The 144,179-nt window shown below is 42.4% G+C and overlaps 2 protein-coding genes across 5 annotated transcripts in view; both read left to right on the forward strand.

The window, feature by feature from the left end:
* Positions 1-7,100, forward strand: part of FST (follistatin) — a 19,186-nt gene extending 12,086 nt beyond the window's left edge. For both annotated transcript variants that reach the window (XM_084833207.1, XM_084833206.1), the window contains exons 5-6: positions 4,928-5,158; positions 5,963-7,100. In XM_084833207.1, coding sequence (XP_084689333.1) covers positions 4,928-5,158; positions 5,963-6,045 — 314 coding nt within the window. In that variant the 3' untranslated portion in view covers positions 6,046-7,100. The remainder of the gene's footprint in view (positions 1-4,927; positions 5,159-5,962) is intronic.
* A 39,272-nt stretch (positions 7,101-46,372) lies between these two features.
* Positions 46,373-103,700, forward strand: NDUFS4 (NADH:ubiquinone oxidoreductase subunit S4). 3 transcript variants are annotated; one of them, XM_084833209.1, is made up of 5 exons: positions 46,373-46,503; positions 65,692-65,770; positions 96,179-96,351; positions 99,139-99,212; positions 103,328-103,700. In XM_084833209.1, exons 1-5 carry the CDS (start codon positions 46,394-46,396, stop codon positions 103,429-103,431), a joined length of 540 nt encoding a protein of 179 aa, XP_084689335.1. In that variant the 5' UTR covers positions 46,373-46,393; the 3' UTR covers positions 103,432-103,700. The 3 variants fall into 3 exon arrangements, with proteins under 3 accessions (XP_084689335.1, XP_084689334.1, XP_084689336.1); XM_084833210.1 differs by lacking the exon at positions 46,373-46,503 and adding an exon at positions 50,257-50,400 and having other exon boundaries at positions 103,328-103,548; XM_084833208.1 differs by lacking the exons at positions 96,179-96,351; positions 99,139-99,212; positions 103,328-103,700 and adding an exon at positions 76,384-78,489.
* The last annotated feature ends 40,479 nt before the right edge of the window (positions 103,701-144,179 follow it).

A 144,179-nucleotide genomic window follows, 5' to 3' on the forward strand; every position in this document is an offset into this window, starting at 1 on the left:
CTGCTGCAATACATGTGTCCATCATCTAAAAGCAAAATATATTTTCTTCTTTGTGCCTTTCCTCCAGTCCCAGCAAGAAAAATGTACATAGATTATGGCTACAATCCTTCACCCACCTGCCTGGGAGTAAACCTGATTGAACTCAACTGCCCTTACTTCAGAGTAGACATGTATTGCACTTTTAATCAAGTAATCATCTAAAACACATAGATCCATCAACTTAGATTTCTCCTAAATCAGGTGGCAGTCCTGATTACAATGCAATCTACACACAGCAGGAGAAGCAGATGTTAGTGTGAGTTAACAACAGAAGAGAGGCAGGTGACAGTGTAAGTTACAGCAAGGGGAGGCTCAAGAGTTAAATATATATACACCATTAGTGGTAGTGCTGAAATTAATATTTCCAGGCTTTGGTTAACACAATGCTTACCTCAAATAAAAGGCTAGTATTGTGGGTCCAAAATATCTTCTGTCTCAGATTTTAATCTGAGCCAAAGAAAACCTTCATCCCTCCCTTCTGTTCTATTACTTACTTTTCTTCAACAGCAGAGGAACAGAGCAGAGGAGAAGGTTTCTCTCCTCTCTTCCTTCTATGAAGGCTTGCACTCAGCTATTATTGTACTGGGAAATGTAGTTTTTCCAACACTGTTGGGAAATGTAGTTTTTTTAACTCTAGGTAAATTCTATTTCCCAGTGTACCTGTCTCCAGGCATGCAGTCATAACAGTGTACCAGGCATAAGAGAGGGGAAATGTGAGAGAGACGTCTCTCCCGTCATTCCCCTGTTACTGCTGCTAGAGCAGCAATCAATATAAATGGTGAGAAGGAGGTGTATAGATGGTGGGAGGGACTTGGAAGTTCATGAAAGGGCATGGGAGAGAGATCAGGCCTTGTCATGCTCTTGTTAACACTATCAGGTTTGGTCTTGGAAAGAACCCAACTATTTTCCAAGCTTCAAGGAAATATTTTTTTCTTTTACCCAATATCCAATTCAAAGCCTGACTGGGGGAGTTTTCCGAATCACCAATACTGACACCAGCAGATTGGCACCAGAGCATTGGCTGTTTTCACAAGTAATGTTGAAATCAGGTTCTTCATTTCTCACCTGTAAAATTCACATATATGTACATTTGACCAAAACATCTGATGCTTTTGCTCCCTCTCCCCCTTACTAATGTTCACAAGTAAGGCATTCCCACCTCAAAGGTGTTTTTAGCACCTCTTGCAAAAACAACCTTGGTGGTGGACCAAGACAGAGTGCTTTAATGTAAAGAAATGTTAGTACAAATGGGCTAGTGTGGTGTTAGTCTCTAGAGGGCTGGATATAAATGTGTGAAATACGAATTCAAACGCCTGCTCACTTACCAAGCTCACCACTTTGACGTTGTGGACGACATATTCTCTCAGCCTAAAGTGGCAGGATTGTTGTGATTCTAGAGTCTGGCTCCCTCAAACAGCAGATAAGGTGATAAATCTGTGGTAGGACTATACCACTTCAAGATGTGTGTGTGTGTGTGTGTGTATGTGTGTGTATATGTATGTGTGTGTGTGTGTGTGTGTATATATATATATATATATATATATATATATATATATATATATATGAGCTCACATGGTTGAATGCTCCGCCATGAAAACATTTAAATGAAAAATCGCTGTGCATAGAAAACTAGAATTTCAGAGAGCAAACCTTCTTTCTGGCATCTAGTTTTCTATATACAGATATTTTTCTATTTCTTTGGTATGGAGGTGCATTCAGTTACGTGAACCCATACTTGCAGTCTGAAGCAGTACAGCACAGACATAAGTTTACCACTCCATCTGCTGCTTGTGAAAACTAGGTCTAAAATGCAAGTCTGAGCAATCTCGAGAAAGATTGGGGCACCATTTTAACAAATGGTCAGGTATCCCAGTTTACCCTGCAGGACAGACCTATAAATCTTCTCCCAAGCTAATGAGAACATTTCTGGAAAATGAAGAGGAGCTTGTTCTCTGTGGACACATGTTGCTTCCTTCCTTCTCTCACCCCATGCAAGGTCACCCTTAAATCATAAAATCCACATTGGAATCAACCTGGAACTCGGTTTTGTGGGAAAGCTGCTCAAGTTAACTAGGGATGAGCTGAATGTCTTTGATAACATTTTTGCCAGTGCTGAAAGATGCTGAAGTTTTTTGGAACTCCTTGCAAAAAGATTCATTTAAATTGCCCTCACTTACTCTGACTCTCAGTTGCCATCACTTGCCCTCAATCATATTATGCAGCCAAAACTGACAGACTACATAGAGTTGTAATGTCATCCTGTTTGATATGTAATTCCTGAATGGACTGATTACACATGTGACTAATTTAGGGAGGAGGAGGAGCCAGGAGAAAATGGCTCCAAAGAGATAGCAGGCAAACATGGTTTTAATCAGTGTTTTTTTTTTTTCAGGAAAAAATATCCACTCCACCAAAATTTCTAGTTTTGACTCAGAAATCTGAACTGGAGAAAAACTGGCACAGTCCTTGCATAGCACATTCTGTTCTTCATCTGCCACACCAAAACCACTTCACAGCAGAAGAAAATGCTAGAACTTACAAAATTATTTTTAAAAAAAACAAGTAGGAATTCACTCCTGGAATCCAAAATTCCATATTTTGGTCAACTAAACTTTCTATAGAATCCAGCTGACAGTTATTGAGGACTAATCTTTGGCCCTGATTCCACTGGAACCTCCGATACTTAAGGATACTAGGTCCTTGAAGACATCTTCAGATCACATGTCTTCTATGTTCACAACTGGATTCTAGTGGAAACATCGGCCTAGACATTCATTCTTAGGAAATATTTTTTACATTGATCAAAAACAACTTTTCTCCCTTAAAAAATCATAAAGCCCAGGAAACATTATATTACAAAGGAAGCCTCCTGAAATCACCACCATTAAAAGAAAAATAAAGCACAATCAAATGTTTGTTAGAGCAGCGTAAGCATGTTTATCACACATCCCTCTGATAAGGCATCAGAAATGCTACACTTTATATTTGGGGCTGGAGGAATGACGATCCTTCTGAAGTTAAGCACTTTTACTTCCCATTGATTTCAACGATTTAAGCATGTGCCTACTCCATTGGAATCAATAGGATTTAAAGTGCTTATATTCTGCGATCATGCCTTAAGCCATTTCCTTCCAATATTGTAAAACATGATGATCTAATTAGCTAATAGCCTGTTATATTTTTATGGTTGCTAGACTCAAATAATTTTCTCCAGAGTTGTTCTATTTTAGCCAATATGATAACTCCGCAGAACTTGGCGGGGGGGTTAACAATTTACTAATTTGTTAATTTCTTGCAAATTATCATGCATGTACTGAATTCATTGATGAAAACAAGAACAATAGCTGCAGTCTAGAAAGCTATTTTAAGTGTGGTCAAGATCCTGGACTCTTGCCTTTTTTTTTTTTTAAACAGCCCCCCACCCTCCCATCCTCTACTGCCGTGCGAAAACAGGAAAGACCTTTTGTGGCACCTTAAAGACTAACATATTTATTGTGGCATTCATGTTCATGCCCAAGAGTACACTTCATCAAATATCCTCAGTTGGCCAGGAATAAAGAAGAAATTGTAAACAGTGAGGCTGAAAGGCCTTGACATGCAAGAGAAGGTCTCCCCTGTGACATTTCTTTGGAAATTCAAATGTATACAAGATAAGCGCAGTAACTATGCCTAACAGGAGTCATTGATGATAACCCAGTCTTCCTTGCTTTGCTATGATAACACCTGTAGTGGGAGACAAAACTCCTGGTCTGTGTTGAGCTCCTTGCTGTGTCACGTGCTAGCTCCTCTGTGTGTCATAAGTAGTCTGCCACATAATGTGACCCTGCTGAGTACGCAGAGCTGGTCACTCAATGGTGGCCAGTATGTCTGGGGGTTCTGCTGCTTATATAAATAGGTGACTAACTGAGCACTTCTAGGATCGCCGCTTTCATTTTTCCAAGGAAAGCAAGCAAGACATTTCTTTCTCTTTCCTCTCCCCACATGCCTTTCAGTTCAGAAACCTACTCTGATCTCAAAGATCAGGGAGAGGTTTCTTGGGACCAGAAATTTATGACATTGTGCCAGTGCTGGGCACCGACCTTATGTCCAGTGTTGGCTCAGTGGCTTATGTGGGAAATGTAGCATTGCAGTAGCACTGCTCCTGACCTGGAAGAGGAGTATTACACAAAGACTTGAGGAGCCAATTCTAAGTCTAGTTATTCAGAAGCAAGTCCTACGAAGTTCAATAGGAATTGGTCCCTAGTGAGTTTGCTTAGGTCTGAAGACTTAAATGGCAATGCTGAGGATGAGGAGAGTGTGGATCAACAACTGCCCTCTGACAAGGTGTCCTAGGAGGCATTTTGAAGGTCAAAGAGGAGGAATAATAGTCAGTGCGGGCTTGTGATGGGTGTGTGTTCTTTTATTCATAAGGGTGGCTGTTTGTTGCATTATTGCAGCTAGAGCAGTTTATATAGGAGTAGGACTTGGGAATTGCAAGGGTTTCCTTCCTACAGCTTGAGCAGTCACCCCCAAAGGCAAGCAGAGGAACTCACCTCAGAACTTACTTCACCCTGTGCCCTTGGAGCTTGCAGTCAGACTCCAAAACCTTTTGCTGAAAAACTCTCTCTCTTTCAGCGAAACTCTCAGCTATCTCCACAAACAGCCTTTAGAGGTAACAGCCAAGGTCTCACCCTCTATCACAAAACCAGGAGACAACTCACACTCCTTTGGGTCCTTGCTTCCCCGCCCCACTCTCCCATCTCCACCATCTCCTGTGGGGTGGTCATGGGCTTTTATAGTCATCTCCTGCTGCCCTGCAATATTGATTTGTAGGAGTTATTTTGCTTCTTGTGTGTTGTTTTGTTTATCTCAGCCTTCATCTTCTTTTAAAAATGAAAATCTTTTATAGAGGCCAAATCTTGCGAAGACATCCAATGCAGCACTGGGAAGAAATGTTTGTGGGATTTTAAAGTGGGCAGAGGACGGTGTGCCCTTTGCGACGAGTTGTGCCCTGAAAGCAAATCGGACGAAGCTGTCTGTGCCAGTGATAACACCACTTACCCAAGCGAGTGTGCCATGAAGGAAGCAGCCTGTTCCCTGGGTGTGCTTTTGGAAGTAAAGCACCCAGGATCTTGCAACTGTAAGTGAGCTTTTTAACCTTGCCAGGAACTTTAATCTTCTAAAGGCAAAAAAAAAAAAAAAAAGAATCCCTAGAATAGTGATGACTGAAGCCTTTATTAAACATGAAAGGGAACTGAGTATAAGAGAGATCTTACAGAGAGAAATTTACATATTATATAGACGTCTTGTGCTTGGTAAGATGCAACAGATAGTCAACAGCAAATGTTTCAGGGTGCCTTTTCTCTTCGTAGGAAAGGATCTGTGTTTAACACCAGAGGGTTGCTTTAAATGCATCTTTCTAGCTATGTCTTGCCCTCCCTTAATATTGTTTGCTTTAGTGTGCTTTGCTGTTTGCTTTATTAACACTCGGCTACAATCTAATCGCACCCTCCCCTCAACCTCCCCCCACCCCAAAACTAGCTTAACACTTAACCACGTGGGCTGCTGTTTTCTTGCAGTTGCCTCTGAATGAAGGACTCAAAAGCAATTAAAAACCTAGAACACAAGAGCACTTTTTATCTAATTTCAGGAATCTGCCAATAAAACCTGAGCCATTGAGTCTTCAGAACTTGCCGCAGTTATGACTTCATAGATTATGTAACACGCACACACACACACAAACACACACGCCAAAAAAAAACAAAAAACAACTTTATTGCATAACAGCAGATGCCAAAGTGCATCTTACTACGAGCCACGCATAAAGCAGAAATGCAACACTCTGTTATGGCTGTGCAGGGGGCTTTGAAAACTTGCACTCAGCTGCTTCTGCGCTGTTGTTGTCCGTATTTAAACAACAGCTCCCCTGTATTCTCCTATCTAGCCATCAATGAAGATCCTGAGGAAGAGGACGACGAGGAGGACCAGGACTACAGCTTTCCTATATCTTCCATTCTAGAGTGGTAGAAACTTCCATCACTTTTGGAACAGCCATTGGGCAAGAAATACAATGTCCATACTGTACATAAGTGTATGCTTATTTATTTGGGGAAGAAAAAAGTATACATATAGTTGAATCTGGTAGACATTTATTTATACTGTGTCATGTTTTATAATTTATACATAAAATGTCTGATTGACTGTACACCTTTTATTATTATTTTTATGGAAGAAATTTAATCGTTATGGGATGAGCAGTGTTATTTATTGTGAGGTCTCCTGCTTGTAAAGTAAAGCTTTTTTTCTTGTAAACTATAAATCCATTCCTTAGAGCTTAACTCCCTCTCCCGTCACAACTCTCTTGGTTTCTTCAGACATTAACTCTTTCCCACTTTAACAAAACTTTGCATGTCAATTTCTGTCACATTTTTATTTATTACATTTCCTTCTTGCCGGTTATGTACATATGTCCGTGATCCCTCGGGTATTTGTTTACAAGGAATCTTGACTGACCAAAAGGCGCTGTAAACTGACTTAACTATATATTTCGGGTGCAATGAGGCAATCTTTAAGGAATCCTCTTCCCCTTGGTTATGTTCTTCTTCTGATTGTATCATGTACTGAGGTGATCTCAAAGTACTGGACATTTATACTGTACTATGAGAATCCAGACCCAAAGATCGGATTATGAAGGCTGTTAATATATATGTGGCTAAATGTAATGAGAGCATACTTTTTTAAAAAATACATTGTCACAAGCATCAGTGTTTTTATTAGGTATGTCCTTGCAGTTGCTCCTGCAGTTCCATTTTTTAAAAGTTCTTTTTGTTTCTCATTCAAAGTGTTCACAGAATATTATATCAAAGCTTTATCAGTTCAAGTTTCTTGATTTTCATAATACTTTTTTTCTGAGGCAATTTTATATTTTCAAACATGGCGAGTTAAATATAAATTCATTTAAATATATAGTTTTGTACTTTTCTACCATGTAAATGTGCAATGTATATAAAAGTTATAATGTGTATTTGTAAATAAATTATGCGTGAAAAAAAATAAAAAATGGATTTTTTTCCCTATACACCAGCTTTGATTATTGCTTACTTAATGTGGTTACTGGGAATGGCTTTTTGAATGTGGAAAGGGTTAGTTTTAGGATCATGCTCTCTGGTGCATCCAGAGCATGCTGGATGTTATTTCATGTCCCAGGGTCAGAAGGCCCATGACGTAGTAACTGTGCTGAGGTGAAGCAGGTATAGCCCTGGCCAGTATCTGAACAGAAGACCACCAGGGGAATCCCTCATAGCTACTTTTGAGTTCTATCATGGAAGAAAGGCTGGATATCAATGTAATTAATAAAACATTACTTTTGCATGCGTGCAAGAACATCTAAAGCCAGTGCTGGATGGGCTCAAACAAAGAGTTGGGGTAGTATCCAAAGCTCGAGTCCACCAGCACTCCTTAGGTCACACTAGTGTGAATGACCACTAGCACAATGGGAAGCTAGCACTTCCTCGAGCAATCCTGGAAATGAACCAAAACAATTGTCTACAGGACAGGTCAGCTGAGCTCCCTTTTGCAATCTCCACTGACTTGTTCTGTTCCGGAAATGCTACTTTTCAGCTGCTCTGGGAAGTGCTAGCTTCCCATTGCATAGGCGGTCATTCCCACAAGCACTAGGGCAGCTTTGGATACTGCCCTTGGTCTAAACCAGGTTTGAAAATGGCCAGGGCACTGGTGGTGAGTAGCAACAGCCTTCATGTCACCTAGAAAGGAAGTGCTTATAAGCTAGAAAAAAGTTGTTGCTGGTGGTTTTCTTTCAAGCCATCTTAGTAGAAGTGGGCTAGTAAAATAATTCTATGGGATAGTGGCTTTTGTAGACTTATTTGCAAGGAAGATCTATATGTTTGACACAGCACCAGATATTCCCATGGTGAATAAATGTAATAAATAATTAAAAATTAGTTTTGCATGTGTACAAGAGCATCTAAAGCCAGTGCTGGATGGGCTCGAACAAAGAGTTGGGGCAGTATCCAAAGCTCACAGTCCACCAGCGCTCATTAGGTTGCACTAGTGTGCAAGGAAAATCTATATGTTATGTTTCCCACAGGACCAGACATTCCCATGGTGAATTTTCCTACCTTCTCACTCCCAGCCAGATAACCCACGAGAACTCACCATGTGTTTTGGGGCCACATCAATATGATCATTGGCAAGGAGTGAAGAAAAACTCACTATGTGGTCCAAATTCATGTAATGAATTCCAACAGATGATATGAGTGGGAAATTGCTATGAGATCAGCACCCCCCTGGCAAAATGCAGTATCTGAGACCAGCTCCAAGCCATATAAAACCAGAAGAAATTAAACCTTAGCCTCAACAAATGGATACATCTATAAAGAATAGGATCTGAGGCAATTTGGAAATAACAAAATGATATAACAGAGTTATTTGTTTTAAGGGAAAGTGGTAAACAAGCATATGACCAGTCAGTTCTATAATTTATTCAGTCTTGATTGGTTGAAAGACAATTCTGCATTACAGCATTGTCAATGTTTCATTTTGGTGTAAAGTCAGTTTTAAGAGCCTAGAAAACTCTATCCCAATTTCATCCTTCCAATGTCTCATATTGAGACATATGAGAGCCAGTCTGTTGTAGTAGCTAGTGTTGGACTAGAGAGACCCAGGTTCAAATCCTCACTCAGTCATAAAGCTTGTTGGATGACTGTGGCCCAGTCACTATTGCTCAGCCTACCTCACAGGGTTGTTGTGAGGATAAAATGAGTGGGAGGGGGGAGAACCATGTGCACTGCCCTGAACTCCTTCTAGGAAATAAATATTGCAGTATTGCCACTGTTACCTCCTCCTTTTCACCCTATCCCTTTAAAACCACAATGCACTTGCAAACCTCCTTTGAACCCTTAAGAATTCATCCCCATCTTGTAAAACCATGTGGTGTTGATATAACCATATATTTTGCCTACATTCAATAAAGCTTTTCTTTGATGGATATTGGAATTGTGACGTTTTAATTGTGTACTAACAGGTTCTCCTCCAGAGGAATTGTCCTTGTGAATTCCTTTCTCCCAGCACCTCTACACAAACCTAAAATAATAGCTTTATTCCCTTATATTTGATGGCCTATGTGCGAACAGACACCATTAAAAAGCATTGTGCTTGAGATGGGAAAGTTTGATCTGTGGTGTGATCTCTGACGGCCATTCATCAATAAATCTGATTGTATGAACTAGTTCATCCTTCCCCAACCCAGGGGTCCTCCAGATGTGTAGGTCTAGAACTCCCATCATCTCTGGGAGGGCTGAACTAATTCAAGTAGTGAGAATCAAGTATCTTCATAGCAGAAAGGGGCAGTTTCAACACAGTTTTATCAGTTCATACATTTGTACCTCAGTTCATACATTTGTACCTCAGTTCATACATTTGAAGAGGCAGAGGAACTAGAGATAAAATCGCCAACTTTCGCTGGATCATGGAGAAAGCAAGAGAATTCCAGAAAAACATCTATTTCTGCTTCATTGACTACGCTAAAGCCTTTGATTGTGTGGATCACAACAAACTGTGGCAAATTCTGAAAGAGATGGGAGTACCAGACCACCTTACCTGTCTCCTGAGAAACCTGTACGAGGGTCAAGAAGCAACAGTAAGAACCAGACATGGAACAACCGATTGGTTCAAAATTGGGAAAGGAGTACGACAAGGCTGCATATTGTCGCCCTGCTTATTTAACTTATATGCAGAGTACATCATGAGAAACGCCAGGTTGGATGGATCACAGGTTGGAATTAAGATTGCCGGGAGAATTATCAACAACCTCCGATATGCAGATGATACCACCCTAATGGCAGAAAGCGAAGAGGATCTCAAGAGCCTCTTGTTGAGGGTGAAAGAGGAGAGTGCAAAAGCTGGTTTGAAACTCAACATTAAAAAAACGAAGATCATGGCATTTGGCCCCATCACTTCCTGGCATATAGAAGGGGAAGAAATGGAAGCTGTGACAGATTTTATTTTCTTGGGCTCCAAGATCACCACAGACGGTGACTGTAGCCATGAAATTAAAAGACGCTTGCTCCTTGGGAGGAAAGCTATGGCAAACCTAGACAGCATAGTAAGAAGCAGCGACATCACCTTGCCGGCAAAGGTCCGTCTAATCAAAGCTATGGTTTTCCCAGTAGTAACGTATGGCTGTGAGAGCTGGACTATAAGGAAGGCTGAGCGCCGAAGAATTGATGCCTTCGAACTGTGGTGCTGGAGAAGACTCTTATGAGTCCCCTGGACTGCAAGGAGGTCAGATCAGTCCGTCCTAAAGGAAATCAACCCTGAGTGCTCATTGGAAGGACAGATACTGAAGCTGAAGCTCAAATATTTTGGCCACCAAATGCAAGGAGAAAACTCTCTGGAAAAGACCCTGATGCTGGGAAAGACTGAAGGCAAAAGGAGAAGGGGACGGCAGAGGATGAGATGGCTAGATAGCATCACTGATGCAATGAATATGGACTTGAGCACACTCCGGGAGAGAGTGCAGGACAGGAAGGCCTGGCGTGCTATGGTCCATGGGGTCATGAAGAGTCGGACACGACTGAATGACTGAACAACATTTGTACCTATTTTTCCAATGTGGGTTCCAGCGAATATTTGGGTTCCAACTAATTATTTTACAAATTTAGATCTGTATTTTTAAACAAATGTTGCTCCTCATAGACCATGCAAGAGCCCAGCATCCTGTCTTCCACCATGACCAGTCAGATACCTCCAGGAAGCCCACATGCAAAATATGAAGACATTGGCCTTCTCCTGTTGTTACCTCCAAAAACTGGTATTCAGTATCAAACTGCCCATTGAAACCTGCAGGTTGCATATACCCATCGTGACTAGTAGCCATGAGTGTGCCTAACCACCTAAGCTGGTGGCCATCACTGCATCTTATGGTAGGGAATTCCATGCATTAATTATATGTGGAAGTACTTTCTTTTATCTAACCTGAATCTCTTGCCAGTCAGTCTTATTGGATGACTCTGATCTCTGGTACATTGGTGAATGGGTTGGTGGGTGTCATCCAGTGAACGTCAGTTTACATATAATACTATAGTGCCATTAACATACATGCATTTTACAGGGTAGCATATGTAAAAAGAAAAGAAAAAGACAAATCAGTATTCTGAGGAGCTTACCTTCTCTAATCATGCAGTTCTAAACATGTTTACCTGGAAGTAAGGCCACCTGATTTCAATGGCAATTACTCCCTTGTAAGTCTGTGCATAGAACTGTGATCTAAATTATGCAATGCGTTCAGCTCAACTCACCTTTCCTGCAGCTGAAAAAAACATTAGGATTGTGTAAAGAACTTGGAACATGTAGAAATATTCCCTTTAACCACTTGGAGCATCCTGAAATATACTTGCATTGGACAGTAAAATGAAGGATGCTGCTGTCAGGGCTCCTTATTGAAATTGGCTGCGGGGTTCAGTACTGCTGGGCATTTGCCAAGGCCCTATCCTTGGTAGGGGGACCTTCACAGACTACTGGAGCTCCATGACCTCTGCTGTTTTTATTCCTTGCCCTCACTACCCTCTCAACATACCCTCTCCCTTGGACCCAGAGGAAGAATGCAGGCAAGGGAGCTGCAATGGTGAGGGAAAAGACAATCAGCCACAGGCACTTGCTTGCTCACCTGCTCTCTTGCTCTGGCCCAGATGTGGAAGGTAGAAAAGTTAGAAAACAACGGTGGCTCTCAGGCTCTCAGTCATCATTCTAGCCATCACTGCCGGCATGCCCAGCTGCTCTCTTGGGAGAGAAGGAGTGAGCAAGCAGGTACATCACTGAGGAGGAGGAAGAACAGCTATCTACTTGCTTGATCTGGCCAAGAAGGAGAAAGCTAGCAAGAATGCAGTACAAGGAGGAGCAAATGCACTGAGGGAGGGGGGGCAGGGGAATCCTGGGAGTCTTACCTGAGCCCCCAGCCCAAAACCCCCACCTGGAGCTGTCACTGGGTTCAAAGGCAAGATGTCCAGCTTAGCAGGTTCAAAGGCAGAGTACAAAGCATGATGACGATGATGACATACACAGATAAAGAAAAGAAACAGCTAAGCCACACAGAGAGGAGGTTGTATGTTCAAAAGTGTGTGTGTGTGTGCACACGCACGCTCCTTCACACAGAGCTTTTATCCTGTGACTGAAATTGCTCTTTCACAGAAATTTGCAGATTCTTTAGTGGTGCTGCCGTGACCCTGCCGTGACTCTCCAGGGCGTCTCCTGCATGAAATGCCCTTTGTTCCATTTTTAAATGGATCGCAGATAATGAGCTATCGAATTACCCCATTGTGTTCCACTTCAGTTTTCTTCATGGAAAGAGTTAAAGCAGCAAGAGGAGGAGGGAGATCAATGAAAGATAATGGAAGATTCCGATAGGGGGAGAGGGAGGAGTGAAGGGGAGGGGGGAAAGGAAGCACGTGTAAAGGGAGTCAGTTCTGGTCCTGCATTTAAAACGGAAGCAAAAAGCCCCATTTAAAATACAGGATTTTAGGCTGGTGTAGAGATGTCCTGTGTGTCTATAAACGTTTAAGACTAAAGCAAGACGGCATCTGTGATATCTTATACACACACAAACATACACACACACTATTCAGTTTTTCCCCTACCTCCTCACTGGAAAACACCAGCCACCATCTGTGATTTATGAGAAGCAGAGACAGACTGATGGACTCCCAGCAGGAAGACAAGAGTTAGGTTGAACCCATATGCCAGCATGGTATTGTAGTTAGACTGTAAAACTATGACTTGGAAAACCAGAGTTCAAATCATCACTTGGTCCATGAAGCTGACTGGGTGATTTTGGGTCAGTCACTCACACACACACACACACACACACACACACCCTTTCCCTCCCAGCCTTGCCTATCTCATAGCATCGTTGTGAAGATAAAGGTGGAAGGGAGCGCTCCGAGTTCCTTGGGGAAAGGGTGGGATAGAAATGAAATAAACCGTGAAACTCCAGCCCATTGAGCAGGGGCATTGCTGGCACTTAAAAGATTTGGGGCCCAGGCCCATAGAACACAAATCTGCATAAAATCTGCATATGCTTATATCTATATTTGCAAATGTAGACATAATTACTCAGATATATTTAAATTTCACAGAAGGCAAAACCAGTCAATTAATTTCTCATCCAAACCATTTCAAATGAAAAAAAAAATTCAACTCATTTGTACCCTGACCCAGATCCCAAAACAATGGAAAAAGTTTGTTTCTAAGCTTGATTACCATGCAGGGGGAGATTTTGGGGTGGGGTGGGGTTGCAACATGTGGGAAGGGGTTAACCCTTCCCTCTCCAGCTGCAATCCCCCTTGAAAATTGCCCCCTGCATGGCAATTATGCTGACGGGGAAAAAAAACCCTTCCAGTGGCACCAATGGATACTCCGGGCTCTGCAGAATGGATTTGGGAACTTAGGAAATAGATTTGGGGCTGGAGCCCCATGAGCCCAGGTCTAGGAACGCCACTGCCTTACATAAAAGAGAAATAGAGAAAAATCTGCCTCATAGAGATCTTAAGCCTCCTGCTTACTCATTCCACTCAACTTTGCCAGAAACTGCAGGGATATTTTGTCCACTGCCCCAACTCACAGCGACTCCAAGAGATGCTTTGTTATCTACTCATGGTAATGGGGCAGGTAGTATAGGAGAGCGAGAGAAACGGAGCCCGGAGGGCATTTTGAGGCAAGGAAATCAGAAACTCCTCTTCCACTGTCCTTCATACGCCTTTCGCCCTCTCACTTACATCTCCCATTTGCTCAAAGTGCAGTGAGCAATTTAACTCTCATCCTGCTTGACTGCATGAGGTGCTTGGCTGGGCTGTGTCCATTGGGCATTCTTGGCCACAAGGAAATGGAGGAATAAATCCCAAAGAAGAGGGGGGGGGAAACCCTCATGGAGGACTTTTGTTGTTTATTCGTTCAGTCGTTTCCAACTCTTCGTGACTTCATGGACCAGCCCACGCCAGAGCTTCCTGTAGGCCGTCGCCACCCCCAGCTCCCCCAAGGTCGAGTCCATCACCTCCAGAATATCATCCATCCATCTTGCCCTTGGTCGGCCGCTCTTCCTTTTGCCTTCCACTTTCCCTAGCATCAGCATCTTCTTCAGGGTATCATGTCTTCTCATTATGTGGCCGAAGTACTTCAGTTTTGCCTTTAATATCATTCCTTCAAGTGAGCAGTCTGGCTTTACTTCCTGGAGTATGGACTGGTTTGATCTTCAAGGCACTCTCAGAATTTTCCTCCAACACCACAGTTCAGAAGCATCTATCTTCCTTCGCTCAGCGTTCCTTATGGTCCAGCTCTCAAAAGATCGAAACATGGGATGTTGCTGGAGAAAAAGTAAGGTTTCTTTCATCTTACAATTCATATTATATTGTAAGCAGCTTATACACACAGCATCCATTTTCACATTTATTTCAGTGGGAGATTTTGATATGGTACATAGAACCCAATTACTAATGTAAGTTCTATGAAGACAGGAGAAAAATTAAATACCAATGACAAACTGAACATTAAGCTATATTTTTAAACATAAAGCAGCAGAAACCAATGAAAATAAATAATTTTAAAGTATGTTTTTCCTAACATTAAAACTTGTTAAGAGTAGAAAATAATCGTGGGAAAGGAGGCTATAAATACTGTGGTCTGCATATCAAGGAAAATAATAAAAAGAAAAAGAAAAAAAGAAGAAAAATTGTGAAATTATGTATAATGCACAAAAGGGATGTTCTGCACAATAAATTCTAATGTGCAGAGTTTGGGGAGGGTAATTCAAGCTCTTAAGTGAAAAACACCCTTATCATAGATTTCCGAAAAAATAAGTTTCCCAGAAACAGATGGCACAGATTTACCAACTTTTTAATATGGAGAAGCAGGATTTCTGACACAGCTTTGCAGTAAAGGAGTCATTATTACTAATATATCATTGAGTGAGCATCTTCTAGGTAATGACATTTTCTTCCAATGATATGCATTATCAATATTTACAAGATAACAAAAAGTGTGTTTGTATTGTGGTTGAAGAAGATGAAAATGAAATTTGTTTGTTTATTTATTTATTTATTTCATTTCTATACTGCCCAATAGCCGAAGCTCTCTGGACGGTTGGTTCACAAAAATTAAAACCAAAAAGCACACAGTAAAACAATATAAAATATAAAAACATTAAAACTACAATATAACAATACAACCAGAATAAAACCAGAGTAAAACCTGGCAGCAATGCAGAGATTTAAAATACAGATTTAAAACACCAAAGCTAAAATGCCTGGGAAAATAAAAAGGTCTTCACCTGGCACCAGAAGGAATACAATGTAGGTGCCAGGCGAACCTCACTAGGGAGCTCATTCCGCAGCCGAGGTGCCACAGCAGAAAAGGCCCTCCTCCTAGTAGCCACCCACCTCACTTCCTTTGGCAGGGGCTCACGGAAGAGGGCCACTGAGGATGATCTTAAGGTCCAGGCAGGCACTGGGAGGAGGCGATCCTTTAAATAACCTGGCCCCAAGCCGTTTAGGGCTTTGAATGTTAATACCAGCACTTTGAATCGGGTCTGGAAATGGACTGGCGGCCAGTGCAACTGGAAAAGTACTGGCATAATATGAGCTCGTTGGCCAGTCCCTGTTAACAATCTTGCTGCCCTATTTTGGACCAGCTGAAGTTTCCGGATTGTTTTCAAAGGCAGCCCCACATATAATGCATTGCAGTAATCCAGACGAGAAGTTATCAGGGCATAGATAACTGTAGGTAGGCTATCTCTGTCCAGATAAGGGTGTAGTAGGTATACCAGCCTAAGCTGGTCGGGTGTACATTCTATAAACTTCCCATTACTTTGAATGAGAGATCCAGGCAGTCTTCTAGTGTTTATAATTCCCCTGATCCCATACAAATGGCACGAAATATGTAAGCATTATACTACTACTACTCCCTTCACTCCACCCTCCACCTCCGGACCTGGCCAAATTTCAGGCAGATTGGACAAAGAGTCCCAATTTTAAAGGCATGAGAGCTTCAGCTATTAGGAGGTATAGAAATGAAATGAAATAAATACGTAAAAATGAATAAATACATGAATAAATTTTCATGTGTTTTGTTATTATGTGTTCCAGTTCCCATTTGTTGATTCCTATAATAATGAATGAACAAGTGAAGTTAATTTATTCATTTTCACATTCATTTATAAATTGAATGCTAACCAGGAAGGTACCTCTATGTTGGGGTGGGGAACCTCTTTCAGCGCAAGTTACAATTTCGGAGAAATCTCTGGGGCCACATTCAGTGGGTGGGGCTGAATGCAAAGGGCATGGGACCATAAATAACAAAAAATACCAGTATATTGTAGCTTACTGCCAGTAACTAAGCCTTAGGAGAAGTATTTCAACCTTTCAGAATGGGGTGTGTGTGTGTGCACAAATGCAAGAAATCACCAAAGGATTGGTGGTTGGGGTAAAGGGTCGTGGCCTGGTGCTTGAGGTTCCCCACACTGTAGGTGGAGGGTCATGGTAAACATGGACAGGAATGGCTAGATACAAAGTATCAGAAAAACACTATGGAGCACCAACTAAGAATTTCACTCACTATCTTACTTCATCTGCACAGACACCTGTAACAGCCTGCAGGCTATGTTATCATGCTGTGCTGCGCTAAGCAGGCTGCAATAGGCCTCAGCACAGGAGCGGCATAGAAGTTCCTGCACTGCACTAGTCAGGCTTGCATGTACTTCACAGGCACTCAAAGCAACCTACAATCTTTTTAAGACACACACATGTAACAACACACCAGGAAAAGCCTTTTCAAATAAAAACCTAAGTTCCTGGGGAATTCCAGAGTGATAACCAGTGGGGTAATGGTACATTTTGAAGTGCAGGAACTCATCACACCCCAAAATGAGTCCATACCCACACCCCAAAGGAGAATCCAAAAATGAAGGTAGCTGTGATTATCCATAGGCAGATGTATTACAGACAGGGGGTGGGGGGTGAAAAGCAGCACAAGAGCAAAGCAACAAGGAGGCTCAGGATCTACTATGGATGCAGTTAGTCTGAAGTTAAAATATATTAAAAAGATAGACAGAGTAATTTCAAAATATATTTAAAGCTAAACATCTCAGCTTCTGCCCTCATCAGTCGCTGTGATGTTAAATGGATACCAAGAGTGGCAGTTTGGAATGCTGGGAAATGAAAATTCCTAAGGAGCAAAAAAACAGAGGTATGAGTGATATATGTATAATGAATGATGTAGCAGATCTGGGTTCACAAGGTAGCCTTGGGCCCAGGGCCCAGCACAATCTATCTTGCATCCGAAGCAAGAAACCACCGCCCATTTCCCATCACCCACCACAGCCTTCCTTCCCGGCTCTGGGGAACTCTCCCAAAGTCTCACGAGACTTCAAACCACCTCTCACAAGACTTCGGCCAGTTCTCACTAGACTTTGGGAAAACAGGGGCGCATGCCAGGAGGGTGGTTGCTCCAGAGAGCCCCTCCAGCTGCTCTTTTGCCATTGCAAATGTGGGCCCTCCTGGCAGGGGCAGAAGAGGAGGACAGCCCTCCTGGCAGGGGCAGAGGGAGCGGCGCAATTCGGCTCTTCTCTTTCGGCTGTCAAGGATTCTAAGCCCTCCCGCAAAGTAGTGAAATAACAGAGGCTCACTTAGCAGTCCACAAGCTCTTTATTCATTTAATAGCACCTCTTCACACCTTAACCGACTACAGAAGCTAAGAGCTGCCCTCTAGGCCTAATTAATAAAAGAGAGCTTTTGTTAAGAAAACTACTGAAACAAGGCAAGTGCCTTTCAACTACTGAACAGATCTTTAACCATGCTCCACAGGCTTTTTCTGAGCTCCTCCCTTCAGGGAGAGTCCTCTAGACTCAACTTCTGACAAGCCACCAGTATAGCAAAACACCTCCCACTCCTCTCAGCGCTACCCACTTAACTCAGCAGCAAGGTCTAACATTTGTCAATGTCAGTTCTTCTTCCCTCTGATTAAGTTCCCACAAGAAAAGAAGACAGTCTCTGAGCCTAGCTCTCCTGGTCGATAAGCCCCAAAGAAAGTTCTTCACTGACTCCTAAACAGTCTTAAAGAATTTCCTCTCATCTCCCTGTCCCCGCTGACCTTCTTCTAGCTCCACCTCTGACTCTAAATCCAAGTCAGAAACCAAATCAAAGGGCCTATGCCCAGTCCTGCCACCTGCCACCTTCATTGTTTGCCTCAGTCTGCCTAATGAGAAGGCCGCCCTGCTAGCCTACCTAACAAAGGCATCATGTGCCAGGTCAGGCCTGTCCTCTAACCCCCACCCCCATACAGACACACACACAAACTTACCACATCTTACTGCATAGCAGATGGCGTGACTGCTCCTGCTGCAAAAAAATGTACCGGAGTTGCACTCCCGCATATCCCCACTACGCTACACCACTGTTGTTGCAACAAAAATGATACAGGGCTCTGAAGCACCTTAAAGACAAACAATTCTATTTGGCATAAGGTTTTGGGGTCAAGCACCAACTCTATCAGATGCATGAAGTGTTAAGCTCAGTTGGCAGATCCAAAGATACAGTCAAAAACAAAAATAAACATTTAAAGCATCCTCTAAATAGTGAGACCAAAAGCCCATGAAATGCAAAAGGTCCAGTACATCGTGACATTTCTACACAAAGCTCTATAATGGGAACAGTCATGTTTTCTAGGTGAGGGAGCTCCACAAAATGGCTGCTATTACAGAGAAGGCCCTGGTTTGCCCTCTTTCACATAACGATGGAAATCAGAGCAAGTGCTTTCCGCCAGATCTAAAGGAACAAAGAGGCACATATGGGAAAAGGAGCTCCTAAAGATATGCAGGACCTAGATAATTCAAAGGGTTAAAGGTGAGCACTAGCACTTGAATTGGGCCCTGAAGCAAATAGACAGCCAATGCAGTTGGACTAAGATTGGGGCACTTGTGTCATTAAATGAGCAGCTGTGTTCTGCAATAAGGAAATTCTTCTTAATGGTGTCTAACGCAGGCAGCCAGACTGTGCATTACAGTGATCCAGACAGGAGGTTACCGATCCATGAAGAATGGATGCAAGACTGCAATCTGAGAGGAGTGGCCACAGCCAGATTATAAAACAAAACTGGTAAAAAGCACTCCTGGTGACTTCTATCACCTGCGTATCTCGCACGAGAGCAGAATGGCAAGACAGCAAATTTGATATTTTAGAGGGAGTGTAACCTTTCCTGGAACAGACAATACTCCCAGTCCTACAGCTTTAGCCTCAGGTATGTAAACCCTCAATAATTCTGCCTTGCCAAGATTATGCTTTCATTGGTGAAACCCCCACCCAACACATGACAGCGTTCAAGTAACGACTGCTGATCATGGATCTGCTGTAAATTTCTAAAAAAAATTAATATCCCAGATTATCATTGCCTGCAGTTGCATACAGACATTAAACAGTATTGGGGACAAGATTTTTACTGGCAGAACCTCACAGGAAAAATCCCCTATAATAGGGCCAAGCAATACTCATGTAATTGTACCTTCTACTGCTGGTCCAGAGGGTAGAAATGGAATGCTGGTGTAGAAATAGAACCACTAAAGAACAATGCCTCCTACTCCCATTTTCTTTGGCCAGCCCAGGAGGACTTGATGATCAGTTGTGTCAAAAGGTGCCAAGCTATACAAAAGCAAGAACAGCATCACACTCTCCCTGTCAAGCAAGACCCTAATAAAGATTGTCCAACAAAGCTTCTAAATCCATTTCTGTGTTCCAAATTCTTGCAATGTATATGAGCCCAATTTAAGGCTGAGACAAAACTAAATGTCTAACTTTGCAGCCCACTGCCATTTCAGTGAACAGCATGAGAAGACACATCAGTGTCCTCACGTTACCTGGGCAACCAGGTGACTTTTTCTTGTCTTTTCCCCATTCTGCTCTCCCTGTGCAGGAGGGAGAAGGCTTGGGACTCACAGAAGTGGGATGGACTGAATTTGGATAAGCTATTTTTTTTTCTTTATTTGTTTTCAGCCCTTAATTGGACTCTTATACATTGCACAAATCGTCTTGTTCTTTGCTATTTATTACCTTTAAATTAAGCTATTATTCATTCTTTCAGTCATTTTGTCATATTCTTCACCTCAACACTTCTCTCATTACATTTTCCTCAGTTTCTTTCCTCCTTTCTTGTTCTGTCTTCAGGTTTTTTACCACTGGAATCTTTCTTTCTGATTCTCACTTCTTAATTGTGGCGGCAGGGGGGCTGTCCCATAACTGCCCAACAAACTGCTTGACACATTTTGGATCTGAGATTCACCACTGTCCAGGAGATCTGTCACCTGAGTTTGGGGGCAGGGGGATATAGCTACTGTGCCATTATTGTAATCAAACATTTACATTTGAAGTGGCTAGGGGTGGGGGTCACCTATCATTAGTATGAACCAAGTACCAATCATCTAAAACTTGAAGAAAGCCACAGCCTTTGACACAATAAATGGCCGTTTCAATGCATAATTGCCTGATCCATTCTCTCAAGTGCCATGTGTGGACCATGAAACTAGCATATCACCCTGAAAATCCACTTGATGATAATTAATTTGTATATAAAGCATTTATCTTCTTGGAAATGAGAAACCAAAATAGGATCCATTTCTTCTTTCTTCCACCTTCCCATCTCTTCAAACTTCCACACCAACTTGTAATTATATTTCATACTACTGAAACCAAAGACAAAATACTCCATAATCAGGGCAGCAATTAAATTACACTGTAATTGGTAGGTGATGTTGTGGGGCTTGGAAGGGTTGAGCCCCATTATGAAATCAAGTCTGCCACATGTTTAAAGAGACACCAGAAATGCAAGGAATGTGTGAGACATTTATTCCTATGGGATACTAACCGAATGCATAAACAAGACAGATTAAAGGAAGTAACAAAGATGCAGATGATTGAATATGAGGTGTCCATGCTAACTTGCATAAATGTATTAACCTGCCAACTCTCCCATGCTGTATTCATATGCATATAGTGGTTGTATGAATTTTGCTGGGAAATATCAAAGGAAGTAATTGGATAGAGGAGTACTATGCTCTTAGAGACACTTTGGTAATATGCTATTAAGAAACAAACTGACCAATTAATAAAAATACATTTGCTGAATCAACGGTACCTACATAAATTTGTCGGAACACTACAATAGGGAGAATGAAATATACAATAAAAACTAGCACATAATTTGTGGCATGAAGTTTGGTAGATAAGAGCCTACGTCCTTGGATTCATATGGAAGTTCATGCCACAATGAATACGTTGGTCTCTAAGAGTCAAAGGTCTCTTGGCTGTTCCTCCCTGTGGAATTTGCATCTTTGAAACTTCCTGTTGCAAACATTACCTTCATGGCATTTTTTCCCTCCAAGAATCACCATGATGTGAACATGATGTACACTGGTGTGTACCATAAATTTCTCTGCACAATGCTGTACACAGGGAAGGAACTGAATGAAGAAACAAACTGCTTTTTAACTGCCTGACTAGCTCTAAATGTAGCTGTCACTTGTCTGCAGGAAAGCCTGTGCAGATTTCATGCAGGAGAGTATAAGCAACAGCTTGATTTATGTAGGAAAGTACGTTAATAAGGCATCCAACATGTTTAGTATGCCTCTAATAAGATTATTTTTGCTCATTGGAAGGACAGATACTGAAGCTGAAGCTCAAATATTTTGGCCACCTAATGCAAAGAGAAAACTCTCTGGAAAAGACCCTGATGCTGGGAAAGACTGAAGGCAAAAGGAGAAGGGGACGGCAGAGGATGAGATGGCTAGATAGCATCACTGATGCAATGAATATGAACTTGAGCACGCTCCGGGAGAGAGCGGAGGACAGGAAGGCCTGGCGTGCTATGGTCCATGGGGTCACGAAGAGTCGGACATGACTGAATGAATGAAAGTCCTTCAGATAGAGGACTGCCCTCCCTAAAAGAGGACACATGGCCACCCTGAGCTAAGCCCACCCCCACCTGAAAGTTCTTAGAGTTTGCCCACCTGAAGATTAAGCCAGTATTTGGGAGCAATTTGCGGAATACTTTGGCCCAGCACTAATTAATAGGGAAGAGGAGTGTGTTTGGGGGAATATGAGCTGGTGGGAATGGCTTTTGGGTAATGGGGAAGATGATAGAGACAGGCAGGTGATTATTTATTTTTTTTAAGCCATTGAAGTGCCTCTGACAAGTTACCTAACTTCTTCTGCCTTTTTTTCCAGAACAACTCTGGTAATTTTTTAGTTAATTTGAAGAGAGCTTGGAAGAGTTCGCTCATCTCTGAAGCAAAATGAAATGTTACAGTATCCAATCAAAGATCCATAATCAGCATTAAAAATGATTTTTTTAAAAGGAGGGGTAGGTTTTGTGTTTAAATTTGTATAAAGATATTTAAACTTTGGCTGGTACTAGATGTTACAGATATCCCAAGTATTTGGGGGACAGGGAGGAGAGAGAAAAGGAGTGAGGTGTAAATGTGATTTTACATATTTCAAACGACTGATGTTCACACTGGCAGTCCTGGGAAATCTATACCTCTTAGCTCTTATTTTGGAAAGCTTTGGTTGAAAAGACTTCAGGTCCCATGAGACTGATATGTAGATGAGACATTAAGAAAGACTATAATACCCTGTTATTACCTCCCCACATGCCACTAACCAGCACAATAGCCTGGGAATACCATTCATTCACCAATTTGGGTTGCTATTGAATTCATCCTCTTGTTCCAGGTCTTCACATTGAAAAGCCATCACTGCAAAACCTTGTGGGCATTCAAGGAGAAGGAAATCTGGATGCTGAAGTGCTAATTGTGATGGAAGATTCTGAATCCAGTGAACTGACAGACATATCACAATGAAGTTTGGATCCAAATCAGGGTTTCTCCCCTTCCTCTGTCTCTTTTTAAAAACTTTTAAAAGAGTAGATTATGTCAAAGCAGAGTATCCTAGGCAGAACATAAAGTATTATAGAGAAGAAAAGATGTCGCTAACTTTAATACTGTCATTCCTAAATATTTAGTAATGGGTCATTAAGAGTCTAAGAAAGGTGAATATTTATTTTAGAGACACTTTATTCTCCACACGTAAATTGCCTCCTTTAGTTGTTAAATCTAGTATATACATTTGTTATTAATATCAAATGTGGCTTCTGGTGACTATGTTTTGAACATCCTATTACTGAAACTTGACAGGGTTACGCAGTGTCATATTTCAGCATTAGGAAAATCCATTTAACCACCAATGAGGTATAAGGATAAAAAGAGAATATGTAACTTGGGAATTGTGATGCAGTTCTTCCTGCGTTTTGTAAGTATCCCAGACTGAGTTGTGACTATTGTCATACACACACACACACACACACATCCCACGTTACTGAGAATTAAAAATCTCAACCCTCCCTGCGGACCAAGCCACACCATCATTTTAGCAAGGAACGCACATTGAGCTAAGCAAAACAAAAGTTGATCAGCTGCAGGCCCTACATGGTGCCCCCCAGCAAGGACCATGTTTGGCTCCTTTCCCCATTTGTTACATTTTTGAATATTTTACTTTTTCTTGCACTTGTAGCCCATGTCATGACTTTGTCTGAATGCAAGATTTGTTCATCTTATACAACATGATAAACATTCAAGCCTGAATCTGATCACAGTTACATCCACACCGATTGCTGAAGGGGCACTGATGTTGTAAGTTTTCCCATAAATAACATTTAAAAAGGAAGTGGGGGGACTGTTAACACAACAGTAGCCAGGCAGGTCAGTGCTGCCAGCTTTGCAAGTCAAGATAAATTGTTTGTACCATTTGTTTCAGCTGTTGACTGCATAGTTGAGTAGATAGCCCATAACAGGTGCTCTCTGAGATGCCCCCCAAACCTGGCATCTCAGGCAGTCGCATAGGTTGCCTGCTTCTAAATCTGGCCCTGCTCAGCTGCATCATCTTCAAGTGCAAAAAGAACCCTGATCTATTTTATTTATTTATAAGATTAATATCCCATCTTTTGGCCACAAGGGTCCCCAAGGCAGCTTACAATAAAGATAAAAAGCGCATACAAAAACATCACAGTAATAATACACAAAAAACAAAAACACCCCTTAGAATTAACAGAACAGCAATATACCAATTAAAATGGAACATTAAAACTAGGACAGACTGGGTCACACCACAGAGAAAGCCTGCAGAAAGTGGCATAAGGCAGTCACCTAAAAGTCAGAACTGTAGGTGCCTCTTCTGTTCTCAGGTGGGAGTGTGTTCCAGAGGGTGGGTGCTGCAACCCTAAATGCTTTGTTACTTGTATTCCAAAGGCAAATCTCAGGAACAGGCAACACCATCGGAAGGGTGCCTTCTGAAGATCACAAACGCTGGGCAAGGACATACAGGGTGAAGCAATCCCTAAGGTGTCCTGGTCCCAAATTGCTTAGGGCTTTATATGTTAACAACAAAACTTTACATTTGGCCTGGTGAGTCAAGTTTATCACAAGTACATCAAGCCTTCCAAGACCTGGGAAGCTACACATCTAAATCAAGGAGTAATCCAGTTTCTAACACCCTCAAAATATCATGGGTCCATTCCCCATACACTTTCCCTTGGTCTTTCAGCCAAAATCTTCTTCCTTTGCAGGTTGGGGATAACCCTGTAGCTGGGGTCAGTGTTGGCAGCCATCTCTCCACAAAAGCTGACATCGATGCTGAAATTCAGCATCACCTGAGCTCTGCGACTGTAGCATTCTCCTGAATGAAGCGTAGAGTGTTCGAGGATTGGGACATTCGCAGGGAGACTAAAATGCTTGTTTACAAAGCCATTGTACTACTGACCTTGCTGTACGCCTGTGAACCATGGACCATCTATAAACGCCACTTCCAACTTCTCGAAAGATTCCATCAACGCTGCCTCCGAAAAATTCTGCAAATTACTTGGGAAGACAGATGGACTAATGTCAGCGTACTGGAAGAAGCAAAGATCACCAGCGGTGAAACAGTGATTCTCCAACATCAACTTCGCTGGACATGTTGTTCGAATGCTTGGTCATCGTCTCCCAAAGCAGCTACTTTATTCCCAACTTATGAATGGAAAACAGAATATTGGTGGACAGCAAAAGAGATTTAAAGATGCTCTCAAAGCTAATCTAAGAAAATGTAACATAAACATTGAGAACTGGGAAGCTCTAAGCTGTGAGCGTTCCAACTGGAGGTCAGCCTATATTAAAGGCGCTATGGACTTTGAAGAAGCATGAGTACAGGGAGAAAGGAAGAAACGAGCTCAACGGAAGGCCCGTCAAGCAAACCCTCACCGTGATCGCCTTCCACCTGGAAACCTATGTCCTCACTGTGGGAGGCTGTGTAGATCCAGAATCGGCCTTTACAGCCACCTGTAGACCCACTGTTGATACTCTACTCTTGGAAGACAATCTTACTCGGCCATGAGTGATCGCCATGATGAAACTTTAATAAGATACATGCTGTTAAATTTTAAATGCTTTATTCTGAAAACAAACCTCTTGCATACCTTATCTTAAGCCGTGGAGTAAAATCTTCTGCATGCTGAAGCAAAAGTAAAGCCAGCGAAGTAACTATTCAAGCATCAGAATATTAAACTTGCAGACTTGTTGTGCTCTGCTTCTTAACTCTAAACAACACATTAATTCATTTTCAACAGAGCCATTCTCTTGAATGGGCCAATTCTATGCATGTTAACTCATAAATACAGAACTCACTTCCAACTTTCTCTTGCTGACTTGTGTGTTATTATCTCATAATGAAATAGACATAGGTCCCAATGTCCATCTGTCCCTATCTGCATTCTCCAGCTATCAGCCTTGTTGCATCCTACCCAAATAACAGCCCAGCACTACTAATACAATTCTCCCAAACCCAAATTAATGCATATTCTATAGGGAAAGTAGAGTGTCACTGTACCACTACGAATACTGAACAACAGTATTGACTCCAGTCTCCAGAAGAAAAGAGCTGGTGCTGAAAGACCAAGGAAGGCTGGTGTCAGCACCTGAAACCCTTGGGCACATGCCACGGCCCTAACAGAATCCACTGCTGATGCATACTTACCCCCACCCCCATTTATTTATTTTTTGTTCTCTCCCAGCATTCTGAGCATCAGGCAGATAGATGTAGCTACCATTTTAATTTCCCACAGTGCCTCTAACCTAGCATCACTCTGGGTTATTGTTGGAAATTAAAAGAGTGGGTAGACCCAGCTCTCCATTGCTACCACTACAGCCAACCTTCCTACTGACAGAGGAAGGAGTCCACCACTTTGTCCAGAGCCCCCTCAAACATGGAGTAAGCTCTGGACCAAGGCGGATGGAGGCTAAGCTGTAAGCGAGCACAGTATGTGAGACCAAAAAATGTGTTTACTGCATGATGAACCAAAAGTAAATAATATGGAAATAAAGGCAGGCACTTCACCTTAAAATTTCCATGCTTTTTGATCTGTGAGTGAATTTGTAAACAGTTTAACTCTAAAACAACGTTAAGAGGACATTTCTTCCTGATATTTTAATTCTGCATGCATAGGAAACTCTTTCAACTTAGTACTTCGATCGTGTGCAGATAGTGTGCAGATATGAGCCATACTATGATGACTGTATCATGTGCCCTGCTCAGAGTTTGATTAGAATCTATGCACTGGCAACTCCAGGGTGGGTGGGAAAGAAACTCTGGATTTAAGTATGTACTTAACAATTCCAGGATCACACAGTGCGTAAATAAGAACTAATAGGTCTGTGTTACACAGGGAAGCTTTTTCTGGAAACGGCTTCACATGGCATTTTTATACAGCTGCAGACCTTTCCAGCTTGATCTTAGCATGTGGATTGTTACTGTAAACAGTTAAAAGTGTGCAGAACAATGAAGGTTAAATGGGATTATACCTATGGGTTATATCCAATTGTGGCAACTCTGCTAAGGGCCAAAAGCTACTCCAGAGGGTTGGGGGATCCTCTAGACCAGGCGTGGGGTACAAGTGGAGGGAGAATCACCTAAAAATACTTCCCGCCGTCTTCTGCTGGCAGAACGCTTCCATTGATGGAGTAACCACAATTAGATACAACCCCATATATCCTTAGACTTAAAGGAGTCGTCAGTAATGTTTAAATTAAATGTCCATCTGTTGTAAAAAAAAATGTGCACTCTTATAGTTCTACGTTGCATAGTTCTACTCTTTAGCGGAGTAAAAAAACCCACAAGTTTTAGATTGATGATCTGTACCAGACCTACTTGGACCTCTCAAGAGGAGATCTGTATAAGATAATTTAGATTTAAAAATATTCATTTGGCTATACAGTATGCACATTCAATGCCTAATAACACATATGTGTTGCAATAAAATTTTTAATTTTATTAATTTTATTTTTATTACATTTCCATTATGAGGTTGGCTGGTTTTCTTTGGAGGTCTGCGTAAAATAATAAAAAAATAAAAATGCCCAAATCTTTCAATTTCATCTTGATGGATGAAGTATATTTGTCTTATGAAGTGCTATATTTGTGTATTCAACTAAATTCAGTAAAAGAAGTGGGGGGAACCTTAAATCCTACATTCATTGCTTTATGTGACTCAGGGCGAATGCAAGGAAGAAAAAGATGCGTAAAGTAATATTTCAGTCTGCCGTATATTAATGAGTCCAATATCATATGTAATTCAAATTACTGTATTAGGTTAACAGGGATTTATGTTACACTCAGATGGTGAATGCATGAAAAATAAGGAGGAAAAATCATTATTTTGAAGAGGGTTTTTAAAAGTACATTTTGTGAATTGATAGGAGGAATACACAGACACAATAGGGATTACAAGCCTCTTTGATGAACTCTGCCTCATTTAAACCTGATTCTCTCTCTTTTGTTACAGAAGAGATTATCTCCTTTAAATGGTTATTTCCCTTCCTTTGAAAGGGTAACTGAAAGAAAAAATAATTGGCAATGTAAAGTGTATAGGACAGAATAGGAGCGGGTCTGGAAAATAATACATGCATAAACAAAATTAGGAAAGGATCAAGATTTCACAGCCCAAAGACACCCCACCCACCAAATTTGGAATGACAGCTCTGAAACAGAAAACAGCAAGAACACATGGTCTCTTTATAATGTGACATTTAAACCCTTTTTAACAACAATAACACATGGATCCTACCTAATTTTGTTTGGCTTTTTTACTTTGGTGTCAGACATAAAATTAGAACTATTGGCTTGGACTGGCTATAAATGAGCAGACAGAGAAAGCCTAGATAGATGGGTAATTAAAAATGTACATTTGGATTTCAGATAGAGATATTTTGATCTGAACTGTACTGTGATGTAGATGCCTTTGTTGCAAAATGTAGTGATAAAAATGCTATTTTAAAAAGTGGTTCAAAATTAAAGGAAGAGCTTCTAAAAAAGACGAAGAATTTTACAAAAAACATTTTGTTCACATATAGGCAAGTGTTTTCATGCATGGTGTCTCTCAGAAACAAGAGTTAGGTTTCATTAAACAGGGAATTAATGTCACTTTTGCTTTGCCAGTGTTTCCTGTTAGGGTAAGAAGTCTTTTCTTTCCTATGACAGAATCCTGGAGCTGAATGGTTGATAATGTCAAAGGGCTATTAATATGCTAAGCCTTTTAATGGCATGGGATACCTCCATCCTGTTTTTCCCAATTTTGCAATAAGACTGTAATTTATGATTTGGCTTAAAGAATCTGAAATTTTAATCTTGGTAGAATTTAAAATCAATTATCATTTTAAAATACTGAATTCTATTAGATTATTCTTATTATTCTAATATCAGTTAAACAGAACCAATGGTCATTTTTTAACTTCCACGTTTATTTCCAGCTCAACTAGAAAAACAGGAACTTCACATGATCAGTAATTACTCATGATCTTTAGACTTAGTAAGCTGGCGAGCAGTTTCTCTTTCGTTTATATGTTTTTGGAGTATGTTAATTATATCTTATAAAAACGTTCCTAATATTAGAAAGTATGTATCATTATCTAAATAGTCTGAAACATAATAAAGTATGTTGACAAGTGGAAATCCTACTGATCAAGGGCAGTGTGGTTCTACTTAATTTCTCTGGTCAGCAAATTGGGCTGGTACTGGGCGGTATAGAAATGTAAAAATACATACATACATAAAGGTTTTGTGGGTTTCTGTAGCAGCTCAGACATGACTAGGAAAAATAGTTTGGAAAAATTTCCAGTATTACTGCATCAGATGTGTGCATCAATTTTAGGACAGTGGCAAATGTTCCTTTCCTGGACAAGGTTCTTGAACGGGTGGTTATCAACCAGCTCCAGACACTCTTGAATGAGATTGATTATCTAGATCCATTTCAGTCAGGGTTCAGGCCAGGTTTTGGCAAGGAAACAGCCTTGGTCGCCCAGTATGATGACCTATATCAGGAGAGAAACAGGGGGAGTGTGACCCTGTTGACTCTCCTTGATCTCTCAGCGGCTTTTGATACCATCAACCATGGTATCCTTCTGGGATGATTGTCTGAGCTGGGAGTGGGAGGCACTGTATTGCAGTGTTTTGCTCCTACTTGGAGGGTTGGCTCCAGAAGGTGGTGCTCGGGGAATACTGCTCAGCCCCGTGGATTGTCCAGTATGGGGTTCCACAGGGGTTGGTTTTGTCCCCCATGCTATTTAACATCTACATGAAAGTGCTGAGTGTGGTCATCTGGCGTTTTGGGGTGTGTTGTCATCAGTACGCTGATGACACGCAACTCTATTTCTCCTATTCATCTTCTTCAGGTGAGGCTGTGGATGTGCTAAATTGGTGCCTGGCTGTGACAATGGACTGGATGAGGGCTAATAAACTGAAACTCAATCCAGACAAGACTGAGATGCTGCTGGTAGGTGGTGGTTCTTCTGACCAGATGGAGGGTGCTCAACCTGTTCTGGATGGGATTGCACTCCCCCTGAAGGAGCAGGTTCATAGCTTGGGGGGGTTCTCTTTGAGTCATCTTTGTCTCTTGAGGCTCAGGTGGCCTCAGTGGCACAAAGCGCCTTTTACCAACTTCGGTTGTTGGCCCAGCTACACCTCTATCTGGACAGGGATAACCTGGCTTCAGTTGTCTATGCTCTGGTAATCTCCAAGTTAGATTACTGCAATGCACTCTACATGGTGCTGCCTTTGAAGACGGTTCAGAAGCTGCAGCTCGTGCAAAATGCAGTGGCCGGATTGATAACGGGGTCAAGAAGGTCCGAACATATAAGACCAACTCCGGCCTGCTTGCATGGGCTGCCTGTATATTTCCAAGCCTGATTCAAGGTGCTGGTTTTAACCTATAAAGCCTTACATGGCTTGGGACCACAATACCTGATGGAGCGCCTCTTCCGACAGGAATCTACCCTTACACTACACTCAACATCTAAGATCCTGCTCTGGCTGTCTACTCCCAGGGAAGCTCAAAAGACAGCAACAAGGGAGAAGGCCTTCTCGGTGTTCCCCCCCCCCCCCTATTATGGAATGATTTCCCTGATGAGGGCTGCCTGGCACCAACATTGTTATCTTTTCGGCACCGGGTTAAGACCTTTCTCTTCTTGCAGGCATTTGGCAGCATATAATAAATTTTAATGGATCCTGGATTGTCTTATGGTTATGATTGTTTGCGTGAGATTGCTTGTTTGAAGTAGTTTTAGATATATGTTCTCCTGTGTATATTGTCTATGTGTGTTTTATGTAAATGGCTTTTAATCTCTGTATACTGTATTTTTCATGTTTTTAATCTTTGTAAACTGCTCAGAGAGCTTTGGCTATTGGGGGGTATAGAAATGTATATTATTATTATTATTATTATTATTATTATTATTATTATTATTATTATTTGGTTTGTAGTCACCAGAAGCTTCTACAAAGCCTTTGATTATTTGAATATTCTTCTGATAAATCATACTTGCTCTTTTCCCCTTTAGTATCACATACACTAGCAAAGGAACATTACAGACTAGTAGTGGAGCCAGGACTTACAGGGATACCGCACAGGCACATTTTTATTAGCAGGGACACTGTCATCTACCATCACCCTCTGAGTTTAGCTGCAATCTTCACAGTAGTTCAGGGAAAATGAATTTTCCCAACAGCACTATATTGTTCCTTGTTGTAATATAAGGTATTTGGGGCTCGCTTTGTACTGAATGGGCAATTAAGATCCTGCAGCTTTATGACAATCACAGCTGCCTAGAATGTTGGACCCTCCATGGAGGTGTAGCTATGAGTACTCATGATGAGCACCACAGACAATTATGTTACCAGGGTTTGAGCATTCAGTGTAGCTTGACCTGCAGCAATGCCTTTCAGTTCCCTACATTCAAGGAACCCTTTCCACATCAATGTATCTGCTAAGGAATCCTTGCAGAGGATTCAGGGCATGTTCTAGTGCACACAGTTCTAACATTTAGAAGTTCATTCCATGTTTTCCTAGCAGTTTTCTAGCAGGAATCTGGAGCAGTTCCAAGCCAGATTTTATAAGAACTCTAGCCCTATTCAGGGGTTACAATAAGTGATAAAACTTACCACTTAAGCTGGGACAGGGCATGGCCAAGTAGCCCCACTCCCCAATGTCATGTCATAACATAGCCCCACCCACAGTCATCCACACATACAGTGCAAATGCCTGCAGTGGGGAGGCCTTCACATGAACATCTGTACGCATGTAGGCTTTCATTCAGCACCCCAAATGACGTGAGATGGGTGGCAGGGCTACTCGGCATGGCCTGGTCCCAGCTCACGTGGTGAGTTTCACCACTTATTGTAACCTCTGAATAGGGCTTCTCTCTACACAAGCTAAACCTGGTCAAGCTGGCATGAAAGATTCTGGTTGGCCTCACTCTATGTACTTGTTGATACCAAAGTTGTTTTAATAAAACCATACTCTGCCTTGAACAATTCCCGGGTCCCTGAAGAATTTTACATGAGCCAGCTCAGAGAGATTGCTGGCCACATCTATTGGGCCTCATTGTTGTCTCACATGAACTGAGAGTGCATGCTTGAACACATCCAACACTCCCTGGGACTGTGCATTGCAAGAAAAGATCCGTAGTGGTAGGCAACTGTCCTTTCAAGGAAAGGTCTTCTCATTCAGGAATCCCTAAAAAGCATTTGAAGACCCAATGGCTCCCAGAGCAGTTTTAAAACAATTGCCCTACATGATTTCAACAATTAACCAACCATGTCAAATTCTAATGGCGGCAGCTAGATTTTCTCGTTCAGTTATGAGATTACATCCCATCCTGCACCTCAGTTCTGTATTATGAGAATGTTAGGGCACTTACATATTATAAAAATTAAAACTCATAGTGAGTCTCTTAGTCAAAGCAAGAGCCCCACTAGGTCCCGACTTTCTAAACTGAACAACATACGTACAAGCAAATCAACAGCGGTTCAGCTATTAGCTTGGCTCCTTTTCCCATGCTTCAGGCAAGGCTACTTGCCTTATTCTTAAAAAAAAAAAAAAATCACACCATTATTTATTTATTTGAATCATTTTTATATCGCCCTCCAATTTTAAAGAAATCCAGGAGAGTTGACAATCGTGCAGAAAACAGATACAAACATTTATCCATTCCATTTATCAGTTCATTCATGTCCTTATTTGTTTTTTTAAAATCGAAACTTTTTTTAAAGTGCAGATTGGAAGGGGATTTTGGCAGACATCGCAGGTACCAGTCAATCAGCACTATCCACAGCTGGCTTTTACTGCAAGCTTACAAGGCTAGTTTATTTCAGAGCTCAGCCCAGGAAAGGAAATATACATTTGGGCTGAGCAAGCTTCCAAAGCAGCCCTGCTGCTCTAAATATGTTACACTGGCCTTCACCTTTAGTGGAAATAGGGAGTAGACCACAGCTCAGCTCAGAGACCCTGGCATTTCAGGTAGCAGAGCAGAGAAAGACCTTTTGCTCAACAGCTGTGTTCAAGACCTGTTGACAGCACTTGAGAGAAGGGGTGGGGAGGAGGGGCGGGCGAGACGGTCTGTTGAAAATATCAGACACGTTCTAAAGATGGATCAACTAAAGACAGCCTATTTAACATTGAGCAGGGAGATCTAGTAGACAAGGCACCCATCAAATTTACAATATGTCGGGGCTTTGCTAAACCAGTCTCAAAAGTCCCTGTTTCTCCTCACCACCAGACTTCAAAAAGAACAACAAAGAGAGATTTTCTTCTCAGCAAAGAATGATTAGCATTTAACATTATTATCTACCAAGATGTGTCTGATTTACGCTGCTCGAGGCACTATAGCCATTATGAGCAGCTCCCCTTTTATTGTTCACAGGGCTCAAGCCTGAGTCAGGCACGCCCAATATATTAAAAAAAAAAATCTAATGAAAAAGAACATAGAGCATATGGCCATAAAAATTCAAAGATAAAAATCTGTTTTACCTCCTGCTCCTCATGGAAAACATAACCACATATACCCCCACAGAATATGTTATTATGGAGAGCGGGGAAAGGAAGGGGCCTTTTGCATAGACAATGCAATAAAAGAAAAGAAAATCCCTGCTTACGTCAAACAATAAGAGCAATCTCTTAACAACATCAGCCACTAAAACAAGCCTGAAACAGGTTTGATTTTTAAACCCTTGCAGCCAGCCATTCCCTGATCTGGCTGGTTGGGGGGGGGGGGGAGCTCTCTGTCTGCTGGGTCAGCAATATTGATTTATAAAAGAATTTTAGTCATCTTTCCAATGTTTGCTCAAAGCAATGTGCATAAACACACACACAAATAAACAGGAAAAATAAATAAGATTAGTTCATAAAGCAGTAACAACAGATGACAACAAACTGTGTGTGTGTCAGGAGTGGGGTGCGTGTGTGGACTTAACAGCAAATAAATTCAGGAAGCAAAGAATATGCAATTTTAAATTGTTCCTGAAAAAAGAAAGCCTTTTTTCTAGGCAGTGGGAGACTTATAGAAGTGGTGCAAGGCAAATAACCTAGGGGAAACCAGAATAGAGAAGGCCCTGCCCTGTGCGCTAGCCAATCTCTTGAGGTGCAGGCAGATTCATGTGGAACGCCAGTACACAAGAGCAGCAGCTGCAAAAATAAAACAATATGCAGCCACATGAGCAGTTTAAAAAACACAGAGTTGCTGCAGAAAACAGCAGCCCCATGCCAAATCCTTCTATCCATCTGTAATGTTTAGTTCAACTTACTTAGTGTCCTGATCTCATGGCATTCAGAATTTCCCTGCCGAAGCGGCACGTCTTTGGTGGCTGCTGGCAGGGGCGTGGGAGCGCTCAGTGTCAAGACTTCAGGACATGAGTTAAGTTAGACCAGGGGTAGGTAATGTGGTGCCCATGGGCACAGTGTGCCCTCAGATCTCTTTCTTGGCACCTGCCAAGGTGCCCTCGTCCTCCTCCTTTTTATTTAAAAACAACAACATTTCTTACTGGTTGCTGGGATCGCTTCAAAGCCAACTGGGGGCTACTACCTTCTCTCATCTTCTTTTACCATGAATGCCTCTGGGCCACACATGGGGCTCAGAGATATTCTTAGGAGATGAAGATGGCAGGTGGCTGTAGGCCGACAGTTTCATCTGCAGTGTGCCCATTTTGTGGTGGAGTTCAGGAGAGTTTCTCAAATTGCCAAATGGTTGCCCACAGGACCAAAAAGGTTGCCTACCCCTGAGTTAAAGTATGTATTACAGAAGGGACAGGGAGATCTCAACATGGGGCTCGTGTTTCGAGGAGCTGCCCCACCTATCTGATAACATATAGTTCTGCCTGCAGAAGAAGGTTCTAAACCTCAAAGGGTTACAGGACATAGGGAATATTGAATATTTGTTCATTTTTATTTTGGGTGCAAAATGTGTAGAATCATAGAATTGGAAGAGGTCTACAAGACCATCAAGTCCAACCCCTTGTTCGGTGCAGGAAGCCTGATTCCCAGGCAGCCTACCATCCAAGTACTAACCAGGGCTGACCCTGCTTAGCTGCTGAGATCAGATGAGATCAGACGCATTTCTGGAATCTCCATCAAAACATTTTAACATTTTCTTTTAGCATCTACAGATTCTCACGATGCTCTGTAGTCCATTTGAAGACTAATGTGATTGTATATGAAGGGGAAGTGGCCACAACACAGTGGAAGAGCACATGCTTTACAAAGGGTCTCAAGTTCAGTCTCTGGCATTTCCAAGGACCCCTGTGTGAAACCCTGGAGAGCCACTGCCAGTCAGCGCAGACAGTACTGGGCTAGATGGACCAATGGTCTGACTTGTTATAAGGCAGCTTCTGATGTTCCACAGAATTTTCCCTCAGCTGCTACCTTTGCTGTTGCTCACTCACTCATTCACTCACTGTCTTTCCCATAAACAGGATATGACACCAGAACATGCTGGTGTTGGATGCGAAATCCGGCCATGGCAGCTTGTAACATGATCTCCAGTAAGCACTTTTGAAAGTTTCCAAAAATAGCAGGAAAACCACCTGCACCCATCCTAAAAAAACAAGTTTTCCAAAACAGTCTAAAATGACAGTGCTAGATGTTATTTCAGTATAGCCTTAATAAGCAGAGCCAGTTTGTGAGAGATTTTAGCACTGCTATACAACCACTGGTATTTATTCTTGTCAAGAATACTCGTGACTAAAGATCATAGGAGTTATGAGCAATCATAACAGTCACAGTGGTGCACGGAAAGTATTCATAGTATTCCTGACCTCATATCACTGAGGGAATCCACACTGTAATTGCAGTGTTGTCACCAAAACCCAAACTGCTCCCTCCCCTCCACTAATGAACCCTCTCTGGATTACAGTCTCACAGGGTGGACACTATATGAACAGTTTGACTGGAATTCTTATTTGCCTCTAGTGTAATATTTAAACAGTAGATTACCATCCACATATCAATAGCCATCTTGAAAATGGTGCCTATTAAAAATGATTTTTTGCAGACTTAGGAGGAAAAGGTGGAGTTGCCTTGTAAGTCTGTGCCGTCTGTTTGGTTGCATGTGAGACAGACAATGTAGCAGAAGTTGCCTGTTTTTAATTTTTCTTTTCCTCCATGGGATATGATGTTTTACTGAAGACTCATACAAAAAGGGGGGAAATTAAAACCAGACAGCTCTGACTGTAAATTTCATATGCAGTCCAGCATGCCTTAACAAATAGCACTCCAGCACACACACCTCATCAGCGATTGGGCTATCACTTGGGAATTGCATAAAAACACAAATAAAATGTGTCATGTGTGTACTGACTGATTTTAAGAGATGGAAATCGGTGTCAAACTAAAAATAACATCTGTTGTTATCTAATATAATTGCAGTGAGTTTAGCAGGACTTAAAGGATGCAGAGGATGGAAAGTTGCCACTATGTGTGGACGACACAAAGTGGCTGGCATATTACCAGCAGGAGAGATCGTTTTGCATATGGAAAGTAACTGAAGTGTACGTTTGAAAAAGGATCATAGCCCAGGAAGTTGTTTTATCATTAACATAGTTCTATTTTTAAACTGAACTACTAACCTACTATGTCCAGTAATAATTATGCAAGCTATTCGTCATATTTAATGGGAACTAAGGCTGCAGTCCTAAATTCACCACAGAATAAATCTGATTGATTGCACTGAGACTTATTTATGATTAATATGTTTAGGACTGTGGTACATGGCTGCAATCCCCATTAGTTTAGCGGCATAACTGGATATATCATAACAATTGTGCATTTTCTGATATAAAAGCATCACTTTTGGCACAGAGGTTGTCTAACATCTCATGAACAAATCTAGATATTAGGACATCATAGATTTGCCCCCTGATGGTTGTGGAAGCCATCTTTCAAAATTGTGGACAGTGGTTACTTTTTTTTTTTTTTTTGCAAAGCTTCTCAACTCTGGTGGACTAGATGACATTGAGGATAATTAAATGGGCAAAATAGTCTTCCATGGCTTCATGGAATCCTAACTTTTGATTAGGATGCTATAATTCTGTACTAAATCAGGGATTTGTAAAAAAAAAAAAAGGGGGGGGAGATATAGAATAATGCAATTTGTGTTGAGAACATGGTATATTTTATTTTGCTGTTATAAACATCAATCAAATTATCGGAATATCTGTTAAACATACATTACAGAGGTCTGGTTTTCAATTACTGGAACACTCTCCCTCACACTAAATACGATCCCTGGGGAAGGAAACGGCAACCCACCCCAGTATTCTTGCCATGAAAACTAAATGGATCACTACAACCAGAGATATGTCAGTATACCATAGGAAGATGGCACTCCCAGGTCGGAAGACGGTCAAAATGCTACTGGGGAGGAACAGAGGATAAGTTCAACTAGCCCCAGATGTGATGACGCAGCTAGCTCAAAGCCGAAAGGACGGCTAGCAGCCGATGGTGCTGGTGGTGAACGACGAATCCGATGTTCTAAAGATCAACACACCATAGGAACCTGGAATGTAAGATCTATGAGCCAGGGCAAATTGGATGTGGTTACTGGGGAGATGTCAAGATTAAATATAGACATTTTGGGTGTCAGTGAACTGAAATGGACTGGAATGGGCCACTTCACATCAGATGACCACCAGATCTACTACTGTGGACAAGAGGACCACAGAAGAAATGGAGTAGCCTTCATAATTAATAATCAAGTGGCTAAAGCAGTGCTTGGATACGATCCAAAAAATGACAGAATGATCTCAATTCTAATTCAGGGTAAGCCATTTAACATCACAGTGATCCAAATATACGCCCCAACCACAGATGCTGAAGAAGCAGAAGTAGATCAGTTCTATGAGGATCTGCAGCACCTACTGGATAGTACGCCAAACAAAGATGTTATTTTCATTACAGGAGACTGGAATGCTAAGGGGGGTAGTCAAACGACACCTGGAATTACAGGCAAGCATGGTCTGGGAGAACAAAATGAAGCAGGACATAGGCTGATAGAATTTTGCCAAGACAACTCACTGTGCATAACAAACACTCTCTTCCAACAACCTAAGAGACGACTTTATACATGGACTTCACCAGACGGTCGACACCGAAATCAGATTGACGACATCCTTTGTAGCCAAAGGTGGCGGACATCTATGTAGTTGGTAAAAACAAGACCTGGAGCTGATTGTAGTTCAGATCACGACCTTCTTATTGCACAATTTAGAATCAGACTAAAGAGAATAGGGAAGACCCACAGATCAGTTAGATATGAGTTCACTAATATTCCTAATGAATATGCAGTGGAGGTGAAGGATAAATTTAAGGGACTAGACTTAGTAGATAGGGTCCCGGAAGAACTATGGGACAGAAGTTCGCAACATGGTTCAGGAGGCGTCAACAAAAAACGTCCCAAAGAAAAAGAAAACCAAGAAGGCAAGATGGCTGTCTGCTGGGACACTGGAAGCAGCCCAAGAAAGAAGGAAAGCAAAAGGCAACAGTGATAGGGGGAGATATGCCCAATTCAATGCAAAATTCCAGAGTTTAGCCAGAAGAGATAAGGAATTATTTTTAAACAAGCAATGCGCGGAAGCGGAAGAAGATAATAGAAGAGGAAGGACAAGAGACCTCTTCCAGAAAATTAGAAACATCAGAGGTAAATTCCAGGCAAAAATGGGTATGATCAAAAACAAAGATGGCAAGGACCTAACAGAAGCAGAAGAGATCAAGAAAAGGTGGCAAGAATATACAGAAGATCTGTATAGGAAGGATAATAATATCAAGGACAGTTTTGATGGTGTAATCAGTGAGCTAGAGCCAGACATCCTGAAGAGTGAGGTTGAATGGGCCTTAAGAAGCATTGCTAATAAGAAGGCAGCAGGAGATGACGGTATCCCAGCTGAACTGTTTAAAATCTTGCAAGATGATACTGTCAAGGTGATGCATGCCATATGCCAGCAAATTTGGAAAACACAAGAATGGCCAACAGATTGGAAACAATCAATTTATATCCCCATACCAAAAAAGGGAAGCACCAAAGAATGTTCCAACTATCGAACAGTGGCACTTATTCCACATGCCAGTAAGGTCATGCTCAAGATCTTGCAAGGTAGACTCCAGCAATTCATGGAACGAGAATTGCCAGATGTACAAGCTGGGTTTAGAAAAGGCAGAGGAACTAGAGACCAAATTGCCAATATCCGCTGGATAATGGAGAAAGCCAGGGAGTTTCAGAAAAACATCTATTTCTGTTTTATTGACTATTCTAAAGCCTTTGACTGTGTGGATCATCACAAATTTTGGCAAGTTCTTGGTGGTATGGGGATACCAAGTCATCTTGTCTGCCTCCTGAGGAATCTGTATAATGACCAAGTAGCAACGGTAAGAACAGACCATGGAACAACGGACTGGTTTAAGATTGGGAAAGGAGTACGGCAGGGTTGTATACTCTTACCCTACCTATTCAACCTGTACGCAGAACACATCATGCGACGTGCTGGGCTTGATGAAGCCAAGGCTGGAGTTAAAATCGCTGGAAGAAACATTAACAATCTCAGATATGCAGATGATACCACTTTGATGGCTGAAAGCGAGGAGGAGCTGAGGAACCTTATGACGAAGGTGAAAGAAGAAAGTGCCAAAGCTGGGTCGCAGTTAAACCTCAAAAAAACCAAGATTATGGCAACCAGCTTGATTGATAACTGGCAAATAGAGGGAGAAAACGTGGAGGCAGTGACAGACTTTGTTTTTCTAGGCGCAAAGATTACTGCAGACGCTGACTATAGCCAGGAAATCAGAAGACGTTTACTTCTTGGGAGGACAGCAATGACAAATCTTGATAAAATAGTTAAGAGCAGAGACATCACACTGACAACAAAGGTCTGCATAGTTAAAGCAATGGTATTCCCTGTAGTAACCTATGGCTGCGAGAGCTGGACCATAAGGAAAGCTGAGAGAAGATCTAAAGAGCCTCTTGTTGAGGGTGAAAGAGGAGAGTGCAAAAGCTGGTTTGAAACTCAACATTAAAAAAACGAAGATTATGGCATCTGGCCCCATCACTTCCTGGCATATAGAAGGGGAAGAAATGGAAGCTGTGACAGATTTGATTTTCTTGGGCTCCAAGATCACCGCAGACGGTGACTGTAGCCATGAAATTAAAAGACGCTTGCTCCTTGGGAGGAAAGCTATGGCAAACCTAGACAGCATAGTAAGAAGCAGTGACATCACCTTGCCGGCAAAGGTCTGTCTAATCAAAGCTATGGTTTTCCCAGTAGTAACGTATGGCTGTGAGAGCTGGACTATAAGGAAGGCTGAGCGCCAAAGAATTGATGCTTTCGAACTGTGGTGCTGGAGAAGACTCTTACGAGTCCCCTGGACTGCAAGGAGGTCAAATCAGTCCGTCCTAAAGGAAATCAACCCTGAGTGCTCATTGGAAGGACAGATACTGAAGCTGAAGCTGAAATATTTTGGCCACCTAATGCGAAGAGAACACTCTCTGGAAAAGACGCCGATGCTGGGAAAGACTGAAGGCAAAAGGAGAACGGGACGGCAGAGGATGAGATGGCTAGGTAGCATCACCGATGCAATGAATATGAACTTGAGCATGCTCCGGGAGAGAGCGCAGGACAGGAAGGCCTGGTGTGCTATGGTCCATGGGGTCATGAAAAGTCGGACACGACTGAACAACAACAAGCTGGAGGAAAATTCTGAGAGTGCCTTGGTCTGCAAGAAGATCAAACCAGTCCATACTCCAGGAAATAAAGCCAGACTGCTCACTTGAGGGAATGATATTAAAGACAAAACTGAAGTACTTTGGCCACATAATGAGAAGAGAGGAGACCCTGGAGAAGATGCTGATGCTAGGGAAAGTGGAAGGCAAAAGGAAGAGGGGCCGACCAAGAGCAAGATGGATGATATTCTGGAGGTGACGGACTTGTCCCTGGGGGAGCTGGGGGTGGCGACGGCTGACAGGAAGCTCTGGCGTGGGCTGGTCCACGAAGTCACGAAGAGTCGGAAGCAACTGAACGAATAAACAACAAGTCCCCCACACAAGCAAAAAACAGTGCATGCAAGTACAGAATCCTTGCACTTGCATCACTTCTTACAACTCTTCTTACATATGCATGGTAGTAACTTGTAACATGCCACAGATGCCTCTGGTAGTATTGTCCAGTGTGGCTCATACAGGCCGTCATGTGTCCTGATCCAGCTCTAGCTGGTCATTGAAGACAACATAGGATTTGGGAGCAGTGCTTGACCCCAAATGTGGCCACCTTGGTACACTGCCCTCTTCACATGCTGTACCAGAGACAGCTGCTGGGGTTGGTGGGATCTGCTCCACATTGCCATTCCTTGTGAAGAGTTTCTTTCTTTCTTTGTCAGTTTCTGTACATGCGCTGGTTCTGTCATATAACAAGATAACAAATCTCTTAATATGCATGATGTGGTCTGGGATGTCACTTGGTGCACTGGACAATTCCAGCAGTGCATCAGTCAGTTCAGGCACTGCCTTTCAAGTTGCCCAGGCTTTCTTCTTACCATGCCCAGCAAAGCCGGACAACCAGTTAGAGCATGTAACATTGGGAGAGCCCATGCCTTCTCTTATCCAAGGTTCTGAGCTAGCTCGTGGGCTGGCAAGTACCAGAAATCCTTGTCAGTTCCAAATGATATTCACAGTTCAGTTATCAGTGGCAGGCCTTGAGCTGCAAACAAAGCTAAGATCACAAGTTCACAGCATCAGTGTCAACAGTCCGTATCAGTATCTGGTAATGGCTGTGTTGTGATTAATGTGCAGCATGCAGCAACATGTATGTCAGCCTCTTCATTGATGCATGGGGTAAGTGAGGTAATATTTTTTAGAGGTGGTTTGCAGAGAACCTTCTCCCCATTGGTTAAGATGAGCTGCTTACCCTCCTGATCAAATGCATGGAGAACTTGGGACAAGAAACACATACTTTGAGGGCTGGTAAGAGGGAAGCCTTCTGAACACAGCGAAGCTTACTTCTGAGTAGATACAGAAAGCTGACCAAGTGTTATTACAGGGACACAAAATCTAGTAAGTTGAGAAACACTGAAGCGTCATAGTGAATGTCTGCAAACATCTGATCTATAGGGCTTATGGTGTACAGTCCTTCAGGAATGTAATAATTATAAACTAATAATGGTCCTAGAGAGGATAGTGACCAACATTCTCACACAAATAGGAACAGCAGCAAAAACAGCATTTTGGGAAATAAGAGCTTTTGACCTGGCTGCTGTAGCTACCCATTCTGCGAAAAGCAGTTTGATCTGCAGCAATTTGTATTTAATAATGTGTAGCTCCATCCCATATAAAGCTTCCCCTGTTGATTTTAACATATCAAACTGCTGTTAATAGCCTCTCCTGACCTGAATGATGCTCTGACTTGGATTCCTGCATTGAGCAGGGGGTTGGACTCGATAGCCTTGTAGGCCCCTTCCAACCCTACTATTCTATGATTCTATGAACATACCCGGACACTACGAACAACATCCGAGGAATTCCTCGGAGTGCCACCTCCAAGGGAGGCTCAGAAGGTGGCAACAAGGGAGAGGGATTTCTCAGTGGTGGCCTGCTGACTGTGGAATGAACTCCCCACTGAGGCCCACCTGGCACAGACACTGTCATCTTTTTGGTGCCAGATTAAGACTGCCCTCTACTCCCAGGCATTTAATAGCATATGATGGGGCACTTATGTGAGCTGACTTGAACAGGTCTATTATTGAAATTCTTTACTGAAATTGTTTTTAGCTGTTAAATTGTTTTAAATTCTGTACATTTTTTTAAAATTATGTTTTATCGTAATAGAGCCTCGTGTGGCGCAGAGTGGTAGACTCTGCAACCGAAACTCTCCCCACGACCTGAGTTCGATCCCAGCGGAAGCTGGGTCTCAGGTAGCCGGCTCAGGTCAACTCAGCCTTCCATCCTTCTGAGGTTGGTAAAATGAGTACCCAGCTTGCTGGGGGAAAGGTAGTCACGACTGGGGAAGGCAATGGCAAACCACCCCGCTATAGTCTGCCATGAAAACGCCAGCGCAAGCAGCGTCCCTCTAGGGGTCAGTAATGACCTGGTGCTTGCACAGGAGGAACCTTTCATTTCCTTTATCATAATGTTGTATATGTAATGTTGAATAATGTTGTTGTTTGTATTTTCTGTTGAATTGTTGTGAACTGCCCAGACAGTGTTGGCTATTGGGTGATACAGAAATGGAAATAACAACGACAAACAATAAAAAGGACCGCTGCAGAGCAGACTGTTATTTTCTGGCCTGTTGGCAACCCCAATGAAACCATGTCACTTTAGTTTGCACTAGCACTGTATTTGCACAGAAACAAATACATTGTCCAGAACTATTATTTTCTTCTATTATGTAGAGAGGGTCTGGTGCCGACCCTCCCTACAGGGTCAGCACCAGGAGTGGAGGCACCACCCTGGTGCAGCAGCTCCTGAGAGGTTTGAGACCCCTTGGTAGGCGGGTCTCCCTGCTCTGTACTGTGCAACAGCAACCCTTTATACTGCCTCCCACTGTAGCTCAGTGATAAAGCACTTACTTTGCATGCAGAAGGTCCCAGGTTCAATCCCTGGCTTCTCCAGGTAGGGCAAGGAAAGAATCCTTGAGCCGCTGCCTCTCAGTGTCAACAATACTGACCTAGATGGACCAATGGTTGACTCAATATAAGGCAGCTTCCTATGTTCTTATGTTTACACTCAGATTCAAGAGGGCAAGAGGCACAGGATAGCTGCTGTTTCCTGGGCTCATGAAAGCAGGCAAGTGAGTGGTGGTTGCAATGAATGGTTGCTGCTGCCTTCAGTCACTCAACTGCCCTCCCTCTGGGAGAAGAGATGGCAAGGAGTCGGCCTGCAGTGCCGCCCGGAGGGAGACTGCGGGTAAGAAGAAACAATGGTGGCTCCTATCTCTGCCTGCTCACCCTCTTTTTCTGGGAAGCACGGTGGGGGAAAAACTGGGACCAGTACGGCTGCCCACAGAGTTCGTGAGAAGCCACTGCCTCCTCTTACTTGCTTTCCCATTTGGGGTGACATGCAGGGAGGATTGGGATGCTGTTCTGATTTGTCCTCACTTTCCCTCTGGGTGGCATAACGTGGAGGACTGGGTGAGTGATTGTTGAAAGGACCAGCCTCAGACTGTGTATCCATCTAGCACGCCCGCTCCACCTGGGAGGCCCTATACCGGTTTGCCCAGACTCTCTCTTTGGTGGCACAGTGGGGAGGGTTGGACCTGGAAGGACCATCCAGAGTGAATAAGGCAGTGCAGTGGGAGGATTACATTGGCTGTCTAATCCCCACTGTTGCTCCACCCAGGGGAAGGACACAGGTAAGAGCAAGTAAAAGAATGAAGCAGCACCTGCCTCTGCCCACTTGGCTTTTCCCTCTGGATGGCACAGTGGTCTGGATTCCAATCCTCCTCATCAGTGCTGCCCAGAGGAGGGTGACTGAGGAGGGCAAGGTGGCACCTCATGCTCCCCTTCTGGGCAGCCCCACAGGCCTCCCTCCTCATTCCCACTTATTTATGTGACATTTATTAAAGTTACATTTATGAACTGACCCATTACAAGAGTTCTCTGGGCCACTCCATCCATCTGCCACCTCTCTCAGTGGGTTGCTTGATGAGGATCTGGCCCACTGGGGTGCATGTGTGTGTGAGGAGATGAAAGGGGAGCCCACCAAAGGCATATTGTTAAGTCTCCCTCCCTCCAAAAAAACCTAGAACAGCCCTACCTATTAATTAATTAGGGCTGCAATTACGGTAGTCATGTCTTCTGTTCACAGAGGACAGCCCTCTGTTTGAAGGTGTCCTCTATTTGAACGACATCCAACCCATGTCCAGTTTAAAGATAATGAATTCAAAAGAAGAAAACGCAGGGAGGCTTGAAATTGCCCATAAACAGTTGGCACCTCTACAGCAGACTCAGCAGGCACACAGGTCACCTGGGCACATTCTTCTCCTATGGTGAAGTGTACTGTATTTTTATTAAATTACCGTTATTATTTCTAAGAGCATCTCTACACCAGCCTAAAATCCCACATTTAAAACAGAACTTTCTGCTTCTGTTTTAAATGCAGGATCACGATGGACTCCCTTTACATGTGCTTCCTTTTCCCGCTCGCCTTTCCCTTCCTTCTCCCCTTCTCTGAGTCTTCCATACGTTTCATTAATCTAGCTCCTCTTCTTGCGGCTTTTCCTTTTTTATGGAAGGAACTCAAGTGTAACACAAGTGAGGTAATTTGATACCTCATTATCTCCGAACTACTTAAAAATGGAATAAAGATCATGGAGGGAACAATCCTATGGGGATAGTTGGCCACCTCCAAACTCAGAGGCAACCTCCTATCCAATGCACGGCGGGAAGAGCATGGAGGGGATTGTCTCCTCTGTGCTCCAGTCACCCTGCATTTGTGGCTAGATGGCCAATTCCGGCTGTCTAGTCATGGGACATCGGAGCACGGGGTGGGGAGGCCAGACGACACATAGGAAGTGTCGTACTGGCACTTATGAACCCCCACGAATGCCGCCTTTCCCCCCCACTCCTCACTGCTCTTACGAGCACAGAGCGCGGGGAAGATCCTTGCCGACTATGAGGTGGCGGGGGGAGGGAGGCGGTTCTTCGGGAACCAACCAATGCTATAGCGGCTGTCTAGCGGCCATAGGATCACTCCCTTAGTGCAGGAGACAAAGTCATCTGAAGGAGGTTAACAACGTCATCTAAAGGGCCCGCAAACTTCCACGATTGAGCAATCTCAATAGCAGGGTAAAAGCTGTGTGTGAAGAATCTGCATCTGTACAGATATACATTACCATATGCAAATGTTACACAAATCTGTGTCCTGCTTTTTGGTGATGCGCTCCGCTTTTCTCTTCGATGCACAGGATTGCCACCCTACCTGCAATTCTATGCAGTACGCACACTTACCTGGGAGTAGGTCCCATTTAATTCAGTGGGCCTTACTTCTGAGAATACATGTATATGATGACACTGTAGATTTGTTCCAAACGTTCAGGGTGCAATCCTATGCCTGTTTTAGACAGAAAAAAGTCCTACAACTCCCAGCATGCCCCAGCCAGCCATGCTGACTGGGGCATACTGGGAATGGCCGGACTTCCTTCCCGTCTACACAGGCATAGGATCGCATCCTTAAAAGCTGCTTTTTCAGGGTTCGCGCTCACAAAACACCCTACAAAAAGAAGTAAGACAAGACAGACTTGTATCCCGCTTTTCACGATCACTAGCCTTTCCCTCCCCGCTCCCCCTTAATTACCCTGCCCTCCATTTTGTGCTGGCCGTCGCCCTCCTTCCCTCAGAACCTGCTGCGGCGGGCAGCGGCCCTCGCTTCGCGTTGCTGGCGCGGACGGAGGCGTTTTGTCCCTAGCGGCGCTCCCTCTCCGCAGCAGCTGTTCGCACCGTCATGGCGGCGCTGATGCTGCTTCAGGAGATCTCAATGGCAACGGCTTTGGCGAGGCACCTCGCGCGGGGGGGAGGAGTGAGAGCGGCTGCCGTCGCCAGCGTCGGGGCCAGGTACATAAGGGGAGCGGGCGGGCGGGCGAGCGGACGCGGGGCCCCTCAGCCTGCGCTGCTCGCCGGTCCTCCGTCCAGGGACGGGCTTGGGACGAGAGCTGGGGCGTGTGTCTGTGCCTCGTTCGCTAGGCCTGGGGTGGGGTTTCCTCTCGGCCCGCTCCTGGTGAGGCTGTGTGAGAGAGAGAAGGAGAAAGAGATAACGGGGGCCTCCTTAGTCCAGTTGTGCGGGACGACACTCCCTCTGTTAATAGCGGGGGGGGGGCAGACGTCCATTGGGGAGGGAGAGCTGCTCTTGCCGCCCCTCCTCCTCCTCCTATATCCAAGGTGTTGATCCTGTCTCGGGCTGCAGTTCCATGCCCAGCTTGCTGTGCATCGAGCTGTAAACGTGTGGGAGGGAATGGCCCTTCTTTAAAAACACACCCACCCACCCCACCCCAAAACAGGGTGTGTGTGTTTTTTGCACTTCAGAACTCTTGTGGCACTTTTAAAACGAGGCGATTTACTGTAGCGGAAAACTTCGTGTGCATCTCTCCCGATTGCATGAAGCGTTGCCTTTAGGAGGCAGAAACGCATACACAAGGTGGCAAGTTCAGTGTACACCAGTGGGGCCCGGAAGCCATGAAATGGAAGAGGTAGCAGTAGGTCTATGACATCTCTGTGCAGAGCCCGTATATATGCAAAATAAGAACAAAGTGGCCTATATATGCAAAGTGGCCTATATATTCAAAATAAGAACAAAGTGGCCTATATATGCAAAGTGGCCTATATATGCAAAATAAGAACAAAGTGGCCTATATATGCAAAGTGGCCTATATATGCAAAATAAGAACAAAGTGGCCTATTCACCGTAGCGCCACTTCAAAGTGCTACCTTTCCTAGCTGTGCTATGTTGATTAAATAGCCCTGCTATGCTTCCCCTGTAGAGGGGGAAGAAATGAACCATCGTTTGAAAATCCCACTATTCTATTCTGGTGGTGATGCTGATTATTATTTCTTTATTGAAGTTGGGGTTTAGATTCTAAATTTTAGAAAGTAGCATTTGTTGTAAATATATGACAATATTATTCTACTCTACTGAATGTGAAGTCCAGTACAGTCCCTTCTATAGAAATAACAGGCTACTTGTAGTTTGCATGGATTGAGGGAGCATAAAAATGAAGACATTCAGAAATTTTAGAAACATAATAGTGATATTAAGATAGTTTTTTACTATCTATGTGTAAAAAGGCACCTGTTTTCTTTTTAGGTTCACGTATTTGGTTCTTTATAGCTTGTATAATGGTAGGGGACTGTAACTTTTGCATGTCAGATGTCATTCAATAGCAAACTCTCTTGGGGCGTTAAAAGAGAGTGCTGAATATGATTAGAATGTATGGTTATGCGTGTCTGTACACCATATTCTATTTTTTCTTTGCTTTGAATAGCCCTTTATTTACATTTTTACTAATTCTATTAGGTAATTGTGATTGCTAGTTTAGTGGAGATGAATTTCGAGAATTTGAAGTAGAATATATTTCACAAGTTTAAGGTTTCATTTTTGTTGTTCAGTCATTAAGTCGTGTCCGACTGTTCGTGACCCCATGGATCATACCATGCCAGGCCTTCCTGTCCTCCGCTCTCTCCCGGAGTGTGCTCAAATTCATTTAAGGTTTCATAGTTGCTTATAATTAGAACTTCTCACACATGTAGCTACTTAGATCCAAAGACAATGTAGTGGATTCACTTACCTCAAAATGTATTTTTGTTTAAAGGTAAAGGTGTCCCCAACCAGTCGTGTCCGACTCTAGGGTGCGGTGCTCATCCCCGTTTCTAAGCCAAAGAGCCAGCGCTGTCCGGAGATTAGCCTTTCAAAATGTGTACTTTAGGGTGCAATCCTATGGCTTATGAGTATCCTATGCAGAGAGGAAAGCACCTCATGCCTGCCCCTCTGCATTTTAGCTAGATGATTTCACCTATCTAGCATAGGTTTCGGGGAATGGGAAGGAAGGCTGGGAAAGATAGGAATGATTGTAGGAATGCTGCCCCTGTCTCATCCTGATGTGTTCGAATTGTGGTGCTGGGGAAGACTCTTACGAGTCCCCTGGACTGCAAGGAGGTCAAATCAGTCAATCCTAAAGAAAATCAACCTTGAGTGCTCATTGGAAGGACAGATACTGAAGCTGAAGCTCAAATATTTTGGCCACCAAATGCGAAGAGAAAACTCCCTGGAAAAGACCCTGATGCTGGGAAAGATTGAAGGCAAAAGAAGAAGGGGACAGCAGAGGATGAGATGGCTACATAGCATCACCGATGCAATAAGTATGAACTTGAGCACACTCCGGGAGAGAGCGCAGGACAGGAAGGCCTGGCGTGCTATGGTCCATGGGGTCACGAAGAGTCGGACATGACGTAACGACTGAACAACAACAAGTTTACTATGATATGAAGCTTCTTAGGCAATAGTCTACTTTAACTCTCTTGTAATGTGGTCGGCTATTGTGTGCAAATGTTTCTGTTATTAGAAATCAAGTATCTGAGCAGCTGCAACATTTTTGTTAGATTGATGCTACAACAAACTAACATGGCTACTCTTCTTCATGCACCAATAAAAAAGTGGGCAAAAACCTAATTAACACTTACTAGCAGAATTTTAAACAAATTCTGAAGTGATTATTCCAGGTTCAGTTTTTCAGTCTATGTAAGTTACCTTAAATGAGGGCTTTCAAAGTAGCTTTTTACATTACATTCTTCTTCTTAACCCCATTTAGATGAGCACTGATGGATTTATGTGGTCTCTTTAGACGCAGAGATCCAATTGTTTATGATCCAAAGTATTTCTTGGCCCAAGTGGCTACATTAACATGATCCAAGGAGTGTATCCCAGGATTCTTTATACAGTTGTACAAGGCACTTAATTACATGTACCCGCACACAAGCTGAGCATTTCCAATATAGCAGAGAATCCCATGATGTTCCTCTTAGTTCACATGATACTTTAGATAGCAATCCTATGGTCCCTGGGCAAGCATCCCAGGGACCTGACTCCTCATAGCTGGAGCAGAAAGAACTGTGCCAGCTGTCTCTTCAAGGTTGGAAACTTGACCTTGGAGAGGGGAAAGGGGGCCATTCCAGGGTGAAGGGAGAAGAAAGGAGAGGCCAGGATATGAGTTATCCTAAGACTATGCCAGCCTCCTTCCTTCCTCCAAAGCACCCTCTCTAGATCATCTAAAAAGCCCATCTAGTGAAATCTGCAGGGTGGGAGGATGGGGAGGTGAAGATCGCCTCCACCATTCCTCCTGCCCTGCATTGGATAATCAGATGCCTCTGAGTTTGAGGACTTCCAGTCACCAAGGGTGCAATCAGTAGCATTGCATCCTTAGTTTGCTACTAAAAATACCACCTCAAGCAATTGCTTGTGTTGTTTGTTCAGTCTTGGATTTTAACTTGCTGAAAGAATGCTCCCAATTTAGCAATCTTCTTAGTAGTGAAAACACCCCTTTTAGTGAAATACTTCACTACAGACACCCCTAATAGGTCATATGCTCCTCTTAATGAGGTTAGTACAGAATTTTGTAAGATAGTAATGCAAGAGAAATACTGGTTTCTAGAGCTAAGATTATAGTGCACTGTTGTCTGTCAATTGTTGTCTGGTATACATCAAAATGCAAAGATACTTTTTGTTGTGTTTAGGTAATCAACTTCATGATATATTCAATTTGCATCCTAAGTTCTATGAAGTCTTGATTCTCTGTTGTGCTTCTTTTGCTTCTGACAACTACATATTCTCCAACAGATAAACAGTCCTCTTTGAAAGATCTGTTACTTAACCAGCCATTATGTTTTTGCAGGAATCTCAAGAATGTTATTCATTACAAAGCACATATTTGATTGGCAGTGTGAGAAACCTCAGTTCTTTTGGTAAGGTCATTCTCTGTATCCAAAGAGAACTGCCAATTTCAAGCAGTATTTGAACATTGTCTTCAGTTAATATGATTGTTGGCAATGCAGTTCTTTCACAAATTAACAGCCAGTTTTTCAAGCTTACAAAAAATCTTTATTTTTAGATAAAGCAGAAAATAACTAATTTTCCTTTTATAAACCAATTTACCATGTTCTGTCATTTATAAAAATGCTTTTTGATGCCCTATATTTTTAGGAATATAAAAACTAGTTTTAATTACTTTCATTAAACAGTGCATTTTATTTTTTTAATGAAAATTTTTTTTTAGACTTCTAGCGACTGTATTTTTCATTTTAAGCCCACAACCACTTTTGTGCTACTTTTAGATTAGTCTTTGGATGAAGAAGCTGTATCTGAACTTCGTGCTTTAAATTCCATGATTGAAAGAAGTTAAACATTCATCAATCCACTTACTGGCATCTTTTGAAATAGAGCTATCTTACACACACATGTGGAGCTCCATGACTGGAACTCTGCAAGGTTTTTTCTTTAAAAACTAGCCACAGAGGGGGCGTTTGGATAGGAGGAAGGTGATTAACTCTTTTGCCCTGGCACCAATTCCCTCACTTAAATCATTCCCAGATGTGATATTTGCCCCATTAAGGAAAACCTGAAAGTAAAGATTATTTTGTTTGCATACATTAAGTTGTATTTTTATGAACTCTGGATTGAGTTTTCAACAGATTAATATCCCATTCAGAGATCAACTGAGTTGAGTTGACCCTTCACACAGTGGATGCTGTAAACCCTCAGATAAATCTGGGTGACTGGATAAGTTGGCTTGTGTGAAGAGCCATTTAGCTTGATCACATAGCATGGGCAAATGCAGTTCCTTATTCGTGCTCGTCAATAATTAGATGATACCTTAGACTGGTTTCATCCAGAAAGGCAGTTCTTTATGTCTTCAGATGCTGCCGGATATTCATAATTCACAACATAAGACCTGCCATTTAGCTAGTTTATTATTAGTTTAGTGTGTATATAGATTGGAACTGGGGGCGGTATTCAACAATGTCATTCTGCTAACACAAATTATGTTGCACTAGCGCAGTGCCAATAACATTAGCTTGCATGACGTGAATCCCGTTATTCTAGCTAACACTTCTTTGGATACTGCCCTGGATGTTTAAGGCTGCAGTTCTATACACACTTAAATGGAAGTAAACCCCATTACACCTGGTGAGTTTTACTTCTGAGTGATATGCATAGGATCGTGTGGTAAGAGTATATCCAAGTGGAGTGACTGTTCAAAGCGCAGTGGTTTGAAATTCAAATGTGGGGGCAAGGAGGAAATTTACATCTGCACGTAGCAAACTAGAATAATGCTTAAAATTAGTTTATGAAGCTACAAGATGTGAGATTGTTCTGCAGTGGATGATTAAGGCTTCAGTCCTTGATCAAGTAAGCTTGGTTTGTTCACTATTGGGACAAGGATTAAATGCTGCATGTTTACGATGTGTTAAAATTATCATTGAATATGTGTCAATTAATCTTTTAATTTATACAAGCTTCTTTCTTTTGGCTTGTTATGAGCATGACTTATGCTATTACACTTTACATGAATACACATCAGTGGTTTGCTTAACTGTTTAGTACTCATAGGTTAACAGTGTTATTTATCTGTTATATTTTTAACCACCCAATAACAAAAGTGTTAAGAATGGTATAACATAAATTGTAAGCCAGTGATTAGTTAACGTATCCTTATATTTTCAGAACTGTTCATAAGGTTGTTGGGGCCACCATATTCATGAGTATTTATACATCAAAGTGATAGTACCCTGTATTTCCTGCACCCTTATAACAAGTAAGCAAGCTTGTTAATGGTTAACAAGTTTGTATTTACAGTTAGGATCAACCATAAGTGAGATATTTGCATAAATATCTTGTAACTATGAATTGGTGGGGAGACAGATAAAAATGAACTGCAGTTGCAGATATAAATAGCAGCCCTGAAACCATTTCTTTGTAAACAGTTGCCTTGATTGGGGGGGGGGGGGGGGAGAAGCAGCAGCACTTGAAAAGGCAGCACAAAAACATATAACCCTGGAATAATTTCTTAACTCTTGAGATTAGGGGAAAGTCTGTAGCGCAGTAGTAATTTATTTATTTGGAATTTTAGGCTGCCTACTAACTAGCTGGAGTTCTCTAGGTGGTGTACAGGATAAAATATAAAATACAAAATCACAATAAAACAATGATGATAATAAAGCAGCCAGAAGCAAGGGGTAAGAACCATGCAGCACATAATAAAACTCAAAACTAGCTGCAAAAATCTGTGCAAATAATTAAAAACCCTCAATTCTTTAAAAGCCTGGGAGAATAAAAAGGTATTTGTTGTTGTTCAGTCGTGTCCAACTCTTCGTGACCCCATGGACCATAGCACACCAGGCCTTCCTGTCCTGCGCTCTCTCCCGGAGTGTGCTCAAGTTCATATTAATTGCATCAGTGATGCTATCTAGCCATCTCATCCTCTGCCATCCCCTTCTCCTTTTGCCTTCAATCTTTCGCAGCATCAGTGTCTTTTCCAGTGACTTTTCTCTTCGCATTAGGTGGCCAAAATATTGGAGCTGCAGTTTCAGTATCTGTCCTTCCAATGAGCAGTCAGGGTTGATTTCCTTTAGGACGGACTGATTTGACCTCCTTGCATCCAGGGGACTCGTAAGAGTCTTCTCCAGCACCACAGTTCGAAAGCATCAATTCTTCGGCGCTCAGCCTTCCTTATAGTCCAGCCCTCACAGCCATATTTTACTACTGGGAAAACCATAGCTTTGATTAGACGGACCTTTGTCGGCAAGGTGATGTCTCTGCTTCTTACTATGTTGTCTAGGTTTGCCATAGCTTTCCTCCCAAGCAGCAAGCGTCTTTTAATTTCATGGCTACAGTCACCGTCTGCGGTGATCTTGGAGCCCAAGAAAATCAAATCTGTCACAGCTTCCATTTCTTCCCCTTCTATATGCCAGGAAGTGATTGGGCCAGATGCCATGATCTTAGTTGTTTTAATGTTGAGTTTCAAACCAGCTTTTGCACTCTCCTCTTTCACCCTCAACAAGAGGCTCTTTAGATCCTCTTCGCTTTCTCCCATTAGGGTGGTATCGTCTGCGTATCTGAGGTTGTTGATAATTCTCCCGGCAATCTTAATTCCGACCTGTGATTCATCCAACCCGGCGTTTCTCATGATGTACTCTGCGTATAAGTTAAATAAGCAGGGCGACAATATGCAGCCTTGTCGTACTCCTTTCCCAATTTTGAACCAATCTGTTGTTCCATGTCCGGTTCTTACTTGATGCTCTTACAGGTTTCTCAGGAGACAGGTAAGGTGGTCTGGTACTCCCATCACTTTAAGAATTTGCCACAGTTTGTTGTGATCCACACAATCAAAGGCTTTAGCGTAGTCAATGAAGCAGAAATAGATGTTTTTCTGGAATTCTCTTGCTTTCTCCATGATCCAGCGAATGTTGGCCATTTGATCTCTAGTTCCTCTGCCTCTTCAAAACCCCGCTTGTACTTCCAGTAGTTCTCAGTTCACATAGTGCTGAAGCCTAGCTTGTAGGATTTTGAGCATCACCTTGCTGGCATGTGAAATGAGCGCAATTGTACGGCAGTTTGAACACTCTTTGGCGTTGCCCTTCTTTGGAATTGGAATGTAAACTGACCTTTTCCAGTCTTGTGGCCACTGTTGAGTGTTCCAGATTTGTTGGCATATTGAGTGCAGCACTTTCACAGCATCATCTTTTAGGATCTTAAATAGCTCAGCTGGAATACTGTCATCTCCGCTTGCTTTGTTGTTAGGAATGCTTCCTAAGGCCCACTTGACTTCACTCTCAAGGATGACCGGCTCAAGTTCAGTGACTGCACTATCATGGCTATCAGGGACATTAAGATCTTTCCTGTATAGTTCTTCTGTGTATTCTTTCCACCTCTTCTTCATCTCAACTGCTTCTGTTAGGTCCCTGCCTTCTTTGTCCTTTATCATGCCCGTCTTTGCACAAAACGTTCCCTTGAGATCTCCAATTTTCTTGAAAAGATCTCTAGTCTTTCCCATTATATTGTTTTCCTCGATTTCTTTGCATTGTTCATTTCAGAAGGCCTTCTTGTCTCTCCTTGCTATTCTCTGGAACTCTGCATTCATTTGGATATATCTTCCCTTTTCTCCCTTGCTTTTCACTTCCCTTCCTTCCTCAGCTACTTTTAAAGCCTCATCAGACAGCCACTTGGCTTTCTTGCATTTCTTTTTCTTTGGGATGGATTTAGTTGCTGCTTCTTGAACAATGTTACAGACCTCTGTCTGTAGTTCTTCAGGCAGTCTGTCTATCAGGTCTAATCCCTTAAAACTATTCCTCACCTCCACTGTATATGCATAAGGGATATGATTTAGGTCTTACCTGAATGGTTTAGTGGTTTTCCCTACATTCTTCAATTTAAGCCGAAATTTTGCAAGAAGCAGCTCATGATCTGAGCCACAGTCAGCTCCAGGTCTTGTTTTGACTGACTGTATAGAGCTTCTCCATCTTTGGCTGCAAAGTACATAATCAATCTGATTTCGATATTGACCATCTGGTGATGTCCATGTGTAGAGTCGTCTCTTGTGCTGTTGGAAAAGAGTGTTTGCTATGATCAACATGTTCTCTTGGCAAAACTCTATTAGCCTTTGTCCTGCTTCATTTTGTACACCAAGGCCGTGCTTGCCTGTTATCCTGGTGATTTCTTGACTTCCTACTTTAGCATTCCAATCCCCTATGATGAAGAGGACATCTTTTTTTGGTGTTAGTTCTAGAAGGTGTTGTAGGTCTTCGTAGAACCGATCCACCTCAGCTTCTTCGGCATCAGTGGTTGGGGCATAGACTTGAATTACTGTGATGTTGAATGGTTTGCCTTGGATTCGTACTGAGATCATTCTGTCGTTTTTGAGATTGTACCCCAGTACTGCTTTTCCCACCCTTTTACTGACTATGAGTGCTACTCCATTTCTTCTAAGGGACTCTTGCCCACAGTAGTAGATATGATGGTCACCTGAATTAAATTCGCCCATGCTTGTCCATTTTAGTTCGCTGATTTCCAGGATGTTGATGTTCAATCTTGCCATCTCATGTTTGACCACCTCCAGCTTACCTTGATTCATTGATCTTACATTCCAGGTTCCTACACAATATTGTTCTTTACAGCATCGGATTTTCTTTTCACCATCAGACACATCCACAGCTGAGTGTCCTTTCAGCTTTGGCCCAGCCGCTTCCCTCTTTCTGGCACTACTTGGAAATTCCCTCTGCTCTTCCCTAGTAGTACATTGGACACCTTCTGACCTGAGGGGCTCATCTTCCGGTGTCATATCTTTTAGCCTTGTGTTATGTTCCATGGGGTTTTCTTGGCAACAATACTGGCGTGGGTTGCCATTTCCTTCTCCAGTGGACCATATTTTGTCAGAACTGTCCGTCTTGGGCGGCCCTGCACGGCATAGCTTATGGCTTCACTGAGTCACACAAGCCCCTTCACCACAACAAGGCAGTGATCCATGAAGGGGTAAAGGTATTTACCACAATACCTTTAAATACCGTTAAAAAGGTATTTACCACATGCTAAAAGGATCATAGCATCTTGTAGGCCCACTCTTGTAGCCACCCACCTCACCTCATTAGAAATGATGGCCTTAGTTTATTTGGAAAAAAAGGAGGGTAAGGGGAGACATGATTGAGGTGTACAAAATTATGCATGGTGTGGAGAATATGGATAGAGAGACTTTTTTCTCCCTCTGACATAGTACCAGAACCTGAGGCCCTCCCATGAACTGTTTGGTGGGAGATTCAGGACAGATAAAAGGAAGTACTTCTTCACACAGCACATTGTTAACCTATGTAATTCACTATGACAAGATGTAGTGATGGCCACCAATTTGAATGGCTTTAAAAGGGGGTTAGACAAATTCCTGGAGGAAAAGCCTATCAGTGGCTGCTAGACTTGAGGGCTACGTGCTACCTCCAGTACCTGAGGCAGTATGCCTATGTACACTAGTTGCTGGGGAACATGGGAGGGTGCTGTTGTGCTTGTGTCCTGCTTGTGGGATCCTGGTCAACAGCTGGTTGGCCACTGTGTGAACAGAATGCTGGACTAGATGGACCCTTGGTCTGATCCAGCATGGCTCTTCTTGTGTTCTTATGATGATCTTAAGAGCCAGGTAAATGAGTACAGAATCATAGGTTTGGAAAGGGCCTATGAGACCATCAAGTACAACCCCCTGCTCAGTGCAGTAAGCCTGATTCTCAGGCGGTCTCCTATCCAAGTACTAACCAGGGCTGACCCTGCTTAGCTTATGAGATCAGGCTCATCCAGTCCTTTGCTCACGTCTTAGGCAACACTCCTTCAAGTAACTGGGGCTTAAGTCATTTAGGGCTTTAAAGGGATAAACAACACTGAATTGGGCTTGGAAAACAGCTGGCAGCAAGTGCAATGGCAAAGTACTGACAGAATATGATCATATTGGCCAGTCCCAGTTAACAGTCTAGCCAACTTGTTTGAGACTAACTGAAGTTTCCAGACCATTTTGAAGGACAGTCCCACCTACAACATATTGTAAAATCCAAACAGGAAGTTACCAGAGCATAAATATTTGTTACAAGGCTATCTCTGTCTAGGTAGGGTCATATATCAGCCTGAGCTGATAAAAGATGCTCTGAGCCACTGAGGCCACCTGTGCTTCTACTGACAATGATGGATCCAAGAGCACACTGAAACTATGAATTTGATCCTTTGTGGGGGTGGTGCAGTCCTCTTTAGAACAGCGTGAACACCACTTAACTGGACAGATGAACCACTCACAGACACTATTGAGTCTCAATTTATTCGCCCTCATCCAGTCCCTTACCCTGTCCAAGCACTGATTCAGAACATGACCAGCTTCACCTGTATTAGAAGAAAAGGGTGTCATCCCCATGTTGGCTACACCTCAGCACACATCCCCGGATAATGTCTCGCAGTGGTTTCATGTAGATGTTGAAAAGCATGGCGGATAAAATAGAGCTCTGAGGGACCCCATAACACAACTGCTATGGGACAGAGCAATCCCCCTGATAATGTGGTATCAGCCATCCAAGTAGGAGCAAAGCCACTGCAGTGCAGTGCTCCCACATCCCAACTCAGACAGCCTATCCAGGATACCATGGTTGTTGATCTCAAAAGCTGAGAGGTCCAAGAGAATCAACAGGATCACACTCACCCTGTCCCTCTCTCAGCACAGGTCTTCCCACAGGGTGACCAAGGCGTTTTCTGTTCCAAAACCTTGCTTAAAGCCAGATTGAAATAGGTCTAGACAATCAGTTACATCCAAGAGTTGATCAGTGACCATTCACTTGAGCATCTTACCCAGGAAAGGGATGCTTGCAAGCAGAAGAGTACATACTTTGCATGCAAAAGGTCCCAGGTTCAAACTGTAGCATCTCCAGGTAGAGCTGGAAAAGTCATTTAAACCCTGAAGAGTTACTGTCAGTGTACGCAATATTGAGCTAGATGGACCAAAGGCCTCACTCTGCAGCTTCCTGTATTCTTGTGGGATAATGTACCTTATTACTAAATTTAGGTTCTTGAGTTGAGCATTTCATGATTAGCAACTTCTTACTACTTTCCATAGTTACGAAATAAGTTTATCTCTAACTCTCAAGAAAAATGTTGGTAGTAGATGTACAACAGTACATTGGCATTCATATTTTAAAATGTGAACATGTACGACTTGCAATTTGGAGGCTACTCTTTTTCTTTCTTTTTTTTAAGGTAATATCTAAAATTTAGAGAACTTAGAAGCATCCTGGAACAGTAAAAGACCATAGCATTTTCCAAATACAGAGGTGGATTGTGGAACATTAGCTTTTTCATTCCTCTCAGTTCTGGAATTAAATCCTTTGACTTTTGTACTACTTTGTGATAATAAAAGCACACTTGTTGGTTACTGTGGCTCTTGGTATGATCTGAATATATTTGTGTGGGGAGACATTTGACATTTCAGAAAACACAGGCAGGGCAAAACTTAGGTCACCTGTGGTTTTTGCAAATTTGTAATCTTTACACCCCCAGCCTTCTCCCTGTTCCCACCAGTCAGCCCACAAATACAGAATTCCAGCACTAGCCAGGAATTAAGAAGATGCTGCATGGGCATAATTATTGTTCTGTTAGATTTGTTTGCCTTCTTAAGCAAAAGATTCTGCTGATACAGCACTGATTAGAACTAACGTCATTACCTACTGTATGTTGTCTGGTTTAGGCAGCAGTTCCTTGGCCTGTTACTAGTGGATGGCTTTTTTCAATAATACTGTTGCTGCATTACTCCTTTTCTCATACATACATACATACAACATAACATAACATAATGTGCTGTTTAGACATCTGATGCTAGGGAAGCATGAAGAATCACATTTTGACAGCACCTGTACCATTCATTGTGATCAGCATTGGAAGGCTTAAATTTTATTTATTTATTGGTAATGCTCAGCTGAATTGCTTAATAGTTGTGTGCTTTCCTTAATAGTGTATTTAGTACCGAAAGGGTCATGAGTTCAATTTCTAAAGACAGGTGAACTTTCTGTAGTAATTGGCTTTGATATATGATACCAAGTAGCTGCCTGACCTTTGGCTAGTAAAGTTAAAATTAGTTTTATTTTGGTATTTATTTAGGCACTGTATGAGCCGCATCTCTGTGTTTCAAAGCCAATGTTGTCGTGAGAGAAAAATATAGTGAATTCACCTGTCCATGTTTTGGATATATAAATGTCAGGTACTTATTTTCTCCAGTTAAGTACTCCTGTGTGTACTAACTATCCTTTTGGACATCTCAATTTCACGTCCATGTTTTTAATCCAGTTAATCCTTATAACAATATGGAATACCTTTAATTTACTTTTTTAGGCATTTATAAATGAAACATAATGCAGGCCACTTGCCTGGTTGCCTGTGGTAAGTAAAAATTGCCTCGAGGCAAGGAACCTTCTGTAAAATGGGAGAGGGTTGAGGTTTTCTAGCTATCTTTTTCTCCCTGTCAGCTTGCATGTACAACAAAGTACTAATACAGATGTGGTCGCATGGTCTCTAGTAATTTTGTGTGTGTGAGCTGATGTAATCATTTTTCTCTGCATTTTTTTTTTTTTTTTGGCATGTAGAGGGGTAACAATATGCCATCAATGTCTGAGAATGTAATTCACAAATGGAGGCTTCCTTCTCCTGTGAATACCTCCATAGCACATGCCAGGCATGTAGAAGTTTGCCTGCACTTTCTTCTAAAGTCTTGAACTTATTTAATTGTAGAAAACTACGGCACTCTCTGATCATTTGCAATAAATTTAAGGAGGATGATTTAAAAACTGCCAGATAAACAGTAAATGTGTCTGTATATAAGAAATATGTCACAAAAACTTCTTCATCTTAAATGTATGCAGTTTATTTCAATTCATGTAGGACACAGAATAATGCGCTCTGATTGTAGCTTACTTAGATGTAAATCCCCACTGGAATCTACAGATCTTACTTCCAGATGTTTAGGAATGAGCTGGTAACTGTATTTATTTATGGAGAAGCACACACAAGAATGGATTATTATTATTATTATTATTATTAAATTTATTAATCGCCCATCTGGCTGGTCACCCAGCCACTCTGGGCGATGTACAGCATATAATAAAACAGTTTAAAACAATAAAATTCTACAATAAAAATATTTTCTAAAATACCCTAACCCACCCCAAATGCCTGCCTGAACAACCACATTTTTAATGCACAGCGGAAGCTCATTAAAGAGGGGGCATGCCGGAGTTCCCTAGGGAGGGAGTTCCACAGAGTGGGAGCCACCACAGAGAAGGCCCTCTCCCTTGTCCCCACCAGTCTAGCTGTCCTGGCTGATGGGACAGAGAGAAGGCCATCCGAGGCTGATCTTGTTAAGCGACCTGTCTGGTGTTGCTGGAGGCGCGCCTTAAGATAGGCTGGGCCAGAACCATATAGGGTTTTAAAGGTCTAAATCAACACCTTGAATTTGGCCTGGAAAACAACTGGTAACCAGTGCAACTCCTTCAGCACTGGAGTGATGTGACCTCGCCGGCGGCTGCCTTTAATCAGGCGAGCCGCCGCGTTCTGTACCACTGCAGCTTCCAAACTGTCTTCAAGGGTAACCCCATGTAGAGCGCATTACTGTAGTCTAAACGAGAGGAGACCAGGGCATGTACTACTGATGGGAGCAGATGGTCGGGAAGGAAGGGGCGCAGCTGCTGTATCAGATGGAGTTGGTACAGCGCTGTCCAGCTCACAGCTGACACCTGAGCCTCCATGGACAGCTGGGAGTCCAAAATGACCCCCAGGCTGCGGACCTGGTCTTTCAAGGGTAGCCGTACCCCATTCAACACCAGGTCAGCATCCCCCAGCGTCCTCTTGTCTCCCACCAAAAGTACCTTGGTCTTGAAAGGGTTCAGCTTCAGCTTATTCCTCCCCATCCAGCCACTTACCGTCTCCAGACATTTGGACAGGGATTCTACGGCCAACCTTGGTGAAGATTTGAACGAAAGGTAGAGCTGCATATCATCCGCATACTGATGACACTGCACCCCAAACCTCCTGATTATAGCCCCATCGGCTTCACATAGATGTTAAATAGCATCGGGGAGAGGATGGAACCCTGTGGCACCCCACAAGTGAGTGGCCACGAGTCCGAAACCTCCTCTCCCAGTGCTACCCTCTGGTACCTGCCGGAGAGGAAGGACCGGAACCACCGCAATATGGTGTCTCCAATGCCCAACCCCTCCAGGCGGTCCAGGAGGATACTGTGGTCAACGGTATCAAAAGCCGCTGAGAGGTCGAGGAGAACAAGGAAGGAGCATTCACCCCTATCCAGAGCCCTCCTCATATCATCCACCAAGGCGACCAAGGCCGTTTCTGTCCCATGCCCAGGCCTGAAGCCCAACTGAAATGGGTCTAGATAATCTGTTTCTTCCAAGTGTGCCTTCAACTGCATCGCCACCACCTGCTCAATCACCTTGCCCAAAAATGGCAGATTTGAGACTGGGCGAAAGTTGTTCAGAACTTGGGGATCCAAGGAGGGCTTCTTTAAGAGCGGTCTATCACTGCATCCTTGAGGGCTGATGGCATCACTCCCTCCTCAAGGGAGGCGTTCACCACTGCCCTGATCCCCTCACCCAGTCTCTCTCTGCAGCCCAGAATGAGCCAAGATGGGCAAGGATCAAGTAAGCAGGTGGTCGGACTTACAGATGAAAGCACCTTGTCCACTTCATCAGGAGGAAGAAGCTGGAACCGATCCCACAAAACCGGTTTGCCACAGACCGCCTCTTGCTCACTAACTATATCCACAGCATGTGGAGTAACACTCCTAATCTGATCAATTTTATCTGCAAAGTGCCTTGCCAAGGCCTCACAGGAGGCCTTAGAATGCTCCAGTGGTTCAGGAGCCACAGGACCGACCAGGCTCCGGACCACTTGGAACAGCCTCCTGGGACAGCACTCTGCAGATGCGATAGAGGCAGCATAATATTCCTTTTTTGCTGCCTTCACCGCCACATGATAGGCTGAAGATACAGCTCTAGCCCGTGTCTGATCATCTTTGGAGCGAGACTTCCGCCACTGGCGCTCTAGCCGTCTCACCTCCTGTTTCAGAGCTCATAACTGTGGATTGAACCATGGTGCAGTCCGAGCCCTGTTCAGGATAGTGAATAGTGATCTTGGTTTGCTGGATTTTGAAAACAGTCTGTCAACCTCTTTGCTCCTCATCAGTTGAGGGTGGAGGTGAACATCATCAATCACATTTGAAGTCTCAGTGCTGTGGTCCAGGGACCACCAACCGTAACCATTTCTGTCTTGTCTGTATTCAGTCTGTCTATTAATCCATGAGCTATGGCTTTTAGACACAAGTTTGGAGTGGTAATGGCTTCTCCTTGACTTGCTGATGACTCCGTGTAAAATGTACAGTTGTAAAGAGGGGATACAGTGGAACTCAGAGCCATGCCGAAGACTGGCTCCCAGATTAGTTATCCTTGCTCTTTGAGAACATTTGGTCAAAAATGAATAGAACGAGTTCCCTGTAAACTGGGTAGGTGCACAGCTTGGGGGTGCTCCTAGTCCTGTCACTTTCTTTGGAATTACAGGTGGCAGTGGTGGTGATAAGTGCCTTTTACCAGCTTCAGCTAGTTCACCAGCTGTGGTCCTTTCTGGAGAAGATGAACCTTGCATCTAGATACTTCTGGATTGATTACTGCAACGCTTTCTACGTGGAGCTGTCTTTAAAAACGGCTGTGTAATTTCAGTGCATGCAAAATGGTGCCGCCAGACAATTGTCTGGTATTCTAAAGATTGGTGCAAGTTCCTCTAACCTAATTTTGTTTCCAGGTTTGATTTAAAGTGCTGGTTTGGGCCTTTTAAAACCTTAAGTGGCTTAGGACCAGTTACCTGAGAAACCACCTGCTCCGATGTGAATCTGTCCAGCCTTTAAGATTGGCCTGGAAGGCCCTGCTCTCTATTCCATTTAAATATGTGATTCAGTGAAGGATGGATACGAGAGACAGGGCTCTGTGGTTCCACCACCCTTGTGCAAATCATTGGGTCGACTCTTTCCATATTTTGACGGAATTTGACGATTTAAATTTTTTTTAATCAATTATGTTTTTGCAGTTTTAGCAGTGAGTAATTTTGGAATTAAAACTGGAGACACACTTCTTTAACATTCAGAAAGACAGAAAAGAAAAATGCATTTCTCACCATCTGCTTTCAGAACAAACGGCACGCATCCTCTTTGCCACTGTTGGATAACCTAGTTAATAATGCCTCCTGGCATCCTGTGTCCTCTGCCCTGTTTGCCAAGGCTGGGCAATGGCAATGCATCTGGGATTTTTCAAGGTTGTCATTTGTAGTGTGGGCTGTCAGAGAATATGTGTCCTTAGACCAACCCTCAGGGTGACCTCATAAATTGTTGGAGAGAGTGGGATAAATGTTGTATGAATCCTCCTGGCATTAGGCATAGAGTGGTGGGTGCATCCAAAATGGTGGCTTAACTTTTCAAGGCACACTTCAGCCTTCAGCTAGTGTATCCCAGTATAGAATTTGGGGAATCACTGGTCTATGGTATCAAAGGCCACTGAAAGTTCTGGTAAGATTCAAAGGTTTGTGTATCCTATTTCAGTCTACAAATGTAGATCCCCTACCAAACTAGTGTTTGTCCTATGCTCAGGGTGTAAACTGGATTAGAAAGATTGTGGAATATCTCTCTTCTCTACCTATACTTGTTACGCTGATTAACAACATAGGAGGTCAGTATAGGAATGCCTCATTTTTGCCAGATTTTGGTTTCTATGCAGTTAAATCTCATCGAGATATGATAGCACTTTTGCCTCACATTTGTTTTTTTAACCCAAAATTGTAACAAAAGAAAGTGCCACCTGCCTGATAATCTTATTTTATTTGTGTTACATTGGAGCCATTCAAACATGTTTTCTTAGCTTGCTGAGGCTCACAATGGTAAAGTATGGGAAAATCTAGCCTTTTAGTTCTAATAACTGGAATTTTGTCAGTAGCATTAAAATTCTTTTTCACTCAGTCTTTCAGATATGAGTGGGATGGTCTCTTCTTTGGAAGCTTGTCACACTTGTTAAAATAAGATTTATTATACATCTGGGTCCACAGTGATTTCTAGTAGTCATTAAGAATTTATATCTTTGGGCCACTATATAACACTTAATAAGTGCACATTATCAATCACAGTTTAAAGTCATCAAATTAACACTGAGAGAGTTTTCTTGTTTTGGTTTCCTGTTTGAAGGTTGAGTTTTGGGGTTGGTGCAGGGGGAAGAAGGAAGACATACAGCCTTTCAAACTGTTGTTCAAGTTACATTATTACCACTTAGCTTGCTTTCAGAAACTATGATGCTCATGTAGTGTTGGATTCCATACCAACAAGGCAGGTATAGCTCCTCATAAATTGAAAAGTTCATTTGCATTTGGAAGTCTATCTAGTTTGTGTATTATGTAAGTGTTTGAAGGACAATTCAAAAAGAAAGTCTGGTTTTTAAATTATTTGTGTACTAAATTTGCTGATCTGAGTTTCCCAAAGGAAAAGCGTAATACAAATGAACTAAACAGATACATGTACTGCCTTATTTTGTTTTTAAGGTAAACAATAATAGCCACCCTGAGAACTTGGTAATAGGTGGCATATAAATGCCTAAAATAATAAAGATGTGCGTCCCATTGTGTGTGTGTGTGTGTGTTTGTTTGTTTGGAATGATTCATTTTCCTTTTAACAACTCTTCCTGATTTTTACTTTGCTTCCAGTTAGTAAAATGAAAATTGGTAACTGCAGTTGAAGACAGTGTGCTGGATCCAAAGAAATGTGAGCAAAAGGAAAATAGCTGTCGCTACTGTTCCACAAATGCTGAGCAAGAGTTCACACAGTGATATAATACATTGATTCAATCACAGTTCTTGTACTGCTGCCTATGCAAGAGGTTACACATGTTCTTGTACTAGCAGAAGAGCTTCTTTGGATTTAGCTACATTTTCTTGCACAGTGTTCTAACGTAAGGTGTAAAACGGCCCTTTTACGTGTGGAAAATAATGTTTGAATGTTTGGCAGGACAGCTTTTGGATCCAACACAGTGTTTGGGCTAATTAACTGCTAGACCTAAGATATAGTTTGAATCACTTTTCAGGGACAAAACCTTAGAAATGATTTCACTTACCATTTGTAGAGGAACATGTGGATCAGAGGAATTTTAAACATAGTCTAGACATTAATTCTGAATCTGTGTCTTAGCCTTAGGAGAATTCTTTCATTAATGATCCTGCTTCTAAATTCCACCACTACAGTTTGAATTGTTAAAAAAGGAAGTAAATACTTAAAAAGTTCTTTGTGCCATCATTGAGGTTCAGAGTTCCAGAGGAGTCGCAGTAGCTTTGTATTTTTTCTGTCTGTTCATGACAAACCAGCTACTGTACTTTCATAGAGTAGTACAGTCCTTGCCACTGGCAGTCTGTGTGACAGAGAGCCTGTAGGCTGACATAAAGTGCAGCCTGTTGTGAACTGCTAAGTGGGAGTCTGCCAAAAACTCAGCAGACAGAACTAATTGGGAGGTGGGGGAGAAGGATTTTTGTGCCCTCATCTCTCTTACTTTTTTTTTAACAAGATGGATATTGTTAAAGTAACTTGTTTATGTAAGATTTGTCTGCTTCTATTTTCTCATTGCATGAATCATTTTTTAACTTCAAATCTTGCACTGCAGGTCACTGAACACTTCCACATGGCAGCTGGCACAGGACCAAGCCCAAGACACACAACTCATCACAGTTGATGAAAAATTGGTAAGGGTTTTTGGCTGTGTATGCTACCTTGAGGGTTATTTTTGTGCCACAGGTATTCAGTACTCCATAGTGTACTAGAGAAACTATGTAAGCATAGCTACTAATTAAAAGGCCTTCCTCCAGTAAAATGGGAACCTTGATGAGTCATAAAGGCCTTCAGAAAAAAAAAATCCTTAGACATGCAAGAGTATAATATATGAAATCATGTATCTTGATGTTGAGTACATTGTGGTTAGAAAGCAGTAGGAAGCATTTTTAATATGTAATAAATGTGCTATTTTGAAATCCAGACACTTTCCTGTTCAAGGAAGTTATACATGACTTAACAACACTTTCCAAAATTAACTGTTGGGCTATCCTGTTTTAAAGAAATGCAGTATAAAGAAGCCATGTAAATTAATTGTAAACTGTGTTCATACACCCTGTTTTAAATATGCATGAAGGATTACAATTAGAAACAAATGCGTAGCATTCTTTTGCTAATCATTACCAGATCATAATTTTGGCAGCCTTTTAGTTCTAACATATTGCAGCGTGTGGTCCGTTACTAGTACTGTGATGCAACCTGATATTTATGCTTACATTATACAATAGTCTGACTTTTTTTGTAAAGCATCCAAGACTCCTGGTGGAAATGTCATAGCTAAAGCAATAATCTCCATTGACAATTGTATCACGTTTGATTTTTGGAGAGGAAAAATGGTAATCAGACCCCTAGGATACACAATTCATAGTTCACTTAGCTTTGAGCTTTATAAGAACATACCTTTAAAAAACACAATGCAGTGCCTGAAAAAGGTATTTGGAAAAACTTGCAGAAATATGGCAATTATTTAAGGGGTGTATCCAGCCCCTAGTATGTGCAGAACTTCATTCTGGAGGGGATTTTATTTCCCAAGGCCTTTACATTTTTATTGTATTCATTGTTTTTAACCTGTCTTATTATGTGAGCCACCATGAGACTTTTTATTATAGAGTGGCATATAAATAAACATAAATAAATTCCCGTGGTTGTAGTTTGCTTCCTGTGTTCAGGAGTATGTCCATGCTCCAGGAAGGGGATCAATTGCATTCCTAGTTTTTTAGTGATGCCATTAAAATATTTAAAAAGTGGATCTTTCAGATTGATTTCTTCAAGGATGCTATCTACAAACATGGAGAATGGTTCTTGGTGCAAACTGCTGAAATACTTAACCATTGTGTAGGAGCACATTTAAATTCATTTCCACATTTTTGTATTTTTTGTTAGCATAGGCAAATATTAAATATATACGAGAAACTGCAGAAGTTAAATTCATCTTGTAAGTAAAACGTATCCATTGTTAATCCTAAATACAGATGTTGCAGACTTTTCTTGGAGTATTTTCAGTCACTTTATAGGGCTATGCCCTCCCCAAATGATGCACAAACAGGCTTCATAAAAATCGGTGATTTAAAAAAAAATTGAATTTTAAAAATTTAAATTGGATTTTTTAATTTAAATCGGATTTTGAAATTTTCTTCAAACAATTAGTAAAAAAAGAGCCTTGGTCAAAGATACCATCATGAATACTAATTCTACAACTTCTAATTATATACTATGGATATGTTAACAGCAGTTTATGGAGATGGGAGATAACCTGATCAGTCCTATTCTGCACTGCAGGTGGTGTACAGAAGTGCATGTTCGCTCACTCTCATGCACGCTCTCTCTCTCTCAGCCTTGCCTCTCTCTGCATGCAAAGATAGAGACGATCAATGAATAGAGAATTTGGGGAGATGGATCTGAACAAGGAGGAGGAGTCTGGATATAAATACAAGCGATAGGGGAGGGGAATAGCAAGTGAAATCAAAAGGGAACAGAACATATTCATGCAGTCCTGACTCCCAAGGAAACTTCTGCTGCATGTATCCTTTGCAAAAACCCACGTTTTGTTAATGTTTTTGTTGAAGAAGAAGAAAACTCACCAGAATAATAAACCATCTTAGTATAATTTAAAAGCCTGTTTGGTGGTGGTGATTCTGGCTCATCATGACATGCTTAATTGAACGGTTGGAGCTGGTTCATCTCCTGAATTGACTTCACAAGTTCATTCTGCTTTAGTACTAAAATGACTAAATTATTATCCCATTTTTTTAATGAAAATTAATCTGAAAACAATTCAGAATAATTGCTTAGGGTGCACCTTCCTTCTAATGAAACCTACATCTCTGAATATGTATTAAAGTTATATTAAACAATAATGTACTTCTACTAAAAATGATGATTAAATAGGATCTTCCTCACTAGTGATTTAAACTGTGATTTAAATCATTAAAATGAATCCTTCAGAGAAGCGATTTAAAACATTTAAATCAATTTCATTTAAATAAAATTAACGCTGTGTACAAATAAGAACAAGAGAAGATACAAAGATATATCAGCAAACAAACGAACTACATTAAGAAGCGGCTTAATAACACAAATGCTAATTACAGTTTCAGTGACAGGCTGCATGGAAGAGGAAGGTCTTCAAACCTCACCTAAATGCCTGTATAGATGGGGCAAATTACAAGTCAATGGGAAGGATGTTCCACAGTTTTGAAGCCACCACTGAGAAGGCAGTATCACTTGCACATGCCAGCCTAACATAACAGCAGGCACTTGAGGAGGACTCCTGAAGTAGATCTTAGTGTATGGGCAGGATTATATGCGTGACGGGTCGCAAGCCATTTAGAGCTTGAAATGTTAAGACCAACACTTTGAATTGGTATTGGCTTACTGGCAGCCAATGCAGTTGGTGCAAAATCAGAGTTATGTTTTCTGACCACTACCAGCATCAAACTAACTGCATCTTATACCACCTGCAGCTTCTGGACTGTCCTCAGAGGCAGCCCCATGTAAAACACACTGCAGTAGTCCATTTTGGAGGTGACAGCTCCAAAGCTATTTCAGTTCTCCCTTATCCATCCCAATATCATATCCAGACACTTGTTGAGTTCCTCTGCCCCCATGGATTCTTAGGTGGAAAAGAGAGGTAGATCTGCATATCATCAGCATATTGTTGACACTAAAGCCCAGATCACCAGATGACTTCTCCGAGTGGCTTCATATAGATGTTGAAAAGCATGGGGAATAAAATGGACCTATGGCACCTGTAAGCCAAAGCCTACTTCCTGGTACCAACCATTAAAAAAAAATTAAAGCCACCATAATATTGTGCCTCTTAAGCCCAAGCTAGAGAGAAGCATGCCATTATGGTGTCAAATGCCACTGAGAGGTCTGGAAGAACCAAGAAGGTCGCGCTCGCACCATCTAGTTATCACCACAAGTCATCTAGTAGGGCAACCAAGGCAGTTTCCATCCTGAACCCAGGTTAGAATCCAGACTGGAATAGATCTAAGTAATCAGTTTCTCCAAAACTACAAGGAGTTAACCTTGCCCAGAAAGGGAAGATTTGAGACTGGTTGATAGTTGTCTTAAGTTCATAGGGTCTAATTTGGTTTCTTTAGTAAGGGTCGGACTACTGCTTCCTTAAGGAAACAGCTTCGCTCAAGGAGGAATTCACTATCTCCAGAGTCCAAGTCTTCAGTCTGATCCTGAATGCTTTTAATAACCATGATGAACAAAGATCTAAAGAACAGATAGTGAGTCTCAAACTTCTAAGCAAATGTAATATTATCAATTGTTTTTTGAGGTAGATGCAGTAGCTATGAAAAGTTTTTGTAGCTTCTTAAGAATGAAATACATCCAATCTACTTGTCTCCTTGGCCTTTCCTAGCCTAACTGGGTGAATGTCTGTTCTTCAGTTGCACTGATCATTTGGAGTACAGCTATACCTAGTTTTCACTGTGTTTCAAAATGTGAAAATGAGATTAATGCATTTCACTTTTAATGTCTTATGGCAACACTCATAGCAGTGAGCCACGCAATTGCCTGTTTACTATAACTATGTATTTAAATATTTAATTACTGTCTGTGTAGTAGGTATTTCAGGGACTCATACTTTGAGACAAACTGTAACTCTGGAACTTCAAATACTGAGATCTGAATTTCTCTCCCTGTCCCCCACAACACTAGGCTTCTTGCTCAGTGGAACAACTTAAATATGGTTGTTATATTTGAATGTACTCATATTGCCATTAATAAATTACGTAGAAGACTTTGCTATTTAATTTTTTATTCTTTTTTTTTAAAGATGGTACTATGGTGAACATGATTTTTCCCTACATAAACTATACTTTCGTTGCATTTTGCTTTTTCTCAAAAAAGAAAAGAAAAGAAAGAAAAAGAAGTTTGCTGCAGCTGCAGTGTGTAAGGAATTTCAACTTTTCATAGCCCAGCCAATACATTGTGCAACATTATTTGAATTATCTACTAACTGTAACTGTTATTCTTTTCCTAGCCCTGCTCTTCACAATAAGAACTCCTAGGATTAATAAAATAAACAAAATATTGTAATTATTCCTGGACTAGCAGAATGTGGAACATTTGAAAGAATATTTTTTTCCAGGTTGTTTTCGTTCATCTTAAATGTGTGAAGTCTTAGGTGGAGCAGATGATCACTTTGCTATCAAAACATTATTTGTGCTGTTTTCTGTATGAGTGCCTTAAGGTACAAATAAGCTCCTCTTAAAGAGATACCCCACTTAGTCTTGCCACAGGTGTCGCAATTGTTTTTTCTACGTAGGCAAAGTAAACTGGAACAATCAGACTTGAACATGGGTGTCTTCATAGCATCTTGAGTTTCTGTGGCGTAACAACAGCTTCAGCTGAGCCATCAGTGGGTTGAATTCCAGAGGTCTGGAGTTTATCCTGAAGAGCTGATAGCTAAGGCTTGCCATTTGATCTTGGCTGATGTGATAAATTGCAGGGTAAGAGGTAGCCCCTCTAGGCTTTGTCAGTGTTGGGAAATTGCCCTGTTGCTGATGTGAGATGTCAGCAGTGGTCTCCCTTAGTGAAGCTTAAAATGATTTAACTTCTAATATATGAAACAAAATTGGTTCCAGTACTATTATAGAAATCATGTTTCTCCTTGTGTAAAATGGTTTGCGTCACATATGGTTCTCCTTCAGTAATCTCTGCAATGTTTCTGCATGAGCCATCATGGTTATTGTATGCCTTTTAGTCCAGCTCACTTAAATTCTGAAAAGCTGATTAATGGATATTGTTCTTGCAAAAAATTTTCCAGCTCAAAAGCAGAAACGCATAGAAGTACTTAAACCAGCACATTATATATTCTAATTGTATTTTTAATTAATAATAAAGTAGTGGCTGATTATTACTGGAGAGGTTGGTATCATATGCCTGGACCATAAAAACCAACTGCAAAGGTGATTCTGTCAAATGAATCCTCCTATATTAGTGACAGTGGGATTTCTGATCAAAATGACAGACTTTCTCAAGTTTCCCAAGAAGCCACCTGTTCCCATTCCAGTTAGGCTTTTTATGTTGGAAGGAATAGGAGAAACATGTTCTAAAACTGTAGGCTTCAGTCAGGACAATAGTTGAATCAACCAAAGTTAATCACAATAATGAGCCATCTTACTGTGTAGGTACAAGTGGGATGAGATTTACATGGTGTTTTTTATAGATTCATAGTACTTTTATGTTTGCACTGTTTTTCAAACTCATACTTCTGAAACTGAGAGTCAATCTGCCCCTAAGAGTGGTACACTAGGGGTGGTATAAACTAGGCTCAGTTCTAATGCTTCCTCAGTCCATTATATATGGACAGGAGCAGAAGGCAGTACGTCATTCTCTCCTGGGCAGTGGCTGTGTTACCATTATCACTTTAATACCACTGATTAAAGTGGTAATGGTGAGAACCAGGAATACAACGCCTTATTTTTCATGGCCTCTTTGTTTCTGCAGGGGACCTGAAAGCATCTCTCTGATCCCTGTTTGCTCCTTTGATCTGCTTGACCTCAGGCTAGAGATGAGTGAATGCTGCCAGCTGAGCTGTTTGTCCTTATGTTGTGTTGGTTACGCTTGGAGGCCCAAATAATCAGGGGCAGTTCACTATGACACAGTTTTAGAACCTCTTGTAGGCAGTGCTATGGACTCTTCAGTATCTGCTCTGGAGCTAAATGACATACCTTAGTATACTGAAAATTGTGGCCAGTGTTGTAAAATTTACTGCTACAGATTTCCTGATGAATCCTTGAATTGATGAAACAACACTCAAGCATAGATTTGAGGATGAGAGTAATTTGGAAGAGTAAGTAAGAAAGGTCTGTTTGTTTTTTCAAATATAACTTAAAGTGCATTGCTACAAACTGATAGCTTGTTGGAGGCCTATGTCAAAGTGGACCGACCATACCGGTATGCATTCAACTACATACAGTCTACCATATTAGGCCAGGACTAAGTGTACCTCAACCAGGGCCATACTAGATCCATAAGATTGCTAGCAAGGATATGATCCTTTTTTTAAAAGAAAAGAAAAGAGAAGAACCCTATGTAATTTTCAGTGGGGATTTGATACCCTAGCCTGTGTATCTTTCCCCCCCATAAAATTTGTCCTAGACCTAGCTGTTTTTTCCCCAACTATGCCCATATTGCAGCTAAGTCACATTCAGCTGTTCTTGCTCTCTGTTAGTTTTTTAAAAAAAAACTTTATAATCCTCCATTAATATTTTTAATGGAAAGGGTGACTAGAAATCTAAGAAGACAGATAAATTATTCTTTAGGAATGAAAGTAATGAAAAGGCAAAACTTGATTTTGATTAAAATAGCCCATAATTCACACATTTCTTATGTCATGAAAATGCCAACATTTGAGCCACCCTGTATGAGTTGCAGACCTAATGAAGATATTTTAGCATAAGCAAACATGGAAATGTCTTCTGGGAAATACCTGAATAGGTTAAGTATGCAGTTCTTCTTTTTTTTTAAGTTTGCTAGTCCAGGCAACTGTTCAACTGTTACTGTTCGAACAAAATGAGAGCATAAAGAGAGACATAAGGAGTTTCAGCCTTGTAAATAAATAAAATACTTATCTGCAAAACATTTATTAGCTTGTCAGGACTGTAACCTATAGGAAAGTTTGATCAGTGGCAGGGTATCCTGGAAAGAATTTTACTTGCCCCAGGCAAATAGACAATTGCAAGATTTTGTTCCATTGTGCCCTCCTAAAAAATGCACGCTGTAAGTCGAGGAGTAGTTAATATGGGACCATGGATGTTCTCCAGCCTAGTGGAGCTCCTGATCCTCTTCCTGACGCATTGTTTTCTCCTCCTCTAGTATGACTTGATTAGATGTCATGAGACTGCTAAGGCCAGAAGGAGAGTTCACTGTACAGCTGGAACAAGATACAACTTGCTTGCCTTACATCACTTGGCCTGAACTACTGGCATTCTGGGAAATAACTGTTTAAGCAGTCTATGCCATAGGAGCTCTCCCAAATGATGAGCTACACATGGCAGATTGGAGTTTTAAAGATTTCTTTATTTAATGCATGACTATCCCACCATTCCAAAAAACATCTGGCAGCTTTCAAAGAAAATAAAAAGTGGAAAATATATAATAAAGTAAAGCCATATAGAAACTATTTTTATTTCTTTATTACATTTTTATACCACCCAATAACTAGAGCATCATAGCCAGAATTCAAATGGTCTCCCCAACCTTTTTGGTCCAATTGCCACTTTTGAAATACATATATTTTTAATGCTTTATTGTAAAATGTGAAATATTGAGAGAGTGTTTATTTATTACATTCCTATACTGCCCCATAGCTGAAGCGCTCTGGGCAGTTTACAAAAATTGTAACTTTTGTGGGTGCTCTCACAAAATGGCTGCCATGGTGGGTATGGCCAATCACAAAAAATACCTAGTTTCCAGAAGGCAAAGTGTTGAGGCTAAAAAAAAAAAAAAAGGTAACTTCCCTAACATCCTAAGTACAAGGCAGAGCTGAGGCCTGAGCTCTAAGACACAAAGCCACTCTTTTGAACCCACAGTTTTCTGCTCCAACATCCATTTCACAGAAGGCAAATTGATGAGGCCTGTACCTGGCCAGGAGTAAAAGCCAGTGGTGGTGTCTGAACCCCAAATTCTGAAGCACATCTTTGCTTCAACAATGCACAACAAAAGCCCATTTCACAGAAGGCAAATTGGTGATGTTCCAAGAAATACCACACCACATAGAAAACCCAGGCAAATCAATCAATCTCTCTCTCTCTCTCTCTCTCTCTCTAGGCAAGATATGCCTCCCAATCACTGCTACTCCTCTAGCCTCCTCCCCTGGATTCTCCCTGCCACTCCCAGCATACCTTTTTCTTTTTTCTTGGTGTTTGGGCATGCTTCAGAATAAAGGACTGAACTGAAGCCACCTGCCATTTCTATATTCCAAGAATGCCTGTTGGGGTCAGAGGCATTGTTGGAAATAAAGATGGTGGTGGAGGCCAACACATGTCAGCCTAGCAGTGTTTTTTTTTAAACAAAAAAATAAGGGGCAGGCAGCCTGGTGGGTATCAAGGGAGATGTTCACAGGCACAGTAATACCCACAGACACTACACTGGGGGAGCCCATTTATAGGCTAACCTGGTTTCTAAGATTACAGAGAATGGAAACATATAAACCATTATTGTTTGGGAAGGAGATGACCATAGCTCAGTGGTAGAATGCATGCTTTGTATGCAAAACGTCTCAGGTTCAATCCCTGGTATCTGCAGTTAAAAGGATCAGGTAGGTGATGTGGAAGACTTGCTCAAGTCCCTGGAGAGCTATTCACAGTCACAGTAGACGATACTAGACTAGATGGACAAATAGTCTCACTTGGTATAAAGCAGCTTCCTATGTTTGGTAGACAAGTATCCAGGATGCCCTCTGTTTCCATTTTGTAGAGGTCCTAGCTGCAGTTGTTAGAGGGAATAAAACCACTAAAGTGAGTGAAAAAAAATAATAGGGTAATTAAATTCTGGGGAAGGGTTGTAGCTTAGTGGTTTAATACCTGACATCTCTACATAGGTCTGGGGGAAAAAAACCTTCTCTAACCCAGGATAGCCACTGATAATCAGTTGTGGACAATACTGAACTAGATGGGCCATTGGTCTGACTCATTATAAGGCAGTTTTCTATGTTCCTAAATGTCTCTTAATGAGCTGACTAATTAGTGAATAACGTATTGACATTATCTTTGTACAGGGAGTTGGTAAAGAATAAATTGGAAAATACAGATCAGTGTAAAGATCAAACAGCGTCTAAAAATTGAATTTATAAAAGCAAAAGAGAACGTTTCCACTGAGTTCTTCCCAAATTCTCTTAAGATCAGTGTGAGAAATGAATATTTCATTGACAGACAGAATAACACTCTTTGGTTCTTTATTAAGGTAAAACAGGATTTGTGGCGCTAGATAGATTTAAATATTCCCTGGTCTGGCAGGAATGTCTTGAGATTTATTTTAATCCATGCTCCTCTAGGGAAGCCCAAGGCAGCTAGCAACATAAAACAAAGATCAAATCAAGTAAAATATAAAATAAAAACAATTGCAAATAAACCATTTAATAGTGAAGGAGTGGTTGATAAATACCAAAACAAATCAAACATACTTTTTTTTAAACCTGCCAAAATAAAGTGTTTTTAAAAGGCAGCGAAAGATCATTAAAGGGGGTATCAGATGAATCCCCCCAGGCAGAGAGCCACAGCCACAGAGAAGTCTTCTCACGCATCCCACCAAATGTGCCTCTAATATAGGTGGAGCTGCCTTCTGCTGATCTTAAAGGGCGTGCAAACTTATATGGAAGGAGATGATTCTTCAACTATTCTGGCCCCAAATGATCTAAGGCTTTAAAAGTAATAACCAGCATCTTGAATTGAGCCTGGAAATGAATTGATAACCAACTGGAACAACAAATGTCTCGCATACTCCCAATATACTGGAGCCTAAAGGAGCATTTTGTGTTATGAGCTTTCCTGTAAGTGGCACTGGTAGCTTGAATTAAGACTGGAGAAAAATGATTATTATGTATGGATATGTTTTATATGTCCTTCCTTTTTTCCTATTATTATTAATATTACATTTATATCCCACCTTTTTCCTATTGCAAGGAACCCAAGGTGGTTTACATGGTCGTCCTCTCCATTTTTCCCTCTCTTTTGTGGATTTCCCCACCCCCATTTTTTTTTTGTTGGTTATTGTTAACTTTGCAAAAAGAGAAAAGAAAAAAAAGACTTGAGATAGAAATGCTTGGTAACAATTTATAGCTACATAAATCATTCTGGGAATGTTATTGAGGCACGGTACAGAAATATCCATAAGTAAAATTAAAACAATTTCAGCTTTGCTGATAAAATCAGAAAATGTTACTAATCCATCCACCTATATGTTTCTGAGATAAGACTGGGTCTGTCAAACTAGCCACCAGGAAAAATAGTTATTTGTCCTGAGCAAATAGCCTAGTAGCAAACTGCAAGATTAAGCTGTTCGAACAAAAACTATTAGCTTAGTCTTTAAAATTCTTGCCATGGATTTCTAGGGCAAGCCAAAGGTCTCAGTTAAGATGTGTGAGTTGCCGTTTTATGAATTTCGAATAAATTTAAAATAAAATTCAGCTCATAGGTATCTGTTCTAGATTTGGGGACATAGATGTCTTTACATTATAGTTTAGATAAAAGGTGGTTTATAAGCCTTGCTTCTTCTGTTTCATCAGATTATGAAGCACACTGGCAAAGCGATGGATATGTACATATGCAAAGGAGCTGAAGTACAGTGGAAGAAAAACCCAAGTTTAAAAGACAAAGCCTAAAAAGTACCAAGTACTTGCATTTGTATCGTATCATATTTGCATTTCCTTTAGTGTTATATTTTCCCCAATCTATACAAAATATTGTCCCCAATCTATACAAAACTTTGTTTTTGCTGGAATTTGAGAACCTAAATACTAAACTAAACAAGCAACAGTAGGCCTCTGTGCTAGTAGGGATGTCGGAGAAATCTGCAACAGAACCAGTGAGTTTGGATTTTCATGAATCCAACCTGTGGATTCTGCAGCGGACCGGCTTTTCCCCTGTTGGGTGGACTTTCAGACTGTTTTTCTAACCATCAGCAATTTTGTGCAAATTTTGTCATAAAAAATACAGTGTTTTTTAAAATGGCCAAAAATGTGCATTTCTCCCATAGGCTGAAGTGTGAAATGTGCATTTTGGGGAGAATTGTGAATTTGTTCATTTTTGCACACATGATTTCAATAAATTCAGAATCCTCATGTGCTACTACTTTTCCTGCAGTGGTGCAAGCTAAGGCTTCTGCCACAACTAAAGCATCCTTTTAAATTGGTTGTTCACTGCACCTGAAATACCATTTGTGAAAATAATATGCCAGTATAAGGTAGACATCCAAACAAGGGCACGCCAAAGAGTGTTCAAACTACCGTACAATTGCGCTCATTTCACATTCCAGCAAGGTTATTCTCAAAATCCTACAAGCTAGGCTTCAGCAGTATGCAAACCGAGAATTACCGGAAGTACAAGCTGGGTTTCAAAGAGGCAGAGGAACTAGAGATCAAATCGCCAACTTTCGCTGGATCATGGAGAAAGCAAGAGAATTCCAGAAAAACATCTATTTCTGCTTCATTGACTACGCTAAAGCCTTTGATTGTGTGGATCACAACAAACTGTGGCAAATTCTTAAAGTGATGGGAGTACCAGACCACCTTACCTGTCTCCTGAGAAACCTGTACAAGAGTCAAGAAGCAACAGTAAGAACCAGACATGGAACAACCGATTGGTTCAAAATTGGGAAAGGAGTACGACAAGGCTGCATATTGTCACCCTGCTTATTTAACTTATATGCAGAGTACATCATGAGAAACACCAGGTTGGATGAATCACAGGTCGGAATTAAGATTGCTGGGAGAATTATCAACAACCTCCGATATGCAGACGATACCACCCTAATGGCAGAAAGCGAAGAGGATCTCAAGAGCCTCTTGTTGAGGGTGAAAGAGGAGAGTGCAAAAGCTGGTTTGAAACTCAACATTACAAAAACGAAGATCATGGCATCTGGCCCCATCACTTCCTGGCATATAGAAGGGGAAGAAATGGAAGCAGTGACAGATTTTACTTTCTTGGGCTCCAAGATCACTGCAGACGGTGACTGTAGCCCTGAAATTAAAAGACGCTTGCTCCTTGGGAGGAAAGCTATGGCAAACCTAGTCAGCATAGTAAGAAGCAGAGACATCACCTTGCCGACAAAGGTCCGTCTAATCAAAGCTATGGTTTTCCCAGTAGTAACGTATGGCTGTGAGAGCTGGACTATAAGGAAGGCTGAGCGCCGAAGAATTGATGCCTTCGAACTGTGGTGCTGGAGAAGACTCTTACGAGTCCCCTGGACTGCAAGGAGGTCAAATCAGTCCGTCCTAAAGGAAATCAACCCTGAGTGCTCATTGGAAGGACAGATACTGAAGCTGAAGCTGAAATATTTTGGCCACCTAATGCGAAGAGAACACTCTCTGGAAAAGACGCTGATGCTGGGAAAGACTGAAGGCAAAAGGAGAAGGGGACAGCAGAGGATGAGATGGCTAGATAGCATCACGGATGCAATGAATATGAACTTGAGCACGCTCCGGGAGAGAGCGCAGGACAGGAAGGCCTGGCATGCTATGGTCTATGGGGTCACAAAGAGTCGGACACGACTGAACAACAACATAAGGTAGACAAGCATTGGATCAGGTTGCTCCTCATCCCTGAATCAGCCCCTTGCTCCTCATCCCTGTACTGTATGGAGCAGCCTTCCCCAACCTGGTGCCCTCCAGATGGTTTAGACTCACAACTCCTATCATCTCTGACCATTTGCCATGCTGGATGGGGCTGATGGCATCCAAAGCCATCTGGAGGGCACAAGGTTGGGGAAGGCTGGTATAGAGCTTCACCAGAGTGGCTGCTGCCCCAGGACAGACTTGAGTCCTATATGTTGCTTATTCTGTGCTTCTAAAACACTCTTGATTTTTTCCTATTTACTGAAGACTTGTTTTAGTCTCCTGCCTCCATCCAAATATATTCTTACAGCTAGTTCCAGTTCAAAGCATAGTTGAAGGACAGCTGTACCTTGGACTCAGGCAGCAGAAGGATTATAACAGCCATATGACCAAAGTTTTATGTTTAAACTGAAGGTTATGTCATTGACAGGAGGAAACGTTTCTTCTTTGCCCTTAACAGTGCAGGAACTCTACTGCTTTTTACACTTACTGAAATTTGTTGAAAACAAATGTATAAAAAGTGTAGTGTTACTTAAGATGTTTGGCAAATGACAATGTTCAGTTTGGGTTATATGTGTATTCTATTTTCTGATCTTTGGATTTATGTTTTCATTTTATTTGGTTCACCTATATTATTCCTTTGAAAAAACACAATATATATATTTTACAAAGATGGTGGGCAAATATCCTAAATTCTTGGCACATTTGTTATTGATAACAATAACAAATTCTTTCTGACAAATTGACATAATCAGTGTGTGACTGCTTGCATTTATATGACCTCATGAAGCCCAGTTATCTGAGTAACACTCTAGAGCATTGACTCTGAAGCTCAGGGCACTTGAGTATCCTCCAGTACAACTTTGCCTTGGCATCTACCAATCAACCAGTCATTACTTTTGTTGTCTGACTGGAACAGCTTCTGTTAACATAGAAGCTGCCTTATACCTAGTTAGGCCATTGGTCAACTTAGCTCAGTACTGTCTACACTGACTGGCAGTGACTCTCCATGGTTTCAGACACTGATTTTTCCCTGTTCTACCACTGACTTACAGTCCCTGTGAAGCTGTGGTCATTACCCCCAAATCTTCACATTCTGGCAACCCACTCCTCTGAAATTGCTGATTGCTGTTTTATTTATATGGAGACATTCTTTATAGAAAATATAGTGGCTTTCCTTCGGTATTCACTGACCGTGGGGTTTGATTAGCTCTGTTAGTGTGCTGTTCCTTAGCCTAAAGGGTATAACCTTTTTGCTCACTACAGCATTAATGCTTTCTATTTTGATTTCTTCTCCCTCATTTCCAAGATTAATTAAGGGATCTCAGAAGCAAATCCAAGACATGCCTAAATACCTTGGCATGTAGCTTCAATACCATACTTCTTAGTATGCAGACGTCATTACTACTTTAAACGGATCTAAAGAATTCTTATAAAAGCTGTAAAACTGTGCTTAAGAAATTAGACTAAATTAAAATAAAGTACACAACATTTGTTCTACTTAATAGAGATGTATATGAAAAGAGAAATTAAGCAGGGAAGGGCAGCTTTTTCTGCCATATTCAATTCTCTCTAAAGCTCAGGCTCTAACCAAAGAATGAACAGAGTAAGTTTAAAAAAAAACATATACTATTCCTTCTACCCCATCTAACATGCTATAGGAGTATTTGTGTTGAACCCTGTTTCAGATATGGGCTATACTTGTACTGCTTATGATTACTGGGCTATCTGATGGATTTGGGTAAGCCCTGGAGTTCTGTGTTCAAATTTGTTGCTATTTGCATCACTAGAAATAGTTAGTGTAGCTGTGGTCTGCAGAACATACATCTCTGCAAAGGATTGCAGGGAGTCTCTGTCTTGAAGACTTTTGTACACAACATGTTAGTTCATTCAGATTTTTAAAAAGTATTATCTCTGAAAAGGGGAGGAAGGCAAAATGGCTGGGAGGAAAAGTAGTTGTAAGATCTTTTTCTGTATGGTGATTTCAAGTAGTAGAGGACATCAGAAGTTAATTCTTTGTTTTAGTGTATAATGTGAGCACAGGGATTGATCCTGGATATAGAATACAGACACTACTATCAGTATTTACTAGATAAAAGCACTTCAAGCTAGTTCAAATATAACTTTAGAAGCACGATTATAGCAGTAACCAAACAAGAGTATCAACTATTTGACTTGACTTGAGTGCTCTTATTGCCACCGGACCTCTGTTAGTTGTAGTATCCTCTTGAATGTATATGCTGGCGTTGTTGTGGAAAGAAATTCTAGAGTAGCTGGATGGGAGGCAAGTTTCAAACTAAAGACATCTTAAACTTGAGCCTGATGCAGCCAGGACCCACATTAAACAGATTCGAAGGTACCAGTATGACTCATCCACTTGTGTGAAAGAGTGATACAGTTTATTGATGGTAAATGAATGCAGATAATAAAAGCAAGGAAAAACTTACATGCGTCCCTCAGCTTGAAGCTGTAGCTGCCCCAGTTCCCTTGAAGCAGCAAGCATCACGCCAAGACTGTTTATCTGAGCAGGTGGTATACCTTTCCCCTCTCAGACAAGAACAGGTAGCAGGCTAGTCTGCTCTGGATTTTATATGGCTTTTCTCACTGAGTTAGTCTGAGTCACAAGGCACACGCACACCTCCCTCCCTTCACCAAGGAGGAGAAAGGGGGGCCTTTCTGTGAGAAAGAAAGTTTCTTACAGCAGAGGAGGAACATTCTTACCAGCTGTCCTAGCATGAAATGTATGGAGCACCCGCGGTGCATTATCTAACTTTGGTGTTAGTAGCAAAAGCACTGTCCTTCATTATAGCTGCATTTCAAAGAAGAAATCTAGTAAACCAACCAATATACAGGGCTATACAGGTCTCTGCACTGCGAACAGCATATAGGGCGCTGTGCAGGGTCACACCTGACTCCTCGCTATTTTTCCGAAACCAAATCCAATACAAAAGACAACTGAAATGTACAAGTAATTAACAGTGTGTTCACTCTGTGTTCACATTTAATGTTTTTAGTAGAGTATATCTGACTTTATCCCAGTCTTTCATTCCCAGAATGCTTTAACCTTGGGCTTCTGCCATGTTCTTCCATCATTAATTGTGCTCTTGATTATCACATTGAAGTCTACCAGGTTAGAAGTGATAATCAAAGCCACAATTAATGGTGGCAAATTCAACTCTTCAAGTTGTAGATGTGAAGCTATGAAGCAGAAAATAGAAGCCATTTGTAAATGGACAGATGTCTGCAAACATGGAAAAGTGGAGGTGCCATCCCTTCTATTCTGGAGAACTTATTATGGCTGTTGATATCAGCTGTTATTTAAGAACTTGGTTGTTTAGGTACAGCTTATTGGTTTGAAGCACAATAATATGCCACATGATTTTTGTCCACAAAAGTCCTTAAAAACAACCGTTAGAATAACTCTTGGGGCTATTACAGGCAAACTGTTACCAAAATGTACCTTCTTGAGACATTGTACATTTCTGTAATAGAACCATATAGCTTGCTATAACCCCCAAATGTCAGTCTACTGGAGTAAATGCTTCTCAACAGCATTTGAAAAAAGTGTTTGATAACTGAAAGGCTAGGGTGGTATTAAAGGTATCCTCTTAAGTAGTGCATGCATATTTATATTTAGATAAGTATATTCACTTTTTAAAAGATTGCAAATTCATTGCAATTCATTGACTGCCAATTAATTCCCCCTTTAATTAGAATAACGTATCTCAATTCAGCCTCCAGTGCTTGCTGCCACTTGCTTTTCTAAGTAATTACTGTTTGATTAAGCATGTGGCAGTGTTAGCAAGCTCAGCTAGCTGGCTAGTGATACAGAGCTTTCTGCAAAATGTCTGCAGGCAACAAGTATTCCGCCAGCCGACAGACTGTATCTGAAGCTGTGGCAGATCAAGCAACAAAATCAATAAATTATCTCTGTTTGTAAAGGGTTTTTACGGTATTCTGAAAGAGAGAAACTTTACTTGAAAAGGTAATGCTGTGAGATGTGCCAGCTTGGTATCATAGCAAAGGAGCATCTGTTGCCAGCATTTTAAGAAATTCTGTGGGCCAACAGCAGCTCGTTTTGAATTACTAGCCTGGCAAATATGTTTGTGTTGGTGATTGCATTTAGTTTTCAAAGGCTTTCATTTTTTCAGTTCCTTTTCATTTTGGTACATGGCAGTGCTATCTCCGCTGGGTTATAGGAGCATCTGAGGTTGGGGTTATACAATTTTTCTAACATCTCAAGTGTCTGTTTTGTCTGGACTTTGCTCATAGAGTGTTCTTGTGCAGATATTTCAAGGCTTTAGTCTGGAGCATTGGGTCAAAGGATATGTCTCTTTGAAGGGCAGACAGGAGGCCTTCTTTATTCATGAAGTAGTATTTCACTTTACATCAAAGAATGGTAGCTTTTCAGACCTTATTAGGATGGCGGTTCAGTGCAAACCTTTAAAAAGATATAATTGAACAATATATATGTTCAGATTCAGATATTTTGTAAGTTGTGTCATAGTGTGTGTCAGCGTCAAGTGTCTACACTATATTTGTTTGTTAATGGTATTTCTGTGCCACCCTATAACAGAAGTTCTCTGGGCAGTGGACATAAAAATGGTTAAAATACAAAATTAGCAATAAAAGATACTATTACAGTTTAAAACGCATCACAGCAGAGATTAAATGCAGAAAGTTTAAACTTAATAATTTAAAAGGGCTAAGCCTCAAAATCCATAAAATAAAAAAGGCTTGTAAAAAGCCTGGGAATTTTTTTTTAAAAAATTGCCTGATGCCAAAAAGAATACAAATTAAGTGCCAAGCACGCCCATCTGAGGAGGGCATTCCACAACCAGAGTGCAATTGGGGGTGTGTGTGTTCTCTTCTGAAGCCATCCACCAGATCTCACTTGGTGGTAACACTTGGAGAAGGGCCTCCAATAATGATCTCACAGATAGGAATATATGGAAGGAGGCCATCCTTCAGGTAACCTGGCCTCAGGCTGTTCAGGGCTTTAAAGGTTAAAACCAGCACTCTGAACTGGACTCGGAAAGGGACTGGATGCCAGTGGAGCTGAGAAAGCATTGGCGTAATATATTCAGAATGTCCAGTCCCAGTTAACAATAATGCAATCTTATTTTGGACTGTTTCTAGGCTGGTTTCAAAGGCAGCTGCATGTACAATGCAGTATTCCCCTGTATAATGGGAGGTTACCATAGAATGAGCAACTATAGCCAGACTATCGCTGTCTAGGTAAGGTTTATCAGCCAAAGCTGATAAAAGGCCCTCTGAGCCACTGGGCCTACCTGTGCCTCCAGTGACAATTCTGAATCAACTACTGTGAACATGATCCTGTAGTTGGAGGGAATGCAATCTACTTCAAAGCAGGTTGAATAACACTCAACTGGGCAGATGAACCCCCCACAAACAGTACCCCAGTCTTGTCTGGATTGAGTCTCAGTTTATTGACTCTCATCCAGTCCATTACTGCACCCATGCACTGACTGAGAACACTCACTGCTTATCTTGGATTTTATGAAAAAGAGAGAGCTGAGTGTTATCTGCATATTGATTGAACCTCAGTCATAATCTCTGGATAAACTTTGGCTTATCCACAGAGCTTTGGCTATTGGGCGGTATAGAAAATAAATAAATAAATAAATCCTCACCTAGTAGTTTCATGTTTATCCTAACAGTATGGGAGATAAGATGGAACCCTGCAAGACCCCAAAACACAATTTTCTGAAATCACACAGCACCACCTTTTGGAATCAGCCATCGAAGTCGGAGTGGAACTGGTGCAAAGTCCTCAACTCAGCCAACCTGTCCAGGAGGATACCATGGTCAATGGTATTGAAAGCCACTCAGAAATCTAAGATAATGAACAGAGTTACACTTCCCCCTCTTCCTCTTGACAGAGGTCATCCCACAGGGCAACCAAGGCAGTTTCTGTTCCAAAACCAGATCTGAATCCAGAATGCAATGGATCTTGTAATGTTTAAAGTTTGCTACCCACAGGCACTCTGATCAGTGGTCTCATGAACTCAGGAAGATTCTTCCATGCATTCGTTCTGGGTGGGAACAGGAAGTAAACATGTATTTTCTAGAATTCAGTTTCTGGGTTGGGAACGATAGTCACTGCACAAAATATCTATTTTTCCCCTGCTACTAGTCATCTGGCTGGCAGAAAGAGGGATTTGGGGATCTGCAAGTGCAAGAGGCAAACGTGTGGGATTTTGCGTAATATGTCTTGATGAAAAGTTGCTCTCCTTAAAGATGCATTTAAACTTAAACAACTTACCAAAATGTGGAAAGACCCGTTCAATTTAGATTGGCCTCTGCTTCGTTAAAGTTTAAAGTTGCTAATTTAATCTTATCCTACTGGGTATGTTTTCAGTTGAACTTTGCAACCTATCTGAAGCAATGGTACAAAGGAGAAGTTCAAATGAAATAAATGAAACAAATGTATTTGGGTACTTTTACAGTTGCTGACGAAAGCAATGGGTGAACAATAGGAGCATCAGTCTGAATACTTCTGCTATATAATGCGGGTGTTGCGGGGGGGAGACTTCTAGAAGTAGTGTTTAATGGAAGCTTCAAAGTCCTAGGCATTAATTAACTAAATACAGTGAAAGTTTAAACTGTTAATAGCCGTGACATCCGTAAAGCATAGCAGTGCAGAATGTTAACACCGTGTAACCATTCTCTATTGTGTACTGTTTTAACAGGATAACTGTGTCAGTTCTTTTCTGGCCTCACTACCTGCTGTGTATGGAAATCATGTTCATTACTTGGTGCTTGTTTTTCCGCCTTTCAATAACGATGTGTATTATAGCATGAAAGTGCAACATCTCTCATTACCCAAGATGGGGAAGGGTGAACAAAGAGAATGTCTTGATTGGGCGGAGTGGTGGTGGTGGTGGTGGTGTCATCTTAGTATCTTATATGTTAAACTTTACTTCCTAAAATAATACCTGTGGAAACAAAATATTAATATTTGCAATATTCTGTTCACACAGTGGCCAACCAGCTGCCCACAGGAAACCCACAAGTAGGATATGAGTCAACAGCACACACCCATGTTTCCCAGCAATTGATGAACATAGGCATACTGCCTTTGATACTGGAGGTAGCACATAGCCATCATAGCTACTGGAGTACTACAGAAATGACGAGAGCAATAGAAAATTAATGTTTTATCAAAACTATGGAATCCATGACTAGCTGGATCATTTGCTATTCAGGAAAGTCAAAACAAATCCTTTACAACAACTTTTTGTTGTTCTGAAGCTATAGTTTCTTTGTTTTAACTATTAATGCTCATTGTAGCACAGACTAGTGGTAGCAAGGTAGCAACGACATGTTGCCAGAATCTGCAGCTGAGCATATTGATGGGAAATTGCTCATATTTGGCCTGTGTTGTGTTGCACAGTGCTTCTTTCTGGGAATATAACAGTACAGATCTCGATCTCTCTCTCTCTCTCTCTCTCGCTTGATTTCTAATCTTAGTTTTCCCCCTTTTGCATTTGCTTCTCTCTAGATTCCTTGTGCTATCTAAAAAAACTTGTGAAGTGCAGCAATGAATACACTTAAACTCGTATTAGAAGTCTATAATGAAGTACTTGGGAGTTTGCCTGTTGAGCAAGCCTCTTTCTTTCTTTCTTTCTTTCTTTCTTTCTTTCTTTCTTTCTTTCTTTCTTTCCTTCCTTCCTTCTTTCTTTCTTTCTTTCTTTCTTTCTTTCTTTCTTTCTTTCTTTCTTTCTTTCTACTTTGTCCTCTGTGTTAGAAATATAACTCTCTCCCAGTTTCCAGATGCTGCATTCTCTTGGTGAGGGAGTCTAGATGGAGTTAATGTAGACTGGTAGTCAGATTCATTTGTTGGCAGAATTTTAGTGCACCTGTGGACAAATACATCAGCAATGAATTGCTTTAAAAAGGAAATTTCTCTGAGCACAAAGCAGCTATAGGGTTTTGGCCAAATGGTTCAGAGGATACCTGGGCTTAGACTTTTTTCTTTGTTTTTGTTAATAGTTTCAGGAGAGGGAGAAGTGGGTAGGGAGGCCAAAACAAACAGTACAGTTACTACATAATCAGTTCTGTGAGACAAGCTGGGGGACAAGCAGGGAGCAAGGTAGTTTCCAAATGGCTTGGTACTCTCTTTTAAAAGAAAATAATAGTGCCATATTGATATTAGATTGATGGCCATATTGAATGTAAAGTCAAAGTGAAGGGCTGTTTAAGCTTGATTATCCTGAGAGGAGAGAGCCTAAACAGGCATCCCCTTGATGAAAATGTTGCTGCTGCTCTGAGTTCCCTTTGTAATTACCTTGGTTCCTACTGATGATTCCCCTTTAGGAGAAATGCATTAAAATTCTTGCTGGGTTGCCAGCAAGATGGGAGCTCAAGTCCCTCCCTCCCATCTTTCCCCTGTGGGTGGTACTAAGTTTTTTTCATTCTCATTTGTTCACTCAAGGCTTTGCACTTATATGGGTGAGGCTTGGAATGGATTATTGTTGGTCAGAATACTATAATTGGGAGTTGTGGCAGAGCTCACTTGTGTTAATTGTACACATCACAGCCTTCCAACACCTGGTGTCATCCAGAGGTGTTGGACTACAAGTCCCATTGTCCCCAACCACCATAGCCTCTGCTACACTTATTCTAATTGTTGGCCATGTTGGCTGGGGACAATGAGAGTTGTAGTCCAACACCTCTGAAGGGCATCGGGTTGGGGCCGGCTGCATAAGAATGTGAAGAAGCATCAAGAAATGAAGCAGTTTGAACCCAAATTGTCATACAAGCAATTTTAAAGGGTAATGAATGAATACAGATACTGCAATTGTCCATTAAGTCCATGTTCACTGAGCTTGTTTAATGTTCCAGTACTTTCCCTAGCTATATCTAATATAACAAAATCAGTTACAACATCTGAGTGGCCTAATTTAAACTTTTAAACTATTTTAAAATATTATAAATATAAATATTATAGCATATTTATACCCTGCCTTCCTTCCTTCCTTCCAACAAAAATATGGGGCCTGGGAGCAAACGTATCTAAAGTAAGTGATAGCATCTCTTTAGCCTCTCATTTTATATAAAAAAATATAAACTGTGGAGGTTAAGTAGGCTGGGCAACCGGAAGTAATTACTGAGGCCAGTGGCATTTTTGCGGTTTAATAAAGGCAGAGGCTAATTATTCAGTTTTTATTTAAGTGAAATGGTGCCAAAAAGGAGGCTCCTGGAGAGCAGCTGCACTCCTTCAATGTTACCCTAATTTACCACAGACACAACTGTCACAAACAGAACTTTTAAACTTGATATATAGGCATGGAAGCAAGGAGCCTTTTGTCTGGAGTGCATGCAGAAGAACTCCTTTATACAAATCAACCGGCAGATGATGGACAATGATGAAAATTTGATTCTTTGAAGTCATAATGGTCATTGAAATGTGTGAAATTCTGGCATTGAAAAGAGGGCAGCTATCAAGGCTCTGAATCTTGGGTGGCTGCTGGGAGCTTGCTGGGAGGTTTTCTGCATTTTGACATCAACTTCCCATTGCTTCTTCCCAGCTTCCTTTATTTAGAGAGGAGGAAAATGTTAAACAGTAGATATTTGCTCTCAGGGGTTCTGTACAATCTCTTGTGGGCAAATTGTGTGATATGTCATAGTGCAGATGTAAAATGAATGTGTATTCCTGATTCATGAAACACAAACTGTTGATGCTCAGATATCTGTAAATAAATTGGGGTAGAAGCGTGGTTTGGTTTCTTTCTTTCCTGCTTCTACTATTTTGATTATTAGCTGGCCATCTTGTTGTCTCAAAGCTTACACTGGCAATTTCTCCCATAACAAGATGGCTGAAGTGACATGATTGCTCTCAAAAATGAAGAAGGACATGAGTGATTGAAACTCTCCTTCATTGATTTTTGAGTCTATGATTTCATAAGTGTGCTGTATCCTCTGCTTTTTGGAAGGAGTTAAAATTAAAGACTGGAACCCTAGACACTGCTTTCCTAAATTCTACTGCAGTTATTTTATGGGATATTACTTAATTCTAAAAAATCCTATTTTTGTTCCCTTAAGGTCCCTCACTTATATCATCGCATCTGAAAGCATGCCTCAAAATGGAAAGAATTGTGTGCCATGTTAAGCAGGGCTCTAGTAGAGGTTTATATATAAAATTAAGCTGTTGATCTGTTAGCAGTATTCTTCAAACATTTTGATACACAAACATCAACATAATATCAAAGAAATCCCACAGGTGCAATCTTGCCTGCAGTTTAAAGTGACTGAACGCTAGAAGCTTGAAATTATTTAGCCCAATACTGCTAAAAATACAAAAAGGTAATTTAAAAAACACTAACAAAACAGCCCCCTCCGAACATCTTTGTTTCAGAAAATTGGTTCACAGGTAGTCTCACTGAGAACTTGAACTCGGAACAAAGCACTAGAGACACAGTAGAGAGTTGGACTTAGTTCTTTTCAAGTATTATATTGTTTTTAATGGTGTCTTGAAGCGGGAGATTTAGCCCATTGAAATGTTGCTAAAAGGACAGGTTCTTCTGTCAGTAGCTGAAGCTGTGTGGATGAAATGATCACAATAGAGTGTTGTAATGCATTTTCAAAGTGTGAGAAATCAGTTTGTCTAGACTGAAAGTGCGCCTACAGGGAATAGGAATTTTAGAGCTTCTGTGTTCTTTAGGTGTCAAGTATGTGAGAGATGCCAAGCCTTTATTCCATATCTTTGGCAGCAGCTCAGCAATGCTACAGTACCTTACACGTCTCCTGCAAGCAAAAACAGCAATTCTGTGTCAGGACAACTCAGGCTTCACAATCCAGAACTCATTGTCCTGAACAACTGTCTGTTCAATTTCCAGCTTTAAACTGGGGGAGGGAGGAGTGTGTGTGTGTGTGTGTGTGTGTGTGTGTGTGTGTGAGAGAGAGAGAGAGAGAGAGAGAGATCAGTAAACAATTGCTGCATTCCCTGAAGGCATGGAAACTTTGGCTGTAATGAATCAAAAGTACGAGCTAGCAGCATCATGTAGCTATTTTAAATTATTAAAGCAGGCCCTGTTTTTCTTCGTGCTCTGAAAAAAGGCTTTCAGAGGATAAATCCCATGCCACTACTAAAGTTTTGTTGTTGTTTGGTTGCAGCCAATCAAAATATGTGATATTTGTGCCTTGACTCTTTCACATTAGATGTTACCTTTTTCTTCATTAGAAGTGATTTGCAAGCATAACAAATTTTCCATCGACAACAGAGCCCTGTCATAAAGCTATATACTTTTAAATAACTGCACTATGTAGTAATGGTCCTTCAGTGGACTGATGTGATAGGGAATGGCAAAAAGAGATGTAACGCTGCACATCTAAGATATGTTATAACTTTCTTCAGTGTTTAACTTCCAGTAGTAAATAATACTTCATCTCTAATATGCTTCTTTCAGTAGGAAGATCCCCTTCCTGTGGCCTACTTTTCCACTAGACTAATGGTCCATCTCTTTCTGGGAAGAGAAGGGATTGAACTCTTCCCTTCCTTGAGTCACAAAGGAGGCTTCTCTCCAGAGCTCCTTTGGTTTCTACTATGAGTCATGCTCTTGCTCCTGCAAACATCCATTACTCTTTGTTTAGAGCTCATGCTTCCATATACTCAAGATCAGTAGAGGTCCTAGTTGGGGGCAAAGATGATTCCTATTGTCCTGCAGCCCGGGGGCGGGGGGAGGACATGATTACTATGTGTTATACAAGTGTAGAGGACAAAAACTTAAGGACTGCATTCTGGAACTCTACATGTGCGAGACGATGTGTGCACTTTTGGTTCATAAAAGGCCCCTGGGAGGGCAACCTAGCAGTGGCTCATAGTGCTAATCTGAATACTGCTGCAAGTTAGGCCCCCAACCCTGCTGCCTTGCTAAATGGAAATAGTCATAGTGTGCTTTCCCCATCAAAAAGATGGTGGGTCACATATAAGTTTATCTTCTGATTTGCAGCTCACAATGTCTAGCACAGGTTTGTAGGTTCAGGTGTCTTAAAAAGTGTGATATATCTTTATGGGAAGATCCCTCCATTAAAGTCAGCATCTGTTTGAACAAATTGTCATGATTGATGTAATGCAAAAGTGGAGACTGAAAAGAATTCTAAATACCTATTAATGTTTGCAAATTTGGGGAGACAGGGTTTTATATACTATTGTCCTTCCTAGTTTTATGCACAGTGTTCTGCGTGCAGATGAGTTGGGTGGAAGAACTAGCATAGGGAGAGGCAGAGGTGGGTTCCTGGGATGGGACACTTGATGTATGAAGCAAAATGGCTTAAGCCTTGAGGAAAAAGAAAAGTACACAGTGTTTTAAAAAAGGAGAAGGTGGAAGGAAGCCCCAAATGGGAAAAATCAGAACTGTCCATGCGCAATGGAACCACTCTGAGGATGAGTTTGGAAGGCTATGTGTGGGTGTACTATGTGTGGGTGTACGGAGAGGAGACACAGCTGGTGGGGGAGGGGTAACACTGGAATAGGAACAAAGTGAGCAATCGGCTTGGCCTCGAAATACATTTGGAGGGGTGGGGGAAGCTGAATAAAGTGAGCAGTGAACTGAGCATTCCGCTCTGCATTGGTACCCATCAAGGGTGGCAGGTCGGGTGGAAGGTGGATGAGTGAAATGTGAGCCGTGAAGTGAACGTTCCACTCAAATAACCCCAGAAGTTATATTCCATGTGAGTCTAGACTGTCATCTGATAATATTCTATTTCTCTTCTAAAAAATCTATGAGACCATTGGGATTTACCATGTCTGTGCTTCTGAATATGCACACAGGGAATAAATGAGATGGACGGTATGGGGAAAAGTGTGAAATATGAGAATGTGTGCAGAAAAAAATAGCAGAGAAGTTTGGGCAGAGATTAGCAAATTGTGAAGATAACAGTTGGTTTGACAGGCCTATCCGTTTTGAAAAACTGTAGCTAAGTATTCATAAGTGTGGTAAACTCTGTGAGAGAGGGCAGTTTCAGATAGAACCAGAGATCAATTTCAGAGCAAAATGTATGTTATATAAAATCTTGGACTGATTGAAAGAAAAGCAATGCTTGTAGGGAAGAATGAAAAATGTGAGAGGCCAAATTTGTAAAAGACATAGAGGGAAACGCTGACAAATCAGCAGCATTACTGTTGAAAATGTCATTTTTATATTTTAAAATGTATTACATTTCAAAATTTTACAGAAAAGCAAAATAAGACTGCAGCCCTGTACCGACTTACATATGTGTAAACTCCATTGAACTGTAATTATCCTAAAGGTTTTTTTTTTTTTACAATGAACTTTTAACTGCAGCAGGTTAGACAAACTACCCCCTCCCCACACTGTCTGCACTTTCTACAGTCATGAGAAGGGAGTCTGTTTGCATGCCAGCACTCCACGTACACCGGGGGGGGGGGGGAGACCCTGGTCCAGTCAGGATACCTCCTCATGTGAAGAATCTACACATGGACATTGGTGCATGCACAGAGCCCCTTCTCACAAGCACCAAATATGTCAACACCAGGGGTATGGCTGTGTCATGCAGTCCTTGCACATGCCAAGGTGGGATCGGAACTCTTATAATATCCTATCCTTGAATTATTCTCACTGTGAGTAATATGGTTGCTTCTAAACATCCTTTCACTAGAGATGCAGAATGCACTAGATCACACCAGCATACGTATATCCTTGCTCTGCTGGTACAGGGGGAAAATCTGGGCAGACCGAGAGGTAAGGTGAGGGACAAGTGGAGGCTTAAAATCTTTTGCTTTAAGTTAAAACACTCCAATTGGGGTCTATAGAGATGCACCACCTACCTGTCTTCCCTCCTCTACAGCCCCAGTGCAGGATGGGATTAGGACTAACTCTGCAGCCAATCACAGCACACTGCCAGAGGTGTATAAGCCCCAACTAGGGATATGTTACTTTATTTTTCAAGATTTATCCCTGCCTTTCTAACAAATGTGCAAGGTAGTTTACAATCAAATTAAAACAATACATGATGATAAAAACAACAGGAACGAATTCTTAATACCAGCAACACTCATAAGGACTTTACGCAGTAGCAGCATAAAACAATCACTGAAATTAAACAGTTTTCACCACCCATCTAAAAGCAAAGGGCCAGACCAGACCTCCTATAGAAAGCTGCTCTAGATCTTGAGCACTTCAGCTGAAATGAACCTTTCTTGAGGACCAACGGACTGTATTTTTGGTGGTGGTGGTGAAACCCAAATCACGGCCTCAGATGATGAACAAAGTTGTTGAGTAGGTTCATAGAGAGAAGAACAATTCTTGAGATATTCTAATCCGGGCCTGATTAGGTCTACACACATGCTATATGTAGAAGAAACCTGGAGCAGCCAGGCATTTTATGCAAGCATCAAGCATCCAACAAAGCTAGGGAGAATAAAAATAGATGGTCAGAGAGCACATGCTTTTAAAGCTCTTAAAAGCTCTTGATTCCAGTATTCCAGACACAGTCGCCAACCAAGAACCTCAATTCCTGTCCCGCAGTTGAAGCTGCAAGGACAAGATTTCTCAAACTGCTAAGTGTGGGAGGGGGGTGGGATAAATAGCCAAAGGTGATGACTTGTGGTATGATGCCAGAACACTAGCAATCATTCCCTTCCAGCACTATAACCCCACCCTCCCCCAGAAAAGAAGTAGGTGTGCAGAACACAGGGAGGCATGGCCACAGAGCATCCTTCCCCCAGCCCATGCAAATAGGGGTAACTGTGGCTAAACAACCCTTCCCTTACTGAGGACACAAGGTAAGTAATATGCAAGTTGCAATTAGGCAACCCCTGCTGCCAACAAGGAGTAAGCTCACAATATACACTGTTGAAGGCAATAACCACATTGTTTTCCCTGACAGGTGAGCCCCCAAAATAGATAGAAGTGAGGCTTTCAGTAGGAAAGTAGGCTGCAGTATGAGGAAAGGAAGAGCTACTTCCTTGGATGTCCCATGCCACACTTGATGTAGTTGAATTGTTTGGGATGGAAAAGACAAGCAGAGGAAATGCAATGCAGGACCTGACTCTCATTCTGCATATGCTCTTCTCAGTGAGCTGTAGCTCCTCATAGGGCCAATGTGATGCATGTCATGGACTTGGCCCCTGGGGAATTGTCTGGGTACTGCGTTGGATGATGTCATGGGTTCATTCAACTATCATCCAGTGCTGATTGGTGCTTTTTCTGGAGGGTGCCTGGAGAAGCATTGTTGATGAGCAACATTGTGATTAGTGGATAGTGGCAGAGTTTTAAAACATTATTTTTTAAGTAGGAGTAAAATAACAAACTGTGAATTGTCTTCATGCCTTCTCACTTGGATTGGACTGTCTTGTCTTGATATATGTAATATACCTCAAACCAATCAGGATGAGTTTTGAATTTTTTTTATTTTTCCTTTATATTTTTTCTTCACATTATTTATTTTTCTGAGTGTTAGTATTTTTTGTGACATATCTTTTGGATGATAAAGAGAACTGGTTTTCCTTTTGTTGGTGATATAAAATCTTTTTCTCCTGCTTTATGTGTTCTAAGCCCAAGGATATGTTTGTTTGAAAGCGGATATATTGCCAGTTGATTTTCTATAAACAGACAAGCTGGGACAATCAAGTGAGCCTCGCCTTATTTTTTTTTTACTGCAAGTGAAACACATTGTGTAAAGCACGACAATTGGTTGCTCAATCAAACAACCTTTCAGGTATTTCTATTTTAGAATCAAAGGCCAATCTGTCAGAAGAGAATGTAGTTTTGTGTGTTGCAACATTTTGACTAATAATTGGTGTGTCTTCATATTTTGACTAGACTGGAACTCAGTATAAACACTACTTGGACTCAAAGAAAACATTTATGATTAAATTGTTAAAATATTTTGACAGTTTGCTTTAGGTAGTCTGAGCTCTGCTTTTATGCATTGTTGTAATTTCCTGTGGTTTTTTTCTTAGTTCTAAATGCAAGACAAACATTTCACACTTGGCAGTTGTGACTGATCTCTGAGTTTATTTTATAAAGTGAAACAAAAAGAGGAGGGGGGAGTGGAAGACATGCCTTCCCCTTTTTTTAAGGATGGTCTGGTGAGAGTATTTAAACTCTGTGACAGAAGCAACTCAGAAGTTGGTAGCTTGAGGCTTATTTAAAAATCCCAGTGTGCTATTTAAACTTGTTTGCCTCCTCAAACTTAAGTCATGTCATCACTGGTTTGGATTAGTTCTGTCTGCCTGTAGTTGGACCTGCACCAGATCAGCCTTTGTTCCTGGAGAGAGGCAACGGAAGAGAGTCCAAGCCTCTCCCGTTGGCATTGTACATGCAAAAACCTAAGTAAGCGGCAGTTTTGAGTTACTTCTGCTAGCTTAATGTGGTAGCTTCTGGAGGAAGTATTTGATGATCCACACTTTGTCAACAGATGTTAGGAGAACTAGGATTGGAGTGCAAACTATAGAGAATTGTTGAGGCTTTCTATAAAGTTTACTTTTGTAGTCTGACCAATCCTAAGGGCTTGAGGTGGATATAATAATAATTTTACAAGTGTAAAAATGCAACTCTCTATCCAGAAAATCACACATACATTTGGATAAAGGACATGAGAAAATGAGACAGGGTAGGGAGCAGATAGCACAAAGGACAGAGAAAACACCTCCCTGTTTGTTAGATTTAACCCACCACTTGAATCCAATAGCCAAAGGCCCTGTTCCCGCATCACCATTCTATCAATCTAATTCAATCCTCTCCCTCTCTTTCCCCTCTCGGCTTGCATGGAATTCACACAGACAGCACCATTGCCTCAGCATGTTGCCAGAATGTTGGCTTTTCAGTTCCCCATTATGCTTCTCTGTTTAAACATGAACAATAATATTGGGTGACTGTACAACTTAGCTCTTTGTAAAGCAAAACTTGTCTTCAGTGTGGGAGGCACCCTCTTTCCTGCAGTGCTTTTTTGTAGCAACAACAGGACAGACAGTATTTAAACTTGGTGACCCTCTTCGAATAATGAGCAGGAACCAGAAGGGTTCTGTGTACATTGCAAGGTGGTTGAAGATTCCCACTCACTATCCTAGAAGCCACGTCTGAAAGTTGGAGACCCCTCAAAGCAATCCCTCAGGCTACACAGGGAATTGCAGTAGGAAGAGCAGTGCCCTGGTGTATGTGTGGAACTTGAGTATACATGCAGAAGTCTTTTAGATTTCAGCCAGATTGTGCTGCAGTTTGGAAATGGGTTTGTTTTTAAGGCTCTCCATTATGAAAGTCTTCAGAAACCTTGGAATGGCAACCAAACTGAGAAACCAAGACTTTCAAGTAATTAACCAAATACTAATTCAGAACACCTGACTTGTCAAGCTTAAATCATATCCCTCCATACACCATTTACTTCTGCAGAGTAATAGCTCTGAGGTCAATAGTTGTTCAACATTGTCTCAATAGTTGTCCAGAAACAGTTGTTCAACATTTAAGACCACAGGAGAAATGTTTGCAATAGCCCATTCAAACCCATCTGTGCAATAGTGAGGTCTAAACCCCTCGTCCATTTCTGTTAAGTGAGTATTGAGATTCGAGCAAGGCTGAAAGGAGTGTTTTCCTGCAGGTTCATTTTAGAAGATTCTGTCTGTAGTTCATGGATATTCGATGCCTTCTGGATTATGCATTTTATTTCTCTCAGTGAAAGTCGGAAAGACCTCTTGCCACAAGAGTACAGTTGCATGTGCATTCTTAAAGAGGTCATATTTGTCTGTCATTTCTTGTTTTTGTAGGACATTACACCTTTAACTGGTGTACCAGAAGAGCATATTAAAACCCGAAAAGTTCACATTTTTGTTCCAGCCCGTAATGCCATGCAAGCTGGTGTCAACAATACCAAAATATGGAAGATGGAATTTGACACAAGGGAGCGCTGGGAAAATCCACTGATGGGTTGGGCATCTACGTAAGTATGAAATGGCTAGTATGTTCATGGTGCACAAATCATTGAACTTCATTCTTTGACATGTTTAATCTAGCAGTCCCCTCCAGAGTGTTTGTCTGCCTCTCCTGCCTCTGTGGATGCCATTGGATGATCTTCTGGCTGCCATTAGTGTAGCTGCTTAAATGTCTCAGAGGAGCTTGACTGCCTAGGGCCAGGCCGTTTGAGTGCTAAGGGGACATCAGGAGTTGTTAGAATTCGAATTCCAAGGGTCCATGCTCCACATCTCTTAAGACCCACAATTGTCTGTGCCTCATGGCTTTCTTTTAACTCCTTTTTGGTTCAGATTAGTCAAGGAAGTTGGTGCCTTTCAGGTAAAGCAGACAGAAAATACTTTATGCTTCTGTATGTAGGTAAGCCACTAGGTCTTGCCTCAGTCACCCATCTGTAATATAGGAATAATAATCGTGACCCACCTTACAGCATGGTTGAAAGGATTACTAAATGTATGTACAGTCCTTTAAATGCATACGAAATGTTATATAAATGCTAAGTATTATTATGACAGCAAATTCAATCTGAAATCAGATTTTAGTGGGTCTTTCACTGCCCATTTGAAAAAGGATCTCAGTAACTCAGTGAACGTAGATTTTAGCAACAGTTATAATAAACGTGTGTTGTACTGACCACAACAATATATAAAGAGTTAAGCTGGTAGAGTGAATGTTCATTCTGCTATCCTAAATATGTTTAGTAACATATTTAGATTGCTGTCGCCCAAGGGAGGCTACAAGAGGCTGAAAAATACCTTTGATTTCCTTCTCCACCTAATTTAATACTGAGTGACTTCCAAAATGAAAGTTGGTGTTATGTTTGTAATATAATAGCATGTAGCAGCATGTCCATAGTGTTATGGTCACTTGTTAAATTGTATGTTAAAATCACAAGAAAATTAACTATCCAGTTCATGATCAGTCTTTGCATATCATTTATCTCCTTGCTTTCTAAAGTTAGTTCAGATACTGAAGATTTTGTAAGGATCTTTTTTTTATTATTGCATATCAATAGGGCATTTTAGCAGCATTCAGTATCTTTAGTAAAAGAGTCTTGTTTCCCTATTGTGACCTTGAGATAAGTTTTTATATAATTTCAGAGGCACCATAGTGGAGGTATGTATTCTCATAAATTCTGAGAATTCATCATGCTTCCCTTGGTGGCATTGAAAGTTCTATTTTAGTGATTTGTGGTAGTGTTATTCATGAAAGAGGCATTCAGAAAAAGTAAGTAGTATACATGTTATGTTTAGCATTTTGGGCTGGGCTGTGGGCTGGATGTTTGACTCACTTGGAAAGTAGAAGGCTAAGAATTCTTGTCCCTTTTGTGGTTCACCCTTCTCTTTTAAAATATAAAATCAGAATGCAAGTAAGAAAAAAGTAAAGTTCTATTGTTGTCTCCTTTTATTTTTCTGACACCACAAATTGCATTGTCACCCTGAGCTGATTGGGAGCTGTAGAACTTGATGTTGGATGCAGGAAATTTATATCACACCTCAAATAGAAATGCTTGGACAGAGAGTGTGATTAATTGTGTGGGTTGTAAAAGAGTTATTTTAGAATGTACTTGACTTTGTATCAGTCAGTTCTGTATTTTGAAAATTCTGTAGAACACCTGCTTGTCCTCTGGGCACTTATGCTATGGAGTCCATTCCATTCTATTCCCCATCCTTTTAAACATCTGTATGAAGCTGCGGGGTGAGTTCATCTGGGGATTTGGATACTCAGCTCTATTTCTGTTTGTCATCTGTGTCAGGTGAGGCTGTGGAACTGCTGAACCAGTGCCTGGATTCAATAATGGGCTGAATGATGGCCCATAAACTGAAGTTGAATCCTGACAAGGTGCTTTGTCTGGGGAGATGGACAGAGTTGTACTCTCCCTGGAAAGTGGATTCATCCAGCCCTATCACTAGAGGCCTGTGGCATCAAAAGCTCTTTACCACCGACAGCTGATTCACCACCTGCTGCCACTTCTTGTCAGAGAGAGTCTGGCCATGGTGATTGATGCTCTGGTAACCTCCCAGTTGGATTACTCTGATGTGTTATATGTAGAACGCATTATACTTGAAGAGAGTTCCAAAGCTTCAATTAGTATAGAATATGGCTGCCTGAATTTTGACACTGTTCACCCTTGTCACTCCACTTTTAGAAGAGCTTCATTGGCTGCCTGTGCACTTCCTGGTTCAGTTCGAGGTGCTGGTTCTCATCTTTAAAGGTCTAAATGGCTTGATATTTATTTATTTATTTGTGACACTTACATACCGCTAAATATAATAAAATCCATCAGCAGTTCATAATAAATATGAGAATCACATTTAAAATAAATATTAAAAGCACAACATTAAAAACACTTCCACTTAAAATAAAAGCAGATCTAAATACCCAAAGGAGCACTTACTCCCATAGCAACTTGCCCGTTCTTAAAGATCTTCTGCTGAGATTCTTTTCCATCTATCTCTTCCATCAGAGGTACAAAGATAATCTACAAGGGAGAGGGCCTTCTTAGTCTGGTGCCAACGCTGTTATCATTTAGGTGCCAGGAAAAAATACTTTTATTTCACCAGGCATTAAAATAAATTTTACTGACTGCAGAAGTTCTGCAGTCTATGGCAGAAGTTTGGGTCTGTTTAAAAGTTTTATCTCCAGTTGTCTTGTTTTTGTGTGTTGTATTGTTTGTGCTCTACACCGTCCTGAAATCTGACATGATGGGTAGCATAGTTTCAAAATAAGTGACTGAATTCCTCCTAATTTCTTACAGGGCGGATCCTCTGTCAAATATGCTTCTGTCCTTTTCTACAAAAGAAGCAGCTATTGCCTTTGCTGAAAAAAATGGTATGTGGAGCAGCAACGTGTGCAGCAGTTGCTGACAGACTTACCGGCTTCTGCCACTGAATAAGACCATTGGGGGCGGGCTGGTGGTGGCTATCCACTTATCAGAAGGCCTCCCGAGGCAGTGGCAGAGGAGTGGGGCTGCTGCTTCAGTACTGCACATGTGCAGCTGTTGAGAGGGTAGTGACATCAGTGGCCTTTGCCAGGAGCTGCTACCCGCTCAGCAGCCATGTGCCTGCCTAATGCTGAAATTAGAGGATTCAGACATCAACCCTCTCTCATACAGCCAGAAGTCTCTCACACAGCCTGCCTTCTCAATTTGGCTAATAATGAAAATCACCCTTCAGTTTTTCCACTGGAAGTGCTCCTTTTCTGGCTGACTCCATTCTTAGTCTCGTTCCCTTCTTCCCCTGCCCCACTGAGTGATTTGTACCTTGTATGTCTATTGCAAGCATGCCAGGCAGGATTTCTATAATGCATAGTCTAGCCTGGAATGCCAGCGCCTGGCTCAAGGTGCTGCCTTGTTTTGTGGCTTTTGCTTTTCCAGAGCACTTCTTCCTCAGTGAGTGGGCCTATCCATGACTGACCAAGAAGGTGTGTCACATTATTGTGCAACTTTGCCAATATAGACATTTGCTAGAAGCAAATGTATATTATAAAGTTACTCTTTCTAGACCTGAACTGGCTGCTACAGGAAGCACTTAGGATCTACGGAGGGAATATCAGGGAATATCTCCTCTGTTTTGCTATATACCCTTGGGTAACTTGGTTATACACTGCCTTTGGAAGTGAAAAACACAGTTGATTTTGCAGAGACCATGCGTCTTAATTCTTTGTTACTGTAAGAAATCTGTATTTGGAAAAGCCTATTGAAGTGCACATTTGCATACTGACTCATAGAGTAAGCCAGCCTCTCCCTAGCCTGGTGCCCTCCAGATGTGTCGGACTAACATTCCCATCATTCCCAGACAGCATGGCCAATGGTCATGCTGGTTGGGGTTGATGTAGCTGTAGTACAGCACATCTGGAGGGCATCAGGATGGGGAGGGCTTGAGAACTCTCTTAAAAATGCTTGGCTCGAGTGTCACTCATCATGGTTTGAAGTCATCAGGTCACTAATTCGTATTTACAAATCCTTATTGTTTTGTCCGTTGCGAAGTTGGCACCATGATACTGAATGTGATTACTCAGAAGCAAATTCAATTGAAATCCAGTGGAGATTATTTCGGGGAAATATGTTTGGCAACAAGGAATCCCTTCTCAACACTTCCATTAGCACTTATGTGCAATAAACGTTTGTGATAAATATTGTTTAGTATTCTTTGATGCTCCAGTGCTATACTCCAGTTGCATCAAGTGGAGTTTGGGGATCATCAGGCTCCGTTTACACAGGGCTAAAAGTGTTTAACTAGCAATCTTCCTATCTGAACTAAAATACATTTTGAATGTGTCATTCAGTCTTAGCATCTTACAGTCTGAGGATTTTTGAGGAGTTCTTGTAAGCATTCACAGCCCCCTTAAGCGCTGGCATTAAAAAAAAAAAAAAAAACCTCTACCCTTTTATTTATCTCATTTCCTGAAAATATTTGACAAGAAACTTAGTACTCACTGAAGTGAGGAACCAAGAGTGTTGGCCTAAATCCGAGTGTAATGTGGGTGAAATGCATGTTTTCCCATATGCCTGTGCCAGGGCACCTTTATCTTGGCCTACAAGTCTCACTAATTCCATGAGTAGGCCTCCTGAGCACAGAGATTGCCAGGCACATCCAGTGATGCCAAATTATGTGGTAGTTTATGTGCTAGTTCATAACACTCAGAAAACATGGGGCCATTAAACTCATTGTCATTCATGAACTCTGGAGTCAAAAGTTGAAGTTGTCCCTAGGGGAATGAAAGCTAGTATGTAAGAACCTGGGCCTTCCTGCTTAGAGTATTTTTAGGATAACTTCAAGATAATTTTTCTTAAACTATTCCCAGTAATGAATTTTTCTGAAGGTATTTTTAAATGTCTTATACTTTTTATAAGGTGTCCCCTTATACTGAAGCTATAGCACCCGTTTTGGCTCATAAGGCTTGACTCTTAGGTGTATACACAGAGCATTTCTGCTCATCCCTGCTTGGTCTCATGGACTCCCAAGGGCAGGTGGAAGCTCATACATGTCTGTTCAGTAGCAGCAGGACTCACCTGAGCTGGTGGCATGACAGCCTGTATCCAATCTAAGGCATAAGAGAGAGTTCATCTATGCCACTCGGTGGGGCGGGGTTGTTCCTCCTGTGATACGGTGTGAGCATTGGAAATATATAGTCATCATCCAGACCCAGTTTCAAAGAGATTCTGGATTTATAAAGGGAGAGTGGTTTGTCAAATTGTTATACCACTATTCCTTGTCAGTCTGATTCAGAACAAATGAGGCATGTGAAATCAGTCTGATAGGAAGAGATCTGCTAAGCTGATAAAATGCTAGACGTTTGGGCTTTACTGTGGCCTTCCTGTGGTATAGGATTGTCATTTGGCTCTCTTTCTTATGGCACATTTAGCTGGTTTGCTTTGGGTTGCTCTGTGGTGGATGGAAAAGAGGGTCACTTAATGGAGAGATATGTCTACATTGTTAGGGGGATAGAAATCTTCATTTTGGATTACACAACATGCCTTTTAAAGACAGCCACAACTACCACAAACAAGATCTAGAGCAGCCTTCCCCAACCCAGGTCATTTCAGATATTTTGCACTATAGCTCCCATCATCCCTAACCGTTGGCCATGCTGGTTGGGACTGATGGGAAGTGCAGTCCAAAACATATAGATGAACCAAGGTTGGGGAAGGCTGATCTAAAGAATACTTCTACACATGCTTTTTGCTTTTCTGTAACTTTTGAATTCTTCTTTTTAAAACACAAAGCAAACTATCACCCCATCTAACCGTCTGTATAGAAGACTGACAGGATCTTCTCCTATTTTTTTTAAACGAAAGAATGTTACACCAATCCAGGTCACAGGCTTGGTCATGACAGATTTGCTGTGTCTTTTGTAGAATAATATCATTGGACTTCAAATAATTATTTTAGGTGTCCACCAGGATAATTCTTTTATTATTTGAACAGAAAATCAACCTCATTACAAACGGCTTCTGAAATATTCCCCTCCATCTCAAGGGTTTTTGCCATAGGAGGGGGATGGGGGTGGGATGGAGGATGACTGTTGTTCCAGAAGCACAAGTTCAAAACCCACTTGGACACATGGAAATAGTTGTGTAATTCTTTGGAGCTTGTCTTACATGTACGGGAATAGAATGAAAGAGGATCACTGCCTATTATTCTCTCCTACCCCCTGGTAGCCCTCAGAACCCAATCACAGACAGAGCTTGTCCTCATTGCACTTTTACTGAGTGGCTGAATAGTTCTCTTCATCAAGAACTTTTATCATTTCATTAATCCCGCCTGTCAGTCAGCAACTCCTCTTTCTCCTTGATAGTCAGCATTTCCACCACATCATCATCATCATGGAACTCCAGCTGCTGAATCTGAGGGATACAGTTGGAATAGGGTTTACAGAGCGGGAAAACCCCTTCAAGAGATTAGTGCCTTTTGATTCCATGTGATTTTTATTTGAACCTATGGAAGAATTGGCAATGTTCTTTGTCTACAGAAGCAGCTGATTCTGATTTGAAGGCCACTTAATACATTCTCCTACACTCACCTCTTTGTCCTTCTTGCTTTCCTTGTGGCATTGTGGTGCTCTGCTACCATGCATATTTTCAAAACTTGGCCTGACATCAGATAGAGAGGTGTAGATGCATAAGATTACAGGACTTCATGTGTCAACTGTCAGTACTGGTCCATCAGCAGGAGCAGCGAAAGTTGGAACATGCAATGCCTGAGATCTGACAAACCTGGGAACAGGTGTAGGTCACATTTAAGGCGTATCTGTCTTAAAGGATTATTGTTCACTGCTTTTTACAAAAGAATAAGCTAGTAATTACATATTATATATCAAATATGTTGGTTATTTCTTTTTTGTTAGCTCTTAAAAGCTTGAAGTTACATTTGTTTGTGTTGCACTTGCTCCGTATTGTTGGCTGTATGTGTGTTGTTTAGAATTCTCAACATGTTTTTTCCTAGGCTGGAGCTATGATGTTCAAGAGCGGAGGATTCCAAAACCTAAATCCAAGTCTTATGGCGCAAACTTTTCTTGGAACAAAAGAACAAGGGTGTCCACAAAATAGGTTGGCATTGGCTGTTGCTGCGTCTGACTGTGAATAAAGTCAGCTGTGCTGTATTTATAGTCTATGTATAATACATCTCTTAATCTCCTAATAAATTTGACCTTTAAACTACTCATGCATCTTGTGGTGTCTATTTAAAATGTTTTTGATGTCTCCAATTGAACCTGTTACAAACTTCCCTATATTTAGAGAGGAGATTTGGGGTGTTCATACCTCTAGGAAATTGCTGTACGTGGAATTCATTAAAAGGAATGTTTGAAATGATCTGCAACATTAAAGATCAAGCCTTGGCTTTTGAATAATTTTATAGTTCAATAAATATCTACCCTTTTACATAGAAAGGCTGTTAATAGATGTTCCCCTAGGTTTTTTCTTATGATATAGGAGAGGTTAATTGGTCTAAGAGCTGGCAGAAGTCAATATCTGCTTATTGTTTTAAGCTGTTTGGTAAATTTCATTTAATCTAAGCATCTTCCACTTTAAATGAACATTTCTGTTGATCAGCCAACTTCCCGGAAAGATTTCTTATCTAAATAAAGGCTAACACTGAAAGATTGAATTAAGCACCATATTCCAATGAACCTCAATTGCATTCTGATTGAGCAAAGATTGCAGAACCTTATTTTTTTTGGCACTTGAAGGTATACTTAGGGTGCTTCCAGACAAGGCTTTTATAGTGCAATCACCCTGCCTAATTCATGAAATTTTAGTGGGGTGGGAGGTGGGGGCAAACTAGACAATGATGTCATCTTCCACTTGTAACCCCACATGTTTTCCCACTGTTGCTTCCATCTTCTTTCTTGTCACAAAGAAGTCTGTTGAGAAAAAGGTGGAAGAGCTGCACAGTGTTTTTTCAGTGGCAGGGCTAGGTAAAGCTTCATTGCTTGCCCTTGACGCACACCAGCAAGATCAAGCAGCTGCCAGAGGTCTGACCAAGCTGTTTTTTTTTCCTGTTACTGCCATCAGGAGGGGAAGGAGAGCTATTCTCCTGAACAGACCCTGAACACTGGGGAGGAGATTGCTGTGGGGCAAAATGCTAGGGAGATTGTCTTGGCTTCTGGAAAGTCAGCAGGTTAACATCTCCCTGCAGCCAAGACAGGAACATCACTTTCTATCCCAGCATTTTCCACGGAGTGACCAAGTCTGATGGTGCCTGTCTGGCCTACATCAGAGTAGTCCCTAAGGATTACCATTGTTTCTCTCATGCTGCCATGGTATGTTCAGTACTGCAGTAAGCTGCTTCACTGAGACGCTATAATGAAAGCAAGCTACTTCTGTTTCCCAAGGGTAGGTGCAAATGTAACTCTGGCTCCCCAACTTTTCAGGAGTGAGAAGTGCTGAGAAAGTGGTTCTGAATAGTATCTTCCTGGTGCTCGAGAATGGGAGTTGCTGAATAGCAGGAGGGAATCGCTCCCCACCATAACCCCTAAAATCACGCACATATTTACTTCTATAGAAGGTTTCCTTAATACAAGGTTAAAAATTAGCTGAGGGTGCAGGTTGCCTGTGAGCCTCCTCCATCTTGTCATTGACTGAGCTGTGATGTGGTTTGAACGTTTACAACCATTCTAACTGTTAAGGCATCAATATTTATTTGATTTATAGCCCACCTCACCCCCAGGGCAGACAACAATATACTGCTAATGAAATTCCAATAACAATGATTAAGCCCTAAATGGAACAGAAGGTCCGCTGGGCTGAGCGGGGAAAACTTCTCACAAAACAGGAGATACCACATGCAGGAAGTAGGTAGCCACAAGGGCAGCAGGTCAAGATGACAAGCTGACTTTCTTAAATTTGAAAGGCCTTGAGCTTTGGAAGGAACTTTTAAAATGTGCCATAGCATTAGGGCACAGCAGTGTTACTACGTCGTGTAGTACTGGTGGACAGTTTCTAAAAAATCCATCCAGTAAGTAATATTGCAAAATGGAAAACTAATCCCCCTTTATCTGCAAAGCATTGGCATCGGGAGTGGAAGTCTAAATTTAGATTAACGTCAGCTTCTCTTTTTAAATTTTTTTATAGGAACGAGCTCATTATTTGAGAGGTTATCCGGCACTGTTAAAATGCAACTTGGTTACTAGTCAACCCATTGTACTTAGGTGTCAGCCAAAGACATTTATTATGCAGCTAATCCACTTGCTCTGAACCCCAACATAAGGGAGGCACTTTTTTAAACCAAGACTAGCAAAGAAAGATACAACAGGTGAACAAAACTACTGTTAGGGCTTGATTTGTTTTGAACAAGAAGTGCTATTAAAGTTAACTCTTTAATGTATCCTGTATATAGGTAATTCAGATGTAGACGATACCTCACTTGTAAGCAGTTCCTACAAAAGATGCTAATCTGCTTGTATCCCCTCTCTTAACATTTCGGACTGGTGAAGTTGATTTTCAGGTGGAAGTCTGTTTTCTATTTATTTTGTATTTGTTGTTCTACCCTTTGGTATGTTAGGCTGTGTGGTGGATTTTCACAATTACTTTACATCATAAGGGAGTCATTTATTGATTGACTTTATTTTAAAGATTTCTGTCATATGAATAGTTAAGTGGTACAGAAATACAGGTACAAAAATTTACCTCCATAATATGGATTTATCAAGATCAGTTCTTCCCCCTTGATCAAATTCTGTCATTTATGCCAGTGCACCTGTTGTTCCATCCCATCTTAGCCAGTTATATGGGTTTCTCAGATGCTTGTTAAGACTGCCTTTAGTATTTCAGCAAAGTGCTTTGTAGTGTTATGGTGTCACTGAATTAGGGCCTGATCTAGTGAAGCCAACATCACTATCTCTTACATAATTTTTAATATTGCAGAGACATATTTTTGAACGTAACCCAGAGCAGCTGTTTTATTATATATGTATGTATACATATTAACATCTAGGTGTGCAGTGGCTTAGTGGTTAAGACGCTGAACTGCACATTGGAAGGTCGGCAGGTCAGCAGTTCGAGACCCGAGTGCTGCGTGACGGAGTGAGCTCCCGTCTTCAGTCCCAGCTTCTGCCAACCTAGCAGTCTGAAAGCAAGAAATTGCAAGTAGATAAATAGGTACCGCCTCGGTGGGAAAGGTAACAGTGTTCCGTGCACCTCGGTGTTCAGTCATGCCGGCCACATGACCACGGAAGCATCTTCGGACAGCGCTGGCTCTTTGGCTTAGAAACGGGGATGAGCACCGCACCCTAGAGTCAGACACGACTGGTTGGGGACACCTTTACCTTTACCTTTATGTCAGTATAACATAAACAGAGATGGAGTTGACAGAAGATCTGGGCATTCTTATTATATAAGGGAGTACTTTCAAACCTCTCCATTCACATGGCTGAGAAATTATACCTAAATACTGTTTGAAGAACCCTAGGCATAGCTTGTAATGTTAAAGAAAAATTTTAATGTTGGGGGAAGCCAAATAAAACATTCAGGTAAATTAAAGTAAACAGTGTGCTAATGTAACTGCAGTGGAGATTAAGAAATGCTGGAAGTCAGCCAAGTGACAAGTGTATGGTCACATTCATAGAGCAGCAGATCCATTTTCCTGCCTGCATAGGTGAAGGGGGTCTAATGCTGTTTTGAAAAGGGGGAGATAGACAACCAGTGCTAAGTCCTATTGAGCACAGCGGGACTTACTTCCAAGGCAATTAGCATAGGAAATAAATAGAATTCAGTCTCACATAAGGTATTTGGTAGCTATAGAAATAAAATAACCAATTGTGGTGTGCACTTGCCCTGATCCAGCAAAGGAGGGAGCATCCATGGGACTTCTGCCTGTGTTGCAGATGCATATACCAATCAAGATGCCAATCCACATGGTAATGTATATCCAGGCCTCCTGGTTGGCTCTGTGTGTGTGCATGAGAGACTTGGGCTGGGTCAGGTTGAATGAATGGGAAATAAAGATTTATTTGGGTATGGTTCAAATACTCAGTGGTCATGCTGGTTCACTTCCCAGGAAGAAAAGAGATAGCCAGCTGTGCTGGTGCCTCCAGGTCCTTACCCGAGATGCCCGCCTCCTCCACCTCCACTGCTGTCGTCGCCGCCGTCTCCACCTCCGCCATCACTGCCGCTGCCTTCTCCTTATCCACCACCACTGCCGCCTCTCTTCCACTGCCGTCATCGCTGCCGCCACCACCTCCGCCATCATCACTGCCACCAGGTCCTGAGACCTGGACGCACGCCAACTCCTACTGCAGGGAGTCGCCATTTTAAAAATGGCAACTTCCAGGAATTAACAGGAGGTTGCCATTTTAAAAATGGTGCCTTCCTGCAATAAGAGTCAGAACACATCCAGGCCTCAGGAGCTGGTGGTGGTGATGACAGCAGCGGTGATGACAGTGGCAGCAGAGAAGGTGGCGGTGAGGAGAAGGCAGTGGAGAAGGTGAAGAAGGCAGCGACGAAAGCAAAGAAGGCAGCAGAGAAGGCGGTGGCGAGAAGGCGGCAGCAGAGGTGGCGATGGCAGAGAAGGCCGCAGTGGAGAAGAGGGAGGCAGTGGCAAAGGAGTTGGGGATTGCGGGGATGTCAAAGGGGGACCCGAAGCAGGGTTCAGCATCCGAATCCCGCTTCGGAGTCGAGTCAGGCCCCCCCGAATCATCCCGAGCTGAATTGGGCCCGCATCCGAAGCCATGAAGTGGATTCCGAGTCGGATCGGGTCGTCCCTGCACAGCCCTAGTAACAATCTAGAAATATGAAATTAAGGAATACATACTTTTATCTGAAAGGAAGTAGTATGTGACATTTAAGGCATAACTGGTTAAGCATCACACCAACTGATTTGAATATAGAAAGTCTCGCTTCACACATTATGGAGGAAGCATGATTCACATTTCCTGTTATAATGCATCCATTTAACATGCAAAGGCCCCCAGGAATCAAAGTTTGTATATAGCTGTATTTTATTCCCATTAGCTCTCTCAGGCCCAGGTTACCTGAAACATTGCCTTCTTCAGTATATGCCTACCTGATCATTAAGTGTTGCATCAGAGGCCCTGCTGCATGTGCCCCTATCAAGTAAAGTGAGGCTTCTAAGGAGAGAGCCTCCTCAGTAGTGGCACCCCAGCTCCAACTATGAAATACCCTTCACAGAGACATTTTCCTGGATCCTCCTGTATGCTCTTTTTGGCACCAGTTGAAGACCTTTTTGTTCACCCAGGCCTTTTAAACACTCCTTGAGCTGTCACTATTTTAGTATGGTTTTTTCAGAGCTAATTTTTTATGTTATCTGTATTATTAGGAAAGGTTTTGATGGCACAGTTTTACTGAAGTTTGTAACTATTGTATTTTTATTTTTAGCATTTTATTTTTTAACTTGATCTGTAAGCTGTCCAGAGAGTATTTGTTGATAGATGGCGATATTGATTCGATCAATCGATCAGAGGTAAATGACTTCAGAACTGGGCCTAAATATTTTCACACAGTGAATGCAGCATAACTGTGTGTTCTTCAGCCAAGTGCTGGAACCTGTAGATGTCTCACATAGCAATCCTATGGGGGAGGGAGAGGGAGGAACTGAGTCAGAGGAGCCGCTTTTTCCATTGCCCTGTTTGCTAGGGCAGAAAGTAAGGAGAATGCAGCTCCCCCTTGTTTTTTCTTCGCTTCTTCCTTCTTTTTTTTTACTTTCCCCTCCCATTGACTCCAATGGGAGGGAAATGAATTGTGGCAGTTCCAGGGCTGGCATAATCCTTCCCCTACTGGTGGCATGCCGAGGGCACTGGAGCTTCTCCTGGCACATCCACAGAATGTTTCCTTTTTGTGCACTCTGAGGTAAGAGAAGCACCAGCTGCAGACCTTTCCACAGCCTCATGAAAGACATTTGCAAAGTTGGGTCTCCCTTTCTGAGGGTGGGCTTCTCTCTCTGCCCTCAGAGGCGGCAGCGGCGGGGGGTATCCCCAAACTCCAATGGTTCCTGGAAAGGATTCATAGGAAGAGGGGAAATGAGTAGTGCATTTTTACCTACACATGATTTTGACAAGTGCCTGACTTTTACAAAAGTTTGATCTCTATGATGTGTCACCTGTGAATCAAGTAAAATTAAGAAAATTTGGGGGGAAATGTTTCTGCAGCAACTATATGAACTAATTTCAGAATTGGATATTTTAAGTTTTCCACCGTTACGTAAAGAAGATTACAGCATTCTTTGCATGCCTCCTTAGTAAAATGCTTGTTCGTTGCTATGACTTGATTTCTTGTTATAAACATTTTAAGTATGTATGGTTGAATGCACCTCATTGAAATTAAGTGTCTAACTGGATGCAAGTGAGTCACTGCTTCTCCCTTCAACCATTTATTTTGTGTAGTCAAACAACAAGCAAGAACTACATGTTTTGCTTTAAAAATATACAATTTATTGTAGCCAGATGCCCATTTTCAAAATGCATGTTCAATGCTCTTATAGAGAATTTTTGAATATTTTGTTGTATTTTTTTCAGATGAGCTGCAGATATTACCACACACACACAACTCCCACACAGAGAATTGGGTATTTCTTTCTCTTCCCCAAATTGCATGAATTCATTTAAGACAAATAACAAAAACTGAGAAAATGGTTTAACTTCCTGTGTTCTAGATGTAATGACTAGGGAGATAATGCTCCTTTGACATTAAATGCCTTAAAGCAGAAGTGGGGAACCTTCTGCTTTAAGGACCACGAGCCAAATCTGTCCCTCCTGGGGTCCCAGTCCAGACTACCAGGACTCCCCAGATGGCCTCACACTTTTCCCCTGGCTCTGTTCCATTTCCCCCAACTGCCAATAGTTTGGTGATTTCTTAGCTTTTGTGCAGTTTGTTTCCCATTCTAAAAGGTTGAAATGTCTTTCCTAAGGCTTAGTTACTGGCCTTAGGAGGGCTGTGCACAGACCCCCTGATTCCCTTCAGAGGCTAATTCTGATCTTCTGAATCAGCCCTGATTTGCTTCGGAGGCCGTTTTGCACATGATTCACTTCAGATTTAGATCTGAATTGAGATTCAGATACCTGAATTATTCGGATTTTACGTTTTCCCATTGACTTGCATTGGAAAACAGAAATGACCATAACATTTTCAGTTTTTATGAGAAATTCGTGTTCTTTGGGGACCTGGCAGCCCCAAGGGAGGTAACTGAACCTGCCAAATTTCAGACAGTTTGGCCCAGTACTTCTTGTGTTAGGCACAGGTAAAATTTGCTTTTTTCAAGGAAATCTCTCAAAGCAAAGAGCTAAAATTCTTCAGTGCTTCCACAGAAGTGCATGAAATTTGGGCACCTGGCAGCCCCTATGGAGGTGACTGAACCTGACAAACTTGAGACAGTTCAGTCCAGTAATTATTGTGCTAGCCATGCATAAAATTTCCTTTTCTCAGAAACTAAAAGGTAAAAACTGCCAGCCACACAGGGGATTGGAGATCCTAATCAGAAGGTGCTTAAGGTGACAATGAGGTCACTATCCCTAATCTCTGCTGTAGGGTTTTTTTGAAGTGCAAAAGTACTTTCCTTTTGTCTGTTCAGAATCTGCCGCTGACCTGAGGCTCTTATTAAGGGAAGAAAGTAAAGTTAAACATCTCTTTGGCTGCAAATTGCAATACATGTTACTTGGTAAAGTGACACTGACTGATCTCAGTGGGGCTTATTTATTAATTGCACTGCTCCACTTTCTCTACTTCATATAATTTTATAAACTTCCTCCCTTATTCGCTTTCCTTCTAAATTAAATAATCCAAACATTGAAGCCTTTTACAAAGGAGTTGTTCTAGCCCCCTGATCATTTTGGCAGCCCTTTTCCCCAGGAAGTGTAAGAAGACACAAATATTTTTTTTAAAAAGATACATATAGCCTAGTCTGATCATATTCTATGATGTACACAAGGGAAAACAAGCGACAGGCAAAGTGTCTTGGAAAAGTGATGAAGCTTCATATTATGTGTATTGTGTACTGCTTTGCCATATATTGGGCTGTGTATTCATGTACTGCTTTGGCCACACACTGTTTGCTTGTGCACAATAATGTGTATGGCACACTCACACAGTGCACGTGCACACACACACACACACACACACGACAAAAAGAAACGCAGATACAGAAAGAAAAAACTACAAGCTAAGGGGTGAGGGCAAGGAAAATAACACTAAAGCCTTTCTTCTCTAAGAAGAGAAAAGAGGTTGTTGGGGGGGGTTGTATTCTTTGGTTTTTATAAGAATATAGAGTTGAAAAATAGGAAGGGAAGGAATACTAACTGAGAAGTGCAGAGAGCCAAGAACAAACAGTACAAAGCAAGGAAACAAACTGCTGGGTTAAATGTTCAGCCCTGTTAGGACCTAGAGATGTCACTTTTCCAAGGTTCAGTTTTCCCATCCCATCTCCTCCCTTCCTTCTCTAGAAAGTTGTTACATTTGCTCAAACAGGCTGTCTGGACTTCAGAATTTTCTGAAGTGACCTGAAGTGCTTCAGCTGTCTCCGAACCACTCCGGACCTGCTTTGGATTCAGACCGAAGCAATCCAAATCACCCCAATTCGCTTCAGAATTCAGGATTCAGACCGAAGCGGTGCATAGCCCTAGCGGTAACAGCTTTAAGCTAAAATATGCTGGTACTGTTGATGGGGTTGCCTTTCCCCGACCACTACTGCAGTGTGGTCCCCAGGAGCTTCTCTGAAATTGAATTCAGCCCTCAGGCTGAAAGAGGTTTCCCAACCCTGTGTTAAAAGATTCATAATGGTGCGCTGTTTTAAAACGGCACGGGACTCAAGTCATTCTATAGCATCCCTCCTCACCCTGGTCTCCTCTAGATATGTTGTATCAGAAATCTCATCTGACCTGGATTCATGGGAGTTGCGCTACAACATATCTGGAGGGGATGAGGTTATAGAAGGCTGTATTACAACACAGGAAAGCTCACAATTTGCTGCCAGCAAATGTGATAGCCATCAGCTTAGACGGCTTTAAAAGGGGATTACACAAATTCGTGAAGGGTAAGGTCTATCAGTGGTGGCTAAAGTTATAATGGGGCTGTTCACACAACATGCTAACCCACACTTGGTGGCCGAGTATGGTTGTTGTTGAAATGTGGGTTAGCATGTTATCTGAACCCAGGACATTTTCTGTGGTGTGGCTTGTTAACCACCCTGAACAACTCAACAACAAACCATGGGTTCTCAAAGTGGCTTGTTCAAGAAAAATAAGCTATACTGCATAGTTAACAAGCCACCCTCCAAAAAATGACCTGGGTTCAGACAACATGCTGACTCACAGTTCAACAAACAACCCATGATTCAACAACAGCCCGCACTCAACCACTGAGTGGGAGTTACCATGTTGTGCAAACCCAGTCAATGACTCTATATAACCTTGAGGCTTACTGGCACTATGCCACTGAATACCCACTACTGGAGAGCAACAGTCCTGCTTCCCAGATGTATCTGGTTGGCCACTGTGAGTAACTGATCTGGTCCAGCAGAGCTCTTATGTGCTCTAAGAAGGATGAGACTTGCAAGTAGCTATAGCAGTCCATTAGAAAAAAATATCAAAAACAGTAGCATCATTCAGACCAACTGAAATGCCACAGAGTAAGTTTTCCCCTTCCTCCTCCTTTTGTCTCCCCTGCTCTCTCTCTCTCTGTCACTAGATCGTGAGCTGGTGTACTGGGACTCGTTTTTTAAAAAAGAATTCTGTATACAGCATCCAGTGCATGTAAAGCATTCTATAAATGACTGGTGACAGAGTGGTGAGCAACCTTTCAAATTCACCAGAACGTGAATGCAGTATGTTAAAAAAAAAAGGGGGGGGGGAATTAAGAGAGAAGATGCTGGTAGGTATGATGGAAAAGCCCATCTGCAGTGTGCCTTAAACAGAGCAAAAGAGATGCTTTGTAGTCTTACAATGAAAGCCTATGCCTGTTTATTCATGAGTAAATTGTACTGCGTTCAAGATGCTTAGAACTGCAGCCTCAAATAGGTTAGAGGGTGCTTGGTCCAAAGAGATCTCGAGTTGCAGACATGTCATGATGCAGAAACGATGGCAGCTCTTCCTTTGACTATCAGTAATTTCCAGACAAAGCAAGTACTAAAGTGTCAACAATAGCACAGGGATGTTGGAGTCATGCTGGATTAGGCCAACGACCTATCTTGTCCAGCATTCTGTACCCACAACAGCCAACCAGATACCTTTGGGAAGCCCACATCCTGGACGTGAGCACAACTTCCTCTTGCTTGTGTTCCCCAACAACTGCTCTGCAAAGGCTTGCTGTCCTTGATCCTGGAGGCAATACATAGCCATCAGGACTAGTAGCCATTGATAGCCTTATCCTACATGAATTTGTGTAATTCCCCTTGCAAGCTGTCCAAGTTGGTGGTTGTGCATATCTTTTACAATGTTATTTAACGTAATGTAGTCTTCACACCAAATTATTTAAGGTGGGATTAATTCCATTTATTTGGGCCTTATGGTGGTTAATTTTAATTTGTTATGGACTGGATCCAGATTTAGGTCCCAGGAACTAGGCTGGTGGAAGCAGACATCCACAGGACCCCTCCAGCTCCTGAAAATGCTACACAAAGGGCCAGAAGACCCTGTTGAATGGGGTGACCTGTGATGCAGAGTGGGAGGGGGGGATGTCCCAACATTCAGTGGTGGCGCCTTCTATGAGTGAAGACTTTCCATCTGCAGCAGGCAGATCCTGGATCCAATCCATTGTTTGGTTTTGGGTTTCAGTGGTTGTCTGCCCTGCCTGGGTTAAAGTTTTGGTTTATAGGCTGGCAAATAATTTAATTGCTGCTTTTTACTTGTGTTCTTGTATAATTGCAATGTTCTTTTATTCTGTTTGCCATTGCTTTGACATATTGTTAAGCCACATAGAAAACCGCATAGTAGAAAAGCGGCATGCAATTTTTAGTAAATAAAGAAATTGCACGTGTCTAATAAAAACAAACTCTGTTTAGGGTTATTACTTTACTTTGTTTTCGAGTGACATTTAGAACCTGGGATGTAGTAGATGTAGAGAAACATCGTTTCCTCTCTCTCAATGTTTTCATACCACAAAGGTAAAATGATTAGCATGGATTTGACTTGACTGAAACCAACGGCAAAACTTTTAGTGGCTTCAGTAGGGTTTAGATCTCTCTCTCTAAACAAGTGGGATCTGCAACTAAATATTGTAGTGTATCTTCACTCATTAACAGGAGTGCTTCAGGTACCAGTCATTCTCAAGCTATAAGGGGATCAAGCAGGCCAATTCACACACCCTGGAGCTAGTGAGCATGCTCAGATGTCATTGGGCTGTTTGGCGGGGGGAGTTGCCCCCTTTTCTTTTGTTTTTAATGTTTGTTATTTCTGCTTTCCTCAGGGGTCACCACCCAAGCAGGCTTATACTGCCCTCTTGTTTCTCAGTGACCCCTTTTTTGCTGCAGTCTTGTCAGCACTCAGCCACATGAGTTTGCTATTACAGGGAATTACGATAACAGGGTTTAAAATCTTTGGGCACAGCACAGAGTAGATCAAGTTGATAGCAGTGGGACTTGGGGCCAAAGTACCTTAATCATGGGGCCATGCCTACCTATGTCCCCTGGTATCACGTAAGCCCTATTCAGGCATTAAGAAAGGGGCTAAAATTAGAGCTGTCCTTAAAAAGCCTCTCAAAATTCTCCACCCTCTTTGTGAGCAGAGAAATTGGGAGGACAATTTCACCGAATTTCTCCATGGGGAGGAGAAATTCTCAACCACTTCTCACAGGTAGGACTCACCATTGGCAGGGGGTGTAACACAGCTTTTTCCATAAGGGTTTTTTTGTGCTGCCACTGCAAGTGGCAACAGCATCACGTGCATTGGCAGCCTGGCCCCCATTTTGCATGCACCACAATTCTGGGGTTGTGGGGGGTGGGGTTGTATCCAGCTCCAGGAAAGAGGTGGAGCTAGTGCTGTGTCAAAATCTGCCCTCCAGTATCCTGAAAGTTTTCTTCTCCCATGAAAGAAGCTCCCATTGTTCTGCCCCATTCTCAAGGTGTCTTATAATTTATTTTTGTGGTGGTTTTTGAGCTTACCTAACCACCCAAAAGCAACAGAAGTGTGTATACTTTCTATTACACATCTCTCCACTGCTTTGCAGCCTCCCAGGCTGCCTGCACTTCTTGATCTGGAAAACCCCTATGGGAGGAATTATCTCATGATGTCTACCCCTGGCCTTTAATTGGAGTGTGGGAAGCTGAGGAGGCTACAGGCTGCCAGAGAGATGATTGTCCAATGAAAGACAGGACACCCGCACATACTCTCAGCCACCTTCTAAGTAAGGTAAGCTCAAGCAACCTGAACCCAACTCATGGGAATTTCTCCACAATCTTCTTCACCATTGAATTTCTTTTCAAAAGCAACCTCTTTTCTATCACTTTGAATAAGAATGGTCAAAAATAATGTGGGATAAATTTTCAGCACAGCACCAGTTAAAATCAATGCCTGAGGAGAAGGAGTACTCCAGCCCCGTCCCTCTTCCTCACATTTGTTGCCCTCAACTTTTGGAGGTCGACAGTCTGAAAAGGTGGGCCACCTCTAATCAAGGAGGCTCTCCATGTGAGCCAGAATGCAGGAAAAGGGTGAGACTGGAGGGCGCCTTCTCACGCATTGATTTTAACCCATTTTTGAATGCCTGAATAAGGCTTAGGGCTCTAGTTAAAGCAGATTATATAACGGCACTTACCATCCCACCCACCCTGTCCCATGTCATTGGCTGCTGCTTGAGAAATGCCACAGCAATGTTATTTCACACATCTGCATGAATTAAATGGTACCAGGAGATGCAGGAGTGAAAGACACAGAGAAGAGAGAGACAATGATGTCCACACACTTTAGGTACTTAAGGCCTATGGTAAAACTTTTAAATTCCGTTTACTTTGGGGTAAATGAGATGTTTCTCTGGCTAGTGTCAAAAGCCCTACCAAAATAATTAAGTGGGACTTAAGAATTTAACCATGTGCCTGAGTCCCACAGATATTAATCTATTTTTTTCCTAGAATCTGCCCTTTCGTGTTTTTAACCTTCCAATGTGAGAAACTGTTATCAGTTATGCTACAGAATAATAATTAAGATTAACAAGATCAAGAACAGTCTTGTGAACAGGGCGTGGGGGAACCTGATAGAAGCAAAACTTTTGAGTCCTTGCAAGACTGTAAAAAAACACAGATTACAGCAACTGGTCAAGGTAACAGCGGTGGTGCTGGTTGTTGTTGTTGTTACCTATCAGAATGAGAAGTGTTCCTGGTGAGGCCTGTACCAGCGCTGTTTACATTCCATCTAGCTGAAAGATGGTGCCAAACATTTCAATACAGCTTGCTAATCCGATCATTATTTGTGTGCAATTACCAGCCTGATGGATGAAAGAGAAAGGGAAGCCATCTATCAGAAACACAGGCCGTAGGTGACAGGGGTATCTATCGTTTGCAACTGTACAAACAAACAGAAATGCAAGCTGAATGTACATGTCTTGTGAGCACCAGGAACCCTATATATGCAAATGGGTTCCATCGAGAGCATTTCTTAGAAGAAAGGCGGGGGGACTTTTGAATTAAGTTTCATGGAAGTCATATAATTTTAACCACTGACATGGAGGAAAAATTGCCTCATACCCTACATTTGCGTAGCTCCCTTACTTTCCTTTTTAAAATCTTTACTGAAAACGCAGGACCTCTAACACAGGCAAGGGACTTCCCAGGAGAATTTCCTTCTCTTCCTCCCCCACTTTCCCTTTTGTTTCTTGTCATGTAGATTTTAAGACCTGCAGGGCCCTATATTTATGTTATTACCATATCACCCTAAAGAACTGCCTCCTTAGGGCTACTCAGCAAATAAACAACAGCCAATTGTCTTTCAGTATTAGATGCCTTACATTATATATAAACTTAACATGATAAATACACACACACACACACACACACACACGACACAGAGAGAGAATTTGTATAATGAACAATAGGGTACAATCCAGCCATAATTAAAGATCTCTGTGCCCCATTTCCGTGGGTGAGCTAAAGCACATGCTTAAAAATCTTACATTAAAATAGGACTTGAAAATGTTTAACTTTATTTGGATTGATGCCTTCATTTCCAGTCATTTCCACTTCCAGTTGTCTGACACTTGAAGCAATTTTTAATAAAATGTGCTCCAGAATCTGCCTTCTGCGAGAGGAAAGGACCTTCCACGAGAGGACGGACTCTGTTTGCATAAGATCCCTCAGCCCAATTTGGGGGGATCCGCACCACAGTGCACCCCATTCAGCAGGGTCATGACTCACAGTGTAGCATTTTCAGGGGCTGGAAGGGCTGCCTTGGGAAGCAGTGGGTGGGGAAGCCCAGCATATATCTGGAGCCTACCCTGAGACTGTAATCATTTTTTAGGAAAGCTAAACACACTGGACACTGCTCCCCTTGCCTGCCAAGCTCAGCCATTTTGTATTGAGCAAGAGAAGCTCCTTTGTAGGTGTGTGAGCAAATGTGTGAAAGCATGAACATAGCAAGATTGCTATGTCCAGCTGATGAACATGTGCTTTGTATTGCAACAGATCATTGCCATAATCCACATAGAGACATAATCCACATAGAGAATAACCTATGCGAAAGCAGGCTATTAAACATACATTTGTATGTGTTTGAGGGATGATATACACAAAGGATTGTTGCACCTGTGGTTCACACTGCTAAAAGCCACATCCAGGAGCAAGGGATGCACATGTGCGTGCGCGCGTGTGCACACACACACACAGAGAGCAGTTAGATTCTTGTTCAAGGGGGTGGGAGGGCAGAGGGGGAAGGCAAGCCATATCAAGCTCCTCCACTTCCTTCGGGCCACTGAACAGATGAACATAAACATTCTGTTGCTATGCATAACTGCATGGGGATCCCCAGGTGCTGGATGAAGAGTGTTACACTTAGAAATCACTCACTCATGCATGCATATATAGTTGGGATCAGGACCCTGAGCATCCGTGAGCAGAGCAGAAACTGCTGGCAGAACAGTTTTTCTCTCCCTCCCTCCTGCAGCCACCTGCGAGCTCCCTAAATCTGCTCTGGAGTATTGGGGGACCCTCCAGAGCAGGTTTGGAAAGCGCAGAGGAAGCTGCAGGAGGGAAGAGAGCCAGAAAATGTCAGCACATGCTGTTGGAAGGACGGACCATGAGTCACTTAACCTGAACTTGAAGGGTTAATATGTACCTGAATCAGGTGGGAGGGGATCTCTGGGAGATCATATTACCTTTTCCTTGACTCCTCCCCCTACTCTCTATTCCTCTTCCTACTTCCTCCTGCAGGGGATGCTGACCATGAGGTTGACCTCAGCCAACTTACCTCGAGATGTAAGCTTGTTATATCTCAATTAAAGTCTGTTCTTAACCCACCACTCGTGTGTTTTTTTGTCTACATCCGTGGCTACTGATGCGGGGCTGATTCGGACTTCAGATTATGTGGCCCAGCGGCCAATAAAGAAGAAAAAGGCTTTCACAAGGAATCACCTGGAAACCTGTGACTACTGCCCATCGCATAGAGAAGGGAGAAAAATCACGCAGGGTGGAATGATGGCTGAAGGAAATGTACATGCAGCCATGGAAAAACCAGGCACTGGGAACTACCAGATATAGAAGTTCAAGATGGAAATGGTGCTAGTGAAAGAGGACTGGTGGGAGGTTCTGGAATTGGCTCGCCCCGCAGAAAGCCCCCAAGACTGGGACAAAGGGGACAGAAAAGCAAGGGCAACAATTGCTCTATCAGTCCAAAATGACCAGTTGCTCCACATTAGAAATGAGAAAACAGCTAAGCAAATGTGGGAGGCTCTGCAGATGGTACACCACAAGAACATAAATGCAAAGCTCTTCTTCAAAGAGCTGTTTAAAATGAGGCTCCAGAAAGAAGCCGGCTTGCCAGACCATATAAATGCAGTCTTGCAAGTTGTTGAGGAGCTGCGGGCAATTTGGCTCAGAGACTCCAGAGGGAGATGTCATGGCCATCATTTTGTGCAGCCTAGATGATTCCCATGAACCCCCCATGACAGCCTTGGAAGCACGCCCCAAAGCAGAGCTAAAATTGGACTATGTAAAAGCCAGGCTGATTAGTGAGTGGAATCGCAGAATGAAAACATGGCCGACGCCTCATGTAAGAGGACAAAGGCTAGGCCAGAAACTAAGGCCACGAGGGAATCAGAACAAGCCTTTAAGGCAAAGACAACAGGATGCTACAAATGTAGAGCCAGGAAACATTTCAGGAGAGACTGTCCTGAAAACAGCCACGAGAGGGAGCCAAAGAGCAACAAAGGGCAAGGCCAAGTAAACTGGGAGCCACAAGAGGCCCATTCCTGCAGGTCTGTTCACCTCAGGGTAACCAGAGCTTAGAGGCACAACCTAGCTTGGGCGCTGGACTCAGGAGCTAGCAGCCGTATGACTAGCCAGAGGGCGTTCTTCAAAGAACTAGATCACCAAAAGCAGGGTTATGTTTACCTGGCTAATGGGAAACAGATAAAAGCAGCTGGAATAGGAGAAGGCACCATAGACTGTATACCACCACCACATGGTGGGAAAACAAAGCTAACAGATGCCTTGCTTGTGCCAGACCTGGAAGGGAACTTGCTCTCAGTAAGAAAGCTTACAGCAGATGGATTTGTCCTACTTTTTGAAGGTGGTGAATGCCAAGTCTCCAGAGAATGAAGCTCGTGGGGCAATGCCAGGGGAAGAAACTCTTATGTATGAGATTGCTGGCAGCAGAGAAGAGGCCAAGAGGGCAGACCACACATCCCACGGCTGTTGCCTCCACCTCTGGCACAGATGCGTGGGGCACAGAAGTGTGGAGGCAGTGAAGGAGTTGGTGACCAAGAAACTCACTGCAGACTTACAGATCCCAGCGAGCAGGTCAAGGATGAGCTGTGTGTGCTGCATCAAGACCAAGTCCAGACGAGCCCCACCGCCCAAGGCAAGCAAGAGCAGAGCTAAAGAACCATTGGAGCTCATCTACTCCGACCTCTGTGGACTGATGGAGGCGAAAACCCCTGCAGGGGGTAAGTACTTCCCCACCTTCACTGATAATTATTCCAGGTTCACAACAGTGTACATCATCAAGCGCAAAGACCAAGTACTGAGCAAGCTGAAAGGGTTTGTTGCAGCACAAGAGCACATTCCGTAAGACATTGGGTGCCATTTGTACCGACAATGGAGGAGAGTACATCAGAAGAGAGATGGAAGTGTACCTCCGGGCCCAAGGCATCGCGCACCAAAAGACGGTCAGCTAATCACCGGAACAGAACAGTGTGGCTGAGAGGCGCAACAGATCACTCCTAGACATGGTAAGAAGCATGCTGTCAGATGCAAATCTACCATTTAAATTCTGGGGAGAGGCAGTGTCTACGCTGGCCTGCATACAGAACAGGCTGCCAACCAGGGCCACTAGTAAAACACCTTCCGAACTGTGGCATGGAGCTGAGCCAAAGGTGGGCCATCTGGGAGTGTTTGGGTGTAAGGCCTGTGCTCACATCCCAGAACAGAAAAGGCCCAAGTTGGCTGATAGAGCCATCGAAGGGTTCCTGGCAGGATACAGTCCCTACCATAAAGGCTACAAAATTCTTATTCCCCAAGACTGCAGCATCAAAATCAGCCGAAGTGTGCAGTTTGATGAGACTGCAAGGCCCAGCACTATGGAGCTGATAGAGGTAAGCCTGAGCACACCTGAGAGCGGAGAAGGGAAGCCCACAGCGCCCGAGGAAGACAAGAGGGCAGCTGACACACCTAATCCCAACAGTGAGTCCGGTGACACTGAGGAGCCCAAGCTGAACGCAGCAGAGCAGCAGGAACCCAGGAGGTCGGAGAGGGCTACCAAAGGCATGCCGCCAGCCAGCTATGGGAACTATTACTTTGCAGGCAGAGCGCAGCAAATCCAAGAGCCAGAGAGTTGGGAGGACATTGCCTCCTTGCCCAAGGATGAGGCAGACAGGTGGAAGAAGGCAGCACAGGAAGAGGTGGACTCATTACACCAAAATAGGACCTGGACCTTGACTGAACTTCCCCCCAGTCTCAAGGCAATCGGCTGCAAGTGGACCTTCAAAGCGAAGCACAACACAGACAGTGAAGTAGAATGCTACAAAGCCAGGTTAGTAGCAAAGGGATACTCTCAAAAGTATGTGGAGGACTATGATGAAACATCTGCCCCAGTGGTAAAGAGCAATACTTTTTATTGCTCCATTAGAGTAATACTGAGCATAGCAGCCAGCAGGGAGATGCAAGTTAGGCAAAGATCAAAACAGCATTCCTGTATGGCGAAATAGAGGAAGACCTGTACATGATGCAACCGCCAGGGTTTGTAGATTCAGAAGGGACAAGGAAAGTGTGCAAACTGCACAAAAGCATTTACAGACTTAAGCAGCCTGCCAGGGCCTGGAATGAGAAAATTAATGGAGTCCCAGTAAACCTGGGCTTCACCAAAGGGAAAGCAGACTCCTGCCTCTATACTTGGCAGACGTGGGGCAGGTGGGCATGCATACTGTTGTATGTGGACGATTTGGTCCTGTGCTATGAGCAGGAAAGTGATGGCATGGAAATTATGCTCAGACCGAAGCAGAACTTTGAAATCAAGGACCTGGGACCAATAGTGCAGTATTTGAGTATTAAGGTCAAGAAGGGGGACGATGGGAGCTTCCTCCTTAGTCAAAGACAGAAGATTGAGGAGATGCTGCTGGAGTTTGGAATGGCAGAGGCAAAGGGGGTCAAGACTCCTGTCAAGAATGGGGTAGTAGAAGTTGGAGCCATGAGGGCTGCTTGGGTAGTCACGGAGGAAGTAGCCACCTGGAGGATGATTGCTTTTTGGCTGTTTCTCAGCCCAGCAGCTCAAGGCCACGCTCTGCTCCGGCTAATTGGGAAAATGATAACAGCTGTGCCTGGTGGGAAGATTCAGCCTCTTGGGGTGGGAGGTGGAGTGGGGTGTCCTGGGACTGGTCTTTGATTGGCTGTTTCAAATCTGTCCTGAGTTGCTAGGGCTGGGCAATAAAAAGAGAGCTAAAGAAGGGGCAGGCATCTCTTCTTGGCCCTGACAGTACTAGGGTGTGCTGCTGGTCAATGGCTATCCTGAGAGGCCCATACTTTGGTATGTATAGGATAGACTAGCTAGCTTTATTATTTCGTTCTTGGGAATGTGTGCCTTGGTGATTGGTGTTTCTGGTTTTGCTTTGAGTATTGTAACTTGCTTGTAATTTCCTGTACAACTGACCACCTCTCCCCTTTCCTTCCTCTTTGTTCCTTTCCCCTAATAAACTTTTATCCAACTTCCAGTTGGTGTGGTGTGTCTTGTATAACTTCAGTGCTAAATACCGTGCCTATTGGCCTGGGAAGGGAGCTATGGGGTCAACTTTGGGGAATTTGTGGCCAAGTTGGGCCTGGCCTACCTTGCAGGGTTGTTGGGGTGAGACCAACAATCATTTACAACTCCCATGATCACAGATCACCTGAAGGGGTGAGATGACAATGTTCCACTGCCAGATAATCAGCAGTATCGAAGGGCCATTGGTAAGCCGCTATTCATCGTGACAGTTACCAGGCCAGACTTAACTGCAGCTGTGGGCATTCTGAGCAGGATAGTGGCCAAGCCATCTCAACATGACTGGAATGGAGTGAAGCGTATGATGCTCTACTTGAAAGGTACCACATATGCAGAGCTCAGACTGCCCAGCAGCACACACACAGGGCTAATTGCGTTCGTGGATGCAGACTGGATGGGCAATCAGTCAGATTGCAAGTCCACATCAGGAAACCTGTTCACATACAATGATGGGACTATCAGTTGGGCCAGTAAGAAGCAGGCAGTTGTGGCCATGTCTTCCACAGAAGCAGAGTACGTGGCAGCAGCCAGTGCATGTCAGGAAGCGATTTGGCTTAGACAATTATTCACTGACATGGGACTGGAGAACATGTAAGCCACAGTGCTATATGAAGACAATCAGGGGTGCCTAAAGCTGGCATTGAGTGAGAAACTGAGGCCACGGACAAAGTACATTGACATGAGGCATCACCTGATAAGAGACTTAGTGGAGCAAGAGGTGATTGAACTGAAGTATTGCCCGACTGAAGAAATGGTGGCAGATGTGCTGACAAAGCCTCTGCCGGGGGAACTGCACCAGCGCCCCCTGATGGGCATGGGATTAGTACAGTGACCCATTGTCCTCGAGACCCATGCCGTGAATCACTTAACCTGAACTTGAAGGGTTAATATTATCTGAGTCAGGTGGGAAGGGATCTCTGGGAGATCGTGCTGCCTTTTCCTTGTCTCCTTCTGCTATTTTCTATTCCTCTTCCTACTTCCTCCTGCAAGGGTTGCTGACCATGAGGCTGACCTCAGCCAACTTACCTCGAGATGTAAGCTTGTTATATCTCAAGTAAAGTCTGTTCTTAACCCACCACTCGAGTGTGTTTTGTCTGTATCCATGGCTACTGATGGGGGGGCTGATTTGGACTTCACATGCAACATTGGATTTAAGCCATGGTCTGCATTGGTGGTTTCCTGGTGGTTGGACATGCATCCACCCTATAGGAGGTCTGCCATGCTCCATCATTGCAGACTTTTAAGAAGGCCTTGAAAACATATTATTTTACCTTGGCCTTCTATTGATATGACTGCTATTGTTGCTGCTGCTGCTGCTATTAACATCATTGTTGGTTTTATTGTTGCCTTTTATTGTTTTAATTGTTTTTATGTATTTTATTGTTGTAAGTTGCCTTGGGAGGGCTTCTGCCCTGAAAGGCGGCCAAGAAATATTATAAATAAATAAATAAATACTACAGTCAATGGGTGCACTATGGATACACAGGGATCTAAGAATAATATAAACATTAGTGTTGTGCTGAAAAATTCTCCCACATCTTTTTCAACCACTCTCATTCAACTTGATAGAAAAGAAATGGCTTTCGAAAAGCAATTCAAAGGAGAAGAAATGTCAGAGAAATTCTCCTGGGTTGGGTTCAGGGTTCTTGTGCTTACCTTACTTAAGAGGTGGCTGAGGAGTGTGTATGAGTGTCCTGTCTTTCATTGTACAAGCATCTTCCTGCACATACATTAGAGACGAGTCACCTGTCAGAAATTTTATTCATTTGAAAGGTTCTAGGGAAGGAGCTGAACCCTAAAGAATAACAACTAGAGTTGAGCCAAAATATCTCAAAAGACGGTTTCTCAGAAATGTCCTGAGATTTTTCTTTTCTTACCCCACTAGAAATAGAAGGCCATTTTGCAGAATTTCCCCAAATTTTATTCCTCATTTTTGGAGGGGTTTTTCTTTCCTCTTCCCCCCATCCCCATGCCCTGGAAGAATGCTAGGTATAGGGTATTGTGGAGAATGCAAAATGGGGGCAAAGCCGTTGCCACTTGCAGTGACAGTGCAAAAAAAAAAAAAAAAACCCTTAGGAAAAAAAGGGAAAGAAGCTGTGCTACAACCCTTAGCGATGTAAGCCCTACATGTGAGAAATTTTGGAGAATTTCTCTTCCCGCTGGAGAAATTTGGTGAAATGGTCTCCCCAGTTTCTTAGCCCACAGATAGGGCGGAGAATTTCAAGAGGTCATTTGTGCACAGCTCTAATCAATATACATATTGTCCTAAGTGGGAGGTCACCATTCCTTCTGCCTTCTTCCATATCCAGTCTGAAAGAAGCAGCAGGCAGATGTAGCATAGCCAGGTGGCCAATTTTGATACTGGAAAAGTTTAAATATAAAACAGGCGACACTAACACACATTCCAGGAAAAGGGAGCACTTCTTCAGAGCTAGATAAAATTAGTCCCAACTGTGGAGTCAAGAATCATTTGAATGTGTTTGATGGCATCATGAATAATTCTAATGAAGCACATTATATTAAAACTAATGAAGGTGGAGGATTCTTAAAGATCTGTTCTATGCCAACCACACAAACACCTCTGTAATGAAGTCTGCCACCACCGTTAAACTCTCTCTCCGGGATTAGTAAACTTGCTGTTCCACACCACACATACACTGTTGTAGCCCCGTAGGCGATTTTAATCTTCACATTTGTAATTAAGCCAGTTAAGAAGTGAGGAGGGTATGCAAGCTGTGAAATTTCCTTTGCTGAGTCTTGTTCAGTTGCGTTAAAGGCAAAAAGAGTTGGCTTAAAAGACAAATTGATTGTTAGTCGACATGCCGGATTTATAAAAATTAGTACTGATGTATGAAAATTATTGCAAGCAAACATCCTGACTCAAAGTAACATACACTTTCAAATATCTGATGTGATCGCCTGCAATCAGAGAGACCTCAATCCTCTTAGGACAAGTTTTGCTCATTGAGGAGCTTAACATGTCTGTGCTGTACCAGCCCAAATTGTGGTATGCAATCAAAGCACTGTGTGCCTCCCCCACCTCACCCCCGCTCCCTTCCCAAATTCATCTATCAGCGTGGATACAGCCTGAAGCACTGGTTTAAAAGATGCAGGGGAGCCAAAGTTAGGGGAGCACCTGCTGAAACTTTTGTTTTCAGCACTGAAGCCAAAACAGGAACAAAAAGTGATCTTTTGCTGGCTTGTCCTTCATAAACCCTGGATCTGCAACTAATTGCAATTATTAGGGGTGTGCACCGACCACAAGAATCAGTTTGGACCCTCGTTTGATTATTTGGAAAACAGCCCGATTCAGCTCAGACTTATTTGGAGGCTGCTGGTTTTAATTCTGGTCCAAATCTGAATCTTGACTTGGAAATCCGGATTTTCATACATTGACTATCACTGGAAATCAACAAATAGCTATAACTTCTTTTTCTGTTTCTCAGAATTGGATGACATTTGCAGGGACGGTGGTCTCTTATAATGGGACTAGGCCTAAACATTTCTGACAAATTGCTGCAGGGGTTTTGTGCTATATGCCTTTAAATTTGGGTTTGGGTTTTTTTTAAGGTAATTGCCAATAACTTTTTTATTTCATAGCAGACCTGGATGAAATTTTCAGAAATAGTTGCTTTTTCTGAGAGGATCAAGACTGTCAAGTTTCAGATAAATAAGTGCAGGAGCTTTGTGCAAGAGCAGCATTTACAGTTGGAGGGTTTCCCTCCCCAAAAGATGTGCATATATACCCCTATTTTTTTGTGGGCAACTGTTATGAAAATGACATTCAGCCTAGAGGGGCCCCTAGTTAACAAACTTGTAGAAGGATAAATTGAATGTTTTTGTGGAAGAGGAGTGTTTCTATTGGGCGAGGGGGAGTGATTCACTTCCCCTTACCCTACCTCATAGGTTTGGGGGCAATTTGTATAAAAATGGCATATGTCATAGAGGTGTCCCTAAGCAAGAAACCTGCAAACTTTCAGAAGGATAGGTGCAGGGGCTAGGGAGTTACAATTAATGGAAAACAGTGTAATACTTAATACAATTGGCACCAAAGTCACAGAAAGCACAATAGGACAGGGGTGGACAATGGATGTGGAACATACAGGGGCAAAGGCAGAAGGATTTGAACAGCCAGCATTTTCCAAGCAAGCACCCAATGCTACACCCTCCCAGGTCCCACAGACTCCACCAAACTTCTTTGAAGGCTCCTGGGAGAGAGAACTAGCAATGCATACTGAACATGGGAGCAGTCCTGCAATAGATTACTTCAGTATCCCTTCCCCGAAGCACCGAGACTGGAGAGCCCCACAAAAACTATTCACTGTGATTAAAAGCTAGAGCTGCCTGTTACAAAAGTGCACCCCTCCTCTCCCTCCCCCCACTACCTGCTCAGGTGTTTTCTGTATATGGAGAGCTTGGGGAGAAATTCATTGATTTTTGGAGACATGCTGTGTCTCTGTATTCCTCTGAATCCTGAATCATCAGCAGTGTTCAGATTTGGACCTGGTCTATTTCGGAAAAGCCCCGCTTTTATTATTGTTGTTGTTGTTGTTGTTGTTTCCCGCCTTTTCCCCAATACTGGGACTCAAGGCGGCCCGCTTTGAGTCAAACATCTCCCAGATCTCTCCCAATCAGCTTGAAGCACAGCTCTAGTGGGGTTGGACTACTACATTAATAGTCTAGTGGGGTTGGACTACTACATTAATAAATTAATGCCTTATATACAACTTAAACAAAACCTTTATCAGAAACATTTTTTAAAGCAGAAAAAAAAGTTATAGCCATTTGTTGATTTCCAATGAAGGCATGAAAATTTGGATTTCCAAATTAAGACTCAGATTTGGACCAGAGGCAAAACAGGCAGCCTCCAAATCTCACACCTAATGACCAAGCTACCTTAGGGAAAAGGTGTATATTAACAAAGGGATGTAGATTAATGGTGGCAATGGAAGTGAAGGGAGGGATTGCCCCATGGTAAGGACAGTGGAGGCTGGTGGCTCCAATGTCATTGGGATGGTGAATCATCTCCAGGTTACGGTCAGGACCAGTCAGAACTCTAAAGGAGCTATCCAAGGTGCAAAGCAGAAGTTTCATCATTTTACCAGCTTGTCAACAAGGATATCATAGGAGACTGTCAAATGCTTCAGTGTAGCAAGGAATTGCTGTATCAGGGCATATCATGGGAAGAGAGCAAAGTAAGCTTCAACTAAGTAGGCCCTCCTTGGATCCCTAAGACTTTAACAACTTTTGCCCAGTCTCGAATCTGCTGTTTTTGGGCAAGGTGATTGAGCGGGTGGTAGCATTGCAGTTGCAGGCACACATGGAAATACCCGATTATATGGATCCATTTCAGTCGGGCTTCAGACCTGGGCATGGGACAGACAAGGCCTAGGTCGTCTTGGTGGATGATATGGGGAGGGCTCTGGATAGGGGCAAATGCTCCTTCCTTGTTCTCCTCGATCTCCCAGGGGCTTTTGATATCATTGACTATGTTATTCTCCTGGACCGCCTGGAGGGGTTAGGTTTAGGGGTTCTGGTAGTTCTGGTATTATGGTGGTTCTGTTCCTTCCTCTCTGGCAGGTACCAGAGGTAGCTCTGGGGGAGGAGTCTTCAGATTCTTTGCTCACTTGCGAGGTGCCACAGGGTTCTGTTCTGTCTCTGATGTTATTTAACATCTATGTGAAGCCGCTGGGGGATCTCATCAGGAGGCTGGGGTGCAGTGTCACCAATATGCGGATGACATGCAACTCTACCTCTCATTTAAATCCTCACTAAAGGTGGCTGTAGAAACCCTGTCCAAGGTTCTGGAGTCGGTGAGTGGCTGGATGTGAAGGAATAAGCTGAAACTGAACCTTGACAAAACCAAATCACTTTTGGTGGGAGACAAGGGGAGGTTGGGGGATGTTGACCTGGTTTTGAATGGGATGCAGCTGCCCCTGAAGGACCAGGTCCACAGCATGGGGGTCATTTTAGACTCCCAGCTGTCCATGGAGGCTCAGGTGTCAGCTGTGAGCCAGGCAGCGCTGTCCCAACTCCATGTTATATGGCAGCTGCGCCCTAACCTTCCCGACCATCTGCTCCCATCAGTAGTACATACCCTGGTCTCCTCTTGCCTAGACTACTGCAATGTGCTCTATGTGGGGTTACCCTTGAAGACAGTTTGGAAGCTGCAGCTGATGCAGAACGCAGCAGCCCACCTGATTAAAGGCAGCTGTCAGTGAGATCACATCACTCCAGTGCTGAAGGAGTTGCACTGCTTACCAGTTGTTTTCTGGGCCAAATTCAAGGAGTTGTTTTTGACCATTAAAACCCTATATGGTTCCAGCCTAGCCTATCTCAAGGACTGCCTTCAGCAACACCAGAGATGCTGCTCAACAAGATCAGCCTTGGAAGGACTTCTCTCTGTCCCATCAGCCAGGACAGCTAGGCTGGTGAGGACTAGGGAGAGGGCTTTTTCTGTGGTGCCCTCCACTCTGTGGGATTCCCTTCCTAGTGACCCCCACCATGCCCCCTCTTTGATGAGCTTCCACTGGGATTTGAAAACCTGGCTGTTCAGGTGGGCCTTTGGGGTGGTTTAGGGTTTTGTTTTGTTTTTTAGAGTGATGTTGTATTTTGTTCAGTTGATTATGTTGTGTTTTGTGTTGTTATTCGTATTGTATGCCACCTAGAGTGGCTGGGTAGCTGTCCAGATGGGTGGCTAGTAAATCTAATAAAATGAATGAATGAATGAATGAATAAAATTATGCACGGTGTAGAGAAAGTGGATAGGGAGAGGGTTTCTCCCACTCCCATAAAGACTATGGTCATCCCATGAAGCTGACTGGTGGGAGATTCAGGACAGATAAAAGGAAGTACTTCTTCACACAGCGCATAGTTAAACTATGGAATTCATTACCACAAGTTGTAGTGACAGCTACCAGCACTTTAAAAAAAGATTAGACACATTCATGGAGGACCAGGCAATCAATGGCTATATGTTGCCTCCAGTATCAGAGGCAGTATGCCTCTGTATACTAGTTCCTGAGGAACACAAGTTGTGAGTGCCATTGTATTCATGCCCTACTTGTGGACTTGTGACAGTCAGCTGTTTGTCCACTGAATGAACAAAACACTGGACTAGAGAAACCTTTGGTCTGACCCAGCAAGGGTCCTCTTATGATCTTACGCAGAAATAAGACCGAGCATTGCTATTTCTGGTTGTTTGTGCACTGGCATTAAGAATAAACAATTTGTACAAACTATTTTTAAATGGCTTTTCCTCAAAGACATGCTTAATGGCTGGCACAAACCTGACTCAACAGTTTAATTGTGTGCAACCAATAAAATATGTGTTTACAGCCCATCTGCAATGTACTGCACTGTCGGCATACAAAACTCACCAAATATGCCAGTGTCTCCTGACATTAGGAAGCAGAGCAAGAATGTAGTGTCACAGACAATAAATAAATAAAATGAACATCACAGGTCTTGTACTCCATAGTAAAAGATCCAAAATAACTCTCTCCACTGTATTTATGTTCGCAGTTACTAAACACCGGTTAGAATGCCTCTTCACTAATAAGTATATAGTGAAAGAAAGGAATGTCCACCCCTTTAGCTACCCTGACTGTAAGGCCTGGTTCAAAAACTAAAGGGCCTTCATGTGACCATCTGTGAGTGCATAAGAGACTGTGTGGAAGAGCCGACTAAATAAACTGGCAGCTCCCCATGTGGCACCTGCAATTTGCACAGTTTCAGTGATTCCTAAAAAGGCTGCACAGAGAAGATACTGAGCTGTTGGTACATTTATTAACAGTAGCCTGCATGGCTGTCTTTTATAACTGTCTATTGAGGATTGAATCAGTAGAATATGGGACATGGCTTCTATGGTGAAAATGACAAATTTGATAAGAGTTAGGGAGGGAAGGCAGCAGGATAACAGGTACTATATTTGAAATTTTCACACTGCTGCTAGCTTCTGTTGCTTATTTTTATTTTTATATTGTAGTTTTCAACTTTAAAACTTTTATAGTGTATTTTATCATCTGTATTTTATTGTTTGGTATTTTATGGTTTTAACTGTTGTGAACTGCCCACAGAGCTTCAGCTATTGGGCAGTATAAAAGTGAAATAAATAAATAAATAAAAATGATAGATTGTGTTTGTTTATTCTACACTGGAATTATTGAGTCCAGGATAGAGTAAATCCATGTTTGCTATTATGCTAAATGTAAGATATAGATGGGAAAAGGTTTAAATTGTATTTCTTAGACTTTGCTGTAGTTTTTAAATGTGTATTTATTTATTCACTTTTTGATCTGAAGTAATGGATGGTCCATTACTAGGAGTAATATCCCAGTAACACTCCTAATAATGGAGTAATATGGTATTACTTCATATTAGGAGCAATACCATTACATATTTATTTATTTACTTAATTAATTAATTTATTACATTTCTATACCACCCAATAGCCAAAGCTCACAACCATTAAAACCACAAAATGCAGCATGAAATACAGTATAAAAATCCAAAAGTTTAAAAGTACAGTATAAAATAAAACCAAAAATAAAACCTAGCAGCAATGCAGATTTAAAATACAATAACAGATTTTAAACAACAGAAGAAAAATAATACAATGCCTGGGAAAATGAAAAGGTCTTCAGCTGGCACTGGAAAGAGCACGATGGAAGAGCCAGGCGAGCCTCTCTGGGAAGCTCATTCCACAACTGGGGTGCCCACAACAGAAAAGGCTCTCTTCTTGGTAGCCACCCTCCTCACTTCTTTGGGCAGGTGCTTTTTATATTATAAAAGCTGATGTGGTAGCACCATGCATGTAGGGGCTGCCAGGGGCCCAACATAATCCTGCCAGTGACTATGTGGAAAGCAGAGCATCTGGGTGAAGCCCAAGTGCCACAGGTTAAAAGTTTTTAAGAAGTAACTAGCACAGGATTTGGCAGATGTGTCCTTAGACATGAAGGAAGTAGGCCTTTTGAATTAACTGGAACAGTATTTGCTGGTCAGCCTTCTACCTGTCTACCTTAAGATTTATTGGGCCCTTTAAATATTCTATGGCCTTCTCTACAGAAGCTCTACATAAAAAGGCAAGCAGAATGCACTTATATTTCTCATAAGCAGCATAACTAGAATGCACCTTCTAAGAGAAATGGAAGAATGGTGGCGTCAACTACCATGCAATCTTATGCTTACCTAGAAGTAAGCCCCAGTGAGCAAAATGGGATTCACTTCCATGTGGAAATGCATAGGATCTCACTGTTACTTACACTATTTGTAGATTATGGCTGCTTTGGGATTCCATTCTGTACTGCCTTCCCTAACCTTCCTCACAAACATTCCAAGGAGATATTTGAATGTCCAGCCGATTTACAGACTTGTAGCAGACTGAAACCCCAGAGCACCTACTCATTTGTAAGTCAAAGAAGAAACAGGTGGAGCCCCTCCAAGCATAGACACTTCAGAGCAGTGGACCCTGGTGGCTCTGATGTCAGTGGGGCAGTAGATCCACCCAGGGTCAGAATCAGAATTCTGAAGGAGCTATCCAAAGTGTGAAGCACCTGATTGAAACCTGGAGCGCATTAACCGCCCCACTGACATGACAATCACCACCCTCCACTGCTTCAGAGTTGTGCTGAAGATCAGGACAATTCTCTCCTCTTTTTACCTGAGGGCAGGATTCAGAAACCCAAGTGTTGGAGTGGGGTTTGTAGGCAATCTAGTTCAACCTTCTGCTTGATGCAGGGATCTAGAGTTAAAGTATCCCCAACTGTCTAGCCTCTACCTGAAGACCAGGAGCAAGGGAGACGCACAAACCCGCCAAACTAGTTTATCATCAAAATGTTTCCCCTAATGTTCAACCAAAATCTACCCTCCTGAAACGGAAGCTCATTACATCTAGTCCTGCTTTCTTTTTGCCCTCTTCCATGTGGCCCCTTCATGTATTTGAACAATGCTTTCATGTCCCCGCTCAATCTTCTCTTCTCCAGGCTGAACATAGCCAGTTCCTTCAAAAATTTCCACAGAGAACTCATTTTCATCTTTGACCATCTTTGTTGCCCCCCCATTTCCTAATTTGTCTACATCCCTCTTAAAGTGTGGCATCCAGAACTTGAAAAGTGCTCCAGATGGTATCTAATACTGAATGAATACTAAGTGAAATGATTACTTCTTTGTGGTGTCTCTGTAGTCCCCCATATGTGCAAGGGCCTCCACCCTATCCCAGGCCTTTGGGAGTTTGATACCTTTTTCAGGCCAAAGTTGTTCAGCATGGTGAACCACATCTATACCTTATGTTGTTGTAGGGCTGTGCACGGACCCCCCACCCCAATCTGCTTCAGATTCCGCTTCGGGTTATCCAAAGCAACCCCAATCTGCCTCAGACCGATTCGGACCCCTTCCGATCTGACTCGGATCCGAATCCGAAGCAAGATTCGGGAATCCAGATGGCACATTTGGGGCGTTTTCCCATTGACTTGCATGGGAAAACACAAACTGTCATAACTTTTTTAGTTTTTATGATACAGGCATGAAATCTGGGGACTTCCCCACACCCCTGGAGAGGAGGCCACCTGCAACATGTCAGACAGTTTGGCCCAGCGGTTTTTGTGCTAGGTGGAGTTGAAATCTGAAACTCTCAAAGCAAAGAGTTGTAACTTCTCCCTCTTTCCACACATGCATGTGACACCTTGGCCTCTCCCAGCCCCCCTCCAGGGCATTGCACTGCCCAAAGCCCAGGCAGTTTGACCCACCAGCTTGTGTGCTAGATGCAGGTGAAATTTGAGTTTCTCCAGGAAAACTCCCAAAGCAAAGAGCTGTAACTTCTCCCTGTTTCCATGTGTGTGGGCCCCTCCCAGCCCCCCTTGAGGGCATCCCACCCGCCAGAGTTCAGGCACTTTGGCCCACTGGCTTGTGTGCAAGCCGCTGGTGAAATCTGAGGTTTTCCAAGGAAACTCCCAAAGCAAAGACCCATAACTTCTCCCTGTTTCCACAGATGTGTGTGAAACCTGGGCCCTTCCCAGCCCCCCTCGAGGGCATCCCAGTTGCCAAATTCCAGGCACTTTGGCCCACTGGCTTATGTGCAAGGTGCAGGTGAAATCTGATTTTTTCCAGGAAAACTCCCAAAGCAAAGAGCTGTAACTTCTCCCTGCCTCTGCCTACACCCTGAAGATGCTTCATATTGCGCTGAATTGCTTTGCCACACAGTGGAATGTTATTGGAATAAGAAGGTAATGCATATAAATACCATGCATCTCATGCTTTTTCAACACTGCCTTGAAATTTGGATGTATAGTGTTGATGGAACTACAACCTAGCACACACACACACATGGACACAGACACACAATAGCTAAAGAAAAGCAGAACTACCTATCCAAATGACAGGTGTCTTTAATTTATTGTTTTATATTTCATGTTCTTTTATAGAAGGCAGGATAACTTCAAGAGATACAGGGCAATAGCACAGGCAATTAGATAACAGCCAAATCAAACCCTTAAAAGAAAACAAAAAAACCCTTTAATTTCTGCTTTGGGAGGATCAACACAAAGAAGACACAGACCACTTCAGCATGGGGGTGGGGGGACAAACACTACACACATCGGCTGCTATAACATGTCTTTCTTTAAGGATTTAGAAAGAAAGAAAAAAACTGAATGCTTGAATATGACTTAAAAGGGGGTGGGGGAGGAACATGCCCAGAAGTCAATGTTTGTTTTTAAAATTCTAAATAAGAGTGGGTTTGTAGAAATCTAACAGAGACACAGTTGACTGACAAAAACAACAAGAAAAGAGAACAGAGAAAGCAGAAGTAAGGCTCAACGTTACACAACAAACACAGCCTTTTCCAGAGTCCAAAATAGAGATATACAAACAAACACAGGAATGGTGGGGGAGGGGGAGCATGGAAGCAATTTGTCAGGAAAAGCTATGTTAGTTTGAAAAAATATGGAAAGGAGAGATAGAATCTAATCAAATACAAATAACAAATGAGTTGGAGGTACAAAGATATAGGAGAAAGCGGCTGGGAGAGGTGCTGCAAAAGACACCATCCCAAAGGGGATGGACGATCAAGGAGTGAGAGAAGGGAACGCTCCCAGTACAACCAAGCTGTTTCCTTTTCATTTAAATTCTGAGGAAAGCCTAATGGTGATCAAAATTGAATACATTGAAGGAACAACTCCTAGGAATGCACGCATGCGCACATGCACAAACCATCATCTACCCACACCAGCCCTCTCTCCCAAAGACACAGCTGGCGCAATGACTGAATGCAGCCTTTTGCGGAAGTATATACCCCCTTTCCTCCAACGCTCTCTCTGATTGGAGACTGCTAGTGTCTGTTCTGGCTGAGGGTTCCTATTCGCCAAAGCGTACTCCCTCCTCCCCCTGCGCTCACCTTCCTGCCTCCCCGTGTCTGCTTGCCTCCCCCTCCTCCCCTCCCTCCTCTTCCTCCTCCTCCCCATGCCTCTCCATGTGAGCGTTGAGAAGTTGATACACTTTGGAGACAGCCTGTCTGGACCGCTGAGGCATTCAGCGGAGCCCCGAATATACAAGGTAGAGGAGGCGCTTCGTGGGGCGCACACTTCACTCCAGGACACCTCGATACTGCTCTGAACCGCCTCGTATCATGAGGCTTTTGCTCCAAAACAGCTCGCTTCTCCTCGTTATTTGGACTTCGTAACAAGGCGGTGCACTGCCCTACTTTGTTGTAATGAGGAGGCTGGTTCACATCTATCGATATCAAAGATGCCTCTTTTTCACATTAGTATCCATCTACTACATTGTGGGTTCCTCTGGTTTCCTCTGCAGGGATCATTTGTTTTCGGGGTCAGGTCATCCTGTTCAGTCTTGCCACAACTTTAGGAGCCCTTACCAGATACAGGTAGGGATGTACGAATCCCTTACCTTGTTCCATTGTGGGGCTTCCGCGGTGGGGGGGAGGCGCTCCATCCCTCCCCCCGGAATCCTCCCTGGCCGGCTCCGCTCCACGGCGGCTCCATGGAGCTGCTGGCCAGGGCCATCCACAGACGGAGTTCAGGCCACGGCCAGGCTGCTGCAGACGCAAATGGCGGCCGCTGTAGCAGCCACCATTTGCGTCTAGCCAGGCTGCCGTGATAAGCTACATAAGTATTTACGTAGCCTATCACGGCAAAGAGCAGGGACGCAAACGGCGGCCGCTACGCCATTTGCGTCCCTGCTCTTTGCTGTGATAGGCTATGTAAATACTTACATAGCCTATCACGACAGCTTGGCAGGATGCAAATGGCGGCTGCAGCAGCCAGCCAAAAGACCAGACACCGCCGTCCCAGGTAAGTTTCATTCCGGGGGGGTTCCGGGGGGTGGGGGGGTGGGAGGCCGTTCCACCACGGATTTCGGGGGGCCGAATGCCAGTGCATTCGGCCTCACTGAAATCCGTGGCGGAATTCTCCGCCATCCCTAGATACAGGGCATTTGTCATCATTTGTTGACATCTGCACAGCATCAGCAGTTTCACATACACACTTCTGAGGGCCGTGTAGTGCTGCCCGTCACTCATTTACATAGACACCATGCTTCTTTGTCTCAGCTTTCAAGGGTCTGTGTGAACACTGAGAAATCATGGCTACAGCCTACAGTTCAACTCCAATTCACCCAGGCAGTCTTTAAATCAGTGGAAATTTGAATTTCCTGGCAGTACGCATTCTCATTGCTATGGATTTAACATCATTTCGGAGTTGGGTCATCAGATCTTTTGGTGCACTCTAAGACTTCCATTCAATGGGCTAATCCCACTTCCACAGCAAGACAATCGCCAAGGCTGATGTCAAAGGTAGGCATGGTTGGACATCTGCTGCCAAGGACCCACACTGCAGCAGGGACCCTGGAGCTCCTCCTCCTCTTCATCATTGCAACCTGCTTGTTCACCTGCCTCTTGCTCCGTCCCAGGCAACGGTTGTGGGGAGGAGAAGCAGGAGATGCCACGGCCTCCTTGCTCACTGGCTCTCTGCCTGTCAAGCAAGTAACTGGTAGCAATAATGAGAAAGAGGATGAGGAGCAATAGCAGCTGGTGACAATAGTGGCGAGAAAGTAGTCTCACTAGGGAGGGGCCCCGTTGGGAGTGTCTTGCCCAAGGGCCCTCAAAAACCTGGCGCCGGCACTGGCAGTTGCTTTTAAAAAGTTTCCCATACTCAGACTTTTCAGGGCACCTTACACACAAAAGCTGCAGGACTCAGAGAGGCAACCAAGGCAGCAGCTCCATTTTCCTGGCTTACATCAGACCTCTGGGACTCCCATCTTCTGTGTCTGGCCCTACCTCCAGGGCAAGACATTTGCTTCAGTGCCTCTGTGTGGGGATGGAGCACTCATTGCATCAGTGCTCCTTGGTCTCCTGCAGAGAAGGAGTAGCGCTTGAACTCTTTGCAGTAACAAGGACGTTTGGCATATTTTACTTCTTTGCTTGTGACAGAGGGATCAGGTAGTTACAGACAACATGGCTAAGATCTACTATGTAAATAAGCATAAGGTCACTGCAATAGCCATTTTTCTGGCCAGGGATGGCATTTATCTGGCAGACCTCCTCCACAGAAGGACACACTGTTCTTACTAGTGGGCCATAGCATCAGGGATGGTGGCCAGTCTTTTCTGTCTTTGTGCGCAGATCAACAATCTATATTGCAACATGGTGGGGACAGTGTAAAAATCTCTGGAGACGCCCACATTTGCCAGTGGTCAGACACAATCCACACATGCTTCTCTCAGTTCCACTTGTACTTCACACAGAAACAAAGATCATCCACCAGGGTGCAGAATGCTGGTGCATGTCTCAAACCACATCTCAAACCACATTAATTGCCTCTCCATTAATTGCCTCTCAAGAAGGACCTGTTGTCTTGGGATGAGGGTAGGATTCTGCACCCAGACTGCCATGGTCTAGTGATGATGGCCTGGTTCATTTGGTCTAAGCAGTCCTCTCTGAGATCTTCAAGGAGGTCCTCAGGTGCCCAAAAAGCTGTCTGCCCAAGCATCTTACATCCCTAGAAATTGAAGCACTGATGCTTATATGTACCCTATTACTATGATGCTGGACTTCCTTTGTCCCTGAGGGAACAAGGTTTATCTGTTTCCTCAGTCAGGATTTGCTTAGCTGCAGTTTTTGCCAACCAATGCTGGGTAATAGTAGTTTGTATTTTCCCTCAACCTATGGTGTGAAGATTCCTGAAAAGACTGTCTAACCCTCATTCACTGCTCAAACCATCATTGTCTTCTTGAAGCTCTGCCGATATTTCTCACTAACCTGCCCATGCCTTTACAGACATCTCTTCATGCCAAGGGCATTCGTCACTCTCTTGACTTTTATCAAGAAAGGACTGAGTTTTTCAGGCATGGCCTACAGCTGTTCCTCTGCTATGAGGGCCCCAAGAAATGAAAGCTAGCCTCCACCCAACAATTGGGGATACTTCCGGATGAGGCTTTTATGACTCTATCAGCTGGCCTCATTCAAGGAATTTTACAGGGCTAATCCTACCTCCACAGCAATGGGCGAATCCTACCTCCACAAGAACAACGTCTTCTTCTTGTCTAGTAGCCCTCCCACGTTTTCCCCCTTGTCTCTTCCATCTTTTTTCTTACCACGGAAAATCCATTAGGTAAGAAAAGACCGAATAGCTGCTCAATGCCTTCTGTTCATTAGTGCTAGGAACTGTACATCTGGAAGCACCCCCGATATCCTCAACTGCCAATGTCTGTCACGAGTGGTGGGACCCCAGTTCTAGATATGACCAGACCTGATTCCACCAGGGCTGTCGCAGTGTGTATGTCTCCCCTTTCAGAAGCAATGAAACCAACGATTTCCCAACGATGGGTCTCTGTTGAAGCAGTTTCCTGGTCTCAGCCCTCTGCCTTCATCTGCCACTACCGACTTGACGTTGGGACCTGGGTAGATGCTTCTTTTGGAAGGGCAGTGCTCTTCTGTCTGGCTCTTTAACATCTGCCTTTCCTTTGGTACACAAGGTTGCTACTCTACCCATATGTGGGACTGGACAGAGGCCATTGATGGGATTATTTGGTACTGCTGCCTCTGGTTAGAAAGGCAGCTAGCAGAGAAGAAACAAAAAAGAACAGAATGAGTGTTTACCAGCCCCACATGCACACAAAAGGCTAAAAAAGAGAGAGACCACACTCTTCTTTAGTGAAGAAAGGAAACAGCTTTACTCACAAGTGTTCTTGCACATAAGATGCAGGTACAGCAAAAGGTTTCAAGAGAGTTTGTTCAGTCCATTTCTTTGTGGTCTACAACACTGGCAGGAGAGAGTGCAAGCACTTGTGCTCTCAGCAATGGAGGAAGGTGGGGGGGGGCAGGGAAGAGCAGGAAGCCACACTGTAGGCTATAGAGATCCTAAGGCTAGCCATGCCCCAAATCCCCATACATTAACTAGCTAACTGCAACACTGCCCCCTTCTTGTAACTTGCAGACAAGGCTGCAATATTCCCAGTAGCCATGAAGAAGACAGACAGGTTGCTTTCCTGTAAGTGTAGTTCTTCAGAGTGACCATCTGTGCAGTCATACAACCCACCCTCCTATCCTGCTGCCAATTCTGCTCTACTGTTTTTTTCCTCACTCTTCGCTTCCTTGTAAACTGCTGTGGTGTTCGGAAATGGAACTGTGAGGAAAGGCAGGAACCCTGCCCCCTTGAGTGTGCACATGGAGGCCGAGAGCAAGGCTCTTGCTAAAACTCTGGCCTAGCTTTAGAAGTTCTCCCAGAAGTTTTCTGCACACACACAGAACCCATATGTGTGCCTGCACAGGTGACCGCAGAAAGAACTGAAGGATATAACTTGTTCAGAAAGAACAGAAGGAACAGAAAGGGAGATGGAGTTGTACTATATGTTAAAAATACATCTGCACAGCAATACAGGAGGGTGAGCTTGGTAGCCCCATCAAGAGCATCTGGGCTAAAATAAATGGAGCAAAGAATAAAAGGAACCTGGTGGTCAGAGTCTACTACCGGCCCCCAATCAAGGAGAAGGCAAGGGTGAAACTTTTGAAAAGCAAATTGCCAGTGTTTCAAGGAAGCAAGATGTAGTAGTAATGGGGGACTTCAATTTCCCCGATATTTGTTGGGAGACAAATTCTGCAAAACATGGCCCCTCCAGGAAATTCCTGACTTGTATCTTCAAAAAGGACAAAAAGGAGGAACCTGGGAATTACAGACCAGTCAGTCTGACATCAATTCCTGGGAAAATTCTGGAGCAGATTATAAAGCAATCTATCTGTAAGCACCTTGAAAACAATGCAGTGATTATTTGAAGCCAACATGGATTTGTCAAGAACAAAACCTGCCAGACGAATCTGATCTCATTTTTTGATCAGGTAACTTCCCTTGTGGACTGTAGGAATGCTGTGCACATAATATATCTCGACTTCAGCAAAGCTTTGGCCAAAGTGTCCCATGATATTCTGATTAGCAAACTAGCTCAAAGTGGGCTAGATGAAACAACGATCCGGTGGATCCACAGTTGGCTACAGAATTGTACTCAAAGAGTGCTTATCAAGAGGATCTTCTCAAACTGGGGAGAGGTAATGAGTGGGGTACCACAGGGCTCAGTCCTGGGCCCAGTGCTCTTCATCACTGTTATCAACATTGGAGGAGGAGGTGCAGGGAATGCTGATCAAATTTGCAGATGACACAACATTGGGCAGGATAGCTAATACAGAAACAAAATTCAAAGTGATCCTGATAGGCTGGAGTGCTGGGCAGAAAATAAGAGAATGAAATTTAATAAGGATAAATGCCAAGTTCTGCACCTAGGAAAAAGAAACCAAATGTACAGTTACAAGATGGGGGAATACTTGGCTCAACAACACTACAAGCAAGAAGGTTCTTGGAATTGTTGTAGATCATAAGCTGAATATGAGCCAACAACGTGATATGGCTGCAAAAAAGGCAAATGCTATTTTGGGCTGCATTAATAGAAGCATAGCTTCTAAATCCCAGGAAGTACTAGTTCCCCTCTACTCAGCACTGGTTAGGCCTCATCTGGAGTACTGTGTCCAGTTCGGGCACTGCACTTTAAGAACGATGCAGACAAACTGGAGAGGGTTCAGAGGAGGGCAACAGAGATGATCGGGGGACTGGAAACAAAGCCCTATGAAGAGAGACTGAAAGAACTGGGCATATTTAGCCTTGAGAAGATATGATAGCGCTCTTCAAGTATGTGAAAGGCTGTCACAGAGAGGAAGGTCAGGATCTCTTCTCAATCATCCCAGGGTGCAGGACACGGAATAATGTGCTCAAGTTACAGGAAGCCAGTTTCTGTCTGAACATCAGGAAAAACTTCCTGACTGTTAGAGCAATGTGACAAATGGAACCAATTACATAGGGAGGTGGTGGGCTCTCCCACACTGGAGGCATTCAAGATGAAGCTGGAGAGCCATCTGTCAGGGGTGCTTTGACTTAGATTCCTGCATTGAGCAGGGGGTTGGAGTCGATGGTCTTATAGGCCCCTTCCAACCCTACTATTCTATGATTCTGTAACTACAGTTACAGGTAAGCAACTTGTCATTCTCATGACTTCTAAGCAATGGTTCTAGAAATTCATCCTAAAATTGCATGAGCTATTTTTGGAGCCACATCATACTGGTCATTCAATTCTCCTTTAGCATTTTGTGTTGCCTTTGGCAAGAACTTTAGCAGGAACTCTTCCATCCCCTTTCCTCCAGCAACATGGTAGATCAGGAACACTGAAACAGAGCACTAGATCCCTAACCTTAAAGCAGTGTCAGTATGTTCTCCTTAGACTGATGAAGCCAGCAAAGAGATAATCTCTTAACCTCCTCATACCATTAAACGCTTCACTTGAAGCTTCTGCAACTGGCTGCCATCAGGATGGAATGCAGTACCAGGCAAGGTGGCCCATTGGTGAAGCTGCTCTTCTGTTCTTTTATGTTCTTTACTGCTGGGCAAAATGATCACAGTGACAGGCACCCTTCCATGGATGTCAAATAGAGAGCATCCTTTCCCTTTCAAAAAGGCTTGCTACACAACAGACTGTCAGGCAGCTCTGTCATACATCATTCATTGCCTATGGGACATAAAATCTAATGAGAGCCAATTAGGGACATTGTCTGTGCAGTTCTAGCAGAATCACTAATGGGGCTACTTATATTTTGGGATCTCTGTTCTGACAATTAAAAAAAACACCACCACTGTTCATTTAACAGTGTTCATTTGTCATCCTCCACTTTTCCACACTATAAAACTCTGACTGATGAAATTAAGGTGCGGTACCGATACGACAAAGATTCCACCCAGGCATTTTCTTTTAAAAAAAAACACCCTTCCATTTACATATTTTTATTTAACTGGGTGGCAAACCTAGTGCTAACCCTTTTTCAGCTTAGGGCTGAGCTTTGGGAAATAGGCAGAGTAATGAAGCCTTTACACATCACAATAGGAAATGGGGAAGTAGGTATATACAACCTAAGCTGTGAAATAAACAAGCAAGGTGAAAGAGTTTAGTACAAACATTCCCATTTCTGTTCCCACTTACACATATTTGTGCCACTGGTGGGGGAACTGCTTAGAGAATTTCTCTTGCATCTGGCTTGTAAAGGATTGAGGTCCACATTGACTAGTGTTCTATCCATCACTGGTAAAGGTGATTCGGGGCACTGGAGGCACTGACAAACAGAAGCCCAGCACAAAAGGGGTTACTAGAGGGGTATGATAGGAGGAGAGAGTTAGCGGAAACAAAATAGCCCAACACTCTCCCCAGCTTGTTTGATGGAGATGAGACCTGGCAGCATTGAAAAGCTCCAAGATTAATGGAGAAAAGGGGGAATCGGACAGCTTTTCCGCTGGTTTCACTTCTCCTGGGTGGGCTGATTGGTCTTGAATGTCACTCGCTACTTAATCTTGTGTATCTGAAACAGACTGACGTGTTTGGGGAGCCCCGCTTGCTCTGTATAGACATCAACTGGTAAGGCAGATAAAAGGAAACTGCACTGAATCGCTCTCTTATGCCTTTTATAGAGCAATTTCTGACAACAAAATAATTAGTGGCTCCAGGCAATGAAACTATCACACTTAGGATGCTCCTCTTAAATACCAAAAGTGAAGTATTGCCTGTTTATTATCTTCTTCCAGCAGCTTTCCAAAATTTATGCTGTGTCCAGAAAAACTAGAAACTTCTTTGGATAACATCACATTATTTAATATTTCCTTGCTGTTTGTAAAAATCTACAGAGCTCTCATGCTGCAAGCCTCTAGGGGGTTGTAGGCGAAAATATTTATAAATTATTGTGACACAAAGAGCCACACAACTGACTGCCTCACAGAATAGCAATGGAATACCTACTTTGTAAAAATAAAAACATAGTACTTGACGCACGCACTGTGTGTGTTTTCAATGACAAATTAGGGGGAAAGGGGTGCAGGTCAGGTGACAAACTTGCACTATTTAACAACATTCAACATTTGGTGATGGCTTAAATTAAATTAAAACATTTCCCATTTTTTTAAAAGCATCCATCATCAGCAATAGCAATTTTATACTGGCTAATTTATAGAAATACAGAGTTTAGGGGGGAAGAAGAAGAAGAAGAAGAGGAGGAGGAGGGGGAGGGGGAGGAGGAGGGGGAGGAACACATTTTGGAGCCACTGGGTAAATGTTATGTATTTAAATATTTATGAACTCCTTTTCCAAAGTTCAAAATGAAATGTGGATTATAAAAAGATTAAACCACTATAAAACTGAATAAATACAGTAGGTTGGATCCAGAGTTTTATTCTGCCAATGGAAGTTTTCCCAAGTGGAGTTCTGGTGAACACTCCTGCTGGTGGAAAGGAGGGCAGAGGAAGAAAGGAGCAAACTATTCCCCTTCCCAGTAGAGCCCCCAGCATCCCCCTGTTCTGGAGGATCCCTAACACTCCGGAGCAGATTTTCAGGGGACATAAGGGGACGAGAATCTGCAAAGATTGCCTCCTCCCCCATTCAGTCAGCAGAAATGCTCCACTGGATTAAAATCCTCCTGCTGAAACAAGAAGCCCTTCCATCCATACTGGATCCAACCCAGTGAAAATATACAACAGGCAGCATGATACCAAAAAAACTGGCCACGGAACAGAACAAAATCAACCAAAAGCATGCTTTAAAAGAGAAAGGTTTACAAGCCCTTCTAAAGTCCAGACAGAGATGTCAATTTTTGCACATCAAAGGTTCTAGCAGTGGTTCCTCACCTGTTTTGTTGGACTACAACTCATTTATTTATTTACATATTCATTCATTCATTCATTCATTCATTCATTCATTTACAATATTTATATATGACGCCACAGCAGAAGATTTCGGAGCAGTGAACATGATAAAAGAATAAAACAACAGGTTAAAAGAGTTAAAACGTTTTTTAAAAAGACAAACCCCAACAAAGTGGAATTTAACAAACCACGGCTTGTCATGCAAGGAAGGCCTCTTGGAATAACAACGTCT

Source organism: Heloderma suspectum, chromosome 2, assembly GCF_057233095.1.
Source record: "Heloderma suspectum isolate Gila_16-S chromosome 2, 16-S_ref, whole genome shotgun sequence".
NCBI lineage: Eukaryota > Metazoa > Chordata > Lepidosauria > Squamata > Helodermatidae > Heloderma > Heloderma suspectum.

Bases quoted from the DNA above. Each gene is read 5' to 3' on its own strand.
- NDUFS4 (XM_084833208.1), top strand. From the start codon at position 77,260: ATGGAGAAAGCAAGAGAATTCCAGAAAAACATCTATTTCTGCTTCATT.